The 144,179-nt window shown below is 39.5% G+C and overlaps 1 protein-coding gene across 2 annotated transcripts; it reads left to right on the top strand.

The window, feature by feature from the left end:
* The first annotated feature begins 72,659 nt into the window (after positions 1–72,659).
* Positions 72,660–136,418, top strand: HTR2A (5-hydroxytryptamine receptor 2A). 2 transcript variants are annotated; one of them, XM_048215733.2, is made up of 4 exons: positions 72,660–73,058; positions 73,488–74,223; positions 77,044–77,244; positions 132,927–136,418. In XM_048215733.2, exons 2-4 carry the CDS (start codon positions 73,812–73,814, stop codon positions 133,724–133,726), a joined length of 1,413 nt encoding a protein of 470 aa, XP_048071690.1. In that variant the 5' UTR covers positions 72,660–73,058; positions 73,488–73,811; the 3' UTR covers positions 133,727–136,418. The 2 variants fall into 2 exon arrangements, with proteins under 2 accessions (XP_048071690.1, XP_057164632.1); XM_057308649.1 differs by having other exon boundaries at positions 72,660–74,223.
* The last annotated feature ends 7,761 nt before the right edge of the window (positions 136,419–144,179 follow it).

Here is a 144,179-nt window from a genome sequence, read left to right as displayed (position 1 = left end):
AAGTATAGGTATGCATATTTGTAATTAATAGAAGCAAAATACCCTAATAAACTATGCTGTAAAAATCAATTTTTAAAGCATCCACATACCTAAGCTTCTTTTATATTACCAATCTCTGCATACTTATTAACTTTTTACTTGGGGTGTTATTAGGAATTCCTAGCTTTTTACAGATCCAAATTTCTAAGTATTATTTTTGCTATTATTTGATGCTCATGGGAAGTCCCCTTTAGCAGATCTACTCATTCTTTTTTCTGCCCCCTACATGCTTTGAAAACATTCTTGCTTTCTGACAGCAGATATTCCAGACACAAACTGGTTTTTTTTCTCCAGAAATATCAAATATCTCAAAGGAGACCTGCTCTCTCATATAGAAACAAAACTGATAATCAAATTCTATCTGGACACCAAGTGTACACTGTAGAAATGGGCAAAATACATGAAATGTAGGAAGTTTTTTAGTGTCTGAGCTAGAAAACTATGTGTACTTAAGAACATGGCTTGAAGCTAATTATCCAGTTTTCTATGGTTTTGTTCCCAGTTTTCCTTATGCTTTTTCACCACTAAAATTTTCTCCTACACTAGCATTAAGGCCTCAATAGTTCAACAAAGAAACCTTCAAAAGAAAAGTTTAGGATTCCATATTGCTTATACATCTAAAGATTATTTCCCTATAGAAAACTGAAAGAGTTCAAAGGGTTTTTGTTTTTGGGTTTTATTGGGTTGGGTTTTTTATTTTTTGGGTTTTTTTTTTTTTTGCGATTTTTGATATTTATTTTGAGAGAGAGAGAAAACGCACAGCAGTGGGGGGTAGGAGAAGGGCAGAGGCGGAGAGAATCTCAAGCAGAATCCATACCAAATGCAGAGACCCCAAGGGGCTTGATCCCAAGACCCTGAGATCAGGATCTGAGCTGAAACCAAGTCAGACGCTCAAATGACTGAGCCACCCGGGCACCCCAAGGAGTTTCTCAAAAAAGCAAAAATATATCCCAGAAGTGAATTAGGAAATAGAGTACGATTTATGATTTTGGAAAGGAAAATTACTGTAATGGTGAGAAATCCATGTTTGTGGTCCTAGAGAATTGCCACTCTTAGCCTTCTTTGAAAACTATATAAGGCAAAAGTTGAAGGACTGAAGAAAAAAAGCCACTGTTTTATTTTGTAACAACTCAGCCAATTTCCTAAGAGTCCATGGTTCACAGTGCTAGATAATCAGTCCTAACTTAAGGAAATTTTCACATACTCCCATATCACAAAAAAAAAGTTACAAAATCATCTTTGTTTTGAAACTAATTCCATAAATGACTCACCTATGTACTACTTTTGTTAACATACTCTTGAACATACAATAATAAAATTTGACTCAGGATGATGGCGGCAGTGGCAGCTTAATTTCTGAGTCTCCTTAAATCCCGCCATACAAAGCAGATAGCAAAGTATACAATCCAGATCTTCAGCAAACTTAAGTGAACAAGTACCTTCATGAATGCCATAATACACGCAAGTGTAGACAAACTTTAAATGGCTATAGGACATGCATAGCATCCACACCAGAGGAAGTATAATCCTACAGTCCTAAGAATCCTCAAATAGCCAAGAGGAAGTCCCTGGACATTTCATAGGGCCAGTGTGAAAACAGCACCTAGGATTGCCTGCGTTCTGCAAACACTACAAGCAGGGGAGTATGAGGGCCTTTGCAACACGTTCTGCGGAGACTGGAGCGATCTGTTCACCGTGAACTCTCAAAACCAACTTCTAAAGCCCCCTTGCAGGACAAAGCCCAACACTGAGAATAAAGTGCCAGGAATAAAAATCCAAATCGAGAACATACATTCAAGAGAAAAAGGGGAAAACTCATGTAGAAGCTGGACATCAGAAAAGAGCCAGGAAATCTCAGAAAGTAAACCGGACGTCTTAATACTACAGCAAACACAAGAGCTACCTTTAGAGTGTCAAGCTAGAAAACTCCTTCCGGAAGTTTAAGAAAATTTCATATAAAACCAAGCAACAGAAAAGCACCAAGGTCAATCTCTTATAATAATTATTTGAGAAATATGAAAAAATGGTCATCGTGATTATACACCAAGAAACAGCTTCGGAGTACTTGCCAAGGGACTTGGAGGATATGTGGTTTACATGGAAGACAATGAGTTGACTTTTAAAATCTGTTTATTTAGAAATATTTTATTCACTGAGTGATTTGTGCTTCCACTGAATTTTAAAATTTGGTCCAGTATTTGGAGTTAGCCACAAAAAGATTAAGAATATTCTCCCTCATTTATAACCGGGAAAACTGAGGCTCACAGGAGACACATTTGGGATCCCATTGCTAAAATCCTGAAATAAAAACATTCCATAAAGCCATCTCCAAAAAGTATCTGGAAACTGATCTTTCAAAATGAGCTAAACACAATAAAAATAAGACATGAAAGATTAACATAAATCAGGATTAGAGAAATGAGGTGATAGAATCCAGAAGGGCATTAGAAACATTAGAGTAATTTTATAAAAGAACACTCAACTAGAAGGAATAGAAAGAAGTAGACACTAGAGACATAAAAGGCAAAAGGAAAGGAAATTTTAAAAATCCAGAAGAAAATTAAAGAACATTTAGATGCTACTACACGCCCGTCAGAATGATGAAAGTCCCCAACACTGGCAACACTAAATGCTGGTGAGGAAGCACAACCACTTTTAAAAGACATTTCCTTACAAAACAGGATCTTACCCAACAATCCAGGAACTGCATCCTTAAGTATTTACCCAAATGAGTTAAAAATTTGTATCCACACAAAAACCTGCATAGGCTGGATGTTAATAGCAGTCTCATTCATAATTGCCCAAACTTGGAAGCAACCTAGAGGTCAGTAGGCAAATAGACAGACTGTGTACTTCAAAACAATAGAATATTAAGCATCAAAAGAAAAAAAAAACAAACAAAAAACCCCACAAAAGCGATGAAAAGACACTGAGGAATTTTCAGTGCATATTACTAAGTGCAGTAAGCCAATCTGAAAAGGCTACATGCTGTGTGATTCAACTCTATGACATTCTGGAAAAGGCAAAGCCATAAGACACTGAAAAGATCAGTGGTTCACAGAGGTTGTTGTGAGGGAGTGATGAATAGGCAGAACACAAAATTTTTAGGGCAGTGAAACTATTCTGAATGATACTACAATGATGCATACATTTAGCAAAACCCATAAGATGTACAACACTTAAGTAAACCCCAATGTTAATTATGGACTTTGGGTGATAATGTGTTAACACAGGTTCTTTAGTCTTTTTTTTTTTTTTAAAGATTTTTTTATTTATTTATTTGACAGGATAGAGACAGCCAGTGAGAGAGGGAACACAAGTAGGGGGAGTGGGAGAGGAAGAAGCAGGCTCATAGCGGAGGAGCCTGATGTGGGGCTCGATCCCATAACGCCGGGATCACGCCCTGAGCCGAAGGCAGACACCCAACCGCTGTGCCACCCAGGTGCCCCAACACAGGTTCTTTAGTCTTAACAAATACACCCTGATGTGGGATGCTGACAACTAGAAAGGCTGTGTGTGGGAGTGGCAGGGGCTATCTGGGAACTCTGCTGCTCAGTTTTGCTGAGAACCTCAAACTGTTTTTTAAAAATAAAGTCTATTTTTTTAAAAAGGTAGAAACAAAGATTTGAGAGAAAGGGACAGATATGGATCCAACATTTTAATTAATAAACTGAAATTACAGGGGTGCCTGGGTGGCTCAGTTAGGCATCTGCCTTAGGCTCAGGTCATGGTCTCAGGGTCCCGGGATCCAACCCTGCATCAGGCTCCCTGCTCAGTGGGGAGTCTGCTTGTCCCTCTCCCTGCCATTCTGTCTGCTTGTGCTCTCTGTCAAATAAATAAATAAAATCTTAAAAGAAAAAAAAAAAAACCAAACTACATACTAAAACTGAATATTGAAACAACTAGTGTATCTAAAAGGAAGTTACCCATACCTAGTAAAATCTAATAAAATGGAAAAGAAAAAAATATATCCAAACACTATATTACTTCTCAAAAAATCGTACTTCTTAAAGATTTTGAGAAAGAGAGAGAGCGCACGCACGCGCACACAGAGAGAACATGAGCAGGGAGGGGGCACAGGGAGAGGGGGAAGGAGACTCCCCACTAAACAGGGATCCTGGTGCAGGGCTCAGTCCCAGGACCCCAGGATCACAACCTGAGCTGAAGGCAGACAATTGACTGAGCCACCCAGGCACCCCCAAGAAAGCCTACTTTTATCAGACCTTTCAATAACAATGTTTTATGCCAAAGGAAAATAGAGTAAGATACTGAGTTATCAAGGAAAGCAAATGTAAGTCAAGGATTTGGTATCTAGTGAAACTAATTTGCAAATATGACTATATCAACCTAGTATCAATGCATAAGAACTCAGGTAGTATTTTTTCCATGATTTTCCCAAGGGCTCTACCAGAGAACAAGTTTAATACTCAAGTCACTAGAGAAACACTAACCTAAGGACAAGAGATGAACATTAATATACACTTACTTGTAGAGCTAGGACACAGTGATGGTTAAAAGTGTGATAATATACTATTTCACAGCTATGTTCTCACAATAAAGAAACTGTACAATTTTTTTAATGGGGAATAATGAGGAAACATGTGCATCAAGAAATGTTAACTGTTTTTATGTGAGTGATAATAGTAGTCCTGTGTAATTCTGAGCCTACGGTGTAAGTGATGTGGAATAAAGTAATTGGGTAATTATGTAATGTTCCAATTCAATCATCCTATCTCCTTGAAAATCAAATTTTCTGATGTGGAAGAAAGAAGATTCAGATGTAAGATAGAAGCTACTAAACAGAAACCCTAGCCATGAATTTAATTTCCAAGTATTTCTCATTATATATTATTTGTATATGTTTTGGGGATATTTCTTCCTGTCTACTAAAAAGGCCTAGAAACAACCAGCCCAGTAGCAGTGAAGAGCCGTACCACTGAGGTTATGGTCTTGAAAACCATTTCCCCATACAAAACACAGGGGACCCTTGGGGAATGGCTGATTACACGTTCAGAACAGGAAATGTACAAGATGAACCACAACCTATTGTCCCACCAGAGATCAAAGAAGCTATTAAAGACTACTGGGAGTATATGCCAAGGACTCAGGAGCCAACTTAAGAAGGCCTCCACAGACCAAAGAGGCCAATTTGATTTTTAGTAAGGATAATCACGATGGATTAGGACACAAAATATATTTAAACCCTTTAATTCAAAATGACTTTTATTAAAAGAGGTAGCCTAATTGATCGGCCGTGTAAGATCATGGTGAACCACTCAATTTGAAAACCTGTAGCTACTGAGAAAGGGTATTTACGCTGCCTTTCCAATTCTAGCTACACCTAGGATAACCAAATACTAGATGAGGGTAAACTTCTTATAGGTTTCAATAGATGGAGGTAGAATTAGAGTATCCTAACTGTGCAATCTTAACGAATGACTGGATCTGAGCAACGTACAGCAACGTCTGCTAACATCTACAGTAAAGAACATGTCCCACCCACGAAATAGTCTTGCCAAGAAACTCACATGTAATTAAGTTTCTATTGCAGTTATCAATATACAGAAAATGGAAAGGGCAGAGGAACATGCAAAACCCCATGTTGGGGAGGCAACCAGCATACTCCAGACAGGGAGAAACTCTACAGATCAAATATCCAAGTTTCCTCAACAAATAGGTGGGGAGAGGAACAGAAGAAAAACCTGTACATTAAAGAGATCATAAAGGGACTGTATTATACTAACCTGCAGAGACATTATATATATGAAGGAAAGATGACCGGGATGGAGGGTACCAAAGTATTTGAGGGTGTACACATTGATGGTAAGACAATAAAGCAAAGCAAAAAGTGATTACTTTAAATGTCAGTATAGTAGTCATTTTTAGAAGAAGTGGAAGAGGTTATGAATAGAATGGGGAATTGCAAATGTAAAAAGTGCAAAAGGCTTCTAAGGTGACTAAAAATTTTTTTGCTTCTTCACGAGTTATTTATAAAGTTATTTACCTTAATTCACTAAGTTATATATGTGTTTTATGTAATTCTTTTATTTTACAAAAGCAATTTTAAAAACTCATTGTAAGAAAATATTTTAGGTGTTTTGTTTTTTGTTTTGTTTTGTTTTTAAGACTTATTTGAGAGAAGGAACACAAGCAGGAGAGGCAGAGGGAGAGGAAAAGAGAAACTCAAGCAGACTTGGCACTGAGTGCAAAGCACAATTCAGGGCTCGATCCCAGTACCCTGAGATCACGACCTGAGCTGAAACTAACAGTTGGACACTTAACTGACTGCATGCACCACCCAGGAGCCCCAAGACAAAATATTTTAAATACTGTATTTCAGACCAGTGTTTTATTTATCTGAATTTATGATCATACTTTTTTTTTTAATAAGAACTCCCCTTCCTGGAGTTACCGTTTTATAGTCTTATCCATGCTGAAGACAGACCATGCACAGAGCAGAAACTCAGGAAGTTGTTACAAGGCAAAGTAAAATCTGTCCCAATGGCATAAAAGATCCATAAGTTTGAGGGCAAACAGGATATCCATGGAAAGATAGATAAAACCAGACCAATTTTGATTTTAGACAGAACTAAAGAGAACGTGTTGTTTTTCTCCATAGAACTGGAAATGTTCATAGGACAGGTCAGAGGTGGAGCAGACAGGGCAGCAACACAAACATCATTAGAGCCCAAGAAAGAGCAATTTCTCCCAAAGCAGCTGTAGCAGGGTCTAATTTTTATTTTTGAAATCAAGAATACCTTTACACTAAGCACAGAGGTCTAGCAGAGTAGCCTTGATTACAAGAAAGCTAACCTCTGTAGATCAGAGACTTCCTGCCCAAGGAGACACATACCTGAAGTTGAGCACTGAGTGGGTTTAGAGTTATTTCAAGAGGTCTGTGAATCGACAGGTTAGTGAGCGATGTTTATAGGCTGTGTCATCACATAACAAGCTAACTGCTCAAACATAATTCCTTTTCTTTTTAAACTAAAAATAACATTAAACTCAGTTTCCCTCACATTTAGATTTCTATGTATGTTTTGATTCAAGATTTTTTTTTTTATTTTGAACACTTTCAAAGCTACAAAGGAGTTGAAAGCATAGCACAGGAACACCATATGCCCTTCATGTAAATTCACCAATTCCTAACGGTTGGGCAATATATTCTCATTCTCTCTTGCTCTCTCTTACGCGCTCACCTGTGATGTTCTTTAGTTTCCTGATGCATTTTTAAGTTGACTTCAGACCTCCCCTCTTCACTGCTAAGTACTTTAGCATCATCTCCTAAGATTACAACAAAGGACATTTTCCTACACAACCACAACACAACTCTCGTGCCTACTGAAATTGACACTGACAGTAATAATAGAGAGAGAGACTAGTTTCAACAACTCCTAAGTATTTCTTAAATTTCAACAATTTCTAAAATATTCCTAAATATTTTATCCCTTAATATGAAAATCTTTTTTCAAGTTGGTTCATTTTTTCTGACTCAGGATCTAAAGAGAAGCAAGGAATAAATTTTGTTTTTTTTTTTCCTTAATATAGAAATGTCCACAGGCCTTTTTATTACAGCATTGTTTTGGGGGGTTTTTTGGGTTTGTTTTTGTGGGGTGTGTGTACGTGCACACACGCGTGCCAGAGACCAGGGCCATCTTGCAGAATATACTACATAAATTGTCTGATTGACAGTTCATAAATAGATTCAGCTAACTTTTTATAAAAATGTTAGAGGCAATATTACGTACTTATTTCATTTAATCAGGATGTACATAATGACCATTGTCCCACTATCGGGGAGGCTAAGTTTGATCACTTGGTTAAGATGATCACAGGCAAATGTCTCCATTGAAAGGTTTATTTTTCCCTAAGTTATAAAAATATTAGCAAGCTATGTTTTTACAAACTTATTGACTATATTCCCTATGCTTTTCATCTCAGCGATTTATTTATTTCCTAACTGGAAGTTTGTACCTCTTAATTCCTTTTATCTATTTTATCTATTTCACTCATTCCCCCTGCTCCAGCCACCACCCCACTGATAACCACTTGTTTGTTCTCCATATGTAAGGGTCTGGTTTTTTGTTTTTGTCTTTTTTGCCCATTCCTTTGTTTTGTTTCTTAAAGTCCACAAGTGAAATCATTTTTATTTGTTTTTGTCTACCTGAAACTAATAATACAGCATGTTAGTTATACTTCAATAAAAAGGGAACCAGTAAAAAAAATTTTTTTAAATGTATATATACATATATTGGCAAACTAAGTTCAATAGTACATTAAAAAAAAAATCCATCATGGGGCGCCTGGGTGGCACAGCGGTTAAGCGTCTGCCTTCGGCTCAGGGCGTGATCCCGGCGTTATGGGATCGAGCCCCACATCAGGCTCCTCCGCTGGAAGCCTGCCTCTTCCTCTCCCACTCCCCCTGCTTGTGTTCCCTCTCTCGCTGGCTGTCTCTATCTCTGTCGAATAAATAAATTAAAAAAAAATCAAAAAAAATATTTAAAAAAATAAATAAATAAATAAAAAAATCCATCATGATCAAGTAGGATTTATCCAAACAATGTAGGGATGAGTCATCATATATACAAATCAATAAATGTGATATACTACATTACTAAAATGAAAGGGGTCATGATCGTAATTGGTGCAGAAACAAACACTTGATAAGTTCAACAAATTAGGTGTGGAAGGACTGTTCCCCAGCATAATAAATGCTATATACAACAAGCCCACAGCTAACATCACACTGAATAGTTACAAGTTAAAATCCTTTCCCCTAAGATCAGGAACAAGACAGGGATACCCACTCTGTCACTTCTATTCAACAGAGTACTGGAAGTCCTAGCCATACCAATTAGGCAAGAAAAAAGAGAAGGCATCTATATCAGAAAGGAAAAAATTAAAATTATCTGTTTGCAGCTGACATGATCTTATATATAGAAAACCCTAGAGACTCCAGTAAAAATAAATAAATAAATAAATGAATGAATGAATGAATGAATGAATGAATGAATTCAGTGAAGTCAGGATATAAAAATCAACATACAGCAATCAGATGCATTTCTATATGCTAGCTGAAAGAGAAATTTACCCAGGGAGGTGAAAGATCTGCACAGTAAAACTTCAAGAAACTGATGAAAGACTGAAGACAACACAAATGGAAAGTTATCCTTGTGCTCTTGGATTGCAGCAATACTGTGAAGCTGCTCATGTTACCCAAAGTGAGCTACAGATTCAATGCAATCCCAATCGAATACCCCAGTAGCATTTTTTTTTTTACAAAAATAGAAAAACGTTATCCTAAAATTTGTTTGGACCCACCGAAGACCCTGAATAATTGAAGCAAACCTAACAAGAACCAAGGCAGAAGCCTCACACTATCAGATTTCAAGCCATATTACAAAGGCAACAGTGATTACAACAGCATGATACTAGCATCAAAACAGCACACAGGCCAGTGGAAGAGAACAGAGAGCCCCACACAAACCCACACATTTAAGGTCAACTAATTTTTTTTTTTTTCTTACAAGATTGCCAAAAATACAATAGGGGGAAGCAGTCTCTTCAAAAAAAAAAAAAAAAAAAAAATGGTGCTAGGAAAACTAGATATTCACATGCTAAGTAATAAAACTGGACCCTTATCTTACACCACTCACAAAAACTGACTTAAAATGGATCACTTAGGGGTACCTGGGTGGCTCAGTTTGTTAAGCCTCCGGCTCCAGGAGTCTGCTTCTCTCTCTCTCTCTCTCTCTCTCCCTCTCTCTCTAAAATACATAAATAGATCTTTCAAGGACAAAATGGATCATTTAAATATGAGTCCTGAAATCAAATACAGAAATCAAAAGGGAAGAATCCTTGTCATTAGTCTTGGCAAGGATTTCGTGAAAAAGACACCAAGTGCACAGGCAACAAAAACTAAAACAAGTGGGATTAAAGAATTCTGTATAACAACAACAAAAGAAAGTTGAAAAGGCAACCTACAGAATGGGAGAATATTCACAAACCATATATCCGATAAGGAGTTGATATCCAAAATATATGATGAACTCATACAACTCGGTAACAAAAAAAGGAAATAATCCATTAAGAAATTAGCAGACAGGGGGGCCCGGGTGGCTCAGTAGTTAAGTGTCCAACTCTTGATCTCAGGGTCATGAGTTCAAGCCCTGCATTGGGCTCTATGCTGGGCATGACCCATACTTTAAGAAAAAAAGGAAAAAAGAAATGAGCACAGAACCTGAATAGCTATTTCTCCAAAGATAGGCAGATGGCCAGCAGGTACGTGAAAATATGCTCAACATCACTCATTACCAGGGAAATGCAAATAAAACCACAATGAGTTATCACCTCACAGGTGTTAGAAGGGCTAGTATCAAAAAGACAAGAGATAAATGCTAACAAGGATGTGGAGAAAGGGGAAGGCTTATATACTATTGGTGGAAATGTAAAATGGTACAGCCATTATAGAAAACAGTATGGCAGTTCTTCAAAAAATTAGAAACTGAGGTATCATATGATGCAGTAATCCCACTCCTGGTTATATATCCAAAGGAACTGACAAAGCCATCTGTAGTCCTATATTCACTGCAGTATTATTCATAATAGCCAAGAACTGGAAACAACCTAAGTGTCCATCAACCGATGAATGGATAAAAAAGATGTAGAATATATACATGCAATGGAGTATTCACAATGGTGTATTATTCACCCATGAGAAAGAAGGAAATCCTGTCATTTCCAGCAACGTGGATGGACTTTAAGGGCCTTATGCTAAGTGAGGTATGTCAGATAAGGCAAGACAAATACTGTATGATTTCACTTATATGTGGAATCTAAAATAACTAAACTCAAGACCAGTAGAATGGTCGTTACCAGGGGCTGGGGAATTGAGAAGATGTATGAGGACAAATTTGCAACTAGTATATAAATAATTTCTGGAGATCTAATACACAGCATAGTAAATACAGTCAATAATACTATATAATAAACTTTAAAGTTGCTAAGAAACTAGATCTTAATTGCTCTCGCCAAAAAAAAAAAAAAAGTGACATGATAAAGGTGTTTATGCTACAACGGTAATATTGCTATGTATAAATGTATCAAACCAATACATTTTACACCTTATCATTGACACAACATTGTGTCAGTTTCTCAATTTGTAAAAATCAAAACAGAAATAGTGTTATCTAAGGAGGGATATTTCAAGGTAATGTTTCCTGTTTTCAACAACCTTTGTCCATTTGTTTTAACATCTATTGATGTTACTCTGCTGGAGGTGCTAAGATAGGGATTTTCAAACTTCATTATTTTTTCTGCATTTATTAACATACTAACTTTTTTCTTTGTTTTCTCAATCCGTAGATACAAAAACATGTACTGTTATCTGAGGGTGCAAATCTTCACCTAAGTTAGCAGCCACACTATCTAGGTAGACACGAGACTTTGGGCTGCAGATTATTTCAATGTCCCACTTCCCCACACAGTTTGCTGCACCAACACACAGGACAATCATTTCTTTGCTTAGAAGCTCCGTTGATTTGATTGACAGCACTGCTGTCTGAATTATTTGTGCAGATTTCATTTTTATAAAATTCAGAACCTCATTATTCCTGATATCTGGTATTAGGATTCTAGAAAGTGGTAGGAAATAACCAAATCAGGCTTTATCTAGATCATGAAGACACTAAGCAAGTAACTGCACAACCCCTACCTCCATCCATGCTGAGACCAACAGAATTTTATTATTTGCTGTTTATCTTCATTTTCCTGAATTTCCGATGTGTTTAATGCAAAGACTACACGGGGCCGTGTTGTTAATTTTTTGTGCAGGCATGCTACTCTAATTTCTGATTCCCTGGGCTGTTCTTGAAAATCAGCCAGAAATTACTACAGGTGCAGAATTCAGCAGCTTAAAAACTGCATTCAAGTAGAGACCAATTTCATTAAAAGAGACCATGGTATGTAGATCTTTCAACAGGCTCAGTCAATAGCCTGACTTACTTGTATCCTAGCCAAGTCAAGAATCTGGCTGCCCAATTACAGTCCTGCACCTCTGAGGTTAACAGAAACATCAGTTGAAATAGAGGTTGAACATATAAGTCATTTTTGTTATTAATACTAAATTATGAAGTCTGCCAGTACAAATAATGAGAGCTTCTTTTCTGATCTAGGGTGATCTTATCCAAGGGAGATAGACAGTAGATATTTAAAATATAGCAGAAATCAAATAAGATAAAAACAGAGGTAGGCAAACTAAGAGACTAAACTAGGGGAGCCCAGGTGGCTCTGTTGGTTAAGCATCCAACTCTTGGTTTCAGCTCAGGTCATGAGATTGAGCCCCACATTGGGCTCTGCACTCAGCAGGGAATCTGCTTGAAGATTCTCCCCCTCCGCCCCTCCCTCTACTCACACACACAATCTAAACAAATCTTAAAAAAGAAAGAGAGACTCTTAACTGAGAAACTGAGGGTTGGAGGAAGGTGGGGGGATGGGGTAACTGGGTGATGGGCCTTAAGGAGGGCACTTGATGTAATGAGCACTGGGTGTATATGTAAGTGATGAGTCACTAAATTCTACCCCTGAAACTAATACTACACTATATGTTAACTAACTTTAAATTAAAGAAAATCTTGAAAGGAAAAAAACAAATACAGCAGAAATCAGAGACCATTATAGTCAATAGGCCATGCTAACTTCCTGGAATTTGCTAGGATTACGTATCTTCTTGTTTTAAACAAATTTGAAGGATAATGAAGTTAATACTTGCTTATAGGAAACGCTAGGTTATAGGAACTATGTAAATTTTGTAAGTGAAAACCAATAAATTTTTGGATGAGATCTAGGAATGGCTGAAATTTGGGCATGGATCCTGAAAAAGAGCTAATTCCTGAAATAATGCTTTGTACTGTTTTCAGAAAGCCAAACACTACCTTATTATACAATTTAAAGTAGATTACCATATTGCAAACCGAATTCTTCTACATAAAAATCCAAATGTTGTCTAATAAGTTCACTAAATAGACAGAAGTTTGCCTTGCTAAAAGCAAAAAACATTTGTTCTCTCAATCTGTTGTTTCCATAGCTGTAAATGAGCATCTTCCATTCAAGACCTCTACCTAATATTCACCTTGGATCGGCAGAGTTATTACCTACGGCTACGCCGTAATAGTCAAAGATTAAAAAAAAAAAAAAATACCCATGCTTGACCACACCTCCAAACACTCAGGTTTACTGGAGATTTACTGGACTCAGGGATGTTATTTTAAAAGCTCTCCCAAGTGATTCTGATGTATGTTGCCATTTAGAACCACCCAGTAGAAAGATCTACACAGGTTCAAACAACTTTTGCCTAGTTATACAATACTGAGAAAGGCAGTAAAATCTTCAGACATTGCTTCATTTGTATGTAACCATGCCACACAGGTATGGAAATATAATGAAACATCATCCTAGTTCACTTATTATGTTTGTAACTGCTTTAGTTCTAAAAGTCTATGCACATGGTTAACAGTGTGTTTTGGGTTTTTTTCTCCAAAAAAACTAATACTAAAATCACAGTGAGTCCTAAGATGAATGATATCCTAGGGTGAGCAAGCAGGGTTTGGACCCAGTGGCATGGCCCAAAATTAATGCTGCCCTGGCCATGTTCTATCAGGCACATTCTTCTCTACTATGCCTCAGTACTAATCAAGAAGGGTCTTAGAACCTCAAAATTGAGTCTGAAAAGTCAGATCAAGCCATTTGAGCCACTAGAAGTATGAATCTCTGTAGGAGCAATACCTAAATGTGGGTAATCGAAATCAATTTATTTTGTACCATCCCAGAATATAATCTAAGAAAGCCCTATAATTAGTCCTAATCCAAACCTCAAGTCTTGAAATTTAAGTTCTCATACAAGTTCTGCTTCTCTTCATACCAACTTCAAAAGACACGCATCTTCTTGCCTGTCTTGTCTCTTTTGAATCACCTTCAGGGTGGGTGAGTAATTATCCTTTCATGAGTTTGGGACCACCATACATTATTTCTCTTCATCATCTCGTTTTATTAAGGGGGAAGACCTTTCTACACTAGAACTGGAATGTCTTGGGTAGGGGCTTCTCTACCACAATGTATTTGTTAAGGGTTTGTTAAATTAGGACTTAACTTAGTGTATCAGGGGTCTCTAGTGAGAATGTTAAACTTTCCTATGTCTTTCCTATCTCCTTTGCACAAGTCATATTAGTGAAAAACTGTTAAGATTTAATGAAGGATAGAATATCACACAGTACAGGTAAGCAGATTAATTCTACAGTAATTTTTTATTCTAAATCTAATCTCCCTTATATATCCATGAAAACTTCAGATCTAAAAAAATAACAACCTATAGTACTTAGTTCTAGTTTTTACCGGTTCATTATTTATTGGTTTAATGTCTCTTCTCTTTCCCAAGACAAGCTACCTAAAGGATTTTGTCTGGTCACTGCTTCATCTCAAATGCTTAGCACAATGGTACATATAGAATAGAAAAACATTTCTATTAATGAATGAAAAAATTATAAGTATAATTATAGAATACTCAGCCCAGAAGTCACTCCTGAACGTCTGTGACTCTGACCTTTCTCACATAGATGTGTGGTAGCAGTGATTTTCTTCCTTGTAATATCTATATTCTAATATCTGAGTACCTCCCTCAAGCCATCTCCACTCTGAGAGTCCCAGAGGCCCGTGTCCTGGCTTAAGACAGCAGCTGTATTTGTGGGCTAGAGAGTGACTATCATCGCTATGCACGTTTTTCATTTGGCCATTTGAGAGGTTCAGAAAGACACTGCTTCTGACACCAAGTCTGTAGAATTTTTCCTCATTCCAATTCTGATTCCCCCATACGAATTGGGTGTCCGGCAATTCAGTTCTGACACAAACTCCTGGAATTAGCTCAGACTCACCAAGTTAAGGGCTCAGTCCCACAAATCTAACCCCACTTCAGATATAAGCTACAAATGAGTTTCCCACACTACTCACACTTCTGCCAGCTAATAAAAATGCATGGATTCCGTCAAGTTGATAGCTTACTATAACTACTCACAGAACTCAGGAAAGCCTTATTTTCCTCACTATTGCTTGTTTATTACAAAGGATATACCTTAAAAGAGCCCAGTTGAAGAGATCATAGGACAAAGAATAGGAAAAGTGGTACAGAACTATCATGTGCTCTCTGGGTGCACCACCCTCCGAGCACTTTGACGGGTTCACTAATTTGGAAGCCCCAAAACTTCATTTTTAGGAATTTTTATGAAGTTCCATTATGTCAACATGAATGAGTAAATCACTGACCTTTGAACTCTATCTCCTGTCTCTTTCCCCTCTCCAGAGTTTGAGGGGTGGGGCTGAAAATTCTAAGGTCTAATCAAGGCTAGGTGTTCCAGCCCCCATCCTGAAGCTGTTCTGGGGCCCCACCAACAACTGCCTCATCAGCATAAGCTCAGGTATGGTTGGAAGGTGCTCCATCTCCCTCATAACTTGGGTAATTCCAAGAATTTTAAGATCTCTGTGCCAGGAACTGGAACAAAAGCCAAGTATTTTTTTCTTATTTTATTATACCATGATTGTTGCCTCTCATATTTATTTTACCTGTGATAATACTGAAGGGAGAAATGCACCCCTTATCTGGGTTTCAATCCAGTGTGAAGCCGGAATGTAGAACAGCCTTAGGATCCGCAGTGCCAACACAATCCTTAGATGATATATGGTTCTTTAATACGGCTCATTAAAGCCTTAATGTAGGCCCACCCCAGCAACCTGGTATGATCTCCCCAGTGGGAATCTGAAAGATAGCCCAAGAAATTTTACATCATGTTCCACATTTCTTCCTTCAAACTCCCAGTAACTATCTCCTAACCAAATTTCTATGTGTGGACTATTTGCCTTACAAGCAGCTCTTTGCCTATCCAAAGCTGTCCTTTCCCTTGGTTGAAGCATCCCAGAAAGCTGCCCATGAGTTCCAAATAATGAGAATATCTTCTCATTATTTGGTGAAACTTACGTAGTGTCTACTACCCAGCAGGCAAAGTACCTAGTGCTTTACTACACTAATTCGACCCTTACAACAATCCTTTGAAATAGGCACCTGATTTTCTCCATTTTCCAGATAAGGAAACTAAGGCACAAAGATGTTCAGGAACTTGTCCAAAGTAGTAAAGGAGGGGAGCGAAGATTCCAATCCCAGGAGTTTGGCTCCAGGATCCAAGCTCCTAACATCAATACTAGTAACAGGACATCATACAAATTAAAACCAATGTATTCTACTAAGTGGTTGTAATTATTGATATACTGTATAAGAAAGTATTAAGCTCTCACAAACTGAGGGCTTCAGAGGGGAGGGGGGTGGGGGAATGGGATAGGCTGGTGATGGGTATTGACGGCACGTATTGCATGGTGCACTGGGTGTTATACGCAACTAATGAATCATCGAACTTTACATCAAAAACCAGGGATGTACTGTATGGTGACTAACATAATATAATAAAAAAAATATTTAAAAAAAAGAAAGCATTAAGCTCTCATTTTTAGAAGAAATGTTGATTTTCCAATTTCTTGTCTCTTCCTCTTCCTTCTCCCATTTCTTCTTCCCTTGTTTTTCTATCAGCTCCTGAAATAGTATTATGGCAAAGTCCATTGCTCTTCAATGAGAAATGCTGAAAGCAGGATTAACAGGTTCATTAGATATGCCAATGGGAACCCCAGGATATAGCATCATATCAGCTTCTTCTAGATGTGAAATCTTACACAGAAACAAGTCACAGAGCCTCTAGGGATGCCTGCTTTTACAGGAGTAACCAGACTTCACTCTGCAATATAAAATTAAGAATAGCACTTCTCCTAAGAGATCTTCTCTTGAGATTAAGATAATACATTTCTGCCAATTCTCCTCAGTTTTTGCTGTCCTAGAAGACTTTGTATCCAGGGAGGAAAAAAAAAAAAAAATGGAGTTATTGAGGTAACACTTAGGCCTGAGCCCACCACCCTGATAGAACCTCACACACACATCTGTTTCTATCCTTGCACACTGGCTGAGTTTCTTTGGTCAAGATGTATTTCTAATTGGTCTGTTCAGCCTTGGGGACAAATATCTAAGAGAATGCTCCTGTTTAACCAGGGCTAATATCGGCAACCTTTTCCATGGTAAAGAATCAATACTGTGCCGATATGCCCAAAAGAGTTAGTTATAAATGTCAGCCTTGTCCTATTAAAGCATCATTCCTGCTTGTCATCTTCTTGGCTGACACCTGCAAGAGATACTGCCAACCTCAAGTATGTTTACAGCATCCAGCTCAGATAATGAGCCCATTTGCTATCCCACCCTCCCTGTCAAAACTCAACATGGTGGGGGGGGGGCATTGAGGAAATGACATAGGTAGCTAAATCTCAGCCAAGAACAAAGTAGGTTTTTTTTTTTTTTTAAGATTATATTTAGGGGCGCCTGGGTGGCACAGCGGTTAGGCGCCTGCCTTCGGCTCAGGGCGTGATCCCGGCGTTATGGGATCGAGCCCCACATCAGGCTCTTCAGCTATGAGCCTGCTTCTTCCTCTCCCGCTCCCCCTGCTTGTGTTCCCTCTCTCGCTGGCTGTCTCTATCTCTGTCAAATAAATAAATAAAATCTTTAAAAAAAAAAAAAAGATTATATTTATATATTTGACAGACAAGAACATGTGCATAAGCAGGGGGAGCAGCAGAGGCAGAGAAAGCAGGCTCCCCGTTGAGCAGGGAGCCTGACACGGGGCTTGATCCCAGGACCCTGGGATGACGACCTGAGCCGGAGGCAGACACTTAACCAACTTAACCACTGAGGTGCCCCCAAGAACCAAGTAGTTCTAAAGAACAAAAGCAAAGCAATGAGTGGCAGGAAGAATATAAAAGCACAACTTAGCCTGTAATTCAGGAAGTAAACCCTTAGCACATTAATACCTAGTAGGATATGTTGCAACAGGTGGGAGTGTCACAGTGTTTAACTGAATCAGGATGAAATAATTGGTAACTTTTCAGGATTATCATTCCTGCTAAATTTTCAGTGAGGTGATGACAGAGAGACTTTACATTTCCTATTGTCATTCCACATCCCTACTAAACATCCTTCGCTCAGCAAGCATTGCACTCATTATCTAAAACAGAGATGGCAAATTATCGTCTACAGGCCAAACACCTATTTTTTATAAATAAATTCTTATTGGAACATAGTTATACCCATTCATTTATATGTTATCTATGGCTGCTTTTGTGCTAAACAGAATTCAGTAGTTGCAACAGAAATCTTATGACCTACAAATCTAAAATATTTGTTATATGGCCCTTTAGGAAAAGTATTTGTCAACCTTTAATCTAAATTCTAGGCAAAAGTTTCTGGCTCTGGGTAAGATGGAGTAAACGTGCCCCCCCACACACACACTGGTTCTCCCATTTGATTCAGTTATAAAACCTGGGAAGAATGCACAGGAAAACTACTGGAGGACTCTGAAAATCAGCAGCAGGTGGACTGAGGATAAAGACCATAATTCAAAGTAGCACCAAACCTCTGGTGAGTTTACTATTTTCCTCCCCTTCAGTCAGAATTCCCACCATTTGGGGGCGCCTGGGTGACACAGCGGCTATGGGTGGCACAGCGGTTAAGCGTCTGCCTTCAGCTCAGGGCGTGATCCGAGCGTTCTGGGATCGAGCCCCACATCAGGCTCCTCTGCTATGAGCCTGCTTCTTCCTCTCCCACTCCCCCTGCTTGTGTTCCCTCTCTCGCTGGCTGTCTCTATCTCTGTCAAATAAATAAATAAAATCTTTAAAAAAAAAAAAAAGAATTCCCACCATTTGTCCCCACATGTGGGCACAGTTGCCTAAGTCCATGGCAGACCAGGATACCTAAAGCCCCATATACATGGCCAAAAGACCAAAAAGGAAATTCCATAGGAAGCTGGCCAGTATTCAGAAGAGTGCTGTGGTAGAGAAGCTTGTGACCTCATAAAGTGATCAATTTTTTAAAAATATTTATGGTATTTTATTAATTCCTGAGTTCACCCCTGAGCCATTTGTATGCAGATAGGATCTTAATCAGAATATAACAGATTTGGGAAATGAACTCATAGACTACCACGCAGATCTCAGACGGGCCCCCATTGGCTGATGCCCCGGGGGGTAGATGCAACCAACACTTCAAAGGCTTTGAGGACTGAGCTGATTTTGGGACCACAGCACACGGAAGGCAGCTGTGAATGTGCAGCCTGAAGCTAATCAGCCTGCTAAAACAAAACTGTCAGCTCTCACTACAGCACTAAACAAGACCCAGAATCTCACAACCTAATGTTTACATTGCGTCAGATGTAATCCAAACTTACTGTAGATACACTTGTTGGGATGAGCAATGAATGTTTTATGTGTTGAATCACTAAATTGTACACCTGAAACTAATATTACACTGTAGGTTAACTGGAATTTAAAAACTTTAAAATAAGCTACTGTGCATACCAAAACCCAGTAAATTCTCTATTCCCATGTCACATGGGATGTTAACAGATATTAACACAGATTAAATAGATATTAGAACTATCTGAAAAAGACTTTAAAGTGGCTATCATAAAAATGCTCCAAGCAATTGTAAACACTCTTGAAATAAACAGAAAAATACGAAGTCTCAGCAAATAAATGAGGACTAACAAAATGGAAATTTTACAATTTAAGAAATTCAAGACAAATGGTTAACAGTTGAAACTCTTCGAGAGAGACACTTCCTTTTTTAAAGCCATTCACACAGGCCTTTACCAGTGGGGAAGATGGCAGAGTGGGAGGGCCCTAAGCTTACCTCGTCCCACAGTGCAACTAGATTAACTTGCAACGAGCAAACAACCCAGAAAAGGACCCAAAGACTAACCACACAAACTCCTGAGTTTAGGTAAGAGGCCACATCAAAGATGATAGGGAGGGTGAGGACCTAAACCCTGTAGGTCTGACAGCTGGATGGAAGGAGTCACAGGCAGAGAGAGGAGTGAGAAACAGTCCATCACACCTGGGAGACACACAAGAAGAGAAATCCCCCTAGCATTTGGAAAACCAGAGGGGCTGAATTTCATGAGCACTTATCACCAGCAGGACTTAAAGTCTGGAACTTTAAAAATCAGTGTGCTCACCTCTAAGCCCGAAGAACAGTAGGAAGCTGAGCCCTTACCTTTATTTTTTTTTTTATTTTATTTAAATTCATTTTGGTTAACATGTTATTAGTTTCAAGGGTAGTATTTAGTGATTCATCAGTCCATCAAGTACCCTCCTTAGCCCATCACCCAATTACCTCACCACCTCATCCATCCCCCTCCAGCAACTCTGTGTGTTCCCTATAGTTAAGAGTCTCTTATGGTTTGCCTGTTTTTTTTAATGTATCTTTTCCTTCCCTTCTCCTATGTTCATCAGTTTTGTTTCTTAAATTTCACAGCCTTTAAAGAGACAGCACAGCAAACAGCCTGCAGAAATACAGCTCAGAAGCAGCTGTTGGAAAGGCACCTGGGGCTTAGGGGAGGGAGTGTTAGTTACTAATTTCAGAGTTGACTGAGGGACTTCTGGAGGAACAAAGGAGCTGGACTGGCACCATTTTCCTCCCCCGCCCCCACCACAAACACACAGTGACCTGCAGGAACCAGAAGGGCACTGGCATTCACTACCCAACTTGCTTACACCATGCCCCACCCCCTCCAGCCAGCCCTACCCCGGTTCCAGGGCTATGGATCCCTCCCCCATAAGACCCACACAAACTGACGACACCGTCTCCTGACCTCCCCGAGGAGGATGTCCATGCCTTGTCAAAACTACACAAACCAACCCCATACTATGCAGAGCACCCCCGACTATAAGTCTCTGCAGTAGCTGCAAGTCCTCTATGGAGGAGGACCAGCACCACCTAGTTAGAAATGTACATCCCTCCCAGTTTCAAGAGAAACACTTAGCTGACTTTCCTAACACACAGAAACAGTCTCAGATAGGTAAAATGAGGAGACAGAGGAAGAAGTCACAAATGAAAGAACAGGAAAAAAAAAAAAAAAAACCACAGCAGGAGACCTAAGCAAAAATGGTATTCAAATTGCTTAAAAGCATAAAGTCGATCAAAAATCAAAATGGCCACAGTAATGCTTCAGTGAGGCTGGATTTTAAAGTAACCTTTTTCCTCCCTCCTGAAAACCTCCCCTCCACCCTTCTTAGCCTTTTGTTTCAGGAACCCAGTACCACCCTGAAGACACAAAAAATGAGGCTGGCAGCACTTACACAATTCCTGTTAAAAAAAAAAAAAAAAAAATCTAGACCCTGTACTTCCCTATAAACCTCCAGGCAGGCTTCAGTTTTCAAGTCCTTAGCCTGCTGCAGCCTCCTTTGCCTGGAAAAGCAATAAAGCTATTGGTCTTTATTCCCAGGCTCTGTGTTCACATTAGATATTCTAACTTCAGAGCACAGAGGTCAGTTTTTAACAACAATTTGACTAACATGCCTGACAGAGAAATTAAAATTATGATCATAAATATACTCACTGGACTTAAGAGTGGAGGACCTCAAGAGATCTTTACAAGATAGAAAAACAAAAAAACAAGAAGAACACAATAAATAAGATTAAAAATACACTTGATAGAATAGGCTGGAAGAAGCAAAGTAATGAATTAATGAACTAAAAGAGTAATGGAAAGTAATCAAGCTGAACTGAGGGAAAAAATATGCAAAATGAGAACACACTTAGGGAACTCAGTGACTCCATCAAGCATAATAACAGTCACATTATAGGGATCCTAGAAGGAAAAGATGGAGAAAAGAAGGCAGAAAATTTATTTGAAGAAATAGCTGAAAACTTCCTTAAATCTAGGGGAAGGAAACATATCCATATCTAGGAAGCACAGAGATCTCCCAACAAAAATCAACTCAAGGAGGTCCATACCAAGACACTCAGTAATCAAGATGGAAAAAAAGTGCAGAAAAATTTTTAAAGCAGGAGAAAATAAGGCAGTGACATACAAGGGAAACCACATAAGACTACCAGATTTTTCAGCAGAAACTTTGCAGGCCAGAAGAGCATGGCATAATATATTTGAAGTGCTGAAAGGGAAAAATGTGCAGCTAAGAATACTCTATATCCAGTAAGGCTATCATTCAGAATAGGAGAGATTAAGAGTTTCCCAGACCAACAAAATCTATAGGAGTTCATGAGCACTAAACCAGCCCTACAAAAATATTAATGGGGACTCTTTAAGTGGAAAGAAAAGGGTGTGAGAGTATGAAAAGTAGGAAACACAAAAGCAGTAAAAAGTTTCTGCAAAAAAAAAAAAAAAATAGTCAAGGGAGTCACACAATAAAAGGATGTAAAATATGACACGATATACCTAAACCATGGGGGGGGGGATGGGGGAGTCAAGAATGGGTTTAAAGTGAAGCAACTAGCAATTTAATATAGACTGCTATATGCAAACCGTTATATACAAACCTAATGGTAACCACAAATCAAAAGCCACTAATAGTCAAAGAATAAAGAGAAAGGAATCCAAGTAAACCACTAAAGAAAGCCAGCAGACCATGAAAGAACAAGAAAAGATCAGAGAAAAAACGACAAAAACAAGCACGAAACAAGTAACAAAATGGCAGTTAATACATATCACTAATTACCTTGAATGTAAATGGACTAAATGCTCCAATCAAAAGACACAGGGTGGTGAAATGGATAGAAAAGCAAGACGCATCTATTTGCTGCCGACGCGATATTCATTTTAGACATAAAGATACCTGCAAAGTAAGGGGATGGAGAAACATCTATCATGCAAAAGGATGTCAGAAGAAAGCCAGAGTACCGATACTTACACCAAACTAGACCTTATTTTTTTTTTAAGATCTTATTTATTTGACATAGCAAGCACATGCATGCAAGAGATGGGGGAGAGTCAGAGGGAGAAGCAGATTCCCTGCTGAGCATGGAGCCTGACCCGGGGCTTCATCCTAGGACCCTGGGATCATGACCTGAGTCGAAGGCAAACACCGAACCAACTGAGCCACCCAGGCGCTCCCAAAATAGACTTTAAAACAAGCACTGTAAAAAGACTAAGAAGGATACTATATAATAAAGGGGACAATCCAATAAAATGATGTAGCATTTTTAAGTTTTTATGCATGAACATGGAAGCACTCAAATACATTAAACAGTTAATAATAAACATAAGGGAACTGATAATATATTAATAGTAGGGGACCTTAACACCCCACTTACATCAATGGACAGATCTCCAAAGACAAAAATCAACAAACAGTGGCTTTGAAGGACACTAGACCAGATGGATTTAAAAGATACATTCAGAACATTCCATCCTAAAACAGCAGAATACACATTCTTTTCAAGTTTACATGGAATATTCTCCAGAATAGATCACCATTAGGCCACAAAATAAGCCACAAATTAAAAGACCGAAGTCCTATCATGCATCTTTTCTGACCACAACTCTATGAAATTAGAAATCAAACATAAGAAAAACAAATCTGTAAAGACAAGAAATACGTGGGGAATAACAACATGTTACTAAACAATAAATGGGCCACTCAAGAAATCGAAGAAATCCAAAAGTACATGGAAACAAGTGAAAATAAAAACACAATGGTCCAAAACCCTCGGGATGCAACAAAAGTGATTCTAAGTTTATAGCAACACGTGCCTACCTCAAAAAGAAAAATCTCAAAACACCCTAACCTCACACCTAAAGGAGCCAGAAAAAGAAGAAAACCCAAAGCAGAAAGAAGGAAATGATCTTTAGAGCAGAAATAAATGATATAGAAACCAAAAACAGAACAGATCCATGAAACCAGGAGCTGTTGTTTTGTTGTTGTTGTTGTTGTTTTTAAAGAGCAACAAAATTGATAAACCTCTAGCTAGACCCATTAAAAAGTGAGAAAAGAATCACAAGTGAAAGAAATAACAATTAAAGGGCAACTGGGTGGCTCAGTTCATGATCCCGAGGTCCTGGGATGGAAACCAGAGTTGGGCTCCCTGCTCGGCAGGGTAGTCTGCTTCTCCCTCTGCCTCTGTTCATGTTCTCTCTCTCTCTACTCTCTCTCTCAAATAAGTAAAATCTTAAAAAAAAAAAAAAAGTTAAAAAAAGAAATAACACCACCAAAGAAATACAATTTTAATAGATTATGAAAAACTATATGCCAACAAATTAGATAATCTAGAAGAAATGGATAAATTCCTAGATATATAGCCTACCAAAACTGAAGCTAGAATAGAAAATGTGAACAGATTACCAGCAGGGAGATTGAATCAATCATCAAAAACTTCCCAACAAACAAAAGACCAGGACCATTTAGCTTCACAGGTGAATTCTAACAAACTTTTAAGAGTTAAAAGTGTTGTGATAAGCACTGGGTGTTATACACAACTAATGAATCATTTAACACTACATCAAAAACTAATGATGTACTATATGTTGGCTAACTGAACATAATTTAAAAAGCATATCCAAGATGTACGTATGGTTTAATTAATAATAATACAAGTTTTCCCCACCTTAAAAAAAAGTTAAGAGTTAATACCTATTCTTAAACTATTCCAAAAATTAAAAGGAATATTTCCAAATTCATTCTATGAGGCCAGTATCAAACCCAGATAAAGACACCACACACACACACACACACACAAAAAAAAAAAAAAAAAAAACACCAACAACACCACTATAGAACAATTTCTCTGGTGAACATGGATGCAAAAAAACCCAAAATACTAGCAAACCAAATCCAACAATACGTTTAAAAAACCATTCATCACAATCAAGTGGAATTTATTCCCAGGAGGCAAAAGGGGGGGTTCAATATTTGCCCATCAATGTGATTTATCACATCAATAAAAGGAAGGATAAAAATCATATGATCTTTCAATAGTCACAAAAAAAAGAAACATTTAAAATACAACATATTCATGATAAAAAAAAAAAAACCCTCAACAAAGTTGGTTTAGATGGAACATACCTTAACATCATAAAGGCCATATATGAAAAACCCATAGCTAACATCATACTCAATAGATAAAAACAGAGGTTTTCCCCTAATGACAGGAAAAAGACAAGACTATCCACTTTCACTGCTTTTATTAACACAGTACTGGAAGTCCTAGCCACAGCAATCAGACAACAAAGAAATAAAAACCATCCAAATTGGTAAGGAAGAAGTAAAACTTTTATTACCTTCAGATGACATCACACTCCATACAGAAAATCTAAAAACTCCACCAAAAAAAAACCTGCTAAATGAATTCATTGAAGTCACAGGATACAAAGATCAATGTGCAGATCTATTGCATTTCTGTACATTAATTATGAAGAAGAAATTTTTTAAAAACCCTTTACAATAGCACCAAACATAAGATACCTAGGAATAAAACAACCAAACAGGTGAAAAACCTACACTCTAAAAACTACACTGATGAAACTGAATATGCCACACAAAAAAATGGAAAGACATCCCATGCTCATGGAAAGAATACTGTTAAAATGTCTAATACTATCCAAAGCAAGCTACACATTTAATGCTATCCCCATCAAAACACCCATAGCATTTTTCACAGAACTAGAACAAACAATTCTACAATTTCTATGGAGCCATGAAAGACCTTAAATTGCCAAAGCAATCTTGGGAACAAAAAGCAAACCTGGAGGTATCATAATTCCAGACTTCAAGTTATATTACAAAGCTACAGTAATCAAAACACTATAGTACCGGCACCAAAATAGACACATAGGTCAATAGAAGAGTATAGAAAACCCAGAAATAATCCCACAGTTATCTATGTTCAATTCATCTTCAACAAAGGTGGCAAAAATATCCAACGGGAAAGAGTTTCTTCAACAAATGGTATTGGGAAAACTGGTCAGCTACATGGAAAACAATGAAACTAGACCACTTTCTTATGCCACACCTAAAAATAAAGTCAAAACAAATTAAAGACCATAATGTGAGATCTGAATCCATAAAAATACTAGAAGAGAACACAGGCAGTAATGTCTGACACTGGCCAAAGCAACTTCTTTTTAGATAGGTCTCCTGAGGCAGGGGAAACAAAAGCAAAAATAAATTGTTGGGACTACATCAAAATAAAAAGGGTCTGCACAGCGAAGAAAACAACAAAACTAAAAGGCAATGTACCGAATGGGAGAAGATATTTCCAAGCGACTTATTAGATAAAGGGTTAGTATGCAAAATATATAAAGAATCCAATTAAAAGTGGCAGAAGACATGAGCTGACATTTCACCAAATATGACATACAGAAGGTCTACAGACACATGGAAAGATGCTCAACTCACTCAGCAGGGAAATACAAATTAAAACTACAATATCACCTCACACCTGTCAGAATAGCTAAAATCAACATAGCAGGTGTTGGTGAGGATGTGGAAAAAGGGGAACACTCCTCCACTATTGGTTCCACTATTGGTGGGAAGGCAAACTGGTGCAGCCACTCTGGAAAACAGTATGGAGTTTCCTGGAAAAGTTACAAATAGAACTACTCCAGGATCTAGTAATTGCACAACTGGGTATATTTACCTGAAAAATACAAAAACACTAATTCCAAGGGATACATGCACCCCAATGTTTATAGCAGCATTATCTAAAATAGCCAAGATATGGAAACAGCCCAAGTGTGCATCAACTGATGAATGGATAAGGATGTCACACACACACACACACACACACACACACACACACACACACAATTACTCAGCCATAAAAAGGAATGAAATCTTGCCATTTGCAACAACACAGATTGAACTACAGTGTATAATGCTCAATGAAATGTCAGAAAAAAGCAAATACCATATGATTTCACTTATATGTCAAATTTAAGCCATAAAACAAAGGAGCAAAGGAAAAAGAAAGACAAACCAAGGAACAGACTCTTATAGAGAACAAACTAATGGTTAGCAGAGGGAGGTGGTTGGGGGGATGGGTGAAATAGGTGATGGGGATTAAGGAGGGCACTTGTAATGAGCACTGAGTGATGTAAGGAATTGCTGAATCACTGTATTATACACTTGAAACTAGTTTAACACTTTATCTTCACTATACTGGAATTAAAATTAAAACATGCCTTTACCAAATAGTACAATTAAAAGTTCTGGATCTCAAATTGTGCAAGTATTTTCTACAAATTTATTGTTGCCTCTTTGATATACCTCTAAGATGAAGTTTTTGTGATTGAGAAACTTATCTTCACAATCATATATCTATTTTTTGCTTGCTTAAACAAAACTGGTATCACCAAGCTCAGTTTTCCATCAAATGCAAATCTTCCTGGCAAACACCTCTCAGTATTTGGCACATTTACTACAACATTTTGTACTCATTAACAAAAAATATATCAAAGACAACTGGGTTGTGCCAAGAGGACATGGAAGCTTATCAGAAAGGGTTATCAAAGAATGAGTGCAACTGATAGAAACACAATAAAATCTATGAATTCGTAATGATATTTAAAGAGATAAAAGGAAAAAAATCACTGCACATCTTTGGAAGTAACTAGGCCACCAATCCCTTAGTCTGGAGGTTGGCTATTTGAAATTAAGAGAATAGAATTAATCATTTGCCTTCCCTACATTAACTGTATATGAGGTTAACTAGTTTTAGTTGACAAAAATTTTTACTTTATTTTTCTTAACGAAAGTATTCCAGCTAAACTGTATGAGAGAGATAACAGACTTACGCAACTAATGAATCATTGAACACCACATCAAAAACTAATGATGTACTGTAGGGTAGTTAATATAATTTTAAAAAATAAAAAAAAAGAGTCACTACTTTGTAGTCCCTAAGTAAAATAATTGATTCAGGCAAGAAACATTAATGAGAAGAAACCCTTAAACATAGGCTGTTAGTATTCATTTATAAGAAATACAGCCAATAGAAAAACTGAATAACAAAGAAACAAACTCTACTAAAATTAGGACCGTCTACAGGTTTCTGTTAGCAAGTCACTGATCTGATGCTATAACAAACAAGTCAAAATGTCATCAAGAGATACATGTGTTGTGGTGAGCACTGGGTGTTGTGTAAGACTGATGAATCACAGACCTGTACCCCTGCAACAAATATGTTAATTAAAAAATAAAGTAGATAAAAATTAAAATTAAACCAAGTAAAAAGAGAAATAGGATGGAACCAATATACATTAGAAGAGTCTTAGGAAACAACTGTAAAATCCAAAGCAAGATCTTGTTTGGATTCTCGCTTGAAAGATAGTAAGACACATCTTTGCACCTTTGAGACAATGATATTGGATAATAAGCAATTACTAGGTACAATGGCAGTGTAGCTAAATTTAAAATGCCCTTTTTGAGATGCACCTGAAGCATGAAGGGGTAAAATGACGTCTGACAGTTGGTTTCTAACACTTCAGAAAGGTGAAGTTATAAATACAGAAAAATCCTTATAACTCAAATCCTGATGTTGAGCATACTGAAACACTAGTCTTTCTACTCTTGTGTATGTTTAAAATGTCCATTAAAAACTTTTAGTAAAAATTGTCACTGATAAAGATATTTCAAAGTCTACCAGCTAAGTTCCAGAATCATCTCTGAAAAACAAAGTAACAGAAGATTTGGGTGCATTACCAGCTTCTTTTAAAAATGTATTAGTCTTCTCAAAGTGAGTATTCTGACGGGGCAAAATTCTTCATTTTTAAGATCTAACATGTTTCATTTTTTTTTTTTTTTAAAGATTTTTTCATTTGACACAGAAAGAGGGAGTGTGCGTGCACAAGCGGGGGAGCAGCGAACAGAAGGAAAGGGAGAAGCAGGCTCGGCGGGAAGCCTGATGTGGGGCTCCATCCCAGGACTCTGAGATCATGACTTGAGCCAAAGGCAGACACTTAACGACTGAGCCACCCAGGTATCCCTAATGTGTTTTCTTTAAAATGCAATTTTATTTGTAGTCTCATATGTCTTATTGTTTACTTTAAGGTGAAATCATTGTATCTCTTTAAAAAAAAAAAAAAAAAAAAGATCAAATCCCAGATCTTCCACTGATAATGGAAAACAGTGTCAGGGAGGAGGAAGAAAACAGATCACTGGACCTCATAACCATCCCTTCCATTCAGAAATTTACCTTCTTATTGATCAAAGCTGCCTCCTGGGAGAACACCACTCCTTGAATATTCCAGCCTAGATCACGGCATAAGAACATTCTCTTACAACTCAAGCAAAACTGAGGTAATATACAAACACGCAAGATTTTAGTTAAAAATTGGGAATAAAAAAGTAAGCACTAGGGCACCTGGGTGGCTCAGCCGTTAAGCGTCTGCCTTCGGCTCAGGTCATGATCCCAGGGTCCTGGGATGGAGCCCTGTATTGGGCTCCCTGCTCAGCAGGAAGTCTGCTTCTCCCTCCCCCACTCCTGCTTGTGTTCCCTCTCTGGCCGTCTCTGTCAAATAAATAAAATATTAAAAAAAAAAAAAAAAAAAAAAAAAAAGTAAGCACTAAGAGTAACGTACCCAGACCAGGGCTACACAGAGAGTAGCCACAGAACCAGCAGCACCAGCATCACTCGGGAGTCTGATACAAATGCAGATTCCTGGGCCCCACCCCCAAATTACTGAGTCAGAGTATCTGGGGATAGACTCTACAAATCCATGCTTTAAAAAGCTTTGATTTTTAAGAATCATTGAACTTGATAACCACCAGAGATTCTTAAGTTGGTTTACGATAATCATTTTCTCAAACTTGGAGACACATTAGAATCACCTGGGGAGCTTGTAAAAGTTCTGACACCCAGGCCTTACAATAAACCAATTAAATGAGAAACTTTGGGAATAGATGCCAGGCATCAATAGCTTTAAAAACTGCCCCAGAGGATTCTAATGTGCAGCCAAACTTGAGAACCACTGGTCTAGGATAGGACATGACCCAGCCGTCATTATTTAGGAATTCCCCAGAGGATATGGAAGTGCAGCCTGAGTTGAGAACCAAAGAATGGCTTGCATACAAGATACATTCATCTTCAATGAAGGGTCTAAGCCATCTCACCATCTGCTTCCATAGAACATTGATAGTCCTTTCCCTACACACCAGAAATGCCCACAAGCATGACAATGCTGCAAAATCCAAGAGAGTAAGAATGAAGGAGACCATCAATTCCCTCTACTAGCCTTAAGTGTGTTCCTTCTGAGTTCTCGCAATTAGCTTTTTCTACAGATGGGTAGTATTGGGAGTATCACCCTCATCATGAGACCACACTTCCTAACCAGGAGGTGACCCTAGTAGCAACCTTATCAGAATCTACAACAACACAGTAACTTTAACATTTGAATATGAGATACAAATGTAGAGTATTTGGGAAAACTTGTGATCTGTATTACCAAAATAATTCAAGGAGTTGACTGTCCAGGAACAGAGACGTAATTAAAGGTATGTGTGTATCATACACGTGTATGAACTACTCTGGTTTATAATTTAACTGATTGTAGACCTGATGGTTATTAAAGACTCTGGATATTGATTTCCAAGTTTTCTGAAGGCTGTAGGTTCCAAAAAAAACAATTCATCTCTTACCAATGCCATCCTGAACTACCAGCAGAGAGATACTACACTATGTTAAGGATTTATGTTCAGGATTTACACCTACATTTGAACCCAGATCCACCACTTACTATGGAATCTTGAACCTATTATTTAATCTACTCTAACCTTTATGTCCTCATCTATAAAAGTGGGAATACCACCTGCCCTGAAGGACTTTTGTAACAATATACAGGATATTCTGAAATTGTTCAGGATATTTATGGTCAACAATGGGCAGCTATTATTTTCAAAATACCCTGAGTCACCTTCATGCCTCCACAATTTTGCCGCACCATTCCCTCTACCTGGAAACCTTTCCCTTTTGTCAACCTGGTTCATTCAGTCATTTGGAATTTATTAAATACCTACTATGTGCTGGACCTTTATTAGACACCAAGGATAAAATAACCAAAATCAGACATTCTATTTCTATTAGGACAACCCAAACTGATAAAAGCTATGAAGGAAAAGATGCAAAGAAATTAAAGCATCTAAAAGGGAGCCTGTAGTCTAGGGTGTCAGAGAGCAAGACGATGTAGGGTTTGAAAGCACTCTGGAATCACTTCCAACGCTGCTTAATGTTTGACACTGACAAAGCTATTTCAGCCTCTGTGCTTCTGATTCCTTAGTACCTACAACATAGTGTTGCTGGCACAATTAAATGCTGTGTAGCCAACATAATACATGGCATAGAAGTACTTAATAAAGTCTTCATCTGGTGAAAGCCATCTTGACTTAAGCGTTACATTTTTCATGAAACTTTTCCTGCTATCAGTGTAGAGCACACAGCAGAAACAATACTGTTTCTGGTTGAATGGATACAATGCACATGCACTGCCAAGTCAATGCTTGCAGCGAGTTACACTAAACTGTATTGCAGTTCAGCACGGCAGCGTTCTACCATCTAGTTTAAGGTCTTCGTTTTAACCTCCATATAATGGCTGCCGATGTATTCCATTAGCGTCTTCTAAGATCTTCAAAGGGAAGCTGTGTTTTAGTACAGAAGATGGGTTATCTTTGTTCAAGTATAGGCTACATATGTCTATCTTGTCGATTAATTTTGCACCTATCCATAATAACTATAAGGTGGCAATAATACCCTCCGTGCATTAAAAAAAAATTAAGCACTGTTAAATATAGTTGTACACATTAAAAGTTATTATTAGAGGAATAAATCACAGCTTGAAGGCTACTATGTCCATATTCGTGGCTACTAAAAGAAAGCCACAACTCTTTCAAACATAGGCTTCCAAGCTCCATGATCTTTTACCTTCTTGCAGCTAGAAACCACAAGACCCTTATCATATTAAACCCATTTTTTTTAGGAAATTATTACCAATATCCCCTAATAACTCTAAAGCCAAATGAGTCTGTCTACATGTACAGATGCAAATGTTTCACTAAAACCAAGCCCCACAAAATTAGAATTCTAACAAGTCAGCCCTGATAGCACTCTCTTCCTAACAATTATGGCAAGAAAATACCTAACATTTGTTTTTACCATCTGCTACACACCATGCAAAGCACTTCACAGGCATTATCTCATTTAAATCTCTCAACATCTGAGATAGCCAGTACCATTACCCTATTTCACAATGAGTAATTTGAAGCTTAGAAAGGTTAATCTAGTCTACTTTCAAAGCTTTCATTTTAAGCCATTTTTCCTTTGGGTGTTTTTAGTTTCTCTGTGTTCTTGGTTATGGATAAGGTAGCATCTTAGAGTTTCCCATTCTCGTCTTCTCCGTTGGTATTATAGTTCTCTGCTTCAGGTTATTGCTCCTGCTGGCCATTAAATACTCTGCAGAAGTTTTCCTCTGAAAGTGTCCCACACTGGTTCTGAGAATCTGTGTTGAATCTATCGGTCCGGTCCCCATATCTATGGGGGGATGATGGGGCATAAAGGGAACTCTTCTACTCTGTTGGTTGAAATCTAAACTGGTTCAGTCACTATAGAAAATATGGAATTCCCTCAAAAAATTCTAGCTTAAACTACCATATGATTCAGCAATCCCACTTCCAGATATATATCCAATGGAAATGAAAAAGATATTGAAAAAGTACCCGCACTGGAGTTTTATCTGTAGCAGCATTATTTACAATAGTCAAGACATGGAAACAACTTAAATGTCTATCAGTGAATGAATGGCTAAAGATGGTGTGGTAGATACAAGAAGTATTATTCAGCCATGACCATCCTGCCATTTGAAACATGAATGAAATTGGAGGGTATTATATCAAGTGAAAAAAGACAAAAAACTGCACGATCTCACATGTGGAATCTATAAAGCTTAACTCTTAGAAACAGTATAATGGTAGTTTACCAAGGACTGAGAAGTGAGATGATTGAGGAGAGATGATTGTTAAAGGGTGTAAACTTGCAGTTATAAGTTCTGGAAATCTAACACCAAGTACCGTGCTTATTGTCAACAAAATTCTATTATATACTTCAGAGTTGATAAGAGTAGATCTTAACTTCCTCACCAAAAATAAAAATTACAAAATTACAAAAAACTGACATGATGAACTGCTAGTTAACACTAATGGTTATGTTACAATATAAAAATGTATCATAACACATTGTACCCTTTAAATTTACAACGTTGTGTGTCAGTTACATCTCCAAACGAACAACTCTACATACGGATTCAAAATCCAGATAACTTGACAGGAAACCACCAGGAAGACACCTTGGAGAAATGGAGTACAGATGAAGCACTGAGAAGGTGGTATCCTAGGAAGGTTCATGTGGAAAAAACTCAGACTTCAGAAATTGAATTTATGTTATCAGTAGAACAAATGTGGGAAGGGGCAAGGGAAAATCAGCTCCCTCAGGGAATAAGGCAAGTAGTGTAAGGGCAAGCCTTGAAGTAGGGAAGAGAAATGACTTAGTTCCTTGCAAGTTAGGCCCTTGGATCCTGCTTTGGGTCGGGCAAGGATTCCAAGCCGCCTAGTCTGCCGCCATTGTGACAAGGATGGTAACGAACAACAAAGCTATTACCAAGTAGGTAACAACTTCCAGCTCCTTTCAAACACAGTTCATGTGGGAAAGACTCTAGATCAATTCTGGGACTGTCCAGCACATTGGGAGGCAGCAATGCCCACCTATCAGTTTCAGTTGTGAGGAGAAGGGACACATGAAGACAGACTGCCACCAGGAAGAAATATACTTCGTGACTTAGCCATCTGTCTTTCTTGCAGGAAATCCTGAAAAGAGATACTGAAGAGGAGTGGGAGAGAACCTACACAAAGTTCCTTTTCCTTTGCAGAGGAGGAAAAGGGTCAGACAACCCAGATATGGTTGGACTCCTTTTGAAGAAAACACAAAAGGCAGCCCAAATGGGGATTCTGCCCAGTCACTGGGCAGACTCACTACTCAAACCCCAGTCCCTCGGGTTCCCTAAAACACTGGCTTACCCACAGGGCACTCACCTGCCTGTGTTATGGCAGAAGAGCTATACCAGAACTGTACAAACCTTCCCAGCATTTTAATGTCCAGGCTAAAGAGAGATACCTAAGAAAATTTCTCAGATTAGCCACACTCAATCCTGAAGGAGTGGGGAGGAGGTGGGTGGCTGGGCATAAGAGATGGAGCTCAACTAGAACTCCTAGTCAAAAGGGAAATTAAGAAACAGTGAATATTACATAGGCTCCTTGTATAAATACATCTATCATCTTTTTCTTCTGCGAGGGGCTTGTTAAGCAAAAGCGATTGTTTTGGAACTTAGAAGAGTATGCAAACTAAGAGGAACAGCGCACTCCTCTTAATAATATGGGAGGTTTTAGACAGATGGAGGGGCACATACATGAGAAAAAAAGATTTGTTTAATGGGGAATTCTTGTTAATTTTTGCTGTGTGGTGTAAGATCTAGAGCTCCCCTCTAATCTACAAAGTAAAGTACAAAGAAAGTACCTTAGAAAAATTACCCAAGCATAGAGTACTATAGTTGTTTTGGGGAGAAGAGCATGGTAGGAGGAAGTGCTAAGTCTGACTGTAAGGTAGGAAAGCAGTGAAGGTGGGACACGCAGAGCCAGCTTCACCCAAGCTGTGTGAGGTCCTCCTGGGGGTCAGTAATAGTATTGGACAGGTCCAAGACAGAGGGAGGACTCACACTGTACGCCCCTGTAAGACCGGCCATGTGCGCAGAGCTGGCAGGAGGCACCGACCGAGGGACCTACTGAAAATCGGAGACCCTTTGGTTGTCAGTGCAAACCAAAGAATGAACACATCCCGAGGAAAGTCAGAAGCCATTCCAGTTATGTAACTGTTGCTGCATAATGAACTATTCCCAAAACTCGGTGGCTTAAAACAACCCTTTGTGTTATCTCTCACAATTTTATGAGTCGGGAATTGGAACAAGGCATCAACTGGGCAATTCTGTACCATGATGGTATCACGTTGGATCACTCAGCTGTAATTAGCTGGTGATGGTCTGAATAAAAGGTCCAAAATGTCTACGCTCATGTGCCTGGGCCCTTCAGGTGAAGGTGGCTGGAAGGCTGAGCTTGGCAGGGTCCCTGGACTTCTCCATGTAGGCTCAAAGCTACTCCAGAGTCCCTCCATCATGATAACGTACCACTGGTAAAGCCATGGCAGGCCAGCCCAAATTCAAGGAAAGTAGACCCACCTCCCAAAGGAGCTTTTCAATCTGTTAAAGGAACAAGTTTAGTCTGCAGATAATTGTGTTTTCCAAGAAGGATGACTGAACATACCTAGTACATGCTACTCAGTCCGTACCACCACCCAGCCACACGCACCGGTTTGTACAGAAGGGAGCTGCAGTGCAGAAAGGACGTAAAAGAGTGTTTATAGGGGCGCCTGGGTGGCTCAATCGTTAAGCGTCTGCCTTCGGCTCAGGGCGTGATCCCGGCGTTCTGGGATCGAGCCCCACATCAGGCTCTTCCACTGGGAGCCTGCTTCTTCCTCTCCCACTCCCCCTGCTTGTGTTCCCTCTCTCGCTGGCTGTCTCTCTCTGTTAAATGAATAAATAAAATCTTAAAAAAAAAAAAAAAGAGTGTTTATAGAAAACTGTAGAGACTGATTAACCGGAGTTGGGGTAGATTACCTTGTCAACACCGGATGTGGGAGAGGCCAGGAGCCACCAAGGCCCTGAGCCTTCCTTCCATATCACAGCCTCATAGAGGCATCCACCACAGCCTGGGGAGAGGGTAAGGGGTGGTCAACTCACAAGGCTGCCACATTCCCTCACCCACATCATGGGCTTGCCAACCCCAAGGCCTCAGAGAGAAGGGGCTGGAGTCCCACAGTTTTGTGGGTGGAAAAAGAACACACTTCTGTTCCTACTCTCGTGATCCCCTTTTCCTTCTGAAGAAACAGGTGCCATTGATTCATCCCACTTACTTGTGATCTCTTGCTGAGAAGGCAGAAGGACAGTCGGCCTTTACAGGGACTTGTACATACTGCATGAACAGGAAAAGGCCATTTCTAGTGAATGACTTTCTTTCATATTTTGTCATTACTGCCAGTCCTTCCATTCAAGTACTCTAGTAAAATGTTAGGGATATAGAGTTTCTTGTTCCAATCAGGAGATTTTCCCTTTACTTTCATGGCAATGTACCATGGTGGGCTCCCAAGAAGAAAGAACATGGGTATACTCACTAAGCAGACATAGCTTGCTTCCCTAATCCCACAGACTCAATTACTTTACATACAACTCAGTAGTGTGACCAAGATTGGGGCACATGCCGGCTACCAGTATGACAATCTAATTCTTTGTTAGCAGAGGGTATTAATAATGATCTCAACATTGGGATCACTGGATGCCATGGGAAGATGCTCAACAGTAAGAGGGAGCCAACTTATTTCTCCACTAATTTCCTTTCTTAGAATATCCACCCCCATTCCATGCAATGGAAATCTTATGTGACAACCAAAACATTCTTTGATCGGCATGCTTTTTCAATAACCTCCGTACTCCTTAACATATATAGTTCTGTTAACTGTGCCATGCAGCATTGGGTGGTGTTAGGACTTTTCAGGGGCAACTTGTAGAAACTAACCAAACTACCTTAAGCAAAACAAAAACAAAAAGGAAATTGATTTAGGCAACTGGAAATTTCAAAGGAGAATACACTTCAAGCGCCATCTAGAGACTTGAAAGTTGTCATTCACACTGTCTATCCATCTGGGCTCTGCTTCTCTTGGTGTATTTACCTCATTCTTTCTTATCTCAAGCTCACAAAATCTCCAAAAGTAAGACATTTTGTCTCCTACAATCTGTATTTGAAATTTCACAGGACCCTAATTCATTCTTCTTGGATGCCATGTGCACTCCTAGACATAGCACAGTGATGAAGGAGATAGGCTCCCAAAATCAGGCGAGCTAAGTCCTGTGCTCACTGTAAAGGTCAGAAGGCCATAAAAATAGGCCTATCAGAACCCCGGGCTTGAGAGAACAGTTGCCTCACCGAAAGAGGGATGCTAGGCAGATGAAAGCAACACATATCCAGTTTACATGATCAGTCTTGTGTTTGGTTAAACTTGAAAGAGATGGGGGGGGGGGCCCTCCATGCTATTCTATGCATACAAACATTCTATGCTATTCTGATATACTTTTATTAGTTATACTTTTAATTTCCATCTTATTCTACTTTACATTTAATGCAGTTATAATTCTCTTTTCCCTTAGCACTTCCAGGTCCCTTGCTATAGAATGAAACAGGGCCCCCTTAAGCCCCCTATTTTTCTTCAGCTCCCACACTATTTCCCTGCTCTTCTTCATGGCAAAACTCAAGATCTATCTATTGTCTCCTTTTTACCTCTCATTTTGTTCTCAATCTATCTCAATCAAACTTTCATTCCACTCACTTCCTCAAAACTTTAGTCAACAAAGTCATGAAATAGTACCTCTTTTTTAAGTCTTACAACCATTTATCCATCTTCTCTTTGTTGTTTGCTCAGCAACGTTTGACACAGTCCAGTGATCTAGGAAGAATTCCTTCTTAGATTTCACAATATTTTTCTTTCCTCAGTGTCCTCTTACTTCAGTGGCTGCTCTCCTCCCCCCGCCCCCGCCCCCCATTTCTTTTACCAACTATCCCTCTTCTTGACTACCACACTTTTACCTCAGAGCTCAGCCCTTAGTCATCTTTTGTTCATTTCTGTTTACTGTTTAGGCAAGTTTTCCAAGCCCATAGCTTCAAAGACTACGTAGACGTTGCAGACAAATTTATACTCCAGTGCTAATCCTCATTCCAGGCTCATACACCCAACTGCTTATTTGGTATTTCAGTTCGCATGTCTAAGGGACACCACAAATTTAACAGTTGCTCTCCACCCCAAACTGTTTCTCCCATCGTTCACATCTCAGTAAATGATAACTCCATGGTATTGCTTAGGTCAAAAACCACAGTTGTCCTTAACTCCTTTCTTTCTCTCACACTCCACATTCAATCCATCAGCAAGTTCTGGTGGGTCTACCTTCAAAGTATATCCCCAACCCAATGGATATCTCATCACTTTTACCAAAATGAGGTAGCCCAAATCTAGATTATTTTAATAACCTCCATCTGGACTTCCTTCTAACACTGTTTCCTACAATTTTCTACCCAACTGCCAAACACACTTGAGTTCTAAAGTCTCAAGCTGCTCACCATGACTTGTGCAGCCCTACATAATCTGAGAGTTGCCCATTTCTCCAATCTTCTTACCCATCTGTCACTCACTTTCTCCACTGTTAGCTAAACTGGACTTTATGCTGTTCCTCACATATCCCAAATCCATCTCAAAAGGTCTTCACATTTACTTTTCCTTCTGCCTGGGGAGCCCTTGTACCAATTCTCAGAGATGGATTCCCCTTGTTATTCAGATCTTAGCTATAATATAACCTCCTAAGATCTTAACAACCCTATCTAAAGTACTCACCACCCTATCTTCTTACACTATGTCATTATCCTTGGCACTCACCATTGCCTGGCCAAATATCATATATTAATTTGTATACAGTGATCTATTTTCCCAAGTAGAATGGAATCTCTATAAGGGAGAAACATAATTCCACTCTGTTCGCATCTATATACCCAGCATCTAGAGCACTGCCTGGAAAAGTGGTAGGCCCATAATAAATAGTTAATGAGCACAGCAAATGCCAGAGGCTGTTTGGGAGAAACTGGAGGGAAAATGGTAACTGTCAGGGGAACTAGAATTGGAAAGAGATTACAGAAAACATCTTTCTCTTCAATTAGAAAGTTTTTATTAGAGACAGAACATCACTAACCCAATTATGTTTGCAGGAATCGAAGTGATTTTTAAATACTATTAAAAAGGTACCAACACTGAGGATGTCAAACTTCTGACAGGAAAATGACAGCTGAAATTCATTAGGAATATGTAATGAACATCTTCTGACTGAGTAGGCTATAATTAATAAATTGCATCTTAGAACTAACGTGTTTAAGTAATGCATATGAAATTGGATAGTTTCCAGTTATCTTTGTGAATTCCTGTTGTGCGGTATTCGTTCATTTAATATTAAAGGCCATTAATATCTAATAATTTATTTATAATTTAAGTTTTGCCTCAATCTAAAATATTCAGTCCGTTTTCTTATAACCATTCTTATTTAATTTGTTCACCTATACACGGTTTTCAGACTGCCCAAGTGTTGCTATACTAACTGGCCTCTTTTCTCACAAATGGAACACAACTAAGGAAGAAAGTAATGGTTTTTTTAAAAACCTTAATCTACACAATAACCGTCTCCCAGAACATCAGCCTATTCATACTCCCTTTTCATAGGCTCTGCTTCCATCATCCCAACTGAGTAGGTGTTAAGTCCATGGCACTGCTGCTCCCTATAGATAAAGAGAGCAGAAGTGGGTAACTGGCCCTAACTGGGCCATTCAGATGGCCTTTCATTCTGAGATGGTCTTCAAAAGCCTCCAGCAAAAGAACTTCTGCTTCCAGGAATAAAGTGGAGACATACTTTTCCCTATGCTTTCCACTGAGCAGAACTAAAAACCCTAGATGTTTGTATGTAAAATGAACATAAGACAATTCTGAATGGTGAAAAGGAGGCAGACCAGCTAGGGTCATTTGAACCCAAGGAACACCACAATGGTGAATTCCTTGGGTTTTCTTTTGGCCTCCCATACTCCTGACTAGGTTCGTAGGGAGGACAGAAACCTGGAAATGCCAATAGTATTAGACAAAAACCTTATAATCCTCTCTCTATTCAAAGGATCAGGAAAGGGGCAGCCTAGGAAGATCAATGATTTTTTAATAGTCACTCTACTCCAGCCAAACATCAAAAAAAAATTAAACTACAGTCACATCCAGCAAAAGCAGAATGGAAAGCCTGGACTTCCACTCTTGCCAGGCAGTACTGAGGCACCTAAAGGATCTACCCAAGCTGTTATTAGTGAAGGCTGAGTAGGTTGCCAAGACACTTATCTCTACTGAATGATAAGCTGCCCAAACTCAATGTGAGTGGCAACTGCATGGAGAACCTGGACTTCTAATGCCTACATGGCAGTAACAAAGAGGCACTCCCCTCCACTTCCTTGTAAAGCAGGTATCAGAGGAAATCAACTAAAACAAAGTATAAATAAGATCCAGAGACTCTTAACAAAATACCCAAAGTCAGATTTCAGTTGAAAAAAAAATTATACAAAGCAACAAGATCTAAAATTGAAAATAATCAATAAACACCCAGATACTAGGTGTATTAGAAATTTCTGATTATGGGGGCACTTGGGTGGCTCACATGGTTAAGCATCTGCCCTCAGCTCAGGTCATGATCCCAGGGTCCTGGGATCGAGCCCCGCATCGGGCTCTCTGCTCAGCGGGGAGCCTGCTTCTCCCTCTCCCGTTCCTCCTGCTTGTGCTCTCTCACTCTGTCAAATAAATAAATAAAATCTTTAAAAAAAAATTTTCCGATTATGATTTTCAAGTGACCATCATAAAAATACCCCAAGAAACAAACACGGTTGCAACAAATGAAAAAGAGCAAGTGTCAGCAAAGATATAAAGAACCAAATGAAAAAATTTTGTAAGTGAAAACTAAAATAAAAATTTTAAATTCTGAATGGGTTCAACAGCAGAGTGGAGAGGATATGGGGGGGAGGACAATAAACAGAGAGAATAGAAATTAGCCCATCTGAACACAGAAATTTGTAACATTAAAGTCACAGGTTGGAAATGAGGAAAAGTCTCAGATCAATAATCAAAACTCCCACATCAAGGATCCAGAAAAAAGAGCAAAAATAAACCACAAAAAAGGAATGAAGTAATGAAATATAGGGCATAATCAAGATAATTGAACAGAAAAAAAAAGTCAATTAAAGAACTGATTCTTTGAAAAGAAAAAATTTCACAATCCTTAAGACTAAAAAAAGAAAAGACGACATGAAATTACCAATACCAAGAAAAAAAAATCCAGGATAGCATTAAAACCTTGAAAACATCAAAACAAGTGTTTACTGTGAACAAGTTACACACATAAATTTGACAATTTAGATGAAATGGACCAGTTAATTGAAAAATACAAACTATCATAACTCACCCAATACAAAAAAGATAATACTTAATAGGGTTTTAAAAATTAAGTTGGGGTACCTGGCTCAGTCCATTAAGGGTTAGACTTTTTAAATTTATATTCAATTCATCAACATATAGTTACTACGTCATCAGTTTCAGATGTAGAGTTCAGTTATTCATCAGTTGCATATAACATCCAGTACTCATTGCATCACATGCTCCCCTTAGGGCCCATCACCTAGTTACTCCAACCCCCCATCCACTTTCCCTCCAGCAACCCTCAGTTTGTTTCCTATAGTTAAGGTTTGTCTTAATATGGTTTGTCTCCCTGTGATTTCTTCCCATTCAGGTTTCCCTCTCTTCCCCTATGATTCTCTGTGCTGTTTCTTATATTCCACATGAGTGAAACTATATAATTGTCTTTGACTTATTTCGCTCAGCATAATACCCTCCAGTTCCACCCATGTCAATGTAAAGGTTAAGATTTCATCCTGAAATCTAACTAATTTTCCATTGTGTACACATGTACGTGTACACACACACACACACACACACACAACCTTCTTTATTCATTCATCAGTCAGTAGACATCTGGGCTCTTTCCAGAGTTTGGCTCTTGTGGACATTGCTGCTATAAACACTGGGGTGCAGGTGCCCCTTCAGATCATGTGTGTCTCTGGGAATGCATCCATTTCTTCCAGATTGCCCAATTTGTTGGCATACAGTTGTTCATAACATGTCCTTATGATTGTATTTCCTTAGTGTTGGTTGTGATCTCTCCTTTTATGATTTATTTGGGTCCTTTCTGTCTTCTTCTTGGTAAGTCTGGCTAGGGCTTTGTCAACCTTATTAATTCCTTATTAATTCTTTCAAAGAACCACCTCCTAGTTTCCTTGTTCTGTTCCACTTTTGTTTTCTATTTCATTGATTTCTGCTCTACTGTTTAATTCTCATCTCCTGCTGGATTTAGGCTTTATTTGCTGTTCTTTCTCCAGCCCCTCTAGGTGTAGCGTTAGGTTGTGTAATTTAGACTTTCCTTCTTTCTTAAGAAAGGCTTGTATTGCTATGTACTTCCCTCTTAGGACCGCCTTTGCTGCATCCCAAAGATTTTGAACAGTTGTGTTTTCATTTTCATTTGTTTCCATGAATTTCTTAAATTAATTTCCTGGTTGACCCATTCATTCTTTAGTAGGATGTTCTTTAACCTCCAAGTATTTGCGTTCCTTCCAAATTTCCTCTTGTGATTGTGCTCCAAATTCAAAGTGCTGTGGTCTGAAAATATGCATGGAATAATCCTAATCTTCTGGTATTTGTTGAGACCTGATTTGTGGCCCAGTATGTGATCTATTCTGCTGAACGTTCCATGTGCACTTGAGAATACTGTATTCTGTTGCTCTGGGATGGAATGCTCTGAATATATCTGTGAAGTCCATCTGGTCCAGTGTGTCATTCGAAGCCCTTGTTTCCCTGTTGATCTTCTGCTTAGATGACCTATTGCTGTGAGTGGGGTCTTGAAGTCCCTTACTATTATTTTATTATTACCAATGTGTTTAATTTTGTTATTAATTGGTTTATATAATTGGCTGCTCTCACATTAAGAGAATATTTACAACTGTTAGATATTCTTCTTGGATATACCCTTTAAGTATGATATAGTGTCCTTCTTCATCTCTTATTATGTCTTTGGTTTAAAATTTAATTTGACTGATATAAGGATTGCTCCCTCAGTTTTCTTTTGATGTCCACTAGCATGATAAATGGTTTTCCATGCCCTCACTTTCAATCTGGAGGTATCTTTGGGTCTAAAATGAGTCTCTTGTAGACAGCATATGGATGAGTCTTGCTTTTTTTTATCCAATCTGATATCCTGTGTCTTTTGATTGCAGCATTTATCCCATTTACATTCACAGTAACTATTGAAAGATATGAATTTAGTGCCATTGTATTCCATGTAAAGTCACTGTTTCTGTATATTGTCTTTGTTCCTTTTGGGCTCTCTCTTTGCTTAAAGGATCCCCTTTAAAATTTCCTGCAGGGCTGGGTTAGTGATCACAAATTCTATTAGTGTCTGTTTGTCCTGAAAGCTCTTTAACTCTCCTATTCTGAAGGATGGCCTTGCTGGAAAAAGTATTCTTGGCCACATAATTTTCTCATTTAGCAAAAGGGTTAGACTCTTGATTTTGGCTCAGGTCATGATCTCAAGGTTGGGAGGATAGAACTCCATGTTGGGCTCTGCACTCAGTGGGAAGTCTGTTAGAGATTCTCTCCCTCTCCCTCTACCCCCCCCCCCCGCTCACACGCAAGCACACGCTCGCTCACACTCTCTCATGCATCCTCACTCTCACTGTGGGATAAGCTGGTGATGGGTAGTAAGGAAGGCACGTATTGCATGGTGCACTGGGTGTTATATGCAACATGAATCATCGAACGTTAAATCAAAAAAGTAAAATAAAAATAAAAGTAAAAAGTTATATTAAAAAAAATAAAATATTTTTAAAAAATTACGTTGAATTCTTAATTCTACAACTCCTTAAAAAGAAATCTCTAGCCTCAATTGCTTTCATTATGGAACTCTACCAAACATTTAAAGAATTATTATATAATCTCTTCCAGACAAAGTAGGAAGAAACACATCCCAATGTGTTTTATGCAACTATTACCTTGATATCAAAACCAAACAAAAACAGGAAAAAAATGAGAACTACAGATGAATATCCCTCATTTATCAAAAAATTCTTAAACATAACAAAATAGATTTCAGCAGTAAAAAAAGAATTCTACACCATAACCAAGTAGGGATTATTCCAGGAATACAAATCTGGTTTAAAATCTGAAGAAAAAAAAAAATCAACATAGTCCACCTTGTTAACAGGCTAGAGAAAGAAAATCATGAGATGTCAATTGACATAAAAAAGCCATTTAACAAAACTCAAAAAATAAAGTGTGTGTGTGTGTGTGTGTGTGTGTGTGTGTGTGTTGGGGGTGGGACTTCAACTTGATAAAGACCATTTAGAAAATACCTACAGCTAACATACTCCATGGTAAAAGACAGAAGTAAAGCAAAGATGTCCACTTCCATCATACTAATTCAACGTAGTGCTGGAAGTTTTACCTTATGCAAAAAATGAAAATAAAAGACCTACAGATTCAGAAGGAAGACAAAAAACAAAAACAAAAAACTTTCCCCATTTACAAAACATGGTATCTATGCATGAACTCCTACTATGTCTCCAAGAAACATTCCTAGATAGAAGAATCAACTCTAGCAAGGTCAAAAGACAAAGATGTAAAAATTGTGTTTCTATAAACCAGCAATAAGACACCAAAACATAAAATGCAATGTTATTACAATACTTTAACCCCCCTCCCAAAAAAAAAAAAAAAATCAAAGATGTGAACTGGAGAGGCATACCATGTTCATGGATTGCAAGATTCAACATATTAAAGGTGTCAATTCTTTCCGAACATACAAAGTCAATTGTTTAACACAATTCCCATCAATTTCAGTAACAATTTTAAAGATATAAGTGAAGTTGTTAGAACATTTAAATGGAAAGGCAAAAGATCTAGAATAGCTACAAATTTTTTGAAGAAAAATGAAATGGGGAAAAAAATCAGTTTACTCAATTTCAAGAATTATCTAGTCATCATAACTGTGTGCTATTGGTAGAGGAACAGGCACATCAATAAAGGAATAAGGACCTCAGAAGTACTCCCACACAATTATGCCCAGATTATTTTCAACAAATGTACAAATACAATGCAACGGAGAAAAGGTACCCTTCCTTTTCACTAGTACAAGAGCAACTGGTCATCTACAGACAGAAAATGAACCTTCACCGAAGCCCCACACCTTAAAAATTACTTTAAAGGAATAACAAATACAAAACTATAAAACTTTTAGGCAAAAAAAACAAAACAAAACAAAAAACTAGCATCATCTTTGGGGTCTAGGGCTAGGTAAAGAGTTTTTTAGCTTGACACCAAAGTAGCACCCCATGGAAAGAACACTGTATAAATTGAATTTCATCAAAATTAATTTTTTTTCTTTGTGAAAGAGTTAAGAGGATGAAAAGCAGTATGAAACAGAAGAAAATGTTTGCAAGCCACATATGTAACAAAGGACCAGTGTGTCAGATACATAAAGAATCCTCAGAACTCAACAGTAAAATTAAAAAATTACAATTAAAACTTAACCCCACACCATTAAACTGAAAATGGGCAAAAGATATCTGCAGTTATTTCACTGAAAATGATACACAGATGGCAAATAAGCACTGGAAAAGATATCCATTATCATGAACAATTAGAGAGCTAAAAATTAAAACAGTGAGACCACTACACACCTGTCACAACTAAATGCTGTCAAGGATACACAGAAACCAAACCACTCACACCTTTCTAGTGTCAATGTGAAATTTTATAGCTACCCTAAACATTAGTTTGGCACTTTAAGAATCTAAACATGTAACACCTTATAACCCAGCAGTAGTGTTACCAGACATTTATCCCATGGAAGATTATGTTTACAAAAATACCTATATATCAAGGTTTATAACTGATCTGAAATAGCAAGAGTGGAAACCAGATGTTCAATAGGTAATGAATAAACTGTGGTACATTTATACCACAGAACACAATTTCACAGTAAAATGGAACTGATATACATAAAATCCTGGATATCTACAGAGAATTAGCTGAGTTGGAAAAGCCCTTCAGTACATTACATTCTCCATCATCTCATTCATACACCATTTTTGAAATAACAAAATTATAATGAGGAACATATTAGTGGTTGTCAGGGGATAAGGAAAGAGGGGAGACAGGAGAAACTGGGTGTAACTCTAAAAGGGTAACACAAGGGATACTTACGGTGATGCAAGTGTTCTGTATCTTGACTGTCTCAATGTCAATATCCTGGTAATATTGTACTATTGTCTTGCAAAATGTTACCACTGGGGGAAAAGGAGTAAAGGGTAAGTAGGATTTTTTTTTTTTTAAGATTTTATTTATTTGACAGAGAGAGACAGTGAGAGAGGGAACACAAGCAAGGGGAGTGTGAGAGGGAGAAGCAGGCTTCCCACCAAGCAGGGAGCCCGATGCGGGGCTCGATTCCAGGACCTAGGATCTATTATTTCTTACAACTGCATGTAAATCTACAATTTTTTCAAAATTAAGAATTAAAAAAAAAAAAACCAGCAAGTCTATTGGGAGATTGAGCTGAGAGGGGATTTAAATGGAGGTTGGGAGGCAATGTTGGATCAAGTAAAGCAGAAAAAGAAGTTTGCAGTAAGTAGAATAAAGCAAACATAGCAGGTAAGAATGAGCAACGAGGAAAAAGGAGCCATCTTAGACAACTGCCTTGAGTCTTCCCGACAGTCGAGTTCTTGGTTCCACATTACTGGAAGACACAGCATCACTTCCCACCTTTGAGATGTGTAAGACAGGAGTCCTTGTGTCTTTCCAGTTAAAGTTCCTTTGGGCTTAAACTAGTGTGGATGGGTTCTATTATTTGCTGCCAAACAATTCCTAACAAGACAGCCATGATCAAATTACCTCAACTCTCAAAACAGAAATGTAAAAAAAATAAATAAATAAAAATAATAATAATAATTTAGAATACATCACAGATTTCCTTTTCGTTGCACCAGGGCACTAAATTTTTAAGGCTAATGTAGTGTGAAGTATTAAGTACATGGAAATACTAATGTTACCAATATTGATTATAATTGTAAACATGCACCTGCCAAGATTAACTTAAACTTAACCATATAATGTCCTTTATATCCCATTTCAGTGAGAAAATTTCAAACTATTTTTCCAGTAGTAAAACCAAGCTCTTCTGATCCTCCCTCTTTTTTCAATTAGCTCACGTTCAGTAGTTTTTTTCCCCCCGCACTACGTCACTATTTTTATTTCTAATTTTTTAATAATATTTTTTATTATGTTAGTCACCATACAGTACATCACTAGTTTTTGATGTGAAGCTCGATGATTCATTAGTTGCATATAAAACCAGTGCACCATGCAATACGTGCCCTCCTTACTACCCATCACCAGCCTATCCCATTCCCCCACCCCCCTCCCCTCTGAAGCCCTCAGTTTGTTTAAAACAAAAGGAATGTTTAAGAGAAACAGCTGGTTGTAGGACATTTTCCAAGCTGGATAGCATAAGTGGTAATCAATCGATACTACTGGGTGGTGTGCACCATTAGTGAAACATCATTATGCTTATGTTCATTTTTATGCTTTTAATGGGGGCCCACAATTAAATCCAACAGGTGAATCAGATCCCTTCTTAGAAAGCAGAAGAATGATTCAACTAAATAATCCTCTGAGAAGCATTTGTCTCAGATTTCTTTAAAATAGCAATCACCCTTTCATCTCCTAAAATTCAGAATTAGGACAATTATAACTGTTTCAGCACATTATAATGAGGATCACTCACCCTCCCATTTATTTGACACAATTATGGTTCTCAGTATTACACAATGAGCTAGTTCTACGGAATAAGGACGGTTCCAAAGACCCTCACAGACCATGGGGAGACGCCTGTAATACCTCTGAACTGCAAGATGTTTCACCATTTTGAGTAAGCATATCCTGGTATGTGTAAACACACACACACACACCCCAGTAATTAGTGTATCCAAAGTAAAACTAGGGAGTTTGTATTTATGATTTTGTGTTTAAATTTCATCACGTTATGAAATTGAACACGGAGCCTCGGGGGACCTATCTTGTACACTGTTGCATGGCAACTAAAGGTAAGGTGGAGCCTTTACAACGTTATCAGAAACTTGTTTCTAAGAATGAAAAACTCAAACCAAAAATCAACACTGTATTTTAGAAATTAGGTACCTCTGACCCTAAAAAGCACTTGTGATGGGGACAAAGTAAAATGCGTTACGCTCACACAAGCTATGAGAGTAAGGATGAAACTTCATTTTATCCCTGACAGTAAAAGTTGTCTTAGATTCCAGAAAATATGCCTTCAGGCAGCTTGGCATATCTTTGTCTCAGTAAATTACAAAAACATTATCCTTGTCATTTTCTGTGAATGTGACAAGCTTTTAACTTCCTTCTTTTTATGTGGAAATAGGATTGGTGAACAATGTGAAAATAAGGTGAACAATGCTGCCTGATAGTAAAACCTGAAGCACCTTCCTTACCTTATTTAATCCCTTTTCAGAACAAAGCACTTAGTAACTCTCGTAATTATAATCCTCATGGTTCAATTCATTGAGTGTCTGTTACATGCCAGGTACCATACTTAGTTCTCCCCAGATGTTGCTTTTAATCCCAAGGCACAATCTATGGCACAACCACCCCATTTTACAGTGGAAGAGCTTGAGGCGCAGTGTTTTGGCTAGCCTAACGCCACAAACCAGACTACCATATTGCCAACAAAATTCAACACACCTCACTTACGCTTAGAAAAATGAAGACAATGGTTGCTTCTGGGATGGTTGATTCTCTGAGCCTGAAAAATGGTGGCTGAACCAGAATTTTTTTTATTTCATATATCTGTTTTTTTTTTTTTAAACATGGAGAATGGATTACTTTTTAAATAAAAGCTATTGAATTCCTTGATCTGAAAACACCTGCTGTATGAAAACTTCAAATCCCTGGAGAGCTGAACACCCAGCAAGCACTGAGTCAACACTAGATAGAATTGAACTGGGTTAAACTGATTATTCTTTCAAAAATGAAAGATACACAGAAATCAAAGTATAAATGTATTTCCATCATTAACAAAGTATCATTAGACCATATATGAATATACATAAACCCTTATTCTTTAGGTACCTTAACTGATTTATATATTTAACCTTGTTCTATCATAACTATGAATGATTCCCAACTTCTACTGCACAGGTGTATTTCCATGGCGTTTGTTTTAATGAAGAAATTTCGGCCCCACTCCAGAGGGCCTGAATCCAAATCTAAGGTAAAATTCAGGCATATGTATTCTGAAAAATCTCCGGATATTTTTTTGAACGGACCAGTAACTGTGAATCCCTACTAAAATTATTGTTCTCAACAGTAACTCAGCAATTCCTCCTCCTAGGCATATGCCCAACAGAATACTGTTTACCAAAACACATGTAGATTAATAACAGCACAATTCATAACAGTCCCAAATTAGAAGCTAACCAAAAGCCTAGTGACAATAAAAAAAGATCTGGGGTCTATTCACACAATGAAAGGTTATAAAGCAGTCAATAGCTACATGAAATAAGGATCAGTGTCAATAGCCAGACACAAAAAACTACACATTGTGTAATTCCACTAATATAAAATGTAAAAACTGATGAAACTCATTTTTGCTGTTAGAAGTCTAGATAGCAGTTACCTTGGGTGGGGAGGGTGGGGAGGGAAAAGTGACTGAAAGGGAGAATAAGGAGGATTTCTTGTTTGCTGCTACTGTTTTGTTTCTCCATCTGGTCCTATGGGTACATTCAGTTTAGGGAAATTAATCATGTGGTACACTTATGTGCACTTTGCTATATTATACAGCATTATAATAAATCTAAAATGTCCATAAAATAGTTGTTTGGCAGTTTAAAATTTAAGAATCAAAAAATATTTTAAAATACACACAGAAAATGTGAGGTCAGAGAGTGAATAATAGATAGGGGCTGAGATCCCAAAAGGAACTGACCTAGGAGATTTAAATTCAGTCTCGTCCCTGAACTTCCCAAGACCATCTGTGTTGCATATTATTTTACCTCTTGAATAGTTGTTGCCAGGATTATGTAACACTAACTAAAGCTTAATAGTTGGCACACAGTTCACAGTAAGCATTCACTTCTCTCCCTTCCCTGGATTTTAGAACAAAATGCATGTTTCATAACAAAGCAACTGTTATTATTAAAAGTAGTATCAATTCAGGCAAGACCACCCAGAAATGTTTAGACCAGTTCAGAAATAATTCCGGACGATTTTTAGATACTCCTAATTTTGCCCGCTTTTCTGGGGTAGGAAAGCAAAGGATAGGTGGTGACGAAGCTACCAGACAGACATCTCCAGCAACCGTATCCATGTGGTGTGTAATGTGGCATCTGAAGGAACACTGGCTGCGACAGTTTTCAACAACCAGGAGCTGTGATTCTAACTCAGTGGGATATCACGAAAATGTGTCATTGAAGGAAAAAATGATCAAATTCCAACAGCCAAATTCAAACGCAGCAGGAAAAAAAAAATCGCATCTGGGTATTGAAGGATTTCGAGCTGAGTGGCAGTCAGCACTAGCGTGTTTCCATTTAAAAGCCAAATCATCAGATGCAGCAAAAAATTGGCATATGGTTAGTCATAGCACATTGACCAAATATGTGCTATGTATGGAGCCTCTGTCCTCACCACCCAGTTCTCATCAGGGCTACAGAGGAATGTTGGAGAGGATTAAGAAGGGCAAAGGTTGATAACGAGAACAAATAAGCACAACTTAAAATTGACCAACATTATTTATACAAAGAAGAGAAAAGCAGGGAGCAATTCACAATCTATGTTTGAATCGAAAGATCAAGGATTAAGGACGGAAATTAGAAGTACATTGTCAACAAAATCAAACCCATTCATCATTTAAACTTACTGTATGATTTTAGCACCCTATTGGTCCCTTTCTGCTTCCCCAGGCAAAAATGATGCCTCCCTTACTGGCTTTATTTTGATTAAAATAGCAGAGTCAGGATATAATCACTGCAACTTCTGATTACAATAATGAAACCATGCCTAGAAATGGAGGAAGTAGAATGAAAGACAAAGACTCTGGGAAACAAACTGAGGGCTTCAGAGGGAAGGGTAGTGGGGGAATTGGGATAGGCCAGTGATGGGTATTAAGGAGGGCACATATTTCATGGTGCACTGGGTGTTATATGCAAATAATGAATCATGGAACATTACATCAAAAACTAAGGATATACTGTATGGTGACTAACATAATAAAAATTATTATTAATAAATAACTAATTAAATATATTCCACTATCATTCTTTATGTTACTTGGTCACTAGGGTCAATTGCAAATGGTTCTACAAATCCTGGATCATGACCATCCCCAAAATAGATACTAACAAAATTGAGGGAGTTATGGCATGTTATACTACCATGAAAGACTGATATATTATATGACAGATACCTGAATATCATAAAGGATGACTGAAGACAACAGTAAAATATAACTTTGCTCCTTACCTTTAAATCTTTAAAAATCTAATTTTCTGCCTTCTCCCAAAAAGTGAATTGATGGCTTACAAAAATGGGATCAGGTCTACAGCTAAGAAATAGTTTTAAAGGTCTGTTTACATGTCAAACTTTCACATGCTGTCTACTCAGATAAGAGATGAAAAATTTAACTTTGATTTATTCTTAGAGTGACTGTAATGGAAAAAAATAGAATTTGAGAATTATAAGGTGATAGAGAATTAGTTCTAAAGTAGAGGTCAGCAATTTTCTTTTTCTTTAAAAAAACAGATAAACACTTAATGTAAGCCAAATGGCTTGTCACAACTACTCAACTCTGCATGAAAGAGCCATAGCCTATACGTAAGAGAATGAGCATGGTCATTTTCTAATAAACCTTGATTAAAACAGGCAGGGGGCAGTATTTAGCCTGAGGGCCACAGTTTGACAAGAACCCCTGCTCTTAGGAAGATTAAGATGTGGTTTCCACAGGGGAGGTGGGTGAGCACTGAGTGATGTATGGAAGTGTTGAATCACCATACTGTACACCTAGAACTAATATTAACACTACATGTCAACTAATATGAATTAAAATAAAAACTTAAAAAAGATGTGGTAGAATACAGCAAACCACCCTTTTACTCAATCTGGCCATGAGTACTTAACATGACTGTCCAAAAGCTTGAGCATGCATACTTTGCAAGATATTAAGTTCTTCAAGTCTCCTTACACTGAGAAAAAATCAGACAACCTTCTCTTCTCGATGTCTAAACACATTTCACCTGTTTTCATTAGCTTTGGAATTAAAGTACCAAAATAAACGAAATATAAGGCTTTGACACAACAGAAATAGGAAATTAGAATTCGAAGGAAGAGTAAATCTAGTCTATGGCTGACTCAAACAGAATTCACTCAATGCAAAAAAAAAAAAAAAAGACAATTCTGAAATATGTACTTAATACAATTTTGCCCCTTGGTCTTTCCAACAGCACCATTAAAAACTCCAAGAATTATAAACAAATGGAGGCTCTACAGCCTAGTGCAACCTTGAACTACTGTTTGTGAAAATAGACTGCCAATTTCAGGAGAAAAGTGGTGTGGGAAATGCCAAAAGAGGTCACCTATGGCTACAGATCTCAAAGCTGGAATCATCCACTTTCCCCAGAGACAGCCAACTAGGAAAGGACCAACAAGCCCTTTTTCATAATAAACAGGAGAGAATAAGCATGCTGGTAACAGGAGCTTTCCTAAACCCATTCGGGATAGAGAAGGCAGGGCTGAATGAGAAAATCAGGAAGTAGCAGCCTGTCAGTGAGGCAGGGTGTCTACAGCAAATATTTGCATCACTGTCCTGCAGTATCCATTTCTAATGGCTGGAGAGAAGTAAAGTTGTAAAGCTCATATGCAATGTATGATTAGGACCTTGAGTGAACAAGATGGCAATTGCACTAGACCTATGGAGAAATTCTCTAAGAAAAGGGAACGAATATAACATGGGTGGGGGACAGCTAGCAGACAGAGATTATTTGCTCCTCTCAAAAAATTTCCATTGATATTATTGATTAAACATAGGTATGAATGTATAGGTCTTAATGAAGCAATCACATATATATAAATAACAGCTAGAAGCAGTGGTTCTGAGACCTCAAGCAAGCTCAGGTAAGTTAACAGACATCAGGGGATACAGAGGAGCTGGCTCATGGCAACACAAAATACAAAGTAGTCACAGAAATGTAGACCATGTTGAAAATACCAAAAATAGACACTGCTAAAACACCATAAAAGAGACAGAAGAGATTAAGTGAATAAAATGAAATATATTAAAGATGTAATTCAAGACAATTTCAGAGGAATTCAAGAGGAATTTAATCTACACATTAAAAAGGCACACTATGTTATACTCTGTTGGCTAGTTGAGTTTAAATTTAAAAAAAAAAAAAAAAGAAAGGGCGCACTATGGTCCAGGAAAAACTGACAAGAACAATCAACAGCAGTACATTTCCAGGTTAACTTATTAGACATCAAAAGCTTTAAAAAATAAGTAAATAAATAAATAAACACCCTGGGTGGCTCAGTCAGTTAAGCATCTGCCTTAGGCTCATGTCATGATCCCGGGGTCCTGGGGTCAAGTCCAGAATCAGGCTCCTGCTCAGCAGGGAGTCTGCTTCTCCTTCTCCCTCTGCCCTTCCCCCATTTGTGCTCACACATGTGCACTCTCTCTCTCAAAAATAAAAAAGCTTAAAGCAAAGAAAGAAAACAGAAGTCTTTTGAGCATTCAAACAGAAGGAATAAGACACTTAAAATGGTGAAAAAAAAATTTCACTGTTCTACACAGCCATCCTTAACCAAAGATGGTAAAAATATATATGGTGTCCTTTTACTGGCAGTAGCCAAGACCCAGAAGAAGCCCAATTGTTCACTGATGGATAAATGGATTAAGAAAATGTGATACATACATACACACACACACACACACACACACACACACACACACACACACTGGAATATTATTCAGTCTTTAAGGAAACCCTGCCATTTGGGATAGGTACATCTGGAGGACATGGTGCTATTTGAAGTAAGCCAGATATAGGACACATTCTAGATGATACCACTTATGTGAAGAATCTAAAATAGTCAAACACAGAAGCAGAGAGTAGAATGATGGATGCCAGGAGCTGGGGGACCACGGAGGGAGGAAAAAAGGGAGGTGTTAAAGGGTACTTTCAGTTACACAAAGTAAGTCCTAGAGATCTAGGATATGGCATAGTGCCTATAATTAATAGTATACTGCATACTTTAACATTTGCTGAGAGGGTTTATCTTAAGTATTCTTACCACAAAAAAAAATGAGGGAGGGAGGAAACTTGAAGTTAATAGATATTTTTATGATAGAAATTGTGTTGATAGCTTCATAAATATGTACTTATCTCCAAAGTCATCAAGCTGTATATATTAAATATGTACACTTTTTGTATGTCATATCTGAATAAAGTGGTTAAATAATTTATGTACAATGTTCAAGAAAATGACAAGAATATTTGATGAAATGTTAAAGTATAAATACAGACATGTTTTTGAACTTTTAACACTCAAGGAATATAGTTCCATGAGTCATTTTTGAAGAATCCACTAGAGAACAATCTTCAATCAACCAAGAGGTAACCAGACAACTATGGTAAAATAGACATTGGTAAGCATTCATCCCAGCAAACTGTAGGATTAAGCTTAAAATATATGGGATTATGGCCACAAAGTAGGATTTAACATTATAAGCCCCAGGAATTCTTGGAAAATGATATTAACAAAACCAGAAGGAAAAGCAGAAGCAAAAAAAAAAAAAAAAGAAGAAGAAGAAGAAAAAAAGAAAAGAAGTTCATAGTAATACAAGCATGCTGATTTCTTCTTCCTTTATAGATTATTTAAAGCTCTCTAGCAGGAGTGCCTGGGTGGCTCAGTTGGTTAAGCATCTGCCTTCAGCTCAGGTCATGATCCCAGGGTCCTGGGATCAAGTCCCATGTCGGGCTCCCTGTACAGTGGGGAGCCTGCTTCTCCCTCTCCCTCTGCTCCTCCCTTCCATCCCCACATCCCTGCTCATGCTCTCCCTCTTTCTCTTTAATACATAAATAAAGCTCTTTAAAAGGTATACACATATACTTAGAAGTCACAAGAGATGTAAAAAAACCTTGATCACAGGCACATATCTGCACATCCTGGGTGCTAAATTCTCACAACGCATTTAGTAGGTTAAGTTTCTCCTAACAGTCTGACTTTTATGGTAGATCATCTAGAGAAAGACATTTGATTTTTGTTGAGAAGTTATCTGGAACCAAATCACTAAAACAGTTAAATTTAACATTAACGGAAATGGTCAAAGCAGAGAATCTCAAACTAAGGAATAAAGATATTCCAAGTACACATCGAGGTTTTTAGCAGTTACAAAGTTTGTGGGTTCCAAAAACTGCTACACATTTAAACCTTGAAAATTTATATACATAAATGAAAACAATTTCAAAACTATGATATTTCATAAATATTTATAATTATAAATCTCACTTAAATTTTTATTTAACAGTGAGGCACAAGTTTTAACAACTTGTGGTTCAGAAGATGTAAAAATGTTAGAGTTGCCAATTTAAAGAACCCTATGTTTTGTTCAATTTTATCCTACATTTAGCAAGTTAATTGTGTCATGTCAGCAGCACATACACTAGAAAGTTAATACCTATCCTTCTCAAACTATTGCAAGATAAGAAAAAGGAATGCTTCCAAGTTTATTCTACAGAGCATGACCCTGATACCAAAACCAAAGGCACCACAACAAAAGAAAATTATAGACCAATAGCTCTGATCATAGATGCAAAACCCTCATTAAAATATTAGCAAATCATATTCAATCCATTAAAAAAAATACCATTCAGCACAATCTAGTGGGATTTCAGAAATGTAAGCATAGTTTGATATCCACTAATCAATAAGATACACGTTAACAAAATGTAGGATAAGAATATGATTTTAATAGTTGCAGAAAAAGCATTTGACAAAATTCAATATCTGTTCATGAGTAAAAATCTCAAAGTGGTTTTAAAGAGAACATATCTCAACATAATAAAAGCAATCTATGACAAACTCAGCTAACATCTTAACAATGGTAAAAAACAGATCTTTTCCTTTAAGATTGGCAACAAAACAAGGATATCCACTCTTACCAATTTAATACTGGAAGTCCTACCAACAGCAGTCAGATGAAACAAAAGGCATCCAAATAATTAAGTAAAAGTGCCCCTATTTGCAGATAATATACTATATATCAAAAACTCTGAAGACTTCAGAGAATTAGAATAAATGCATTCAGTAAATAGGCAGGATACAAAAATCAGTTTACAACGATGTGTTGTATTTCTATACAATAAACTGGCAGAGACAGAAATTAATATAACAGTCCCATTTTTAGCTGCATCAAGAATACAGTATCTATGAATAAATTTAACCAGTAGGCAAAAAGACCTATTCTATGAAAACTAAGACATGGATGAAAAAAATTAAAGATGAACACAAGTAAACGGGATATGTGTCATGCTAATAAACTGGAACAATGTTAGAATATCCATTTTAACTACCCGAAACAATCTACAGATTCAATGTAATCCCTATCAAATGCAGTAGTATTTTTCACCTAATTGGAATATTCCAACAATTTCTGTGGAACCACAGAAGGCCGCAAGTAGCCAAAGCTATGTTGCAAAACCAGAACGAAGCTGAAGGTACCACACTCCCAGATTCAAACTATACTACAAAGCAATAGTAACCAAAACAGTATAGTACTGGCACACACTGTGAAATGGACATGTTCCTAGAAGCCTACAATCTTCCAAAACTGAATTAGGAAGAAACAGAAACTCTGAACAGAATAACTACTGGCAACAAAATTAAATCTGTAAACAAAAACCTACTGAAAAGTAAATGTCCATGACCAGATGACTTCTACAGAAAATCTGAAGAGTTACCTAGGGGCACCTGGCCGGCTCGGTCAGAAGAGCATGTGACTCTTGATCTTGGAGTCAGGAGTTTGAACCCCATGTTGGGTGCAGAGGTTACTTAAATAAAACTTTAAAAAAAAAAAAAAAAAAGGTAAAGAGTTACCTGTTCTTCTCAAACTAATCCAAAGCATATTCCTGATACCAAAACCAGACAAAGACACAAGAAATTACAAGCCAATATCCCTGATGAACACAGATGCAAAAATCCTCAAAATGTTACAAAATCACATACAACAATACATTAAGGGATCATTCACCATGTTGAAGTTGAATTTATTCCATGGATTCAAGGATAATTCAATATTCACAAATCAGCATCATACACCACATAAACAGGATAAAAATCAGGATTATCTCCACAGATACAGAAAAAGCATTTGATGAAAGTCAACATCCATTTTTTGTAAGTGCTCAAGAAAATGAGTTTAGATAAACCTACCTCAACATAATAAAGGTCATGTATGAAAAACTCTCAGCTATCATCATCCTCAAAGGGGAAAAGCAGCTTTTCCTCTTAGATCAGGAACAAGACAAGGATGTCCACTCTCAGTACTTTCATTTAAGATAGTACTGGCCATCCTAGCCCCAGCAATCAGACAAGAAAAATAAGAGGCATCCAAATTGGTAAAGAAGTTAAACTTTCACTATTTGCAAACAGTACTTTATATGTAGAAAATCCCATGGATTCCACAAAAAAACTACTAGAATAAATAAATAAAGTTGCAGGATACAAAATGAATACCCAGAAATTGGTCTCATTTCTTTACACTAATAACAAAGTAGAAGAAAAATTAAGAGAACTGTGTTTATAATTGCACCAAGAAAAATATCTAGGAATAAACTCAACCATGTGAAAGACCAATACTATAAAAACTCTGAAGTATTAATAAGTTGAAGATGACTCAAAAACATATTCCATACTCATGGATTGGAAGAATATTACAATGTCCATACTACCCAAAGCAATCTATAGATTCAATGCAATACCTATCAAAATACCAATGCCTTTTTTTTTTTTTTTACAAAACTGGAAGAATACTAAAATTTGTACAGAACAAAATAGGCCAAATAACCAAAACTATCTTAAGAACAAATCTAGAGGTCCTACAATCCAAGACATACAGTAGTAATCAAAACAGTATGGTATTGGCACAAGAATAGACATAGATCAGTGATACAGAATAGAGACCCCAGAAATAAACCCACACTTACATTGTCAATCTATGACAAAGGCAGCAAGAATGTACATTGGTATGGGGAGAAGACCATGTGTTCAGTAAATGGTCCTCATAAAACAGTACAGCTACATGTGAAAGAATGAAACTGAAGCACTTTAACACCATAACAAAAATAAACTCAAAATGGATTAAAAACCTAAACATGACCATGAAACCATACAGGTTCCAAAACACATAGGTAGTAATTTCTGTGGTATTAGCCGTAGCAACATTTTCCTAGATAGGTCTCCTAAGGCAACGGAAACAAAAGCCAAAATCAACTATTGGGACCACATCAAAATCTAATGCTTTTGCACAGCAAAGGAAACCATCAACAAAAAGGCTACATATTGAATGCGAGATGACATCTGCAAATGATATCACCAATAAGGGATTAATATCCACAATATAAAGAACTTCCATAATTCAACACCAAAACAATGTGATTAAAAACTAGACAGAGGACATGAATACGCATTTTACCAAAGAGGACATGCAGATGGCCCACAGATACATGCAAAGCTCAACATAACTAATCATTAGGGAAATGCAAATCATAACCACAATGAGGTATCACCCCACACCAGTCAGAATGGCTAGTATCCAGAAGACTTAGAAATAAGTGTTGTTGAGGATGTGGAAAAAAGGAACCCTCATCCCCTGCTGGTGGGAATGTCAACTGGTATATCCACTGTAGAAAACAGGATGGAGTTTCCTCAAAAAACTAAGAATAGAAATACCTTATGATCTAATAATTCCACTACTAAGTACCTACCCAAAGAAAATGAAAACACTAACTTAAAAAGATTTGAAACATTTGAATGTTTGCTGCAACATTATTTGTAATTGCCAAGATATGAAAGCAACCATAGTGTCCTCCAACAGACAAATGTCTGAGGAAGGTGTGGTATGTATATGCAAAGAGTATTATGCTGCCATAAAAAGGATGAGATTGTTCCATTTTTGACAGTGTGGATGGGCCTACAGGGTATAATGCAAAGTAAATTAAGTCAGAGGAAGACAAATGCCCTGATTCATTCATATGTGGAATCTAAAATGAATTTTTTAAAAAGCAGAATCAGACATGTATATATTTTACACTTACACACATAGAGAGAGAGAACAAACTGATGGTTGCCGGGGGGGGGGGGATATACAAAATGGATAAAGGAGTGGGATACAGGCTTCCAGTTATGGAATAGGTCATGGAAATAAAAGCCACACATAAAGAATACATTCGATGATACTGTAATAGGGTTGTATGGTCACAAATCTTAGCTACATTTGCTAACACAGTATCATGTATAAACCTGCCAAACCACTATGTTGTACACCTGAAACTATGTATCATTATAGGTCAACTATGCCCCCCACCAAAAAAAAAAAAAAAAAAAAAAGCTTCAAAACTGAAAAAAACCTATCTCATTCTATGAATGTCTTTTCTAAAAATTACTGAAATGACTAGTGCAGTTGCTGGGTCCTAGAGTAGCCCTATTTTTAACTTCTCTAGGAACCTCCATATTGTTTTCCCTAGTGGCTGTACCAACTTGCATTCCCACTGGTGGAAGAGGGCTCCCCTTTCTCCGCATCCTCGCCAACATTTGTCATTTCCTGACTTGTTCATTTTAGCCATTCTGACGGCTGCAAGGCAGTATCTCACTGCGATTTTGATCTGTGGTTCCCTGATGCCAAGTGATGTAGAGGTTTTTTCATATGTCTGTTGGCCATTTGCAGGCCTTCTTTAGAGAAGTGTTTATTCATGTCTTCTGCCCATTTCTTGACTAGATTTGGTTTTGGGGTGTTGGGTTTGAGAAGTTCTTATAGATCTTGGATACTAGCCCTTTATCTGATACATCATTTGTGAATCTCTCTCCCCAGTCTGTAGGTTGCCTTTGAAGTTTTAATGACTGCTTCCTTTACTGCGCAGAAGCATTTTATCTTGATGAAGTCCCAGTACTTTATCTTTGGTTTTATTTCCCTTGCCTATGGAGACATGTCTAGCAAGAAGTTGCTGCAGCCGAGGTCACAGAGGCTGCTGCCTGTGTTCTCCTCTAGGATTTGGATGGACTCCTCTCATTTAGATCTCTCACCATTTTGAGTTTATCTTTGTGTATGGTGTAAGAAAATGGTCCAGTTTCATTTTTCTGCATGTGGCTGTCCAGTTTTCCCAGCACCATTTACTGGAGAGACCATCTTTTTTCCATTGGATAATCTTTACTGCTTTGTCGAAGGTCAGTTGACCATAGAGTTGAGGGTCCATTTCTGGGCTCTCTATTCTGTTCCATTGACCTATGTGTCTGCTTTTGTGCCAGTACCATACTGTCTTGATGATTACAACTTTGCAATAGAGCTTGAAGTCCATCATTGTGATGCCACCAGTTCCGGTTTTCTTTTTCAACATTCTTCTGGTTATTCTTTCCTGGTTCCATACAGAAGGGGTACCTCTACCCCAATGTTCATAGCAGCAATGTCCACAATAGCCAAACTGTAGAAGGAGCCAAGATTTCCATCGACAGATGAATCAGTAAAGAAGATGTGATATATATATGTATACACACAATGGAATATTAGCCATCAGAAAGGATGAATACTTACCATTTACATTGACATGGATGGAAATGGAGGGTATTGTGCTAAGTGAAATAAGTCATTCAGAGAAAGACAATTATATGGTTTCACTTATATGTGGAATAGAAGAAACCATGTAGATGATCATAGCGAAGGGAAGGAAAGCTGGGAAATCATCAGAGAGGGAGGAAAAAAAAAAACATGAGAGACTCATAACTATAGGAAACAAACTGAGGGTTGCTGGAGAGGAGATGGGTGGGGAGATGGGGTAACTGGGTGATGGCCAATAAGGAGGGCATGTGATGTGATGAGCATTGGGTGTTACACGCAGCTACTAAATTACTGAACATTACATCTGAAACTAATGATGTACTAAATGTTGGCTAATTAAATTTAAATTTTAAAAAAGATGCCAAGAAATAAAAAGAATTACTGAAATGCAACTATCCAATCTTCACTTCTACCCTTCTATTCTGAGAATTCGCAATCTACTTGGGCCTAAGTTTTTGTGATTGTGGCAGGAAGATCCATAAAACCAAGTCACCTAACACAGAGGAAGGACTCTGGGCCATGGTCACCATGTACGAATGAGGAACTGTACATACTAGTGCTGAACACCAAGGAGCAAGGGCACTTCCCTAAGATGAACTTTCCTTAGAAAGGGCAGGAAGATTCTTTAAAACACTGTGGCAGGAAACAGCCAGGGCAATACTTGGAATAATCATCTCCAATTCTCTGTCCACATGAGGTTTGAAGTAGGACAGACCTGTTTGGTCTAAGACTCTGAAGTCCTTTGTAAACCTGAAGAAGGAATGTGGGATAATAACAGTCTTCAAAAGGGAGATATTAGACTTCCTGGCATAAGGATATATAGGAGCTCAAATGATTAATTTTTACAAATAAAATATGTGACCATCTTTTTTACTCCAATATTGTGGAGGTTTTAATAAATATGTTCATGGACAATATATCACCTTATCCTGGATCACATAGTTTAGCATAGTTTGAGCATAAAGAGGAATAATTTTATCTTAATGTGCAGTAATATTCTTGTCCATTTCACTCATTTCTGGGACCCCATCTATTTATAAAAGGCCCTGAGGGGCTTACATGTCAGGATCAGCAATATAGGGTAGACAGAAGGAAATTTTTGGATTTTAAAAGTGAATAATCCAATTAAAAAATATGTAAGTGATGAATCACTAAATTCTCCTGAAAGCAAAAATAATTAAACCAGGTCAAAAAAAAAAAGGCTGAAGCCATGAATAGACATTTTTCCAAAGACAACATACAAATGGCCAACACACATAAAAAGATACTCAACATCACTGATCATCCAGGAAATACAAATCAAAACCACAGAGATCACCTCACACCTGCCAGAATGGCTAAAATCAGCAACACAACAGGTGTTGGCAAGGCTACAGAGAAAGGGAAATGCTACTGTACTAATACGGCCACTGCGGCAAATAGTATGGAGGTTCCTCAAAAAGTTAAAAATAGAACTACCCTGCAATCCAGCAATCACACTAAGTATTTGGCCAAACAATACAAAAATACTAATTCAAAGGGTTACATGCACCCCCATGTTTATAGCAGCACTGGCTAAAATAGCCATATTATGGAAGCAGCCTAAGTGTCCATTGGTGGATGAATGGATAAAGGTGGAATATATATACACCATGCAATATTACTCAGCAATAAAAAAGAATGAAATCTTGCCATTTTCAACAACCTGGATGGAGCTACAGAGTGTTATGCTAAGCCAAAGAAATCAGAGAAAGACAAATACCATATGTTGTCACTCATATGTGGAATTTAACCAAACAAATGAGCAAAGGGGGGGGAAATAAAGAATCCAAGCAAGAAACAGTCTTAACTCTAGAAAAGAAATTGATGGTTACCAGAGGGGAGATGGGTGGGTGGGTGGGCTAAATAGATGAGGATTAAGGAGGGCACTTGTTGCAATGAGCACCAGGTGGTGCATGTAAGTGCTGAATCACTATATTGTACACCTGAAACTAAAATTGCACTGTTGGTTAACTGGAATTTAAATAAAAGCTTAAAATAAGAATATAAAAATAAAAGGGGTCTCATGAAGGTGAAAATCTGGCTTTTTGGATAAACACTTTTACTCCTGAGAAAGTCAACACTTCCTATTCACATTGACTAATGTATGTCTATTGAACCCACTGGAATGTAGAAGAACCAAGTATATGGTCTACCCATTTTATTCTGTCAAAATTCAAGATGGGGAAGAGCTCCAGGGTGGTCCAAACCAAGGGCACAATCAGGCCACAGTGCTAAAAGATACAGCCTTCACTGAAAGAAGCAAAGACATTAAGCATTTATCCTCTGAGCAGTGAGAGCTCTCATTTGCTTTTTTGATGCATTTCCTCTCATAGGCTGTTTTCATAATGCTTGTTCAGTAAAATTAGTCCAAAGGATTTTTCTCCTTTGGAAAGTACTTCAAGTCTCCCCATCCCCTACTACTCCCCCACCAGTGTTAAGTTGGGAATGGAGTGGGGCACAGAGGAGAGGTCCAACAGCTGTTAGGCATGACTCTGACCACACAAATAGAACCCTCACAACCCATTCTGGATCCCTACATGCCCTAGTTAGGAATAAGTGTATTTGCCAGGAATAATCCTCCAGCACATACCACAGACCAGGGTGGCTGTATCCACAGTTGGAGCCAGAACAAAATTTGGGATCCTGCCTAAGTATCTTTGAGATCCTTTTTACCCAATAGGCATCTGCAAAATTTTATGAGGTAATTCTTGGGGATCAGCAAATATATTTGCCTCAATTAGTTGTTTTGTTTTGTTTTTATTTTTTAAACATGTACCCATTTAGGGAAAGAGAATAAGAGCACGCACATGAGTGGAGGGAGAGGCAGAGGAAGGAGGAAAGCAGCAGACTCCCTGCTGAGCATGGAGCCCCACACAGGCCAATCCCACGACCCTGAGATCATGACCTGATCTGAAATCAAGAGTGTGATGCCCAACCAACTGAGCCACCCAAGTGCCCCTATGCTTTTCTTAGAAGAGATTATCCTCTTGCCCTATAATTATTCTAAATAATATATTTATCCCAAACCTAGGTCATGTCTGGTAGTAAGTTAGGTATTTCAGGAAATATACCTAGTAGGAATTTACCAAATGGCTTCCTTGTGACTTGAAACAAAGGCAATGCCCTTTGATGCACCTCAGTAGGACTCAGGCACCACAGCCAATCTCAGCAAATAAACACAGCAAGAAAATAGGTAAATCCAGTACTACATTCCACTAGTAGACTAGATAGTCCTTTGACTAGTCTGAGCAGAAATCCTTATTTAGAAAGGGGTCCATTCCAAATAGTCCCAAGGAGGTGGTTAACCACATCACCCTGTTCTCTCTTTCTACAAGAACGGGCAGGTGGCAGGACCTAGACTGACCCGGTTCAAGTACTCCATTCTTCCAAACACCTTGATTGGTTCAGAGATAGGCATCTGAACATCAGGGCCAATCAGCATCTTCCCTGCACGTGATCAAGGGTTATCACAGTTAAATCCTTTTTCACCAGCTTCAATAATAGAATAAAATGGCATCGTCAACAGCCATCTTTCCCAGCTACGTGGGGGAAGCCATCTGCAGTAAAAAGAAAACCAAGTGAGCCCAGAGGAAAGCTAATTCTAGAGACAGAAATACAGTCTGCATCCTTTTAGCCCCTAGATCTTGCCATGCCTGAAGTACCAGTTCTATTCCTGGACTTCTCAGTTACATGTGACTCTCCTTTTGATGTTTCTTTGACTTAGATGTATGCCACTCGCCAATAAAATCTTGAATACTACAATTGCTATGCCTTAAAAGGAACAAGCTATTTTTAAAACTCTCACCTTAAAGCCAGTGTGTCCCAGTTATGGTAAGGATGTAAGATCATCCCTGGCTCTCTTCCTATGACCTTTAATCATTAAGAAATAATTACCTATCATAAATTTAACATACATATGACTCAGAAAACTTATAAAATCCAAAATGAACCAAAAAAAATACCATAACTCTTTGGCCCATTTTAATGTGTTTTCTTTCAATTTAAAAAGGACATACAGGTTCCTAAAGGTAAGTTAATATTTCAGAGGGGTCTTCCTATCCTACTCCTGTTTAACATGTGAGTAGTTTTCCACATAATGAAATACTTTACGTTTATGACTCTCAAAAGATTCTCAGGTCATCTGCTTTTTAAGAAAACAATTCCATTGACAATTGCACTGAAAATAATATCCCTTAGAATAAGCTTAACCAAAGAGCTGGAAGACCTATACTTTGTAAACTAAAACACTGATAAAGAAATTGAAGAGGATACAAATGGGAAGATATTCTATACAGATGGATAAGAATGTTGCTTAAATGTCCATACTATCCAAAGCAATATACAGATTCAATGCAATACCAACAGCATTTTTCACAGAACTAGGATGCTAAAATTTATATGGAACCACAGAAGACCCCAACTAGCCAAGCAATCTTAAGAACAAAGGTGCAGGTATCACAGTTCCAGATTTCAAGCTTTACTACAAAGCTGGAGTAATAAAAACAGTATGGTACTGGCACAAAAAAATAGACATATCAATGGAACAGAATAAAGAGTCCAGAAATAAGCCCATGCTTATATGGTCAGTTAATCTAGGACAAAAGAGGCAAATGGGGAAAAGACAGTCTCTTCAATAAATGATACTGGGGAAACTGGACAGCTACATGTATAAGAATGAAACTGGATCACTTTTCTTACACCACACACAAAAATGAACTCAAAATGGATTGAAGACCTGAAACCATACAACTCCTTGAAAAAACAGGCAGTCATCTCTTGGACATCAGCCACAGAAACCTTTTTCTAAGTGTCTAAGACAAGGGAAACAAAAGCAAAAATCAACTATTGGAACTACACCAAAACCAAAAGCTTTTGCACAGTGAAGGAAAATATCAACAAAATAAATGAGCAATATAATGAATGGAATATATTTACAAATGACATATTTGATAAGGGGTTAATATCTAAAATATATCAAGAACTCCTACAACAACACAGAAAGACAAATAGTCCAATTAAAAGCTGGGCAGAGGACCTGAATAGACCTTTTACCAAAGAAGATATACAGATGGCCAACAGCCGCATGAAAAGATTCTCGATATCACTTATCGGGGAAATGCAGATCCAAACCACAATGAAATATCACCTCAGGGGCGCCTGGGTGGCACAGTGGTTAAGCGTCTACCTTCGGCTCAGGGCGTGATCCCGGCATTATGGGATCGAGCCCCACGTCAGGCTCCTCCCCTGGAAGCCTGCTTCTTCCTCTCCCACTCCCCCTGCTTGTGTTCCCTCTCTCGCTGGCTGTCTCTATCTCTGTCCAATAAATAAATAAAATCTTTAAAAAAAAAAAAAAAGAAAAAGAAATATCACCTCATACCAGTCAGAATGACTAGTACCCAAAAGATAAGAAATAACAAGTGTTGGTGAAGATGTGTGGAAAAAGGAACATTTGTGCACTGTTGGGAATGCAAATGGTACAGTCACTCTGGAAAACAGTATGGAGCTTCTTCAAGAAATTAAAAACAGGAATACCATATAATCCAGTAATTCCACTACTGGTTATCTACACCCCCCCCCAAAAAAAAGGAAACACTAATTTGAGAAGATCTATACACCCTCCCACCGTTTATTCAAAATAGCCAACAACTGAAAGCAATTCAAGTGTCCATCAATAGATGAACGCATAGTGTTATATGTATACAAAGGAATATTACTCAGCCATAAAAAAATGAGATCTTGCATTTTCAACATGGGTGGACCTAAAGGGTATAATGTTAAATCAAGTAAGTCAGAACAAGAAAGACAAATACCATAGGACTTCAAACATATGTGAAATCTCAGAAACAAAAATAGAAAGACAAAAAGACTATTAAATACGGAGAATTGGTGGTTACCAGAGGGAAAATTGGTGGGGAGGGGGTTGGATGAAACAGATAAAGGAGATTAAGAGTACACTTATGATGAGCACTGGGTAACATACAGAATTTTTAAATCCTTCTGTTGTACACTGTATGTTATACTTCAATGTAAATAAGATTTTTAAAAATGTTTTATTCCTTTGGCTCCCAGGACACCATATTCTCTGATTTTTTCTCCTTATCACCCCAACCCAGTGTCCTCTGCCGATTCTTCCTCATCTCCCTCACCTTTAATGTTGAGGTATCTCTGGATTCAGTCCTCAGACTGCTTCTCACTCTTAGATAGGATGAGATTTCTTAAATATCTCATGACTTTCAATACAATCTATATACTCAGAGTACCTTAACTTATATCTGTGGCCTGGACCTCCCCATTCTCCTCCAGATCCTTACATTCAACTGTGTTATAAGACATATTTGTTATATTTCCAGTTTAATATGCCCAAAAATGATCTGACATCTATCCAAAACTTGTACCTCTAAAGCCTTCCCCCTTCAGTTAAGGACAACTCCATCATCCCAGTTGCTCAGATCTAAAACCTGAGTCATCTTTGACACTTGTTTTTCTCACATGCCACATCCTGTCCTTCCACTTCCCACTCTCAGAAGTTCCCCCCACCCCCACTACCCCATGTTGCTCTTGTGTACTTTAACATTTTCAGTGACACTGCTTTTAAGGTCACCACCAAACCCATGTTGCTAAATCCAAGGGACTCATCTATGCTTTCATCTTAATAGATATCTTAATGGTAATAGATCTCTAAGCCTTTTTCTTGAAAACACTTTCTTCTACTGGGTTCTAGGACACCAGACTGCCCTAGTTATCTTACTATTTCTTAAATTTTTTGCTGAATCTTCTACCTCTTTCAAACCTTTAAAATCCATCCCTTCTCTCCAAATCAACATCATTTCAGCAATTACCTCCTGCTTCTACTGCATTGTCAATTTCTCCCTTTCTTCTGGATCATTCCATCACAAAACCATGCTATAATTTGTCCTGTCTTGAAAAAAAAAATCTTCTTTGTCTCTTTTCCCATCAGTTACAACTCCATTTATGTTTTCTGAGAAAAATCCTCAAAGTAGTTATCTATACTGTCTACACTTACCACTTCTTCCTATTTTTTTTTTTTAATCTATGTTGTTGGGCTCTTAGTTCAACTGCTCCAGATGGTTCTAATCCAAGCCAAAAGCTTCCATTTTGACAAACATGGTTCTTATTTCTCATACTCAGCTCACCAGGAGTATTTGACAGTTGAGTACACTCCCTTATCTCTACCTGACTTCTGGGATACCACTCTGTGTTCCTCCTTACTCACTGGCTGCTCCTTCTCATTCTGCTTGAGTAGTTCCCTCTAGATTTCCCCAACCTCAAAATACTGGAGTAATCCAGGGCCCATTCCTCAAACCTGTTTTCCTTTCTCTATTTCCACCCACTCGCCCTAGATAATCTCACCCCATTTCACACTTTATATACCATCAACACGCCATTGATCACCAAGTTTACACCTCCTTCCTACACCCCTGTACTCCCACTTGGTACCACCAAATACTTAAGTGCATGAATGAAAGCGAGAACCTCATCTTTAAGGTTATACTCAGCACTACAAAAGTATAGCACTCAAAGGTTATGCTATTTTTATGAGTATTGTTAAATATCCCTGTGAGAAGATTTAAAAGAAAAGAGTTAGTAGTTAATTCCAAGTAGGTGCTTCTTTTGACACAAGTCAATGGTGTTAAGAGTAGGCAATTTAAGGCCTTGTTTTCCAAGCACGCAGTGATCAAGCAATCTGGTTTGTTCCAAACCAGAGAACTGGAACATCCAAAGGAAGGAATGGATTATTTATCATTCGGGGAATCTTCTGTGAAAATCTGTTCTCATTCTCAGACTATTAAGATTTGGACAGCATAAATCTCAGGGACATATTCTTAAAAAAGAACATGGAGTTAAAAAGTCTGTGCAGCCATTTCAAAATGAAATCAGATATAGTCCACTGAGCAGAGGTAAAGTTGACATGATCTTGAAAAGAAACGTAAAAAGAACAGAACAAGGATCTGGTCCATGTTTCTTTGAACAAGAAACTAAAGGATTTCCCAAATATCCATGCCATATAACTGTTTTTCAGACTATAATCCATAGGAAGTTTATGCACAGCAACATGGGTAAATCTCACAAACATACTGTTGAGCGAAAGAAGCCAGAACCAAAATGAGTATATACTACATACTTCCAATTAAATCAAGGTTAGAATAACATGAGAGAACTTCCACAAGTGATGGGAATGGTGGCTATCTTCATTTGGGGGATGGTTATACAGGTGTGTAGTTGTCAAAATTTGAACTATAGACTTAATATTTTTACACTTTAAATTGGGTTACATTTTACATTAATTAAATTAATAAAAGGGCCCTTAAATCAGTGTTTTGAGGCATAGATGGGGAGTGAGCAAGACAAGGTCAACAAATTTCTTCACTGCACCATCTCTCACTGCACTGAATATGTTAACATACACTGTAGATCTCTAAGAGGAGGCTATAGGATGCATTATGTTCCAGGTTTACTTGCTCAAGGAATTTCCCTCACATATATACTAACATCTGTAAGGCACTAATGTTTCAGAAGCCACTAACTTTTGACTGGAAAAAAATTAAGGGCTACAAATACCGCCACAGCCATTTAAAAAAAAAAAAATCAACACCTGATTTAAGCAATGCCCTTTTAGGGAACACTTCCCAGAATAAACTGGTTGCAAAACATATCCCTAAAGAAAGTCCAATTAGGTACTCAAGATACTGTGCCCCAAATAAGTTTCATTTTGGGATTGTTGATCTTAAATTCCTTATGGAAACAGAGAGTAAACCTAGTTGTCTACTGAAGAACTTCTGATTTATGAGAAGAAGGTATTCATCAACATATCGACAATTTCTTTTGTTTTCCATAAGACATAAAACTCATCCAGAGTGGCACTGAAGCATTAAAACACAGGTTTAAAAACATAGGCCTTAGGTTCCCCAGGAAGCCAACTGTGAGACAGACTTGTGTGTGGAGGATTGATTGCTGAGAGTTTCAGATCAATACCTGCAGGGGAGCGAGGGAGGCAGGACTAGGCAGAGGGAGGAGATGAACTGTGATGCAATCTCAACAAAGACCTGGGCAGATCCCATGGAAACTCTGGTACCAGGATGGCCCTTCCACATCATCCAGCCTTGAGGCAAGGAAGGCAGACCTTTATATCCTCCCAACAAACCAGTCGTATTCTGGCTGCCCTAGAGACATGATTATGGGCAAGGCGGCCTCTTTGGCTGAGGGTAATTTTCACGAGAATCCACTGAGAGCCACTTCCAGCAGCAGGAAAAGTGAGTGTCTGTCCCGCAGGGGGAGCTAAACACCAGTGTTCACTACAGCAGCCAGTGTACACCCGTCTTCGAAACTCAAGAGTGCCTGACCTCCAAGAAGCCATCCCTACCAAATCTAACTCCCATGCTGTTAATAGAGGAGCTCTATTTAAGTATTAGTAGCCAGGGGTCTGATTTTTTAACATATTCCTTTGTCCTGGACAAGTATTCATAAGACTACAAATCCTCCCCAATGCCTACTAGCAAAATTATTTCACAATGTAAATCATACACCAAGGTTCACTGACTAGCTTTGCCATGATTGGAAACCTGGCTGTCCATGGAGACATCAAGCCTGAGAACCTCAGTTTTCTCCAAGAAAAACACAGCAATCCATAAAACAAAATTCATCAAAAAGCCTTAATTTTCTAACAAAATTTTTAATCACATTTCCCTTTGCCCTCTTTATAAAATTTAGTATCCCACTGCACAAAGTAATGAAAAAGGAAGTAGAGTTCTTTGCTTCTCCCTGATTATGCTTTTTAATACAGGGTGTCAACTCATTTATTCTTTCAAAATGCATTTACTATGGACCTTCCATTAGGAGATACCATGCTTGGTCTTACAGGTAAGAGAGAACTAAGAAGTTCACTGTCTAATAAAGACAGACATATAAGTTATCAGTCACACATTCCATTCGACAAACAGATCTAAGCACTATGTGTATGACCATTAACAAAACAAACGTAGTCTTTGCCTACATGCAGGGTGCAACCTGATAGAGTAGGAAGCTTCTGAAGTTACCATGGTCTTTGCCTACACTGGGAAAGGAGAGTCATGGAAAGCTTGGTAACTGTAACCCAACAATTAGCCTTTACAAAGCACTCAAATTTACACACACCTGGTACATTTTAACTCTCAATCAATCCTCTCATGTATTTACTTTCCCTATTTACAGATAGGGAAATTAAGACACAGAGATTAAGCAGCTTAGTCAAGGTCACCCAGGTAGTGAGTGTCAGGAGTGGGATTCAGAGGACCTACCTTCAGAAGTGAGCCTTGACAACTGAGTAGGAATTTGCCAGATGGATACTAAGAGGGGGTGGTGAGAGCATTTCCAGACACAGGGAACTACAAGTACAAATGCTTTAAAATTATCAACCTGCAAGTTTGTCTGCATGTAGGCTGCTTGTAGAAGAAAACAGGAGTCTAGGCCTGGGAAGTGGGAGCAGTGGGGGGACAAAGATGGGAGTTGTGTCCCACAAGGGAGAGGCTAAAGGAATGGAAGCACAAATTGATGAGAGTAATGTCAATTTTGTTTTAATAACATCAAATAGGAGGATTAATAAAAGTGGCTAACATTAAGAGCATCCTATAAGCATGCTGGGTTAAGTATTTATATGCATGACCCCATTTTAGTTTCACTACCATCCTGAGAGAGGTACTACGATTATCCCATTTACAAGTGAGAATACAGAGTCTTAAGGAGGACAGCTAGATTGGCCAGGGTTCTACTGCTGGATTTACAGAGGTGGGATTCCAAACTAAGGAGCTGTAACCCAGAGCCTGGGCTCTCTACTGCCTGTTTAAGCACAACAATCATACTCTTCCTGCGAGGGGTGGCCCAAAAGGCAAATTCCCACGAGGGAGATGCTCCAGCCCAGGAGGAAGGTAAGGTGTGGGCTGGAGGGCAGGAAGTCCGCGTACACACAAGCTGCACTGAAGACTAGGATCTGGCAGGGAGAACGAAGGAAGAGTCTTAGGTAACAGCCCCCTATCTGAAGAGATGCTGCTTCCATTGACCAAGAAAATGGGTGGAGATAAGCACGAAGAAGCAGGCAGGGGGATGGGAGAAAGATGCAGAGGTCAAGGTCTTCTAGGGCACCGATGAAGGTCTCAGTAGGTAGCTGAATATTCAGGTCAAGAGCTAAGAGAAATCACCTGCTAAAGGGTACCGATTTGTCCAAAGGCATGTTGAAGGCACCCAAGTAACAGAATTTGTTTAGAGAGAATGTGAAGATAATGGACAGAAGCTAGAAAACCCCCACTCTTCAGGGAAGAATCCTTTTCTCATCTGTAAAAATAAGGAGATCTAGTGTGTATACATATATACAACTTACATATCCACCACACAGCTGCGGTCTGTAGAAACCTGAGAAGGGTTTTTTTTTTTTTTTTTTTTTTTTTTTAAACAAAGAAGGCAGGAGGTCTTTAAAATGATCTCTGAAAGACTGCTCTTCCACATGTGAGGTTTTGAATTACCTCTAAGTTTATTTCTGGGGAAAATAAATTAGTTGAATGGTGCATGCTTTTAATAAGTAAAAATACTACTAAGAGTTTGAGTGTCGCCCAGGAGGTGCTCGGCCACTCTGAGCCCAAGTCGCTGACGTCAGTAACTGCACGTCAGGCATAAGCACTGTGGGCTCCGGGTGAAAGTACTGCATGCTCACAGTGCTCCCCGGATATGCCATTTTCTAGCCTTATTTATGTGCTCTCTTCACCCTCAAAACCTCACAGCACAGCTTACCTGCCTTAGCCATCTGCATAAAAGGCGATTTCTAATGTTAAGAAAACTTCCCAATGTTAACATGTGGAAAAAAAAAAAAAAAAAGAAAGAAAAGAAAAACAAGAAAAAAAAAAAAAAACCACAGCCTGTTTGGTCCGCCCTCCCTGGCTGTTGCTACCTTGCAGTTTATGACACACAGATAGAGGGAGGTCTGGTGAAGTGAACGAGGCAGCCCGAGAGCTGGTCCATTCCCGTGGAAACCCCGAGTCCCTTGGCACAGGAAGCTCTGCCTACTTTCCTGAGGGATTTCTTTCGTGTGACTTGGAGAGGGGCTCATGAATGATTTCTAAACGTGTGCCTCGCTCAGGCAAGCCGCACGGGAGGGAGTAACCCAGCTGAGTGGGGGCAGAGCCAGCGAACACAGACCGCGCAGTGCTGGAAGTGGCTCTACTCTCGCATGCAGTTTTTGAAGTCAGCAAAACAGAAATCAAATTACTATCCTATTATGCCGGTTGACGCTCCAAAAGAAGGGACTCTACACTGGCTTAATTACCATGGAAGATGCAGCAAGCCACAGAACGGCAAAGTGTGTCTAACGTGTGGACCCTGAAGACAAATGTAAGTTCTCACGCTGCTGTGTTTTATTTCTGCGCTAATTTTCTTTCCGGCTGGAAATCCTGCTTGGCCAAAATGTTATCATTTCAATGAGAATTTCTAGTGTGGAAAGTTGTCTGCTAATCTTTGCTTAAGACTTTTCTTCTTTTATTAACTAAGCATAATGCAAATGGAAATTCCCAACAGCAGCTGTGGCAATTCAGCCTAGAGACTGAGAACTAGAACCCCAAGTACGTCCAATTACTATGGGATTAACACTGGATGTATTTTTAATTGACTTTCTTAATGTAGACTGCATACCACCCCAGTGTTTTGGATTGCATGCTGTTTTAATATTGCTGTGGATAAACTAGTGCGATCAGTATAACCAACGGAATGAGCTAGAGCTCAATGAGATTCCTGGTAATTACAAAACTTTTCTTTTCTGGCCAGGATCACATTTTTCTCCCCGAATGCTCAAAACTCTGCGACCTCTATGTCAAAAAGTTCATTCTGCTTTTTTGACCTTGCTTTGAAGAAAAAAAAAAAAAAATGAAACTAAACAAGACTCCACGAACACCGTGAAGGAAGGAGATACAAAGAGCCACTGCGGTTCAGCCCCCATTGTAATAATGAGAAAAAAAAGCAACCAAAAGAGCCCAGCATGTACACCGGCTTCAGTGTGACGGAGTGTGGGGACAGAAAGATGGAGGGCGAGCTGAGGCTGTAACTTGTTAGTTTTTCTTTACTTCATCGGCTACCAATTCCAGCTTAGAAATGGATTTTCTTTTCGAGGAAAATGCTTCTTTGAGCTCAACTACAAACTCCTTAATGCAATTACATGAGGACCCAAGGCTCTACATCCAGGACTTTAACTCCGGAGAAGCTAACACTTCAGATGCATTTAACTGGACAGTGGACTCGGAAAACCGAACCAACCTTTCCTGTGAGGGCTGTCTCTCACCACCATGCTTCTCCTTACTTCATCTCCAGGAAAAAAACTGGTCTGCTTTGTTGACAGCTGTGGTGATTATTCTAACCATTGCTGGAAACATACTCGTCATCATGGCAGTGTCCCTAGAGAAAAAGCTGCAGAACGCCACCAACTATTTCCTGATGTCACTTGCCATAGCTGATATGCTGCTGGGTTTCCTTGTCATGCCCGTGTCCATGCTAACCATCCTGTATGGTGAGTGGCATTAGCTTCCCAGCTGCACCCACACTGCTAACAGACAGCATGTGCATGTTATGAGCAGATGAGCTGGGGCTCAAGGGACAAACTAAACACAAGGGCTTATTTATAGACCAGGGTCCACCATGTTACACTAGTTAAATCTTAAAGTGAGCTTTCATATATTAAAAGATCAGACAACATATTATCCTTGGAGAGTTTTGTGCTGGGAAACACGTACGTTTTAGGTAGTCACTTTAAATGCCCTCAATACAGTCATAAAGCAGGAATTTAGCTGTCATTCTGAATCCACTTGATTTTCGCTTCTGTATATCCCCCAATATTTCAGCCTTCAAGACAGAACAGTTATCTTTGTCACAGTTTTCTGCACTTCTAATGGAGTGGTTAAACCTTCCCAATTACCCTGGACCATGTGCAGGGAGAACATTAGTGGTACAGTGGGTTTAATGTTAAAATATGCAGATTCTGCCTTAGAATAAATGAATTACTCCAGTTTCGATTATTCCCTACCCCAGAGAAGCTGATTTGGAAGGGTGTCTTTGAATTATACCCTCAACTCTTTAAAAATACATATACATCAGTTCCTCCAGTCTGGTTTGGAGGAGGGTAGAAAACAAATGGGAAGACATTAATCTAGCTTTCTTCAACAGTTTGAAAGAGTCAAACCTCTTAGCAAGTCAGCAAACACTGAGACGGCTTCAGCGGGAAGCAGAATGTCATGTTCTTTTCAAATTATGAGTGATACAGCTGGATTTCTTTTTAAAAGAGTATTTAGACTGCCGACCCTGGGACAGAGCAGTCACCCAGAGCTAGAAATACCTTAAGATCTTTGTAAGAGAGGATTTTCTGGTCAAGCCTTAAGGGCTAAAATATGTGTATTACCCCAACGCTGGGGGGTATGGAGGAGGCAAGAGATGGCAATGAAGAGCAGGCGCCGGTTGCGTGGGGTGCATACTGCTCCTTGCAAGGCCAACCTCCCTTTGACCACTCAAATCTCACACCAGGATGATTTCATCAAATTTGCCTGTCATTTCCCAGACATGCTGCAGAGGTTCTCCCCTCCTAACACCCGACCCCCGCCTCAAAGGCTAACTCCCGGGAGTGGTGCATGGCTCCCAGAGGTCCCGTCAGGGTACCAAAACCACTGCCAGAGGGCGGGGGTGACCCCAGTGGCAGGTAGGGAGCAGGCACCCGCCAGCTGGGTTAAGAAGCTAGGACCCCGCCGCCGCCTCCCGCTCGGGGTGCAATGGCGCCCCCTGGCGGCATCCTCTCTGCATGCAGCCAGTTCCAGCCAAAGTTGCAACGCTCCTGGGGACTGATCCTCTCTCACCGGGCAGGGTGAGGAAACGCCCCCTCCCTATCCCTGCTTCGGAAACCAGACTGTGGCCCGCCCTCAGCGGCCTCCTCGCAGAGAAAACTCCAAGGGCCAACATCAGTTCTGACCAGGCAGAGTGCGGCTTCCTTCCAGGCACTGCAAAGGAAGAGGCTCCTGTTTTAGTTCAAGACTTTTTTTTTTTTTTTTTTTTTTTTTTTTTTTTTTTTTTTGGCAAATAGAGTGAAAGGCATTAAGTTAGGCTTGTATCCTGCACCCTTTACTTTCCTAAATATAGGTGGTGGCATTTTGGTAGAGTATACCCACAAACGTGGAATTTGTTCAGCTTTGTGGGTCTGGACTGTTGTAAAGAAAAAGGTGATCTTTAGGATTGCCTTTTCACCTGTACTCCATGTAACATCACCACTTATGCAGTTTTCAAAACTAATTTGGGTTTATATAACCATTTGATCCCCTTTAAAACAAAAACAGGACACTTAGAATATGCATTACGGGCCTCCTGCAGTGCTCTTCTTAGTGGGATCATCAGGAGAGCTATGGAACACTTTGTTTGGGGCCCACCTCCTCCTATCCTCCTAAGCCCCAAGACCTAGAGAAAAAGCTCTTCAGCTGATTCTCAAGTGCAGCCAGGGCTGACAACCACTGCTGCAAGCAGCTGTTGTCAAAGTGTCATCCCTGGACCAGCAGCACCACCTGGAAACTTGTTAGAAATGGCAATTCTCCTGCCCCACTGCAGAGTCACAAAATCAGCACCTCGCGGTGGGGTCCAGCAGTACCATTTTAAGACCCTACCTAGGAGACTGAGGCTCGCTCGAGTTTGAGCACCACTGCCGTGAAACATTCATCAGGACAAGAACACCATGCTTTTCTGCATAGTTCCCCCACACCTCCCAAATTTGATTTGAACACCTAAAGCATTATGTAATTACTTTTCTTTTTTCCTAAAAAATACTCTCAATCTGGACTTTTTCATCATTTATTCACACTAATAGCATTTATTGAGAGACCACTAAATGACATCACTGTGCAAGACTGAGCAGTTATAGTGATTAAGAGGTGGGCCGAACCTCAGGGAACCCACAGTAGGTCAAAGATGTGAAAAGTGTCCTATAAGAGGCATTTTAATAGAGGAACTCAAAAGACATTGAGAGACTTCTAACTCATTAAAAACAAAGAAAAAAGGTAGATGTTAGGGGACACAGAGCAAGAGAAACCCTGAAGACACCCCAAGTTTACCACAACACACTGGCATAATTCCAGCCACAAGAAATTTCTAAACCCTATGTTCATCAGCTAGTAGGATCTTACCGTCCTTCAGTACCAATTGTTCTTAGGTTTTTTAAAACACTGAAAATATCTTGTGTTGCCCTTTGCCACCACCTGTGCCTTCCCCACCTCCCCCAGAATGAACCCTTCTGGCAGGGTCACTTCCAGGAACCGCGGGAGGCCTGAGATCCCTTGCTGACGCTCACTCTGCATCGCAGGTTACCGGTGGCCTCTGCCGAGCAAGCTCTGTGCGGTCTGGATTTACCTGGACGTGCTCTTCTCCACGGCTTCGATCATGCACCTCTGTGCCATCTCACTAGACCGCTACGTAGCCATCCAGAACCCCATCCATCACAGCCGATTCAACTCCAGAACTAAGGCCTTCCTGAAAATTATTGCTGTTTGGACCATCTCAGTGGGTAAGTGGGTACAGTATTTCAGGGGCTCATTTGAGATCAACATTCATGCCTTCCAAAGAAGGAGTTTGTTTTGTTGGACTAAAACCTGACACCATGACTCTATGGGGTTTTTGTTGTTGTCGTCTCGAGAGAGGTTGTAATGTAGTAATTATCAGATTGGCTTTAGGAAGAAAAAGTATTAACATCACTGGCTGACAACATAAGTCTACACAGTTAGGAACATATATACCTACACAGCCAAAATTAGAAATATTTGTGCCCTAGCCACTTCCGAGTGCTTCTTCCCCATCTCACACTTTCAGATTCACTACTCTGCATCTTGAGTTCCCCCAGAGACCTCCACATTTATCATCATGGGACTTGTCAGTTCAAGACTGCAGATCCCCATGCTGGAGAATACACAGCTTCCGGAGGCTGGAGAAAGGTACCAGGTGCTATAACTCAAAGGCAGAAGGTGAAGACAGAAGAAGGTGGCAGGACTAGCTCAGGGGCAAGGCATTTCCGTCTGCCCAGTGCCTCTGTAACCTCTCCTCTTGGTATGTCCCCCCACACCCACTTCACTTGCTGTGATTACACATTCACCTCTCACCAGTATTGATCTCCTGTCACACACACTCAACAGGCAGGAAAGCCCAGGTAATGGGAGCCAACAGGGCAGCTCCCTGGTAGCTAAGTCAATGGCACCTGTCACCTAAGCAGGCTTGGTCTGTAACCAAAAATTCCCTGGGATTCGTTTTAAGGTTGCAAAGCTTTTCAGGCACCTGCTTATGGCCACATAGGTGCCAGCATCTGCAAACAGGAGAGAGACACCGTGGGATTTGATGGCAGGCTTAACACCAAAAACTTCTGAGTCTTTTTAATAAAAATCCAAGTTCATAGCAAACACAATAGGATATTTGGTGCTTTTCAGTTCCTATTGCTTGCCTTGCTGCTAAACATGTCCTTTGCAGAGTCGGTAGCTCCATTTTGTGGATGAGCCAACTGGGGTTCAACAAATGAAATGATCTGCACAAGACCCCACAGCCAGGAAATAGGACAGTGTAATTTTATGATGGAAATGCTAACAAATTACATTTGAAGGATTTTCAAAGTTTGGAAGGGTCTTATCTAGTTTCCATTTTAAACTTCCTAAGGATAGGAAGATCTTGTGGGTTTTTGATGCATTAGGGAACCAGAGCATAGAGAGGTTTTGTAGATTGCCGATCAGCTCTCCAGCTTAGCAACAGGGCTAAGACTCCGAACTTTCTGGCACCAAGCCCTGCTCTTACTGCTACATGACCTTCTAGAGGAAACCATTTGTTTAAAAAAAAAAAAAAAGTATCTTGTGGTTTCTGGGCCCATGGCAATCTTAGACTCCTAACAGAGCAAGAGAATGAAGGACTAGTGGCTCTCGATCCCAGCTGCACCTGAGAACCCCTGTGGAGCACTGTGATTTAAGTGGTCCATGGTCGGGTGACTAAGGTGCAACCAGGGTTAAGGACCACTGAAACACAGGTGATCAGCAAAGGGCCAATAATGCAAACAAAGCAAACCATGCTATTTTTTTATTCTAGTTTTACCCTTGCGCACACTCCCATTGGTGAGACAGACGCTGGGAACGTCACCCGTCTTTTACCTGCTGCCACACTGACAGCCCTTGCTCTGTCCCAGTGAAGCTCAACAGCACTAGTAGTAAGGGCGGTTTCTGAGCAAAGACAGCCAACCCGCAGTGTCTAAAGCGCTTACAGAAAATAAACCACAGAGAAGTTGCACAGGAGGACATCGCTCCATTCAGGGATCCCTCCAGTAGACAACAGGTTGGAATGGTTGAGGGGGTGCTAGGAGGGGCCATCATCAGTTTGGCCATACTTACAAGATAGCTGCTATGTGTGTAGCACTAAATATACTGAGATGAGTAAGATACGTATTTGGAGGCCTCCAACGATGTGGTGGAGGAAGGCAACCAAGGAAACAAAGCTGAGGTTACAATAGGCTCTATACCAGATATACGGCTGAGGAGATGGCAGTTGGGAACGGTTTAAGAAAAAAAAGTTCTAACCAGGACCCTGAAGGCGCTTTAGCACAAATATTCTGGATTTTCTGCTAGTGTTTCCACTTCTGTTTTACGTTTAGATACTTAGTCTAGATGGAATTGTGTGTATACAATCTAACAGGTTCTTCTACCAATGAACACGGCCTTTTCAGCACCTACTGATATATCAATAAGTTGAAGATGAAAAACTGATATTTTGTTTTCTTGATAGATTTGAATTTGAACTGCCCTTGCATTCCTGAAATACATTCATAAATGAAATCGGTTTTGGAGGACTTTGTTAGTTGGTTAATTATTCTTACACGGTGTTTTTCTTTTTCTTTTTAGCTATATTAAATTTGGGACATTACCGTTTTTTCTCTGTGGTCTTCAAATATTTAAACAGGAATGTTCTTTAAAGGTTATGTAGAACTTAGTTCTAAATCTCACCCTAGTACCTTTTTAAATGATATCTTTAATTACAACTCTAAACTTTCTTCAGTGGTTATTTACATTTTCTACCTTGTCTTCAGTTATTAGCTACATAGCAAGTTGAAATTCTTTTATATTGATTCTTCGTCATTACATGCAGTTCTTCTTGCCTTCACGCCTACTTCGTCTGATAGGAATATAGCTACGCCAGTTCTCTTTTGGTTACCTTCTGAATATATCTTATTCCATCTTACTACTTCTGATTTAATACTTAAAGTATATTGCTTACAAGCAGCACATAAAGTTTTTTTAATGCAGTCATTCTATCTTTTAATTGGAATATTTACTATATTTATATTTAATGGAGCCCAGATATACAGGATTTGGGTTTAAAACTACCCTGTTAGTTTTTTCTTTTGTCCCGTTTATTCTATATTCTAGTTTCTATCCTTGCCTTATAATGGCCTGATCAAGAACATTGTTCCCCTTTATAAGCTTGTTATCCATTCTTCTAAATCCTTGTGATTTTTTTTTTTTGCCTAATAGAGACTAATTACTTTATAATTTCTTCGATAATGGAAAAACTTTAGAATATTTTAATTCTATTTACCCCTTTCATGTTATTTTTTTTTTCCTATTGTCTAATTTTAAGTATCCTTTTAAAACCCATAGGACTTAAGTGTTCTACTCACGCTTTCCCACGTATTGACCATTTCTGTTGCCATCATTGCTTTGGTCATTTCCATGATTCTGCCTGTCATTTCCATGATTCATAGTCCTTACTTCTGAAGAGCTTTAGAATAACCATGTAGTTTTCTTTCAGCTTGTTATTCTAAACATCCTTATCTTGCCTTCATTTTAAGCGTATTTTTTGCTCAATATACAATTCAAGGTTTCTGATTTTCAAGCAGTTTAGAAGGGGCATTCCGTATTAATCCTTTCACCAACAATTTCAAACTTGCTGCTAAACAAACGTATCGTAGCCTTAATAGGTCACTGTATTTCTAGTTTAAAAACTCCCATTATAGGTGTCCGAAATAATTCTCCATGTTTTCATCTTTTAAGTTAATTACAGATGTCTGGACAGCTGATTACCTGGGATATTGTATTGAGGTCTTTTTCCCTTGGGTTGTTAGGATACCTGGTAATTTTTTTTTTTTTATTGAATACTGGACACCGTAAAAAAAATTGTTAATATTCTTATGCAGAGAGGCATTCTTTAGCTTTAGCAGGAAATTGCAATAAATCCCCTTAATCCAATCAGGGATTGAGCTTATTTTAGGCTGGCTTTTCATAAGCACTGTTTTTTAGTTTATCCTTACACCTGGGGTATATTCCTTCATTTTTTCAAATGAAAGCCTGAGGTGTTCTCCATTTTGAGGAACTCTGAACTCCTATCCTCTCAGCACTACAGGACTGCTGCTGACTCTTCAGCTTTTTAGTCTCTCAGTCTATCCCTCAAACTGGCAAATTAATAACTTCCTTCTCTTCCCTTAACTCCAGAATCTTAATTCCTGAAATCCTGACTACCTTGGTGGCCTTAACTTCAATTTTATCATCTCCCCAACCCCGAGACAAGGTTTTGGGCCTTGAGTTCTGCCTTATTTGAAACTAGTGTTAGCATACCTCTTCCTCATTTGAAATTCTCCATTGCGTTTTCCTCTCTTCATTTTTGTCATGTCCTTTTCCTTTCATATTTTCACATTTTTACAGCACAATCTTCCTACCTCTGCCTTTTGATAAATTCATCCTGTCTATATTACCATAAGTGACAAAAATCAATTTTATTCCTCCCATCTTCTATTTCATATATTTTCTTTGTAACAGTTCATTTACCTTATTTCATGCATTTACTGACTTGTACAAGATCATTCTCTCCTTCACCCCATCCCAATCAGTTTGAATTATTTGACTTTTCCATTCCTTTTATTATTGCAGTCCTACCCCAAGTAATTGCACTGGTATGTCTATTAGAAGATCATCAATAATCCAACTAGTTGTATTATTTCCTCATTCACTTTGAGTCCCAATTTAGACTTCTCCTTATTTTTAAAATAACCTAATAGTGCAATAGCTTCTTAATCAAGTCAAAGAAATGCGCAAACTATAAAGATATAGACATTGCTTACTACATGAGAAAAAGTTTTATGGCTGAAAAATCAATACAGGCCAAGTCAAAAGAAAGTATCAGTATGTATAAACAGACCAAGGGTTGATATTCCTAACATACAAAGAGTACCTACATTTCAATAAACAAAAAGACTACCCAGTAGGGAAAGAAATATGAACATGAACAGACATGAAATGGACAATAAATGCTGAAAAGTGAACAAATGGATTGGAAAATGCTTAGTTTCTTTAACAGTCGTGGAAATGTAATTTAAAACAATTCATTACCATTTTCATCTGATTGGCAAAATTAAAATAAGTGGAAACACCCAGAGGGATGCCCTATGTATGCTCTGGTCTTATTTGTGTGAATATGAATTGTTCTTGGACAGTGTAGGCAAAGTTGTTAAAATCTGACCTACCAATCCTACTTCAGACCATCTGTCATACAGAAAAATGAAAGTAGATAAGAACCTTTAACTCAGAAGTCTTGGAAAATAGAAAAGATTGGATTATGGTTCTCTATTTTTTTATCCTAATTACAGAACATCTTATAGCTCTTAATATTGAGGTGGGGGGGGCACCTGGGTGGCTCAGTCGTTAAGCATCTGCCTTCGGCTCAGGGCGTGATCCCGGCGTTCTGGGATCGAGCCCCACATCAGGCTCCTCCGCTATGAGCCTGCTTCTTCCTCTCCCACTCCCCCTGCTTGTGTTCCCTCTCTCGCTGGCTGTCTCTATCTCTGTCAAATAAATAAATAAAATCTTTAAAAATAAATAAATAAATCAATATTCCAAGGGCAGAATTAGAAGTTCTATGTTTGTTTTAGAATTCATTAAGAATATTATAGTTACTATCTCAAGTGGAATGGCAAAATGAGTCTTTTGATGAAAAAAGTCTAAAATATTCAATTAGGATGGGGCGCCTGGGTGGCGCAGTCGTTAAGCGTCTGCCTTCGGCTCAGGGCGTGATCCCGGCGTTCTGGGATCGAGCCCCACATCAGGCTCCTCCGCTATGAGCCTGCTTCTTCCTCTCCCACTCCCCCCGCTTGTGTTCCCTCTCTCGCTGGCTGGCTCTATCTCTGTCGAATAAATAAATAAAATCTTTAAAAAAAAAAATACTGAGGTGGGGTTATTGGCTATGAAACTGGAAAAATGTCCACGATTATAAGGGCAAAAAGCAAGATTTCAGGGTGGTATGGATGGTCTGAGCCCATGCTGGTAAAATAGGACTAATTTATGTAAAACTATTAGCAGGTAGAATCTGAGGACTTCACATTTGTCAAGAGGGGGAAATTAGAAAAAAAACAGCAGATTGCTATGTTTTCCCTGTAGCCTTCTGTATAGTTTTGTCACAAATATCAGTGTTTCATTCTTGATCATCATAACATCTGTGGCGTGGGAGAGAAGGCTTCATGGAGAAGGTGGACGACCTTCCACGTTTGCTCAGATCTAACAAATGGCAACCTTGGGAACCACAGCCTAGATGACTAAGGTTCCCCGCACTTGGTATTTCTGAGATTTGGGGCTGCGACCCCCTGCTTACTGCTACCAGCTTGGTCATTTTACTGTTGCCAAGGCTTTCATCCAATTCTGAGGAAAATGAACGTAATTACAAATGAATTGCCCTTTCTATTTGTGAGCTCTGAGTAAAAAACTGATGACAGAAAAGACTGACGCATTAGATTAAGAATGATCCTAGGATTTTCTGGATTTCATCATCCCTTCATAAACCCAATTCCCATGATCAGAGGTAACCGTGACTTCACCACAATATAAAAAAATGAGCAAACGCTCTCCTCACGACGATCGCCTTGCAACATCAAGAAGAGAAAATACTTTATTCCGTCTTTAGCAGGTAAAGGTACAGGTTAGATAGAAAAAGTGAAAAGGACTATTTTTCACGTTGTCATAGGACAGGCAAAGACCCCAACTTTTTTTTTCCTTCTATTTCAGAAATAGATTTGCAGCTCAGAGTAATTTTCAAGTATTGCAAGTCCTAATAGAATGGGGTTTTTTTCCCCTCCCTGCTCAAGGTTATCTGTGACTGCTATTCTCCACCACTACCTTTGTAATAGGATAAAGACAAGCTGGGTCACATTTATTCAGAACCTTTGTCTTCACAATCCGACACCTTTGCATAAATCCTCAACTGAACGCTTCAGTCACCAGGTACAACTCTCGCCTTTAGGCAGGTCAGAAATCTACTGTCTTAGTGCAGATTTATAAAGAAACTTTGAGGGACAGTAAAAATAATAACTCAGTGTAGCTTTAATTTTTTTATAGAGGACTCTGAGCATCTTTTTGTCTATGAAATTTCCATTTTGTATAGTTGGTTCATCATAGAGCTTGGTTATAAACTAAAAAAGTCCGGAGTCAGACTACCTGGCTCTGTCGCTCCTAAGATGTGTGTCATAGGGCAAGTTCCCAACGAATAAATTACAGTAACAGTACCTAGGTCATGAGGTTTTGTGACTGAGTAAACATGGGGTTTGTGTCTAAGTGTTACAACATGTAAACTTTTCTGTAAGGTTCTTGGTTTCTTCCTAACAAGTTAGCAGGGTTAGCTTTTTATCTGTTTTCACAATTTATCTAGGTATTCCCAGTGTGTTATTGGCCATTTGAAACTGGTGGGTTTTTCCACATGAATCTTTGTTTTTATATGATTTTTTATGTATGTTCTTTTCTTTAGGTCTTCTGAATTTTGAATCATTACCGGGCTTGCCTTTCCTACTACAAAGTTAAAATATATATATATATAAAACCAATGAAGGTAATGGAAGACTAAGTCTTTGAACCATTTAGAATTTAAGCTGCGATTTTATTCTTTCTACACAGCTACTTTTACCTTTTATTTCCCCGACTGATTTGAAACGCCACTTTATCATAACCCAAGTTCCCATATATATTCGGATTTACTTCTGGACTTGTTCGGTTATCAGTTTACTCTTTCACCCGAGTATACTTTCAGTTGAGAATATATAATGGCATTTATTACCTTAGATCAACTCCCTCATTCTTAGACTTTTCATAACCATTTTCACGTGCTTTGAGTTTTAGAAATTAGCTTTTATCTAGTTCGGGGCAGGAAGAGGGGGAATGGTTTTATTGAAATCCTGTGTGGATTTATAAATGAACTTTCTAGGCCTTTTAGGCAGTGTGCCTGTGCACTTTTTTGGTCTTTTCTATTTTTCCGTGTTTGTGAGCACTCACTCTATGTAGAACAAAGTGAATGTAAATAAATATAACTACTTGAAATTTTAGCATTTAGCATCTTAAAAATCACATGCAATTTAGGTCCAAGAAGAATAGTGAACTATGCTTAATTTTTCTATCATATCCTATCTTCTTGAAAAGTACTTGCAAATATACAAACTCAGTCAACTGAATAAAATGTGCTTAAATCCATTGTTCTGTTGGCCTTCATGCTCAGAGTGGGGGTGGGAAGCATTCCCAGCTCCAGTGCCTGAAACAAAGTATCTGAGTCCTCCTGGGATTCTCTCCTCTGGGACCTGACAGGTTTATGCCCAACTCCCTCACCTGCAGGAGTCAGTCAGCCTAGCAAGTGGAGTCCAAAGACTCATCAAGCAACCAGGAGAGGAAGAGAATGGGTTACCTGTTCTCTCTTCCACTGCTGGGAAGTCACAATGTAGGCTAGCACCTACCAGGACACAAAGGCAAATTTGAGGAATTATTTTAACTCTTCTTTTCCCTTGGTTTCTTATTTTCTCTCCTGGGTGAAGCAAAATGGTCTTCTTTTTGCTTCCACCATACGGCAATGTCCTATCCAGAAAGCTAGGAAGGAGGTCTGGGCACCACCTCAGTCTGCAGGTGAGGGGGCCAGTGTCCAGGGGCAGGGATGCTCACAGCCACATGGAGATTACAGTCCTTCCCAAGAATATTGTGGCACCAGACAGCTGCCACGTAGCCGGCCATACTGTCACAGCCCTGAAACAAAGGCTCTGCAGAGCCAATGTCAACTCAGCCCACCTGCTCTTATTTCTTAGAGTGCCACGGTCCTGTCCCCTTCTGCCCACAGGTGCAGAATTTAAGGACCCCTCCCCTGCTGACCAGCAATTCATACTTAGAAACATCAGAAAGGCTATACTCTTGGAGGACACATCCTTGGTTGTCCTTCACCACACTTGCCCATGGGTAAGAGGCCATTTAATGGCCCACGTAGCTCAAAACCTGCCAGAATGACAGCTGACTTCTTTCTGCATGGCAGACTCAGCAATAGCTATGGGACAATATGCTCAATAAAACAGCACTTAGCATCAACTCTCCAGAGCTACTGGAAACTGGTGAGGAAAATTAAGAAGTGATTTGGTGGTAAAGAAGTGCTTTATGCCTGGTCAGTCTGCTATTTTGGTCTGCTTCGTGGACTTTTTTGCTCTTTTGAGCATTCTTCTCTCAAGGAAAATGAGGAAGGAAAGGAGGGACAGGGCTGAGACTTTTGTTTCTTCTGGACACGGAGAGCAGAGCACTAGCATCCGTATGCTGCCCCCTCCTGCCCACGGGCTGGGGCAGGTACGTGCAGGTTATGGAGCTTCCACTCTCTCCAGATCTAACCGTCCCTTCCGGGCTAGAAGGTAGGAACGCTCGAGTCAGAGGCTGTGGTAGATCATCCTATAGGGTATCACCAGCACCCTTCCGAGCCTAGAACCCGTTCCTTCCTTGCCCCAACAAAACCCCAACCCTGGATCACTCAGACCACCACCCCTCACTGTTACTGCACCCACATCACCAAGAACTGCTGGAGAAAGTCACACTGAATCACATGGTGTCACAGCTCTCTGGTTTCCAACTTTGCCTGGACCCTCGTTGTGGTCAGTCCTTTGGTCTCTAGTGGATCTTTCAAGTTTTCCTACTTAGGTTTTCTCAACCTCAGACCTTCATTCTCCAACCAGAAGGCCTTATCCCGTTCTCCTATGAAAAGGCCATTAAGGCTAATTCCCCCTTTCCCTACTTCTACTTTCCAATTCCTCTTCCAATTTTCAGTTTCCAAACAGGTATTCTAGGACCATCCATGCTCTTATGTACTTTGTCCCTACCTCCTGTTCTTCCCCCAAAGTATCTCCAACTCCTCCCCATCCATCTCTGACTTGTGTTAACTTCCCTAAAGACTCTACCCTTGCTTGCTGCATTTTGTCCCATCGTTCACACCTCAAAGCACCCTCCAGCTTTGGCTGCCCTTTTTACTGTTCAAGGTCACCAAAGCCTTTCTGCTTCCCAGCCATATCTAGGAGACTAATAATGTACTCAATACATGAGTACTTTCTCAATGTGAGAATGCAGCAGCTCCGACTAGAGAGAATGCAAACTCACCCTTCATCCCTCCTGCCTTTCCAGACCAGCACCCACAGTCTGAGCTAACCTTGAACCTCACCATTACCATTCAGTGCAGAGCACAAACAGAGGAGCAAGTGGGTCAGTGGGTTGTACCAAGCAAAGCTCCCTCAGATTTCAGCCCTTGAGAATGCCTCAGTCCCCTTTCACTTGGATATCCTTGAACTCTATCTGCACTTCAAACCTTTGCTGCAATTTCTCTGGTTTCGGCCCTTTCTTCAAGTTGTTTTTTCTAAACCATCCGCTGTCCTCCATTTGTGAATTACTGAGAAGAGTACATTCTTTCCATGGGTTGTTCTAGTTGACTGTGATCAATGCATTTTGATTAGTCAGTGAAGGGAATTTCAAGATCGTATACACACGTGTCTGGACATGGTCCTCATTCAAAAATATGTCTCATTCCTTACCTGTTTTCCTTTTACGTATTTAATTCTATGGATTGATTGCTTTCAATACTACGTGTTTTCTCTGTTCCTTTGCTAACTCCCAAATGAACCACTGAAGGTCTACATGAGGAACCACATTTACAGGCGACACTCAAATGGTTAAGACATTACCAATTCCTACCACATTTAAGGAAACCACCCAGTTTACACATTTGACATAGGAACTTTGGCAACCACCCAGGATATAGAAATGCACAGTCTGTTTATTCAGGGGTGCTTTTTAGTTCTGATACAGCAATTAACCCATTTTTTTTAAGGTTGTTGCTTATTAAAACTTCATTTAATCCAATGAAAGCTATTCAAGCCTGTCTGGAAGAAATTTGATCCTCCTTTGTTGTCTTGCGTGGTGCACTGGTTATTGTGTGTTTGTTTTAGGCACTGGCTACTGAATCCCCTAGGAAATATCCATGATGTACCACAAACCATGTTATTTGTGGTTCCTCTAATCCAAGGGAAAGGAGAGGTTCCTCTTCTATCTCCCAGCAGCTTCCTCTACAATTCTGCCAGCATTCTATTAGGGCTTCAAGCATTCTATTCTGGCATAATTCTTAGATGCAAATTCACCAACCCTGCCCTATCATTCTGGCTTAACAACACATGCTCCCCACATATACCTGAAGACCCTATTTCTTTTGTCTCCTAAACCCACTTACCCAGGAATCAGACACATAGGAGACAAAGTATGAATGTATTTAGCCATATATAGGAGCTCAATTATGCTGTTTGAATGAAGTAAATGAATAAGGATGGAGGGAGACATGGAAGGAAGGGATAGGGAAATAAAGGGAGGAAGAGAAATAGGGTTTCTTGAGAGGCCCCTGCAGCTTTTCCCCCTGACAGTAAGTCATCTTTAATCTGTCCACCTATGCCAGCTGTTTTATGTACAGGACCTCACTTGGCCACCTACAGACAATAAAGGTTTGCATACACATCTCTAGAGTAGCTTTTTCGGTATTCAGATTTAATGCCTGTTTCCATAGAAACAGGTTTGGCAAGGCTGGCTCATAGAAGCTAAGAATGAGAGACATTCCATGAGAATTTCACTAACTTCAGGCAAAAACTAAAGTCACACTTTTGTCTTTTCAGTAACTTGGTGCTTTCAGCTCAGCAGGAGAGAGACTTATTAAGTCAAGCAAGAAATATTTTCATTTTATTAATGAGGTTTCTTTTTTGACTGTTTACATTTCTCATAAAATTGAAAGCGGTTACAGAACAGCGTTAATAGGGAATGTTCCTCCGGGGAATGGAAAACTTTCAGATTCTGGTTACGGTCTTCAGAACCGCCCCTGCCCAGTCCTTTCCTCAGTGAAAGGTCTTAGCTGGCCCTTGTTCACCTGCTTATTTTGAGGTATTTTATCGTTTAGCCAGATGTTAAGAGTGTTAAAGAAAACTGAAAAACTCAAACAATAAGACTGAACTGTGAAAGTGAAGTATGTCTCTAAGCATCCATAGTAACCATTCTCAGACCAGTTTCTGAAACCATGTGAAACAGACAAAAGTGATAACCCATGACCCTAGACGACTTATTTCACCCTTGGATGAGAACTTCCTTTGTGTCTGTGAAGGAGGACTTTTTTATAAGGAAACAATGGAAGCACATTAAAGTTACTGTACAATGCATATGCTTAGAGCCCATTCCCAGATAACCGGTATACCTCAAGAAACGCTGCCTGAACTAGCAGTTTAGAAATTGAATTTTTTTATGTGTATTCTCATGGACTGTATTTCACGGTCAAGATTTCAGATTTGTACACTGCACGTACACATATTTGTAAGGAACCATGTAAACCTCTCTACTAGAAGTGCACAGCTGTTCAACCATGCAGAATATACCAGGCTTTTAACTTCAAGGGTAGGGAGGAGCCATGTCTTGTCTGGTTTCTTCACCCCTAATACAGTAGGGGTTCAATAAATCGTTTGCAAAACTGACCAGTAATGAGCCAATCCAGATTTCTTCAGTTTTCATTTCAAATTGGTCAAGGTAATAAGGTACCTTCCCACATAAAGGAATATCATGATATTTGAAATATCACTGCCCATCAATAATCCTACCAGAATTAAAGAGGAAAAATACAACTAAGATGCCCCAACTAATTTCCTTGGAGCTCTTTTGAAGTAGTTTAGAAAATCTTAAGTCTCACATGGGATTTGTCTAGAATTAAATCCCTAAAATTGTCAGCAAGCCTCTGAAAAAGGTGCTTTTGTTCTAATAGCAAAGAACTCTATTTCTAGGTCTCCAACCTTCAGAATCATACTCAGAACAAGCTGGGTGTCAAAATATGGAACAAAAACACTGAAACCTCTTACTGGCCTGACCAAAGTACAGTGTTATCTGCAACTCCTATCTGTTTGCCTACCTGGAAAGTTTACCAACTCTTCATAATTATTTTGAAATAGGGATGGTTCTTGGGTGAATAAACGAATTCATAGACCCGATGGCAAGAGTAACACTAAATAGCCTGTCTTCAGAATAATTTGTTTTCTTTTTCCATAGTGGTTGAAGGCAGAGAAGACAATTGCTTATTTAGCAACCCAATCCATCAGTGGCTCAGCAGCCTGAAACAGGATAGAAATGGAAATAGACCAGGTGAGAACCAACGAATCAAAAGGTTTTTGGTTCTTTTTTAACCCAGCCCCAGTTGCACGTAGAACAGAATAGACACCAATCATAAAAGAAGGTAGGGTCTTATGACTGATTTCCCTTTGTTTTTCAGGTCAAAATTGACCTGTTTAGTTTATGGACTTTTAACATGTTTTTCAAAGGATAAAATAAGGAATCTGAATCGAATTGTCTTTATAGTTCTTAAGAAGCTTTTTCTACATGAGTACATGCTAGAAGCTTAAAGTCCAGTTCCTCAAACTTAAATAATTCTCACAATGTAGAAGATCCTAAAAGTTGAAAGGGAAGAGAGAAGGGATGATGGGTTTGGTTAATTCAGTAGCAATAAACGAAACATTTTAAAGTGGTTTTGCAGCACCAAGCTCCTCTGCCCCTAATACATTGCCAGTCAGAGTTCTGCACCAGGTAAGAAGCCGCTCTGGCAAGAGGAGCAGCGTACTGAGACGTAGGCAGCCTGGGCCATCGTCCAGCTTTATGGGCATGTGGGCTGTGTCCATTTCCTCACTTGTGAAGTAAGAAGTTTGGATTACTGAATTCCTAAGCTCATGGTCAACTCTACAGTCCCATAGTCTAAACTGAACCCTGAAGTCTTGGTACCGAGAATATTTAGAGGGAGCCCGAGCAAAACTTAACCGGATTTTAACATCTCCAAATTAGACTTAGCTATACTTCATGTTAGACCAATTTAGATAAAATTCATCAGATTACAATTGAGTATAACTGATACAGCTCCAAGATAAAATGTAGCTCAAAACTCCAATGGGTAATTAATAGGTCACTATTATTACAGACCCAAGGTATCGAGCCAGCCAAGAGCTTTCCTTTTAACAGTCAAAATCATTAGCAATTTTTAATCCTAGAACTATTTTGTCTCCCACATAGAATGTATTTTAGCAAATAGCCTACATGTGATTCGGTATCATGATACTTTTATAACTTATAACACATTTCTATTTTTCTGTTACAGGCTCTATTGTTAGGATTTTAACAGCTTCAATTTATTCCCTCATGTTGGTAAAGAATAATCTGTTAGCCATTCCCCCAATTCTGTTTCTAATTTTGACTACAATATATTCAAAACATTCACTTGGCATTTAATAGCATTTGTTTTATTCTGTCCTTACAGTCGGTTACATTTTAGTTTAGTCCTTTCAGTTTCACCTGCCTTTAATTTCCTCAGGTATATTTACTTCAGTCCAAATGATTCCTTCACTTTTCTCCTGTTTAAGGAAGTCTGGCCATTTTAGAAGTTGCTTTTCTTTTTAAAAAGTCACTAACGAAGGCATGTACTTAAAAAAAAAAAATTGTGGCAAAACCACCAATGTAGCCATTTCACTATTAAGTATATAGTTCAGTGGTATTACATTCAGAATCTTGTACAACCATAACCACCATTTCCAAAATTCCCATCCCAAGCAGAAGCTGCATTAAGCTATTCTTCTCCATTCCCTCCTACACCAGCCCCCAGTAACTGCTAATCTACTTTGCCTCTATGAATTGGTCTCTTACATTTCACAGAAGTGGAATTATATTTGTCCTTTTGAGTCTAGCTTACCTTACTAGGTTTTCAAGGTTTATTATGCTACATGTAAAACTCCATTCCTTCTTAAAGTTCAATAGTCCATTGTAAGTACATTTTGCTTATTGATTTGTCTGATGGTGGACAGGAGTTATTTCCACCTTTTGGCTATTGTGAATACTGCTGTATTGAATGTTGGCATACAAGGATCTGTAGGAGTCCATTCTCAATTCTTTTGTGTATCTACCAAAGAGTGGAATTGTAGGTCAGAGTGTAGATTTACCTTTTCGAGAAACTGCTCCATCGTCGTCCACAGTACCTATACCACTTTACACTTCCATCAGCAATATAGAAAAGCTCCAGTTTCTCCACATCATCAGCAAGTTACCTTGCTTTTTATTGCAGCCAAACTAGTGTGAAGTGATATTTCACTGTGGCTTTGATTTGCATTTTCCTAAGACTAACGTTTGTGTTTTTTGGCTTTTGTGTATCTTTGATGAAGTTTCTTCAAGTCCTCTGTCCACTTTTTAATTCTTATGTTTATCCTTTCATTTAGCAATTCTTTACATGTTCTGGATATAAGCTTTTCAGAGAATATTTTCAAACATTTTCCTTCACAGGTTGTCATTTTCTTGATAATCAAAATTAAGTTTGTGCATGCACGGACATTAAGTCCAATTTACCTTTTTCTTCTGTCGCATGTGCTTTCGGTTCCCTATTTCAATCACTTTTTATTCCTTTAATCTAGCTTTCTTTCTTACTCCCTCTTCCCTAAGGTTTCTTTATCACAAGTTATACTATTGCTAGTAATTCAATCAGTTATCAAGGATTAAAAGGATTTGCGAAAAATTGTTTTCCTGTCATTTAAAGTACTGAAATACTGTGTGGCAGTGTTAATAGCAGTGAATAACTTTTCCATTTTTAGAAAATGGCACTATTTCAGTAGCTGGTAAATGTCGATATCGTTTATAAAGCACTTTCAGATGCTTCAAGGATGAAGAGCCACCCTAGACTTCTTTGGGTAAGTGCCTAAGATAGATAATGAAAATGTGGTATAGAGGATGAAATAGGAACTCAGTCAAATACGGGGAATTTAAAATATGCTACACCTGTGAGTACACTCTCAAAAGAACTAGGTATGATAATTACACATTTGATGGTGCTAATTCCTTCATTTAAGATGTAAAAGAACCCAGCAATATTTTAGGCAGGTGTTAGGTAGTTTAATTCCTTCAGCTGGAGTTTGCTTTTGGTCATATGGTAGATTCTTCCCAATACAGGATCTTCTGAATAGTTATTTGTTCTTGGCCATGGGTTCACCCTCAAAGACCTTGTACAAATGTTAAATCTCAATACCAAGCTGTCAGAGCTTTGCCTTCTATTTCATCTACAGACTGCATTTCCAGCCACACAGCAGCCTTCCGTAATTCCATTCAGCTTGCCTCTGACCCAGCTCTGGCAGCTCTGCACATCCAAGGATGTGGAGCTTTCAGAGTATGCAAATGTTGTGTGCTTCCTGAAGTCTGACCTCTCTAGGAAAAAGACATTCCCATAGTTTGAGAGAGATGCAAAGAAAAGGTTTGAAAATGGGAACAATTTCCCCAGATTGTCTCTTAAATTCATGATTTGTATTATCTAGGTTTCCAATTGCCTAGGAAACCAGCTACTTAAGAATGGACCATCTCTTTGCAGTAGACTGAGACCATTATCTAAGGCAAAGGAACCTGAGCTTAAACCCAAATCCTTCCTAACAACCAGCAAGCCACCAGCCCCTTTTTCCAGATGGAGAGGTTATCTATCACCCTAGGCTGTTCACTATTCAAACATTCTCAAAAAGACACTGTAGAGGAGCAGCAACTCAGAATTCCGTGGAGAACCATCTCCTCAGTTGTTTTTTTTTTTTTCCTTTTACAATTTTAATTCCAGTGTCATTAGCATACGGTGTTACATGGTCTCCTCGGTTTTAGGCTATGTTGCACATGCATGTAGCAGGCGGCCAGTGTTGATATGAACTGACAAGCGGTAAATGGTAAAACGAGATGAAGTGAAAAATGACAGATTATCAGTCTCAGGGAAGGGGGCAAGATAATGGGGCTGCCTTCACTTTCTACGATGAAGGCCAGTTGTTACCGACTTGTAAGATAGATATCAAGTATTTTAGATATAATCTACTCTAGATCTAGCATATAGTAAGCATTTTCGGAGAAGCTGTTGTCAATGTTATGAGTTCCGAGCAGGGTTGTTTAGTCTATATATGGAAACTAGTTGGTTAGTATATAAAATTATGTAATGGTAAGAAGTATAAAAAACTAGTTTTTCTTCTATTTCTGGACTCAAACCTGTACTACTTAAGCTTCTCCCCAGACTGGAGGTGAACCAATAGGACATGTATCTTCAAGCTTTTACTCAAATGTTCATTTTCTGGTGACGCCTACCTAACCTCTCCCCCCACCCAGAGAAGTTTTCACATTCTGTCCTACTTCCCACCCATTCTACCCAGCTTATTACCTTCTATTGCGTATTTATGTTTTGTCTCCAGCTTACCCCACTGGAATATATGTCCCATGAGGGTAGGGGTTTGTCATCTAGGATGCATGACGAATCACCAGCCCCAAACAATGTGTAACCACCCACAGTCAATGCTCAGTAAATTTGTTAGATGAGTGAACTGAGGCCCAAAGAGACAAAGCACCTCAGCAGGACATCGTAACAAGGTAGGATTGGGACACAGATGCAGGTCCGACGCAGTTACTATTTCTACTGTAGGTCACGTATTTGCTAGCCTCCCCCTGTCCCAGGCCTCTAGGTACAAGTATGCAAGCTCCACCTAGTTGCTGAGACTCCCCAGGAAAGGGAGGGAGTGTGAGGTGAGGCAGAGGCTGAAGGATGATGGGTCAACTCTCCAGGTAAACAGACCACCTGACCCACTGTATGTGTGCATCAGCCTCCTGGGTTAGTAACAGATGCACTTCTCTGAACTTTATAAAAGGTGAGCTTTCAGAAGTCTAATCTCTAAGTCAGGACTACCCATAGTAATGAACACTTTATATAGAATTTTAATCTACAAAGCAATTTCTAAAACTCTCCCAAGTGAATCCTCTTAGGATTTCCAGGATGTGGGCAAGACAGAGATAACAGAACTTGAAAATAATGAAGTATGTAAGAACGACCGGGGGGGGGGGGGAGCCTCATGAGATGGCCAAAGCTCACCTGGGTCTGAGTATCCCTATGTTCCCATCACTGATAACTGTGAGGACTGTCACTCCAGTGTCTACATATCCTGCCCTGAGTGATAGATGCTCAGTGTCCTATACATAAGACTTATTCCTACTCATAGCACAAGTCTGTGTGTATATATCCACATGTATTCTAAGTGATCCCAAGATTTCCTTTGAATCAAGTAGTTCCATAAAGCTATCAAGTAGCCATTAGAAATGTGTGCTATTTAGGGGGCGCCTGGGTAGCGCAGTCGTTAAAGCGTCTGCCTTCGGCTCAGGGCGTGATCCCGGCGTTCTGGGATCGAGCCCCACATCGGGCTCCTCCGCTGGGAGCCTGCTTCTTCCTCTCCCACTCCCCCTGTGTTCCCGCTCTCGCTGGCTGTCTGTCACATAAATAAAATCTTTAAAAAAAAAAAAAAAAAAAAAAGAAAGAAAAAGAAATGTGTGCTAAACTTTAAGGTAAAAAATAAAATTTAATTCCTCACAGTGCTACATTTTCAGTGTTCAGTAGACACAACCAGTGACGGCTGTGTAGGCCAACACAGACCCAAGACATTTCCATCACAAATTTCTACGGGACGGCGCCACTCTAGATGTAGCCATGTGATACAGGGCCATTTACAGCTTGCATCTCAATCTGGTAGAGTCGTCATGGTTTCATATGGCAGTCTGTTGGCCGCCCTGGTGTTAAAATAGCTCTTTGACACTCGATTCTCATGAACTTTGAGCAATTGCTTTATCTTGTCCTATCTTATGAGGCTATTAGTTTTCTTTTCCGTCAGGTCATACTCACTGATCTTGAGTCCTCAACAGCTGAGCCTCTTCCCTCCTCACCCGCAATAGTTTTTGTCAGCTAGCTGACAGTTCCTGGCCATGTGAGGCTTGGGACAACTACTTTGCTATCTTCTTCGATAGATCATAAAATTCTCGATGTCCAAATTAAAGTTACAGATTACCTAAGGCGGCCAGAAGATGGGGAAGTGTATCAAAATATAGTCTAGTAAAAATAGGACAGATTTAGAGATAGAATAAAGCAAATTTGGCACTCATGGTTAACCCGCAGACCAGTCCCCTAAGTTCTCTCGAAGTCTCCTTTGTTGTCATTTGTAGAAGTATTCACATCTGATGGAGGCCTGGGGGAATATCTTAACAGCATGCAGTAGAACTACATCGATTTTAGATCTTGTTGAGAAGTTAAACCCAGATTCTCCCAACCCAGAAAACCTCTCCACAAAAGGAAGCCAAGAGTTATTAACGAAGCAGCATTAGTCAGAACGCGCTGTGCATCGCAGGCAACCTGAGAGTGCCGAAACTAGGAAGTCTCACCCTTTTATACAGCCAGGCAGATACTGCCTGTTACCTATGTGGTCTCAAGTCACTAGTGCTGAAGTTTCAAGGACTTACCAGCAACATTTGTCACATCAAGTTTACCCTAGACTTACCTGGTAATTGGGGTGATCATCTCTACTAGCTAACTGGCTATATACTAATATAAATTTTTCATCTTTAGAACAGGAGGTTCTAGTTTTGCAACTCAGAGGGAGTTATCGGCCAAAATCAGGGTCCCACCCTCCCACAGAACTTGGTAGATGTAGTAGCTCTTAATTACATTTCAAAAGGATGGCTCCCTAGTCCTTGAGAAAGGCATCCCTAATTCTAAGTGCCATGAAAGACTTGTAAGAAGACTTAAAACTCAACAAGGCAGAGGAAGAATTTAACAGTTACAACTTTATAAAAGCGAACACCCTAAGAAAGAGATGGTAGGTCTCTCCTTTTCTTTATGAGAATTAAGCCTTTTGATTTTCACTTTTATATGCCCTGCAAGTATTCATAAGCAATAGGTTATTTCAAATTTATATCATCTCTTATAATGGAAACTTATCCAATTGTTGGAAAAGTAAATCTGGATTAAAGAATCTGAAGTGCATATTAACTTTTCCTCTCCTGTGCACATAGTAAACTAGACCAGAGTAAATGGACCAAAGAGAAAGGTCAGTGAATGCAGGTCCTTGGGATCTTCTTACATTTGAAGAGCTGTATAATTAGTGATTTACACGGAAATGACCATGCACCTGAAGGAAGTCTAGAGAACTTTGATTCTACCAATAACTTATTTGATGTTATTTGCTGGAATGTCATTTTGTAGATCAAATATGTGAGAAATATTTGTACTGTAGTGATACTCAAATGAAGTTTTATTCTATCAACCAAAGAACATATTTTCTTCTTGGATGGGCTGCATTACAGGCCTTACTATAGGTCTTTGCCTCATTCATCGTGTTATTCAAACTCTATGCAACAGTAATACACTCTCACCAGCTTTGCTGTAGTTCAGACAAACTAAAACTACACCATACTACTTAATAGCTGAGTCTAGTACTTGATAAAATTCAGTCAGTCAAGAGTCAAAGCATCATTCAACTCAAGAACAGTCAGTCGCCAATGGTCCACATAGTCTGTTTCATGCTCATAAGAGGTCTTAATGACCATCAACTGGTCAGAACAGTATCAAGATTTTTATTTACTCATTAAATACATGCACCTGTTAACTGTTAATTTGTAGTTGCACACGTGAATGTTTAAACAAGAGGCTTGATGCCTTATTTTAGGTATTCAGAATTCAGAGGTAGGCATTATCTAAGATCTTTTAGTAACTTTTCAATGGTTTTCCATTGTCCTTGGGAGGAGTTTGAAATGAGTTCCTTAGGCTTAGATGCGAAGCCAGTCCTTCTGCCCCCAGACACCTGCCCGTTTCTACACCCTCTTTTTACCCCACTTGTTCCTTATTACTCTTCAACTCTGCCTAGACTTTCCCCACTTACCAGGCTTGCTCTTGCTTCAGGGTTGAAGTATTTCCTACCCCATCCATTTCACTTTCTAGTCTTCCTTTAGGTTTTGACTGAGTGGTTTTGCAACTGGAGCCATTACCAATTAGAGGACAGAGTGAGTGGACCCAACATAGTTTATCTTAGGAGTTTAACAGAAGCCACTAACAGCTATTTCCTATCCATGGTCAGCCAAATTCTCCTTTTTCTTCCTATTTCTGGGGTTTCTCATTAAGGGGCCTCTATGTCACTGAAAGCCACCTTTGATCTATCCCAAAGTGAGATCTACAATACTTATTTTCTAGCTAATTTCCCTTATTCTGTTTATATTTTATTAGACTTGATAGTAAAATACAGTTTATCTTAACCATTTGGGTAACCAATATTACAGTGCTTGCCCCTATATTGATTGTAGTACTTACCAGAGCAGGCCCTTAAGGATTTAATACACAAAATCCTTATCCCCCCACCCCTCCCCCAGAGAGCTACTTGCTGTATTTCTTCCAATGTGTGATATGTTTAAACTGCTTGGTTCAAAACTATAGATGTATTGCCTATATGCCATGTAATAACTGTTGGGTTTAAGTATACTTTCAAAAGATACAGTAATTTATTTCATTGTAAGAGAGTCAAATCTGACAAGGAACTTACTTATCCTCATCGGTTCTCTATGTTGCATGCTTGGATAGAGGTCATTTAAGTCCACAGCTAATTTCTTAGGTAAGAAACAAGGATCCCAGACCACTGACCCAGAAACTACAGGACAGGCAAGACAGAATCTATTTTTGTCACAAAGGAGGTTGTCCCCATGTATATCCAGTATTTATTATCTTGGGCTCTTTGGCAATATGTAAAAGGCATGAAGACTGAAATTGATTTTCGTTGGGGAATTAGTGAACAGGGAAGTTGGCAACGCAATTAAGCCAGAGAAGGAACCTCCTCTTCAGAGGAGAACAGGCAATAGTCACCTGTTCTACCTCTTCTGAGGGGTTATTCCCCCCCCTTTCAAATGCTAATATCCAGATAATCCATTCTACCTGCTTCAATCCCCAAAGGACTTCTGTTTGGGTTAAGGATTTAGTAAGAGCTAATGGGTTCCAAGTCACTACCTCTTCCAGAAATGTGTGTTTTTTAGGCAGAGTGCTAGAAGAAAAAAAAGATGCATGATAAAGACAATGAATGAATCAGCTGGAAAAATTTTAGTTTTAGGATGGTGGGAGAGCTAATTGGAGAACAGGCCTTTCCAATGTCTCCCAAACTATATCCTAGAAGCAGGTTCGCCTCTCTGCCCCCAGCTGAAGGGGGGGGAGGGAGGAGAGGAATGCTGCTACTTCTTGTTGCTGGGGTCTGGGTCTGGAGGTAATGGGAGTTTAATAACGGGAAGATGAGGGAAGGAAAATTTTTACCATCTCAAAGTGCGCCCGTGAGAAGGAAGCAGCTCAGGAGAAAAATCACACCCTTTTGTACATCGGCCCAAGCTTCCAAGTTTCAGAAATGTTCACACGCAATAAGATTTGATCTTATATATTCTCCTTTTCACTTCGAAGCTTTTCTCCTCCATTTCCCTCTGCACCTGGTTGCTTTTTCATTATTTCAGTCCAGTTTCCTGTAAGCTGCTAGGAAATAACCGGGACCTTTTAAAAGGATAAATTCGTGTCTTCCCCAGTCAGCTTCCCATTCCTGCTTACAACAAAAACATCTGGCAAGTCTAATTTTAAATAATCAACTTTGCCAATATGGTAATTAAAAGATATGGATCTGAATTTGCATTTATTTGTAGAAATTCTTCCTGCAAGCCATTCATTTTTCATCAAGCTCCCTGTGCTTTTCATTACTTCCTTCCTCACCTCTTCCCTGTGGTCAGCCTACCTAAGAAGCCCTGTTTCACTCCAGGCTCATGCTCTGCAAATGTAAAGCTATTAGCAAATGTTAATCGTAACCCATCAGACTTCATTATTTCAGTAATGGAATCTGTCAGTCAGCCACGATGGCTGTTAATGACCACTTTGTTGATAAATAGGGGGTAACTTCAACAATATTCATTTTTAAACAAATAAAGTCTGTTCTGATTAAGAACTCATTCTGCCCAGTGGGAATCCAATTAAGCCAGCTTCTGGAGGAAGGTTCATTGAGGATCTCTCCACTTCCTCATAGAAACTTAGTTTGATTTCCATAAAGCTCTCCTCCTTGGAGGCAAAGAAGTTTTGTCCTTCTTCCAAAAGAAAGGGTGATTGCTCTGCAATCATTGCTTGCCACGAACCTTCCCATCTCAGACCCTAATGCAAACCCCTACACACAGACCCACCCACTTACCATATCTGACACTATGTTTTTTTAGTTTGTTCAGTTACCATTGGAGAATCTCAAATTATGGAGGTTTCCATATATTATATAGCAACATAAAGCAGATTCTGGCTTCAAATCAGAAGGGTAGCCAGGGGTGACAGTCAAAATATTTCACCAACCCGTATAACACAGACACGAAGGACCTTATAGTGAGAATGACAAATATGTAAATAAACATGATTTGAAGCTGATGGAAGTGCTCTGAACGCACAGTACATAGTTCCCGTTATTATGATACTATTTAGAGAAGGTATTCAAGGAAGGCTTTTCAGAACATTTCAGATGAAACTTTAAAAATAGATCAGCTGTATAACATCTTGAGGCATAGGACAAATTATTGAACAGCTTTTGTTGCAGATATCTGATCTGGGAAAGAAATATGCCCTATCAATTCTAAGTCCTAGTATTTTCTTTTCCTCTCCACATGTTGAATACTGAGATCTCTTTAGAAGAAAGTAATTTTACAGAGTGAATTCCTGTACCTTAATACTGATAGAAAAAGGTCAAGTGACATTGCCACAAATTCTTCACTACAGACACAAGTTGCTGTTTTTTGTAGCGAACACAACTTCTAGTTCTTTAGTAACTCCTGACTTTAGTAAGATGAAAAAATGAGGTTTATGCCCCATTTATACTGCTTTTCTCAAAGCTACCCCTCGCCATCACCCACCTGGTGCTGTCCTTATCAAGTGGCCCACCATCAACTGAGTCAGAACATGACCCTCATTCTTGCCATCTTGCCTCCCAGAGTCCATGGCTACATCTGTCATTTCTACAGTCTCAATATTGCCTGTATTCACTCCTCTTTCATCCCTTCTGCCTCAATTTGGGACCTCATCTCCGGATAGGAAGTATGTTAAGAGGACTATGTTCTCTTAACTAAGGTAACTTATTCCCATTTCCAGTACTCTTGCTAGCCTAGCTCCTTATTTCTAAAGCACAAATATGATCAGGTCCCTCCCCTGCCTACAACCTTATTAGCTCCTTGCTAGTCCCTGAGGCTTAGAACAGGACATGCAAGACCCAGTTATTCCCTGCCTTCCTCCTCCAGCTCAACCCTTCTCTACCACCTACAGTTCCTCATTGCCGTCTGGTCTCTTGCACCAACGTGCTCCTTTCTGGAGGACCTTCCTCTGACCGCTGCTATTCATCTTTCAAAACTCAGGGCAGTACTCCTTTCTTCCTGGAGTCCTCCCCCAGCAGCTGTCTGAGGGACTCCTCCTGGATGAACCCCTAGCACCTTCCTTCTCCAGATCTCACATATCCATTTACCAAGGAGCTCCTCTTGGATATACCCAGTCTCACAAATTAATGTGTCCCAACCTGGGGACACATTAATGGGACCCTAAAACTGGTCCTTCTCCCCAAGTTCTTGAGTTCCACGAGGAGTACAACTAAGCTAAGAGACCTTCAGTCCTCCGTTTCTCCCTCATACCGACACTCACTAAGTTCTACCAGTTCTGTTTAGTATCTCATGCGTCCCTCACTTCTCAGTCCCCCCAGTGCCACTGTTGTAACATCTCTCCTTGTTGACTGCATTAGCCCCTTTACTGGTCGAATTCCCTGCTGATCCATTTTCCACACTGCCAGGCAACTCATCTGATCCTTTTCGTTCTCTACTGAGGATCATTTAATGGCTGCCAGTTGCTCTCAGGATAAAATTGAAACTTCTCAAGTGGCTCACAAGGCCCTTTGAGGTGTGGCTCTTGCATACCTCCCCAGGATCCTCGAGAGGATTTTTATTTCCTAGTGAATTACTTTTAGTTCATATTATGTGTTCTGCTTTTTTTGCCTCTAGGGAATTTGTCCAGTTTGAATAAAACCTTATTTTTGAGGTCTTCGCTTAGGATCCTTCTCTATAGAAAGCTTTCTTGATCAGTCCCTAAACCGAAGTGCACTGTCCTCCACAGCGTTCTTCACAGCACCTTGAAATGGCCATCATCCCTATAACTTATTAACATGAATTATTCATGCCTCTTCCTGAACTGTAAACTTCATGGTGCCAGAAACTGTGGCTGTTTCGGCCAAGTATCCACCCTGCTTAGCATCATGCCTGACAGTAGACATTCAGAAATAATTTGCAGGATGAATAAGTAATTACATAAGGATATCTTTAACTTACTTACTTAAAATACTCCAAGTATTTTAATAAGAAACTGATCCCAGGATGAGTACTTTGAGTATAAACGTATCAACCTATTATTCTAGGTGTCCATTCATCCTTGTATTTTGTTCCTAAGAGTTGAAGCCCTCTGAGAAGTTTACAAACTTAAAGTCTGAGACTCCTATCCATTTAAAAGACTCACATCCCATGAAGGTTATCCTTAACCAAGCTTCACATCCATTTAGAGGACTCCTATTAAAAACTCCCCTGCATTTTTTTTTTTTAAACCTCTTGAGTTTCATAAGCTTGGATCATGGTGAAGGTAACATCTTACATTTTTACTTCCTACTTTGTTAGGGAAAATGGAGGTTAAGTAATGCAGCTTCTCGAGGTTTCACTGTCAAGTTAGGACATTGTACCTAGGTATGTGCTTTTATTTCAAGTCTTTTCTAAAGCACGTTGTTGATTAGGAAACCACAAGGGATTGCTATTTTCGTTTTAATGAAAATTTTTAGAGAGAAAACCTCTTCAAACTGGGGACTCTTACAAAACAGGTAAGAAAGTATTGGCAGGGACAGACATGCCTGAGTCTTGTTCCCAACACACTGTCAGAACATCATTGTTTTTCCCAGAGGAATGTATAACTGGAGACGAAGCAGCGCAAAGGACAGCTTTATGCCATGTCTTTGTCCTCAATCCAAGGAGTCTTTCATCTCAGATGACAAGAAAGGTCTTCCTACCAGCAAGGAAGAAGACGTAAGTACAGGATGATGTACTAACAGAAGATGGACGTACAGCTAGAGGAGGAAAGACCCTTTGCCCCAATGCCCAGGGCTGTTGAGGATTTTTAGTAACTCTTAGAGACTCCACCCACATCATAGCTTAAATAATGATTTATTGTTACTCTAATTACCAGAACTGATCAGGCTGAAAATGTTATATTTTAGATATCCAAGTTAAGTGTTTGAGGTTACCGGTATTTTAGATTTTTTCCAGGTCTTAAGATTTTTATAGGCTCTTCAGAACACCAAAATGTCCCCATCTACCCACCCAACCCAGCCCTTTTTAGGAAGGTAAGGCTTTGGGGTCCTGTTCCTCCCCCCTCATCCCATTAGATTTTACCTGGCTACATGGAATAGATGGGAGCATCCCAAAAGCCTAAGGGAAAGCCAAGGAACTAGGTAGCCAGGATGTCCCCCCAGTTGAGAGCACCTCCCTATACCGGACAAGGGAATAAATGAGGGGAAAAAAAAAAAAAAAAAAAGAAATACGGGAGACAGCCCCCACCCACCCGGAGATTTATAGGTTGCACAAAAGGCTCCCTCCGCCGCCCCCCAGAAAAGTCTTAAGTTGGATCATGTGTAACTGCCCTTTCTGAAGGTCAAAACGGTTAATTATCAGCCTATTCACTTTTCAACCCAGTGATTCAGGGCATGTCTTTGAATTCAACCAATCCATAGCATCCCTCCTCCTGAGAGACAGAGGGAGGGAAGTGGAGTGTTAGTTTCCTAGGGTTGCCATAACAAAATACCACAAACTAGGTGACTCAACCAACAGAAATTTATTGTCTCAATTCTGGAGACTAGAAGTCCAAAATAAAGGTGTTGGCAGGGTTAGTTCAAGGGCTGTGAGAATCTACTGCCTGCCTCTCTCCCCGCTTCTGCTGGTTTGCTGACAGTCTTCTGCATTCCTTGAATTAATGGACGCATTTTCCAATTTTTGCCTTAATCTTCACGTGGTGTTACCCCTGTGTACTTGTCTCAGCCCCCATTTCACCTTTTTTTTGTAAGGCCACCGGTCATATTGGATCAGGGCTCACCCTAATGACCCTACTTTCACTTGCACATCTACAGAGACCCTATTTCCAAATGAGGTCACATTCACAGGGACACATTCACAGGGGTTAGGATCTTAACATCTTTGGAAGGAACACTATTCAACCCATAATGGGGCAGGAGGGAATCTATGGTCTAATTGGCCAAAGGTACAGATTGGTTTCAGCCTCAAGTGCTACCAGATGTTAGTGATATTACCACCTCTCCATACCACCAAGTTGTGTTAGTCAGGTAGACTAATAATCTCAGGACAGATTCCAGCCTCGAAAGAGCTAAAGTTAGCTAGGGCCAGACCTGGAATTGTGAGATTTGTATTCCAATGGATTCTAATAGGCTCAAAACCAACAAAACCACTACTTTCAGTCTGGACACAAAGTTGCAGCAGCTTCTACCTCAAGCCGGTCCAAGCCTGAAGTGAGCTAAATTACATGAGCTTTATTACATGCCCCTCTTGCAGCATAAATCTAATAAGCTAACTTCTAACGAACTCTAATAAGCAATCCTAACAGAAGGAAGCACGAAGGTGTGGCTCATGGCCACTGAGGAACACCTGAGCCTGTGTTATTCGTACCACCACCGATTAGACAGTTTATTCTCAGATGGCTGATCCTCTGTTCACACATCAGTTAATGTTTGTCCTATTCAAACCACAAGAGTTAAAATCCAGCTAATATCTAGGATTATCTTCTGAGAGCCCCTTGCTTTTCCATTTTATCCCCTTTTAATCCTCAGAAGAACTCAGGGATAAGTTTGTTTTGTTAGCTAAGAATCTAATCCCAGACTTGGCACTCTGTCCTGTATCTTCTCCAATACTCCCTCAGTCTGAGAATGTTCTGAAGCAGAATACACATGGCACTGACAACCAGGACCCTTCAGGCTGGTTTCCCTTTAGTTCTGCGGGTTTAAAGGGGCCTCCAGGTGCTGTCATGTAGGCAAACCGACTAGGACTGCCAACTACCTCTTCTAAATCGAAGAGGTAAGCTGGTGAACTGGAGAACATAAGAGCTTTGAAAAACCTCTAAGAAAGAAGGGGACTGGACCCATACACAGCAGACCCGTAGCCCAGATGGGAAAACCAGAGAGCGACAGGCAGGTGGTGACCCAGCAAAGCAGAGAACAACAATGGTGACCCAGCACCACCCTCAGCCGGTCGGGTAACTTCAGCATAGGTATAGAGCCACCCAGGTAGAGCTCAGTCTTAGTGACACATTAGAATCACCTGTGGAGTTTTAAGACCTTACGCCCTACGCCTCACCTGGGGCTCATAAAAAAAAAAATCAGACCATGAGTTCAGTCCAAGCTCATTTTCAGAGCTCCCAGGTGGTGCCATCGTGCTGCATGGTCAAGAACCAAAGAATTAGGGCACATAGGGAGGGAAAAGAGCAGCCAGCGGGCGGGTCAGAGCTTTCTCTCCTGCTTCTCTGAGCTGAAGGGTTAGAGATTGATCAGGAGCTAGAAAAGCAGCCCAGACAGGAGTCCATGGAGGTATCCAGGCAGAATGTGGGTAAATGGGGGAGGCGTCTTTGAGCCCACATTTTAATTCCAAAGGTTCTCCGCCCTAATTTCCATCTTCCTCCCCAGTCACAAACACCAGGAAGGGACAGGCTGCAACCCTTTCTCCCGAGGTCTAGAATTGGTTGTGGTAGCTTATATTCCCAAGGGAGTATTTACATACAAAGGGAAAAAAAATACCTAGGCATAGGAAAGCCAAGTCTCTGTAAAAAGAAATAAAACAAGTAGACCAACCTTTACCCCACAAGTCAGAAGCAACAACCATACAAAGGAACAAAATGAGTAGGAAGAATGATACAATACTATATACAAAGATAAACAATAAGAATTTCCAAGACCTTTTTGGGAAAAAATGAAACCTTAAAAACATAGGACATAAATGACTAAACTTGTTAAAATAAAACATGTTTGTACTGGAATAACGTAGCATTGTAAGTTATAGGACTAAGATATTCGTTCTCCCCTAAATTAATCCAGTTTCAATTCAAATGTCAGAAGGATTTGAGGAACTTGAAGTTATTGTAAAATGTTTATGGGAGAATAACCATCCCACCCTCTTGCGCAAGGCAGAGAAAAGAACAGGGAAAAGCCAGGGCTCCCATCCCCCAATCCAAGGCTTACTTTACCCCACTTGGCTATAGTTCTGAGTCGCATTTTAATAGCTTAAATAAAACAAAAGCAACGCCGTTTTTATCACGCAACAGTTATCTTGCTCCCAGAAAGGTTTAAAAATTAATACACAGTCTGAATGTCATCAAAACTCATTAAGTTTGTCCCTTTGAGGAATATCTCATGGTGAAGACCACTCCAAGTGCACAAAGACAAAACCAACGCCATTAAGAACAGTGGGAGCAGGGGAGCCCTCTATACAAGCAAACATGGTCACCCTAGGCTAGAGAGCCCTCCCCGCCCCCCCCCCTCCAGAAACCTGCACACCCACAGCAACACCCAAGTATTGGAGCAGGAATGGGTCCAGACAACACACATTTGTTTCCTTTCACTACTGTAAAAAATTACCACAAACTTTAAACAGCACTTTCGTTAGCTCAAAAAACAAATTCATTACTCACAATTTTAGTTGAAGGTCTAAACCGGGTTCCACCAGGCCAAATCAAGGTGTCAGCAAGTCCACACTCCTCCTGGAGACCCTAAGGGAGAAGGCGTCCACTTGGCGGCTTCTAGAAGACACCTTCGACCCTCTGCAGAGACTGAATCGCTCTGACGTACCTCTCCAGCCGCCTCTTCTACTTTTAAAAGAACGCTTGTGATTAGGTTAGGCCCACCTGGATAACCCAGGATCCACGCCCTATTTAAAGGTCAGCTATTCAGCTTTAATTCCCTCTTCCTGTGCAGTTTCCAGGACACGGAGACTTCTGGGGGCCGGGGGGATCATTATTCCCACCACAAAATGCATCAGGGTCAACTATTTAGTGGGCTGAAGTTGGTTAAACAGTGTCTTTGTTACTGTCACAAAATTTAGAAAAGTGCTGAGTCATCGTGAGCAAGTACACAGCTTAATTAACTGGCTCAGCAACGCCCCAGGTGCCCAAGTTTCTTCTCCCCCAGTTAGTCTAGAACCATCCGAACCTCACAAGGTGAGGTGGAGTGCTGAATCAATTTTTCAGATGTTCCTGTTTCCATTAGATAGATTCTCTATGTGAAAGTATTCTTCTGGTCTGACTTACTAACATGTGGATAGCCTGGCAAATTAACTTCTCTGCAGGATGCCAAAGTTAATTAATTAACGTGTTTTGTGGAGTATGTGTCTCTGTGTTTTAACCTGAATACACAATTCATCAAGGAGCTCGTTCTTTATCACTTTCCTGCATTTCCTTAAAACTATCTGGCTCATTAGATTTTGACTGTGACTTTTGCTTCTTAATGTCTTTCAAAAATATAAATTGCCTCCATAATCTCAGAAAAGCACCATCCAGGGGAAGTGCAATTCTGAAACTGTAAGGCTGTATTTTTATCAGGACCCACACAACATAGCCTTTGTACGCCCAGGCTCAGTGGCTCAGAAATGTTTTTATATTACAGAGTATTGGGAGATTACCATTCTTCTGAAAAATGTACATAGTCACAATAATATAAATTGTCTATCCATTTTCGGGGGATTTCTGCCCCACCCTTACCCCTGAAATCATCTAAAGGTTAAGTTGGAAGAAAAAACATTCAACATCAAAACAGGTGTGGGATGTTAATCAGCTGGAACCCATGGAAAGAAAATAAGCATATAAGAAAACATGAAGGATTAAACACTAACAAGTCTTATACATTATGTCTCAAAGATACAGCATAAACTTCCGTAAAAAAAAATATATATATATATATATAAATGGTTAAAATAGTGAATTTTACATTATGTACATTTTACCACAATAAAAAAGGGAATGCAGACATACCTTATAGGTACAAATTTCTATTTCTTTCAACATTCAGTGCATGTAAGCTCTCATCATTATTTTCTAAAACACCTGAAACAATAAGAGCACAAAAAAAGGTGAACATTTAGCAGATGCTCATTTTCTTAAATGTAAAATATATAATTTTTATTAAAAATATCCATTATATCGGTGAAGGTATCAAACATAGGAGGAGACCTAGGGGGTTGAGACTGCCTGCAAGCTCACCAGTCAGCAATGGTGTGAGGAGGCTTAGCAGATATTTAAAAACATATCTCACAAATATAATATTAGTGAAAAGCCAAGCACAAAAGAATCCATGCTGATAACTCCATCATATAGAGTTTAAAAGCGGATGAAGCTAACCTATCGCAGAAGTCAAGAGAGCAGTGACCTTGAGGAAGGAGGAGAGGAGGGGAGGAGGAGTGCCTGGGAAGCGTCTCCAGGGCGCCTGGGAGGTGCTGGCAATATTGTATGTGTCAGGTGCACGGACAGGCTCGCCTTCAGTAACTCAGCTGTACACTCTCGACTTACACACTCTGCTGTGTGGATGGTATACTTCAATAAGTTGTGTCTGCTTTAAAAAAGTAGAGGAAATTATCATCTACAGGGAAACAAACCCTGAGAGACCTGTATTAAAGGCTTACAGTACATGATGACTCCTTAACCGTGAGCTCCTAACCAGCAGGTCCCGGATCGTACCTCATTCATGATTCAAGGCCATGAGTGGCCTTCCCGGGGAGAGCATCCACATGACCCTAAATGTGAAACTGATGCACAAACACAGGAAGAAGGAGACTCGCACTCCTCATACCCATTTTATTAGTAGGACACAACTCGGATGTCAGGATCCAGACCCGAGGATGCAGAAACCAGGCCTGACTGCCATGACTTGTTAGGCAGCAGATTCCCTGCAGTGAGGTAGTTTGACCCCACCCCCAAGCCCGCAGGCCTGGTGACCAGGCTGTCCTGGGCCACCGAGCAAAGCAGCGCATAGACCATGGAGCCAGGCTGAATGTATCTTGAAAACCTAGTTCCACCACTTACTGTGTGACCTTAGGCATATTAGTTAACTTCTCTGTGCCTCAAGTTTTTCATCAACAAATGAAAATATAGAACCTAACTTACAGTGTTGCTATGAGGATCAGGTAAGCTAATTTGTATAAAGTACTTAGGACAATGCTTGGAACATAGGAAACCTCATACAAGTATTTGCTACCATTACTGTTCATTATTATTATTATTATTATTATTACTATTATTATTATCATCATCATCATCACTACCACCACTTCATAGTCTCCCTGATGTAGTTAGGTTATAAAGATAAAGTATCATTATCAACTCCGGGATATTAGAGAAAGAATAATATCTATAAAAAGTTCTCATGTTTAATAAATAGCTTTACCTTTATCATCTAAAAAGACCTAATTTATCAGAATTTTTAGTGCCCCAAATGACCTATATTTGGGCAAACTCTTGCCCTTACCCCTATAAATAAGATAATGAAGATTATGGTTTAGTCATAATTATTCTTTTTATGTCCTAAAAGCCTCTGAATTTGCCTGTTCATTTATTCCACTGATCCTTATTTGGTATTTAACATTTAAATACTATGTGCCAGGCATAACTATCTTAGGAAAAGTCCTTGCTTTTATAGAGTTCACATTAGTGAAAAAAGACAGACAGCAAACAAGAAAATAAACAGACCAACGAAAAATTTGATGTAGTGACAAATGCTATGGAGAAAACAAATCAGGGAAATGTGCTATAGAGTGACTCAGGTGGGGTGAGGAAGGGCTAATTTATGTTACCTTCTCAGGAAGGGCCTCACTGAGGAGAAGGCATTGAAATAGATACCCAATAATAAGCAGGAGCCAGCCAATGGATTATCAGTGGAGGGCATGTTCCTGGTAGTGGGATGGGCAAGTTTGAAGGCCCTAATGTAGAAACCACCTTACGGGGTTGAAGGATCAGAAAGAGGCCATGCAGCTCAAGCAAGGGACGAGTGACAGGAGACAAGCAAGGAGAGGTAGGCAGGGCCTTGTAACCAAGGTAAGGAGTCTGGACATTGTTCTGAGTGCAGCGGGGGATCTCTGAGAGTACTAAGCAGGGGTGGGGGTACACAGGTAAGAGTAGAAACAGTGAGAGCAAGAAGGAAGCTCTTGCAGTATTGGCATGGAATACAGAGACGGCTGTGGAGATGGAGATAGGTAGAGAGATGGGTGAGTTTTTTGCAAAGGGAGAATAATGGAAAGAACGACTTCTAAGTTTTTGAGCTGTGCACCTGGATGGATGGTAGCACCATTAGTGGGATGGAGAAAGGATGGGAAATTGGCAGTTGTGGGGTCGGGGGGGGGGGGGGACAGCATGCATTCCAGAGTTCTACTGTGGCCATGTAAGGTTAGGGGACATCCAAGCTGAGAGGCAAAGTAGATAGCTAGGTATTTGTTTATTCTTTATTGAAGAGTTATTTGTGACCTTGAATAGGATACTTTTATTGAAGAGCTTCATGAACCTGGGGGTAGAGGTTTTATTTGTGTTCCATTCCCTACCTCTTGTTTCTATTCCTACCTCCCACGTATAAGATCTCACATAATGCTCAAGTGCTTCTCCAGGCTCTTTACAAATAAACATTCTTAATCCTTGAAGCCTAACAAAGTATTGACTATAAAATGAAAGCAATGAAAAAGCTGACTAAACACTGATGTAGTTGAAGGCCCTCTACACTAGGGATCTGGAGGCCACGGTCCTAACACAAAGTGAGGTACAGAAGAAAACCAAAAACCAAAGAAAATCAAACCAAACCAACCAACCAAAGAAAACCATCCTACATTTGAGTCCTAGCCCATTCGTTTATTAAGGGAAAGACCTAGAGCCAATTATGGGATATCTTGAAACCTCACTTTTCTCCACCTGAAAGTGGGGATAATAATTCTTGCCTTATGGGTGCCTAGTGAGGATGAAATTTGTTGACATCTGTGAAGGTTTTCACAGTGTCTGGCACATGGTGGACACCTGGAAATAGGTGTAAATAGGACATCTGTAAATAGGATTCTTTCACTTTTTTTGCCAATGAACCACTCTTTTTTTTTTTTTATCAGTGTAAACGTCCATAAAGCATTTAATATCTCTCCACCTTGGCTCATCAACTTTGAAAGGAAGCAGCTTCACCAAATGACCATTAAGCTCCATGTTCAGTCTTGGAAAACAAAAACGACAACAAAAAATGATCTTCTTGATAACAGCCAGATAAACTTTCTTAATGAAAGCTGCTTTTTAACCTGATATCAGTGCATCTTTCTGTAAACTTAGACTGGGGAAGACGGGGCATTCAGAAGAAGCAAGTACACGAGAGAAATGTCTCTCCAATGTCACAAAAATGTTCTCCCCCAAATCACTAAAATTTCAGGATACAAACGCTTTGCAGAAGATGGAGTAAATGAAATCCCATTGAGTAGTGACTCTGGGATTACTGACTGCAAATACAGTCTGAGAGAAATCAAAACCCCAAAGCTCTCCATCTCAGGCTTCCCTAAACTGAATGGGAAATTTGGAGGTCTAGGCCAACCAGATTGATGAGTAATGAAATGGGTGGGAAGGTGGAATTGTAGAGAAGCTTCTAGAATCCTAGCAGCTCAAAGAGAGGGTGGCTACAACAGGAGGGAGATCCTGAAGCTTAGCTCAGGTTAGAAAAACAAGCCTCTAGTTGGGGACTATCTGTGTCCCCTCCTCCACAGGCACTGTCGAAACAAGAGCTTATCCACCTATGTGACAACAGCATTGATCTGAATCCAAGGGGCACACGTCTGAAACCCAAGATGAGAAAGACCTTGCTTGATCATTGCACTTAGGAACCAAAACAAAAATGTAGTTAAGCCTGTGGTGGAAATAGTGTCAGTCTATCAAGACAGGGATAGTGGCCCCAGGAGCAAAACCAAGATGAGAAGCCCATAAGAGACCTGAAGAAGAAGAACCCCAAAGAAACTTTAAAGTTCCAAACCTGTGCCAAGCTATATGAATAATGAAAACTTTGTCTAGCCCAGAGATACGTCTTCTTTGGCTCGCACAATGTGTAATTTTTTAACTGAACTTGATTGTCCTTAGACACTGTCCAGTTTACCAAGCACCATTCTCCTTATTATCTTATACCCCAGGACATAGCTCAGTTATATCACCATGTTAGCCCCATAAGCATTTCATAGAGACTGGTCTGTAATGTCCAGATTGACTCATTTTTAAGTATTAAGTACTTGAACATATGCTGACTACAGAGATGACAGAAAAAGGGGACGATCACAGGAAAAAGATAAAAATAGGAAAAGGCCAGGAATTCTAGCATCGCCATCTTTGGAAGAGGCATCTCCCCAGCCCAGCCCAATTACAACAGCTACAAATCACTCCACACAAAGGTCAAGTTAAATGGGTGCCTGCCATATTTGTGGCTGCCTGTTTCTTTCAACTAACCTTTCTATATTTGGGGAAATTCCCAAGAGGCAGAACTCAAATTCTAAGCCTTCTGTATAGCTAGGACATTGGCTTATAGCCTAGGTTCACCCAAATAGCAGTACCCTGGCAAAACTATGATGTGGAAAAGAGCAAAGTGAACAAATAGGATGAGCAAACCTCCTCTATTTTTGCCCCCATGGAGGTGGCTGAGGTGCGAGGCTTCCAGCAGGCGCATAATTGAATCCCTGTTACAGAAGTAGCATTGGTGAGGCAGGAGCTTCTGTTGTTTCCCCCTGATGCTCAGTGGACGAGGAAAACAGTGGAAATTTCTTCATCAAACCAAGTCTGTAATGCAATTTTACTCCTAGAATCTTAGCCGGGAGTCCAGCCCTGTCAAGAATTCTTTGAACTACTCAGTATCATTTTATTAAACTCATTTTCTGCTAAGTCAGCCCGAATCAGCTTCTTTTTTTTTTTTTTTTTTTTTTTTAATTAATAATGATTTTTTATTATATTATGTTAGTCACCATACAGTACATCCCCGGTTTTCGATGTAAGGCTCGATGATTCATTAGTTGTGTATAACACCCAGTGCACCATGCAATATGTGCCCTCCTTACTACCCATCACCGGTCTATCCCATTCCCCCACCCCCCTCCCCTCTGTAGCCCTCAGTTTGTTTCTCATAGTCCATAGTCTTTCATGTTTCATTCCCCCTTCTGATTACCCCCCCTTCCTTTATCCCTTTCTTCCCCTACTGATCATTCTAGTTCTTATGTTCCATAGATGAGAGAAATCATATGATAGTTGTCTTTCTCTGCTTGACTTATTTCACTAAGCATTATCTCCTCCAGTGCCGTCCATGTTGTAGCAAATGTTGAGAACTCATTCTTTCTGATTGCTGAGTAATATTCCATTGTATATATGGACCACAACTTCTTAATCCAGTCATCTGTTGCAGGGCATCTCGGCTCCTTCCACGATTTAGCTATTGTGGACATTGCTGCTATGAACATTGGGGTGCATATGGCCCTTCTCTTCACTACGTCTGTATCTTTGGGGTAAACACCCAGTAGCGCAATGGCTGGATCATAGGGTAGCTCAATTTTTAACTTTTTAAGGGACCTCCACACGGTTTTCCAGAGTGGCTGTACCAACTTGCATTCCCACCAACAATGTAGGAGGGATCCCCTTTCTCCACATCCTCTCCAACAATTGTTGTTTCTTGCCTTGTCTATTTTTGCCATTCTAACTGGCGTAAGGTGGTATCTCAGTGTGGTTTTGATTTGAATTTCCTTGATGGCTAATGATTTTGAACATTTTTTCATGTGTCTGTTAGCCATTTGTATGTCTTCATTGGAAAAGTGTCTGTTCATATCTTCTGCCCATTTTTTGATTTGTTTATTTGTTTCTCGTGTATTGAGTTTGAGAAGTTCTTTGTAGATCTTGGATACCAGTCCTTTATCTGTAGTGTCATTTGCAAATATATTCTCCCATTCCGTGGGCTGCCTCTTAGTTTTTCTGACTGTTTCCTTGGATGTGCAGAAACTTTTAATCTTGATGAAGTCCCATAAATTCATTTTATCTTTTGTTTCTCTTGCCTTTGGGGATGTGTCATGAAAAAGGTTGCTTTGGCTGATATCGTAGAGGTTGCTGCCTATGTTCTCCTCTAGAATTTTGATGGATTCCTGTCTCACATCGAGGTCTTTCATCCATTTGGAGTTTATTTTTGTGTATGGTGTGAGATAGTGGTCAAGTTTCATTCTTTTGCATGTAGCTGTCCAATTTTCCCAGCACCATTTATTGAAGAGACTGTCTTTTTCCCACCAGATGTTTTTTCCTGCTTTATCAAATATTAGTTGCCCAAAGAGCTGAGGGTCCATTTCTGGGCTCTCTATTCTGTTCCATTGGTCTATGTGTCTGTTTTTGTGCCAGTACCATGCTGTCTTTGTGATCACAGCTTTGTAGTACAGCTCGAAGTCCGGCATTGTGATACCCCCAGCTTTGTTTTTCCTTTTCAACAGTTCCTTGGAGATTCGGGGTCTTTTCTGGTTCCATACAAATTTAAGGACTATTTGTTCCAGTTCTTTGAAAAACGTTCTCGGTATTTTGATCGGGATAGCATTGAAAGTGTAGATTGCTCTGGGTAGCATGGACATTTTAACTATGTTAATTCTTCCGATCCATGAGCATGGAATATCTTTCCATCTTTTTATGTCTTCCTCAATGTCTTTTAAGAGTGATTTATAGTTTCTAGAATAAAGGTCCTTTACGTCTCTGGTTAAGTTAATTCCAAGGTAACGTATGGTTTTTGGTGCTATTGTAAATGGGATGGATTCCCTGATTTCTCTTTCTTCGTTCTCGTTATTCGTGTACAGAAATGCAACTGATTTCTGAGCATTGATTTTGTATCCCGCCACGTTACTGAATTGCTCTATAACTTCTAATAGTTTGGGAGTGGCTTCTTTTGGGTTTTCCATATAGAGTATCATGTCGTCTGCGAAGAGAGACATTTTGACTTCTTCTTTGCCGATTTGAATACCTTTGATCCCTTTTTGTTGTCTGATTGCTGTTGCAAGGACTTCTAGTACTATGTTGAATAATAGTGGCGAGAGTGGGCATCCTTGTCGTGTTCCTGATCTTAAGGGAAAGGCTTCCAGCTTTTCCCCATTGAGAATAATATTTGCAGTAGGCTTTTCATAGATGGCTTTTATGAGATTGAGAAATGTACCTTCTATTCCTACACTCTGAAGGGTTTTAATCAGGAAAGGATGCTGTATTTTGTCAAATGCTTTTTCGGCATCAATTGAGAGGATCATATGGTTCTTGAGTCTTTTCTTGTTGATATGATGTATCACGCTGATTGATTTGCGAATATTGAACCACGCTTGCATCCCAGGTATGAATCCCACTTGATCGTGGTGGATAATCCTTTTAATGAACTGTTGGATTCTATTAGCAAGTATCTTGTTGAGGATTTTGGCGTCCATATTCATTAGGGAAATCGGTCTGTAATTCTCCTTTTTGAGGGGGTCTTTGCCTGGTTTGGGGATCAAGGTAATATTGGCCTCATAGAATGAGTTTGGTAGCTTTCCTTCTGTTTCTATTTTTTGAAATAGCTTTAGGAGAATAGGTATTATTTCCTCTTTGAATGTTTGGTAGAATTCCCCAGGAAAACCATCCGGGCCTGGAGTTTTGTTATTTGGAAGGTTGTTTATCACTGACTCAATTTCTTCATAATTAATTGGCCTGTTTAAGAAATCAATTTCTTCCTTTTTCAATCTTGGTAGTTTATAGGTTTCCAGGAAGGATTCCATCTCTTCCAGATTGCTTAGTTTATTGGCATATAGCTGTTGATAAAAATTTCTAATAATCCTTCCAATTTCAGTGGTGTTCGTCGTGACCTCTCCTTTTTCATTCATAATTTTAATAATCTGGGTCCTTTCTCTTTTCTTTTGGATAAGTCTTGCCAGTGGTCTGTCAATTTTATTGATTCTCTCCAAGAACCAGCTTCTAGTCCTGTTGATCTGCTCTACTGTACTTCTGGTTTCTGCTTGATTGATTTCAGCTCTAATTTTGGTCAACTGCTTCCTCGTGCGTGGATTAGGCCTGTCCCTCTGTTGCTGTTCCAGCTTCTTGAGGTGAGAATATAAAAACTGCATTTTAGATTTTTCTATTCTTTTGAGTGAGGCTTGGATGGCTATGTATTTCCCCCTTAGGACTGCCTTTGCAGTATCCCATAGGTTTTGGACTGTTGTATTTTCATTCTCATTGGTCTCCATAAATTGTTTAATTTGATTTTTGATTTCCTGGTTTATCGAGTCATTCCTGAGCAGGATGGTTCTTAGTCTCCAAGTGTTTGAGTTTCTTCCAAATTTTTCCTTGTGGTTGAGTTCCAATTTCAGAGCGTTGTGGTCTGAGAATATGCAGGGGATAATTTCAATCTTTTGGTATCGGTTGAGACCTGTTTTGTGTCCCAGAACATGGTCTATTCTTGAAAATGTTCCATGGGCATTAGAATAGAATGAGTATTCTTTGGTTCTGGGGTGTAGTGTTCTATATATATCTAAGAGGTCCAACTCGTCGAGTGTGGCATTCAAAGCCTTTGATTCTTTGCTTAGTTTTTGCCAGGGTGTTCTGTCTATTTCTGAGAGTGGAGTGTTGAGGTCCCCTACTATTAATGTATTTTTATCTATATGTCTCTTTATTCTGGTTAAGAGTTGGCTTGTGTATCTTGCTGCTCCCCTGTTGGGGGCATATATATTTATAATTGTCATATCCACTTGTTGAATACTTCCTTTAAGAATAATATAGTGCCCTTCTGCATCTCTAACTATAGTCTGTAGTTTAAAATCCAATTTATCTGATATGAGAATTGCTACCCCAGCTTTCTTTTGAGGTCCATTTGCGTGAAAGATGGTACTCCATCCCCTTACTCTCAGTCTGAATGCATCTTTGGGTTCGAAATGAGTCTCTTGAAGACAGCAAATGGATGGGTCATTTCTTTTTATCCAATCTGCAACCCTGTGGCGTTTGAAACCAGAATTCAAACCATTAATGTTCAGGCTGAGTACTGAGAGATATGCTTTTAATTCTGCCATGTTGTCAGTAAAGTCTTTGTTTGTATTGGCTGTGACTTTCTGTTTTGTATCACTCTTGGGGCCTTTTTACTTTTATAGAACCCCCCGTAATACCTCCTGTAGGGCTGGTTTCGTGGTTACGAAATTGGCTAGTGACTGTCGATTCTGAAATGTCTTTATTTCTCCATCAATTCTGAATGACAGCCTTGCTGGATAAAGGATCCTTGGCTGCATGTTTTTCTCTGAAAGAGCTTTAAAAATGCTCCCCCAACCCTTTCTCTCATTCCAGGTCTGTGTAGACAGGTCTGATGTAATTCTGATGCCTTTGCCTTGGTACGTGAGAAATTTCTTTGCCCTGGCCGCTTTCAATACTGTTTCTTTGGATCTCATATTTGCGAATTGCACTATGACGTGACGTGGTGTAGGTCTGTCATGGTTGAGCTTGGGAGGGGTCCTCTCTGCCTCTTGGACACGAATTTTTGTTTCCCTTGCTAGATTAGGGAAGTTTTCAGCTACAATTTGTTCAAATATCTCTTCTAGACCTCTGTTTTTCTCCACCCCCTCAGGGATGCCGATGATTCTAACATTGGATCGTTTCGTTGAGTCAGTAATCTCCCGTAGCCAACATTCGTGGGCGTGGATTTTTTTAAGACCATCTTCTAATTTTATTTTTTCCTCTATTAACCCATCCTCCAATTCACTAACCCTTTCCTCCGCTTCCGTGACCCTGGCCGTCAGAGCCTCTAGTTTTGCCTGCATTTGGCTCATAGAATTTTTAATTTCTGTCAAATTCGCTCTCATTTCCGCCCTTAGGGATTGTATATTCTCAGTAATATTTTCCTGAATACTTTTTTCAAGTCTACTCATTATCTTGACCATTGTTACTCTGAATTCCATTTCTGATAATTTGGTTACATCCATATCCGTTACTTCTGTGGCAGAGGCCCCTGACTCACTGTCTTTTCTTTGCTGGGGGGGGCTTCTCCTTCTTGTCATTCTGATGAAGAGAGGTTGCGGGGTTTCCAGAGCCCAAAATTATTGACTGGGTCCCAGGCCGTGCCTCTTGTTTTATAGGGATCTTAGAGATGTGGGCTTCTTCTTTAAAGATTTTATTTATTTACTTATCTGAGAGAGGGAGACAGACAGTCAGCAAGAACGAAACAGAAGCAGGGGAGTGAGAGAGGAAGAAGCAGGCTCCCAGCGGAGGAGCCCGATGAGGGACTCCTTTCCGGAACGCCGGGATCACGCCCTAAGCCGAAGACAGGCGCTCAATGACGGCGCCACCCAGGCGCCTCCGGTTGTGGGCTTCTTGATTTTTCAGCCTGCCTTCTGTGTTCTGGGGGAGGGGCCTGCCGCGCCGATACTCAGGCAACCCTGTTTGGTTAGAGTCTCCGTGTCCCCTGCGAGGGAGGATGGGGATGGGCACTCTCTGAGCCGATATTTCCAGGCTTTTGTTCTCTGGCGGCTTTCCCTGGCGGCCGGCTATGCCTCTTCTGAGGGTCAGAGCAGCAGAGGCTGCATTGTCGCAGAACAGAGGGATTGCGGCCCGTTCTCCACTGATGTTCCGGCCACTTTAACTCTGTTACTGTTGGTGCTGCTCAACCCTGCGGCGTCCCGGGATGTGCGCACCAACTCGGCGACCCTGCCCTCACTTCCAGGGCCGGCGCGTCTCTGTCCTTTGTGTTTCTAATGCCGCCAGCCACCGGCCGCCCAGTCTCTGTCCTTTGTGTTTCTAATGCCGCCAGCCACCGGCCCGCGCGTCTCTGTCCTTTGTGTTTCTAATGCCGCCAGCCACCGGCCGCCCCGCGCGCTCCCGGGTCTCCCGGTCTCAGTCTATGCCCGGTGAGCACACCTCGATTCCGGAGTTTCGTGAGAAGCCTGGTGGCGCGCGCACCCGGTTCAGGGTCTCAGTCTGCTGTTTCGCGGGTGCCGACCGCGAGTCCGCCCGCTCCCCCGTGCAGGTGGCCCGCCAGCCGCCAGCCGCCTCGCGCGCGCTCCGGGAGTTCCCGGTCTCAGTCTGGATCCCGTGAGCACACCGGGATTCCGGTGTTCCGGGAGATGCCTGGTGGCGCGCGCGCGTTCACGGCTCACCGGTCTCAGTCCGCTCTCTCGCGGGTGCCCTCTGTGTGTCCCCCGCTCCCCCGTGCAGGTGGCTGCCGCTTCCCGGCGCCCAAACGCGGCGGCTCCCTCCCCCTTCCGTTTATCTTCCGATATCCGTGCACGGTTTACAGCTCCCCTCTTCGTACCTCAATACTCAGCGCTGGAGATGTTCATTTGTAGAGATCCAGATGCATCATCCTGCGTCTCAGGCTGATTCCGTGGTTATTTAGGCTGGTCTGGTACCTATCCAGCTCGACTCAGGGGACCGGCTGAAAAAGGGGTCCCCTACTCCTCCGCCATCTTAACTCCCTCCTTCCCGAATCAGCTTCTATAGCTTAAAACCAAAGTACCCTGATAAAACAAGTGATGGCAGACACGTCTTGGAGAACTTTTCATTGGGGGTACCTGAGGAGAAAGCCATTTACACTAATTTCTATGAACCCTAATACCTGTGAAAGCAGCCCAGATTTTGTAAGGCCATCCTTGTCCCCACAGAGAAAGTGCACAGTAGAAATCTCTCTTTATTCTTGCTCTGTGAATCCTACATGGACTTTCTAAAGCAATATCACATTACACACGTATTACCCAGGACTCAGGGCGGCTGACTTATTGTTACCATCCACAGAAGAGGTCACTAAATTTTCCCCATTTGCTAGTCAGTTATGGAAAATTGCAGCGCTGAGGAGTCCATTATCAACCATCTGGGAGATGGTCTTGCTCTGCAAGGCCTCTATGTGAAGTCATGAACACGTTCCATATTCACAGATCTCTACACGAGCAAGCAAGGCGCAGATTTTTAAGCTTAAACTGTAAGTAAGACATCAAGCTGGTTTGGATATCTGTTACAACCAGACGTTGGAAGTTTGAGCTATAGAAGGGATTTTTAGATAGAATGACGATCTCAGCATATTGAGGGAGGCTGTGGAACATTCTTGTCTATGATTTCCATCTGCTAGGCAATCCTGTGTTTTCCTACCAAAGGAATAGCAATTCCCATGGTCCTTCATGATAATCTTTTAAAGGGAATACTATTAAATACTAAATATTATTAAATAATTGAATCATCCTCATTTAAAAGGTGAAAATTCTCACAGGGATTAAGAGGCTTGCTTAAAGGTCGTGGGGAATCCAAACTTGGGTTTTCTGATTTCAAGCTGATGGCTTTTTCTCCTACATCAGTGGCTTTCAAAGTGTGTTCCTGGGAGTTCTCGTGATACCCGAGACTCTTTCAAGACATCCATAAGGTCAATACTATTTTCATAATAATAATCGTATTAATAATATCCAAAGGAAAGGAAATCACCCATGTTCACTGAAGCACTATCACAATAGCCAGACATGAAACAACCCAGTCCACACTAATGAATGGATGAAGAAAATGTGGTATGTATGTGTGTGTGTGTATATATATAATACACATATAGTATATATATATATACAATATATATATACCATACATATAGTATGTATGTATGTATCTATCTATATCTATCTATCTATCTATCTATCTATCTATCTATCTATCTATCTATACTATTCAACCATGAAAAAGAAGGAATTTGTGTCAGCATGGATGGACTTTGAGGCCATTTTTATAAGTGAAATAAATCAAAGAAAGACAGATACTGTATGACCTCAATTACATATGGAATCTAAAAATATCAAACTCATAGAAACAGAGTAGAATGGTGGTTACCTAGGACTGAAAGGTGGGAAATGGGGAAATGTTGGACACAGGGTACAAACTTCCAGTTACAAGATAAATAAGTTCTGGGGATCTAAGATATATAGCATGGTGACTATAGTTAATAATACCATATTCTATAGTTGAAAGTTGCTGTGAGAGTAGAGCTCTAATGTTTTCACCATAACAATAACAGCACAAAGGTAACTGTGTGAGGTAAAGGATGTGTGAACTAACCTTATTGTGGCAAACATGTCTCAATGTGTAGGTCTATCAAATTATCTTAAACTTACACAGTGTTATATGTCAATTATATCCTAATAAAGCTGGGTGAAATAAGGTATTATCTTCCCTTTTCTCTTTCATTCTTTTGTAAGATACAGTGGAGTTTAATGGAGGATATGCGGTGTGTGATATAACAGACTAAAACAGAAGCATCTATGAGAATCCAGCTATCTTCTGTTAAGCCAGACATTAAAAGAGACTTTCAAAACTAAAACAATGCCCTCCTTCACACTATTTGATTTGTTGTAGGAAAATATAATTATTTTTCATAAAAATGTTATTTACATTAATATGGAATGATTTATTAGCTATTTTTGATGAATTGATAAATTATTTTAAGTGTCCTCAGTTTTCACTTATAATACAACAAATATTTTTAGGTATAACCCACAGAATCAAAGAGTTTGCAATCATTTTTTTTAAGATGTATTTATTTATTTGAAAGAGAGCATGAGTGTGAGCAGGGGGCGGGAGGGTGGTGGAGGAGCAGAGGGGGAGGGAGGGGGACAAACAGACTCTGCGCTGAGCGCAGAGCCCACACAGGGCTCCATCCCAGGACCTGAGATCACGACCCCAGTGGAAATCAAGTCAGATGCTGGGGCGCCTGGGTGGCTCAGTCAGTTAAGCGGTTAAGCATCTGCCTTCAGCTCAGGTCATGATCTCAGGGTCCTGGGACGGAGCCCCACATCAAGTTCCCTGCTCAGCAGCAGGGAGCCTGCTTCTCCCTCTGCCCTTCCCCACCTCTCAAGGTTGCTTTCTCTCACACTCTCTGTCTCTCTCTCTCTCTCAAATAAATAAATATAATCTTAAAAAAAAAAAAAAAAAAAGATCAGATGCTCAACTGACTGAGCCACCTAGGTGCTCCTGGAGTCCTCAATCATTTTTCTCTTGTTATTTTTTTTTAATACAATTACATTAGCACTTTATTTTTTTTTGCCATTGCATAATCTTTATTGTTTTTTACATCATAAGTTTTTGATGTAGTGTTCAATGATTTTATTAGTTGCATATAACACTCAGTGCTCATCACAACACGTGCCCTCCTTAATACCCATCACCCCTTTACCCCATCCCCTCAGCCCCTCCCTTCTGTAACCTTCAGTTTGTTTCCCGAAGTCCATAGTCTCTCATGGTTTGTCTCCCTCTCTGATTTTTAAATGTGTAAAGGAGACCTGAGACCAAAACATTTGAGAACTGCTGTCTTGCATTAAGCTGCCTTTCAAACTCCAGGTTAACTACAGATTTGCCTAGTTTGTATTATTTTTAACCAACTGATGCCAGTGTTAACCCTAGTTTTTCTGCTTACATCTCTGTGCCATTTTTCTCCCTAGTCTTATTTTGGATTGATGAGTTCACAAATGACAACAAAAAGTCTTGGATTGTAAAGCAGTGATTATAGCCTCAAGTACCTTCGTCCTCTCAAATTCCTAAAGTATCTAGTTCACTGTACGTTCAGTTAATATTTAATTAATGGATGGGGGCGCCTGGGTGGCACAGCGGTTAAGCGCCTGCCTTTGGCTCAGGGCGTGATCCCGGCGTTCTGGGATCGAGCCCCACATCAGGCTCCTCCGCTGGGAGCCTGCTTCTTCCTCTCCCACTCCCCCTGCTTGTGTTCCCTCTCTCGCTGCCTGTCTCTATCTCTGTCGAATAAATAAATAAATAAATCTTAAAAAAAAAAAAAAGAATTAAAAAAAATTAATTAATGGATGAATGGCTGGAGCTGACTGCTATCACACAGAGAGGACCTGGCTGATGCCCCTGATAAGTGACATGCGTGCTTGCCCCTGAGTTCACAGGTGCATGCCAAACACAGCAGAATTCAGCCCTAGCAAGGCCAGGTACAGTGTAGCCCCAGAGGCACAGCGATCATATACCTATCTCCCCAGTCCACTGCATACCGCCGTCCAGATTCTGTTCGCCCAAATCAGCACGAGACCCGAATCAGCAACCCCATCTCCTCCACAAGTCTTTCCTGGAGACGGTAACCCACGATGAGCATCACATTCTGACCTCATATATCAGTCTGTATCCACATCATCTATTTTGCCTCTTGGTCTCATTCTATTCTGCACCACTGTCTTTTTAAATTAGGTGTATCTATTTTGTTTTCCCTACAAGATCTTAGGCTTCCTGAAGGTTCTCAAAGGCCTTTTGTGGCACCCAAGAGTTCTAGCATAGTGCTAAGCAAATGATAATCACTTTCATCTTAAAAGTTTACCAAATAATTCAGACACATTACCTCACTGTTTTTTCACCAAAGCCCTGTAGGTAAATTAGGGAAGGCCTCTGTTTATTATCTCTATCTTACAGGGGGAGGTTTTAAGGTTAAGCAACCTGAGGTCTCCCGGCCAGTGATTGACAGAGCCAGGATGCACACCTGCGTCTTGGGATGACCCAGCCTGTGCTATTCTCACTGTATCATGCTTTCGTTTCTCAATACATACTTATTGAACTTATCTGAAAAAAAGAGCGTTGAGAAAAATAACAGCTCTAAATCCAGGTTATGAGTCAAAACATACAAGAATAAACCCGGGTCTCCTGATTCCCACGCAGGCACTTTGCTTTACGGCATCTTTTCCCTTGTGACTTTAGCTGCCAAGGTAGTCAGCTCCTGTGCTGGTTGACTGTATATGTAGTTCTCACAGAAAAAAATACACAAATTAGCATCATGGTAATCTTCGTTTTCCTTCTTTCTGCCCTATGCGGCTAATTAGCAGCCACATTTACTGTGTTTTCCCAGCAAAAATGGAGGGAAACATTGTAAAATAATTCAGTAAATTCAAGCTGTGTCTATAAAATTGATTATAATTCACATTTATTATACCTTCTTATCTCTGTTTTCCCCCCCTCATTCATTTACTCATCAATCCCACAAGAATTTACGAAGCCCCTAGGATGAGCAGAACTGGAGTGGCTTGCAATAAGTAAAAGATATCCCTGCCATTAATGAGATTATCATCTCATGGGTGAGATGACACTCCTAGGGAAAATTCTAAGGTATTAGAAGTGTGAATTAGCACACTATAAATTATTTATGGAGGCAACGAAGGAAAAGAGAGTAAAAGGGCTCTGTTACAGAGAGAACTTTAGGAAAGCTTCCAACAGAGGATGTCTTGAAAGAAAGATGTCATGAGCTATCTCTTCAAAGTAGGATATGGTTTGGTAATACAACCTCCATCTGTAGCCCCCAAAACCCAAACGATCATATAGTCAAAGCAAAAACAGTGTGCTTCCTATGCAAATGTAGCCACAAAATAAGGTTGCCTCAGTCCCCCATGCCCAGCCACCTACCACCCCTAAGGCCCTGCTACAGAGAAGTTTTGGAGTCCGCACTGGTTGGTAGAGCACTTCAGGGAAAAGGATAGAACCAGAACTGGTCCAGGGCAAAATGGAGAAATGAGCCTGTACCTTCCAGTTATTATTTCCAGTGCACCTTCCCCCATGGGAAACCCAACATGCCACGCACACCACATCCCTCTCCAACTTGAATCCCTGAGCTATGCTCTGTGTCTTCTCTCCTATGACTGCTCTCCCTTCCAACGGCCATGCCCCCAGGAGTCTCCCCTGCTGTGCATCTCTGTACCACTTGAGCTGGGATTAACAGTTAAACCAGAAGTTAAACACGTGCAGAAACACGGAACCTCTCTCATTCTAACAGCGGGACAAGGCAGTGAACCAAGCAAGCTACCAGGAAAAGACACATGCGGGAGCAGGACCATCATCTTGACAGCTCCTCACATCATGCTATGTGATTAGCTGAAAAATCAAGCTATGTGTAATTTCATTCTAAATGGTTCACGAGAGAGCAAAATGAAGAGCGAAAATGCCACATGACTATGTCAGAAATTGAGAACATTGAGAGATCCCATTAGACCAGATCACAAAGACCTAGTAGGATGGGCTCAGTAATTAGTAATGGCTTAAGCATTAGGGACCTTGTAGTTCTTCATTATGTAATATGAAAAATGTGGTGCTTTGGGAAGGTGTGTATAAGAGAGTCTAGAGGAAGGAAAACTGACAACCTGTAGGCCTGGAGTATGTGGGCACCTGCTGCAAGCCATTTTTCCAGATACTGTAACTGTTTCTGCACACACACTCTAGACCAGAGTCTCTGAAATGAGATGTCACATGTGAGACTCATTCTCCAAGCTTTCAGAAAGAATCACTATAGAATCTGTCCCTTTTAAGACACGTGGAAGAGAGGATGTGATCCTTTAAAGATGAGATTCAGTAATATGGGGCAGAGATTTTTTCTTTTTTTTAAGATTTATTTATTTTAGAGAGAAAGAGTGGGGGGAGAGGGAGAGAAAGGAGAGAAAGAATCTCAAGTAGACTCCCTGATGAGTGTGGAGCCCAAAGCAGGGCTCGATCTCACCACCCTGAGATCATGACCTGAGCCAACACTTAACCAACCGAGCCACCCAGGCGCCCCGGAATTTTTTTTACTAGATAAACCTCTGTTAGTATGTTGCTAAAAGAAACATTTCCATTGTTGGTGAATAGTGTAATATCCGCTTATTTAAAAAGAGTCAGTGGATGACAAGGTGAATTGAAGAATTTGAAAATTTTCTCCATGACTTGTGATTCCAACAGCAAAATGAGGTTCTAATAATTTAACCATATGCCATCATATCATTCAGATTCTATTTGGGCTTCATAACATATTGACAGGAAAAAAAGATGGTCCAGGGAAGTCCAACTGCCTAGGGATGAAAGGTGTCACAGTGACAGCTGACAATGCACATCCTGCAAGTCAGAATTCAGTCCCTGGACCTTTCAAGAATGCAAGATCACAATATGAAAGCACACCTTCTGGGCTACGAAACCAAAACGAAAAGGAATGAGGGTTTGAAGAGCAAGATACCACCTTCCCAGGAATCTTTGATGGGCAGTGGGGACACAAGCTTCTGCAGTTCACAGCTGGTCATACTTTGGGGAGGCTCAGCATTTCTTCTGAGTATCATATATTGCCTGGGACAGAACACCAGCTTTAAGCCTTTTTGGACACTTAGCCATAATAGACTATTAAAAAACAAGGACATGTAGCTTTATAGAATAAGCTCATTCAGCACATGTTTTTCAGGTAACTCATGCCCAAGCTGAGGGTGGGGTAGAGGGCAGGTTTCTTTCCCTCCCCATCGTTTCTCCACTGGGCTTTGCCATGGGAAGTCAGCCTAAGCCTATTGGAAAGTAACAGATTTGTTTAATAAAGGCAAAGGAAGCAGCTGTAAAAGTATTCAATTTAGTTTCATTTCAAAAGAAAGACTATTTATTTATTTGAGAGGGGAGGGAGAGAGAGATCTTAAGCAGGCTCCACACCCCGTGTGGTGCCAGATGTGGGGCTAGATCTCGAGACCCTGAGATCATGACCTGAGTCGAAATCAAGAGTCAGATGCTTAACCAACTGAGGCACCCAGGTGCCCTACAAAATAAAGACATTTTTACTGTGCTCTTAAGCCTATACTTCCCAGGTTCTCAGCACTAGTTATGTATCAGTATCACCTAGGTAGTCTTTTGTTTGAATAACAATGTTCATGTGGGGTCTGAGCATTAGCATTTTAAAAAAGTACTGATATCAGAACCTCTGGGAATGGAGCCCATGCAGTGTAATTTTTTAAAGCTCCCTAGGTGATTCTAATATGCAGCTGAAATTAAGAATAACTCCCACATAACAAAAAAACTAGGTATTGATTATAAGGAATTTGGTTTTGGAATATGTGTCTGGCCTCAAAGACTAATGTCTCGTCAGAGGAAATTTTGACTTTGAGATTAAAGAATGAAAAAAGAAACAAAGTATCAGGATGTAGAGAATCATCAGCGTGTGTGTATGTTATGTGTGTGTGCTCTGTATGTAGGGCATTGATATAACTTAGTGTTTATCAACTACCTTGGGGGCTGGAACATTTTTGCTAATCTGATGAAAGCTCTGTCTCAAAAAAAATGAACACATACGAAAATTGTGCATATTTCAGGAACATCACAGACTTCCTGAAACCAATATTAAGGACCTCTGGTATAGTCATAAACTTTTATAACTACTTTTGTAAATAAGCAGGTTAAAAAAAAAATCATCCATAAGAAACGAGAGACCTAAGTAGGAGTCTTGATTTTGCCTATCGGCTGTGTGAACCTAAATAAATTACAGAAGTTTGCTCCCCCCAGCTTTTCCACCAAAGTGAAAATTTTATCTAGCCATAGGACAGTGTGGGTAATGTTTTTACAATTTTGTAAAAAAAGGTGCAGAGTCGATGAATATAGGTGAAAGTTCTTTGAGAAGTTATGATTTATTATTAGAGATATCAAGATTTAATCTAAGAAAAAAGAATTGATTTAAGAAGAAACATACGATTTCTTGAGTAACTGACATGTTTATCTAGCTCTCACTTTTATGGACATCGGACTCTCAGAAGGCCATAGATTATAAGGAATTCGGTAACTCTTACACTTTACACGTCGTATGAGAAGGATGAGTCCCAGCCCCAGTTCCCTATGCACTCCATCTCTCTCTCCCTGCAGTACAATGACTACCCTGCAGTACTCACTCACGGTGCTTTCTGTCAAACTGCTAGTAAATCCATTCTTATAACTTGAAAAAAAATCAGTGTAAGCTAAAATACAAAGGAAAGATAGTAGTTTCAGAGGAAATGAAACCTATGAACACAAATCCAGTCTTTTCCACAAGAACCCGGAAGTATTTGTTTCTTTCCCCCCTACCTCCCACAAGACCCGAGGCCCCGGGGACTTCCGCTGTCATGTTGCCTATCAGAGGACCACTACGTAGCAAGGCAACCTTCTTATTTCCCGAAGAGACACTCTCAGAAGCACATTCAGTCCCGAGATACTAAAGTGTAAAAATCCAGGATTGAGAATAAAGTGCTATCTTTCCTAGCCAGTGCTTCACCAGACGGTGGTCAGATGTTAAGCAGAGGTCCACACAGAGCTACCCTAAAAGGAAGACGCCGGCCACAGCCTTCGTGCTCTGGGGTGTCAGTGTTCCCATTCATTTCACTGCCTGAGATTTAATGACAAGAAATGAAAATGTGCATGGAGGGCCCAATACTGGTAGTGAATCTTCACTGCTATTTACCACTCCTCAGAAAAATATATTAAACAAAATGCAGAGTCACGTAGTTTAAGCTACTGCTGTTTGTTCATAAAGGAAAATGCTTTATATGCAGAAATTTCAAGGGAGAGGAGATGTCAGGTCTCCAAAAGCAGCTATTATCAAACAGAACAGCCAGAAAATTAACGCACTGCAGATGGCTGTGACCGCAACCTTGGCTAGGAGCCAGCGTCTTCATCACTCTTGGTAGGAGAGTGTTTTTGAACTGCTTCTCGTACCCACGAAGCTTCCCTAAATGTTCTAGTTCTTTGAAGGAAAATTCTTTCCTCTCTTTTACACAGTATTGCTCTGTCTGGTTGTTCTTTCCATAAACCCTTGCTGACCCCTTTCTAGGAGTGAGGCACTGAGAAAGAATAGTACAGGACAGTAGTCAGGACATTGTTCGTATATGTAAAGAGAAATGGGCCATTTAAAGAACAAATCAGTTTGATTCTCCTCCTCCAAATCAAGGACCCCCGTCTAGACAGCCCGTCTGTGCCTTCTTGTCATATCCATTTAAAGGGGCTCTTTCGGGACTCCTGAGTGGCTCATTTGGTTAAGTGTCTGCCTTTGGCTCAGCTCATGATCCAGGGGTCCTGGGGTCGAGTCCCACATCGGGCTCCTTGCTCAGTGGGGAGCCTGCTTCTTCTCTCTCTCCCTCTGCCTGCTGCTCCCCCTGTTTGTGCTTTCTCTTTCTCTGACAAATAAATAAAATCCTTAAAAAAAATAAAATAAAATGGCTCTTTATCCCTGGGAGCTAAAAGGGGAATCCACTTCAGTAAGAGGGCTCCATCAGCCCTTTCTATCTCTGTCCACAGAAGTTGAGCCATTCTGGAGACAGGGTGTGTGTGTGTGTGTGTGTGTGTGTGTCTGTGTCTGTGTCTGTGTCTGTGTTCTCCCAAACAAGGACACTCATTTGATTTCCAAATGATTGAAGAATTTGGTGTTTTAAGTAATACCTTATTCTGGTTGAGAATTGCCTCTTACATAAATCACCAGGTTGCAAACAAATAGGGCAAAAGACTCTCAAGGTAGCCACTTCTTTTGCATTAAGAAAATGCACATCCAAGAGTTTAATAACAAAACAATACACCTTTTTTCACGCAGTTGATATTTTGTTATGTGTTATCATGACTAATAGCAATGGCTGTAATTCATCACATTAGAAAAGCCATCAACAGTTCTAGCTGTGCCAAATTAAAATTGATTGAGGCCCTTTGTCACCCTGGCAGAAGCTAATAATTACATCATTATTAAAATATAGCCAATGGCCAAAACTTTTTAACTTCTTTGGTTTAAGACAAAATAGAATGAAATCAAGTTAATGTATTCAAGTTGAGTAATTCCGTGGAGAAGGCTACTCCCATGTTTATCCACTGTTGGCAGAACATCCTGTCTGGACTAAGGACTGTCTTAGGTGCTTTGCATATTCGATTCATTTTATCCTTATCCATGAAGCCATGTTGGTACCAATCTCCTATGATAGATGAGGAATTGTGGGGATGAAGTAACCAGCCCAGGAGCACAGAGTCAGAACCAAGACTCAAATCCAGGTCTGTCTCACTCCAAAGCTTCCATTCTAATCAGTGAGCAACTACAATGCCAAACAAAGACCTTCTAGATGAGTACGGGAAACACCTTTCACAGATACATGTTTGAACACTTGGAAAGCAAAACATTCTTCTTAGAAACCATTTCTTAACTTTTATGATGAAGAGTTTTCTGAAGGCTAAGCAAAACTGGTGTGTATGCAGAGTCTGAGAGGATGTTCCTTCTGGAGCCATAGTTCCTCCATCCCAACCTGGCCCACCGAATGTTACCAACAATGGGCCAGGGACAGAGAGAAATAAAGGAAATGAAGAGTCATTAACCATACTATGTGTCCTTAAGACCAGCTCTGGTGTCATTTATCTCCACTTTCCAAGAATACCAGGATGGCCTAGCAATTAAGTCTGTGGGAATAATGGCAAATGTCACTGAGAAAGATTTGAGTTAAATATTACATTAACTCAAGCTAATGTCTCCCTCCTTGCAAGGACGGCCAGCATGAGATGATACGAGGTTGGGACAGTCAGGTCCACAGTTGGATGGAGCAAAACTCTGCTCTGAGTATGCACAAATTAGATTATGGAGCCTCAAAGGAAGTTCTTCCAGATGGATAACAAGACCCAAGCAAGCAGTAGCTCCCAACTCTGGAATGAACCTATTCTTGGCTAGATTGTGACCACTTATTAGACTCCGAAGGGTGGTCAGAAGCAGTGCGCAGGATGCTCCCTGTTATACAGCTCTGAGCAAAGGCTTATAAAGAACCTTCATTCTGCCTTTCTCCCGGGGAGCCCCTGTGGCATCTACCCTTTCACAAAAGAAGCAATCTTAAACTCAGTTATATAAAGTAGATATGTGATTCATGTTTCCTCTCCTTCCTCATCTCCCCGATTTTTCCTTTAGGGCATCACATGATAGCCAGTAGAGGAAGACACTCCCACTGCCCCCCAAAACTGCACAGTGGTGGAAGTGGCCAGTTGAATCTCCCTTAAATAAGGTCCTACATCATGGGGCATAAACGAGCACAATCAGAGGCCAAGTGTTCCTTTTACTCACTTTGATCTTCCTCTGCCTAACCCCTGTCCCTAAGGGAGCTGTATGGGTTGTCCAAATTTCAGTGATGGTACAACTGACCATGGGCTCACATGCCCATGTCTTCTCTCATCTTGTACCTAACTCTTGTATTTGTCAATAAAAGTTTGTAGCTGCTTATTATTTATATTCCACCCTTATGAATATTCTACTACTAAAAATATATAATGATCTTTATGGAACAGTTGGAAATCTGAACACTGATTCTATAATAATATTAAGGAAATAGTAAATTTCTCTTGAGGAGTAGGAATGGTATTGTGATAATATTAGATTTTTAAAGAATGTGGGGCTCTTATATCTACGTAAGAAAATATATACAGATTGGATGTTACGATGTCTGGGATTTGTTTTAAAATAACATGGGAGAGGTTGTCGCAGGTGGGGATATGCGTGAAACAAGATAGCCCTTGAGTTCATTATTGTTGAAGCTGGGTGATGGGCTCATAGTCCTAGGTTTGTTTTGTTTTTTCTAGTGTTTTTTTTTTTTTTAATGCATATGTCAGAATTTTCTGATAGCAGAAAGCTTCTTTTCAAAAAGAATCAAAGGGCACTTGGGCAGTTCAGTTCGTTAAGTGGCTGCCTTCGGCTCGGATCCTGATCCCAGGGTCCTGGGATTGAGCCCCACATTGGGCTCCTTGCTCTGTGGGGAGCCTGCTTCTCCCTCTGCCTGCTGCTCCCTCTGCTTGTGCTTGCTCTCCCCACCCTGCGTGTCAAATAAATAAATAAAATCTTTTAAAAAATAAAACTAAATAAATAATAAAAAGAATCAAAATTTAAGTCAAAAAATTAAAAACTATAATTGGTGAGTTACTTCAAATTCACACTAGAAAATCATATTTTCTGAAAATACTTAAAAATACGTGCAATTTTCTCTTAACTATAGAGGGTTATGGAAGGAGGTAGGTGGGGGATGGGCTAGACAGGTGGTGGGCATCAAGGAGGGCACTTGTAGCGATGAGCACTGGGTGTTGTATGTAAGTGATGAATCACTAAATTCTACTCCTGAAATCAATATTACACTGTATGTTAACTACCTAGAACTTAAATTACAATTTGAAACAAAATTAATTAAATATATGCAATTTTCATATTTGAATGTTAAATGGACTAGGAAAATCTAAATCAGCACATAAAACACTGCATATACAAAGATATTTACATATGCATGTCAATGGAAAAAGAAGCTACATAAAATGTAAGTTAGAATTTTCCCTGGCTGGCAAGAATATATATTAGTACTCTTTAGTCATTGTTACCTCTTTCTATTTTTCAAATTTTCTGAAAATTTACAATTTTATGAGGGTATTTTTATAAACAATACTCATGATTTAATGTTAGGAGAAAAATAGTTATAAACTGTATGTGAAATTCAATTATAAAATGTGTGTGAATGCTGTGTATGTGTGTTTATCGAAAATAAATAGCATCATATTGTTAATGGTGATTATCTATGGATGGTAGCGTTATTGGCCATTTTTATTTTTGTGTCTCTGTATTTTCTTCAACTAATAAGTGTAATGTTGTAATCAGAAAAAAATACAGCTATATTGTACTTTTTTTTTAAAGATTTGTTTATTTTAGAGAGAAACAGTGTGCTTGAGCATGGGAGAGGGGCAATGGGAGAGGGAGAGACAGAGGGAAAGAAGCAGACTCCCTGCTGAGGGTGGAGAATGACAGGGGGCTTGATCTCGCAACCCTGAGATCATGAACTGAGCCAAAACCAAGACCTGGATGCTTAACCAACTGAGCCACCCAGGAGCCCCCTGTACTTCTTCCTACATAAAGGACTATCTCTATAGGGCAATATAATGTACAAGTATAAGAAACCACATATTATATATAGTTAATATATATTTTATATATATATATTCGTATATATATTACAATTATATATAATATGTCACTACATGTAACTATATAACTCTATATTAAATTTATATAATAACCACATAATACCTGTAAGTTCAAGAGAATTTTAAATTCTCACTGCAAGTATAATATTGAGGTTTAAACAATGTTGGTACAGAATCCTTTGCACAGCCACTGTTAGGCAGCAATGCTCCTCAGGTAGACAATTCCTCAATAGTCATGTGTCATTTTCTGTCCAACTGCAGGTATATCTATGCCAATACCCGTCTTCGGGCTACAGGATGATTCCAAGGTCTTTAAGGAAGGGAGTTGCTTACTTGCGGATGATAACTTTGTCCTGATCGGCTCCTTCGTGTCATTCTTCATTCCCTTAACCATCATGGTGATCACCTACTTTCTAACTATCAAGTCACTCCAGAAAGAAGCTACTTTGTGTGTGAGTGATCTTGGCACACGGGCCAAACTATCGTCTTTCAGCTTCCTCCCTCAGAGTTCCCTGTCTTCGGAAAAGCTCTTCCAAAGATCAATCCACAGGGAGCCGGGGTCCTACGGCAGGAGGACTATGCAGTCTATCAGCAACGAGCAAAAAGCCTGCAAGGTGCTGGGCATTGTCTTCTTTCTGTTTGTGGTGATGTGGTGCCCATTCTTCATCACGAACATAATGGCCGTCATCTGCAAAGAGTCCTGCAACGAGGAAGTCATCGGAGCCTTGCTCAACGTGTTCGTTTGGATCGGTTACCTCTCCTCAGCCGTCAACCCACTAGTATACACACTGTTCAACAAGACCTACAGGTCAGCCTTTTCCCGGTATATCCAGTGTCAGTACAAGGAAAATAAAAAACCATTGCAGTTAATTTTAGTGAACACGATACCGGCCTTGGCCTACAAATCTAGTCAACTCCAAATGGGACAAAAAAAGAATTCAAAGAAAGATGCCAAGAGCACAGATAATGACTACAGCATGGTTGCTCTAGGAACACAACATTCAGAAGATGCTCCAACAGACAATATTAACACAGTGAATGAAAAGGTTAGCTGCGTGTGATAGACTAGTTGCCATAGCAACCACAGAGGGCACACTGGGCAAATTCTCACCTATTCTGGGGGGAAAAAAGAAAATAGGGAGACTGGGAAAAAAATTAGGCCAGTCTAGTAGAACCGAAAATAATATTTATATGCCTCATTTTATTCCGTCAACGAAAAAAGAAAAAAGCAGGGTTAAATGACAAAAAATGTGCACTTCAAAAATGTTCTGACAGCATTTCAGCTGTGAGCTTTATGATACTTATTTTTCACATTGTAAATGATATGTCTTTGAAATAATTAGCTTTTATTGTATAATAATAATGAGGCCATAAATAAGTCTAAATTACCTTCTATTTCAAGTGGAAACCTTGCTACTCTGTTGTTAATTGATGGCATGAGTTGGTTACCTATTGCTGTAAATAACAATAGCTATAAATAGTGAAAATTGGTTGAATATAATGACCTCTTAAAGAAAAATCCTCTTTAAAACTTACTATGCTACATATTTGGAACAACAACAACAAAAGACACTAAGGACAGTGTTACAAAATCTGTATTGCTAAGATAATTAAATGAAATACTTGATGACTTTTTCATTCCTGCTTTTTCATAGATGTCATTTGGAAATAGTCACAAAGTTGCTGGCGTTTGCTGCATTTCAAACTAATTCTTCTCAGAAGTGAAAAAGTTTTAAAATGTTATTTAATAACTACTGCTGCTTTCTCTTCTGCTCTTTGTGCTTTATTCTGACTCTCCAACGTGGTCTTGTTTAGTGTTTGTTCTACTAGGTAAACTATCAAAAGGATAATTTAACATTGCCAAATACATTTCTAGAAATTGCTTCTTCTAAACAGCACCATAGCAGTGTTTGGTGACTTGCTCTTCGATGACTACACCGCGCATGCGCTCCTTTGAGCAGTAAGCAGTATTGATGTAACTGTGTCAAGATTGAGGAATAAACTCAGGTTTTTGGTTACTGACAGCACTAGAACCTTAGGACGTCTCTGTAAAATGCAGATGGCTTTCCTACTGGCACCCATCAGGGAAACTGCTGCTTTCAGATCAATCTATATTCTTTACTAAAACTATTCAGCTTTGGCCTCACAATCATCTACTGGGTATATGCTATCTGTGAAGAAATGTCCTAGGTACTGAGGATATAAAAATAATTAAAACAGGATCCCTGCCTTTGAAGAAAATGACCTAATTGGAATGGTCCTTGTCAAAAATATTAATTAACAGACATTTTGAGATTGGTTCAAACTGTTTTCTTCTTACCTGGTTCAGAAAAAGGCTTGTTTCAGCTCTGAGGGTAGTTTTCTTAATAAGTTTCCCAATTGATTGCCAATGAATACCCACCAAATGAGCAAGGGGGGAATACCACAGGAGGTCAAAATTTGCAATTGGTTTAGAAATACACACCTCGACCTGGACCCAACCCATCACTACCAAAGTTTCAAGGAACATTTTTTTTTTAAAGGTTTTATTTATTTATTTGACAGAGATAGAGACAGCCAGCGAGAGAGGGAACACAAGCAGGGGGAGTGGGAGAGGAAGAAGCAGGCTCATAGCGGAGGAGCCTGATGTGGGGCTCAATCCCATAACGCTGGGATCACGCCCTGAGCTGAAGGCAGACGCTTAACCGCTGTGTCACCCAGGCGCCCCTCAAGGAACATTTTTGTTTCACTTCCCTAAAATCTAATTTATTTATTACTCACTGACACTGGACTCCCTAAAAAAAAAAAAAAAAGGCAGTAATATAGTGCTTTGTAGAAAAGTTTGCTAAAGAGAGAAAGGGATTAACAGCAGTTAATTCACCTTGGTATTATTCTAGATTAAATTACACATCCTTACTAAAATAGATGTTAGATGATATGTGATTACAATACTAAAGCATTTCTATTAAATGAAAAATAGTGTTTTGCTCTAAGCCATTTGAAAAATATTAGAGATTTGAAAACTAAAGAATGTGGGAGATGCCACTGTGTAATTTGGAAATGCTTTAAGGCTATCCAATTACATGCTTATAGATACATTGAAAGGTATGTATTTCAAAGCTAGAATTTACAGTAAGCCACTTATATCAAGGCTGCATTTGACCTGAACCACTTTAATGATAATATCATACTAACTGATAAAAATACAAATGTTAAAAAAAATCTCTGCTCTAATGTATTTTGCCATAGTTTATAACTCAGCACATCTCATTAAAAATTAGAGAAAAGATTACAGATTCTACCCCCACATACTCAATCTTGATCAGAATGAACATAAATACTGCCTGACAAATGTCTTTTGACTACATATATATTACAAATGTGTATGTTTCTTCTTTCCATAAGTATCTATTCAAGTGTATATAGACAAACATGTATCTGTGTATATGTACAGACATATTCTCATGCACTTTATTCGATATTTATATATTTATATGGAGAAAAAGCAAGAGTCATTAATGAAAACACTCAGTATATACACATTTGCATGTTTGTATCCTGTCAATTAAAATGTGAATTCATGTTCTAACGTTTCTATGACCTTCCATTGCTGTCAAAGCAGATTAAAATGTAACAGAAGTATCAGCTCTTTAAATAAACTGGAAGTTCACGTAGTTTTGTGGGAAGACTTTAACACAATTCTATGAGGGTGGTGAAAACAATCGTCCTTTATATAGTTGAGTGATCTTAAATAAATGGTACCTTTGGACCCTTTTTCAGTCTGGGGACTTTCTGACTACTAAGGCTTATCAAACCTCCCCACCCCGCCCCAGTGGGACACAGTGCTTGAATGATTTATGGATCTGTGATTAAAGGACTCACTCCTAATCAACACTTTAAGTTGAACAGTAGATTCTTCTATATTTAAAGAAAGGAAATAAATGCTATATAGTTAGGGGAAACACTCAGTTTAGACGTACTTGATCTACTTGGCCACAGCGCCATCTCATGGTCATTTTTTAAAGTGCTACCGTAGCCAAATTGAACTAAGTTACCAAACTGCTTTTGGCAAAGGGTGCTTCTCCCATTTGTGCATCAACGAAACATATTTATAAAGTGTTGAATTATTCTGTGCCATATATAATAAATACAGTGAAGATTATTTTGTGTAATGATTTTAATCAAGGTGATTCTACAAGATTTCAAGAAAGAATGAATAATTATAAATAAAGTATACTTAAAACTCAATGTAATTTTGTGAGTCCACAGTTTCGTCTGCTAAAGGGAGTTACCCAAACCTTCCAGTCATCAAAGTAGGAACTCAATGTATCATCCAGATATTCTGAGAGTACAGAGCCTGTGCTTCTGAGGTTCGGTGACTGAACTAGGATCTACCTGGCTGAGTTAGATTAAGGGTAGTGATCGGGTTTGCAGTCACCTGCGGCAGACAGCTGCTCCACGTTCGGTCACTGTATCTGCTTCCACACAGCCTAGAAACGTGGAGAACCACTGCTGTAGCCCCAACGCATGCACACAGGTACTGACGGGTATGTGCGTACCGGTGTGCCCCAAGACACGCACAAGTGCATTCCCACACACGCTGCACACATTCTCACAGGAGATCATTTCAGGAATTCTAGTACACCAAGAAAACATGGTATCATTGCATAAACTGGAAAGTTGCCCTGACTCTTCATTTCACCTCTAAAGGCAGGAAACCTTTGTGAAATAGGGACAGTAGGTATCTTTTCCAGGTCTTTACAGCTCCGTGTATAGAGTACCCACCACGTGCCAGGAATTACGCTCGTTGTTGTTGTTGGGGGTTTTTTGTTTGTTTGTTTGCTTTACCTAATGGAATCTTCACAACAATCCTATAAGGCAGGTATTATTATTTCTTATTTTTCATAAGTAAAGAAACAGATTCAGAATAGTTTAGTGACATGTCCAAGATCACACAGTTGGCAAAAAAAAAAAAAAAAAAAAGTGGTAAGTTCAAGCCTGGGTCGTCTGACTCTGAAGCATAAATTCTTGTCTCTATCCAATGTGGCATGGGAGAAAAAACATAGGATTCAGAACCAAAAGATGCAAGTTCCCATCTCAGCTTCCCTACGCACTGGTTATATAACCTCAGACAGATCACTTAAGAACCCTGGGCCTCAATTTCATTATCTCTAAAAATGGAGCCACTAGTATCTGTCCTGGAGAACTGACAGAGTCACTTAAATGAGGCCATGGCTATGGTCGTGCTTGATAACCTATACAGCACTATGTAAATGTAATAACTGTGTTATTATTGAAAAGAAAAAACCCAGAGCCGGTATATATTATTAGCCATCAGAGCTAATTCCAGACAAAACTGTGGGATAGTCAGTATTATTATTCAACAGCTTCTACTATCTTTCCTGTGAACATTCTGATTTTTAAAAACTTTTTACCTCTCCTTTGTCCACACCATGATGCAGAGTTCCTTTGCTGGTATTTTTTTCCTGCTTACATCAAACTTACCCATCCTGTCAGGTTTCTCCTCTCTGCTAGAGCACTAATAAGTAATTCAAGCTGACAAACCACTGTCCATCACCGAGGTTCCCTTAACTGTCCACTACGAGCATAATCCAAAAGGTAAAAACTTTAGCACCAGGAAGACAAGTGTGAAAGAAATTTAGGGACTTAAAAAAAAAAAAAAAGAAACATTCTCCTGGCATCACTCAAATGACCCATAGAAAAACAAGTACCTTCAGAAACTTCATAATGTATATAAAGCTTTATAACATAACATTAAATTTTAATCCACAATCATAATGATGATTTTGAAAAAAGTATCTGTGATTTTTAGGATTTCATTCTAAACTGAGAACACTAATAATATTACTAAGCTTATCTCAAGTTTTGTATTCAATGGACATTTGCCCCAGTAAATATGCAATAAGACAAAACTTTGTTAATTTTTATTACTTTTGCAGGTGGTTTGCAAAAAAAAAAAATGGTTTCCTTATTTTCCCTTAATGATATATACCCCAGTCTTCTTTCTTTTTGATATTTAACGACAGTATGTCCATCCGAGCCAACACATTATGGGAAGTTTTCACACCCAACTGGAGCCTCAGGATTTGATGTGACCTCATTGCCACAGAAGACTGAGGCAGGACACCTAGGTCAGGTCTGCTGCTACCGTCTGACCCTGGACAAGTCAAAGCCTTTTTTCCTCAAGTCTATAATAAGGGTTATAGTCAGTGATCTTTCCAAAAGGTCCCTTCTGGGTCTATGCTTATCTTGATGCTAGGGAGTCCAGTCAAGGCTCTGATGAACCAAGACACAACTTCATGAACAGAGAATATTTTGGAATAATTTCCACATTCTCTAAAATTCTTCAGATGCATTGCAAATAAATGACAGCTATAACTTTTATATGGGAACCTTGGAAGAAAAATCAAATTGTTAAGGATCCAAGGAGTTTCTAACATATGAGACCAAGACTCAGATGTCAACACAAATGATTCCTAATGTGGCATTTCTCGCACCATCAGCCTCATTTCCGCACATTTTCTAGCTGGTACAAGATATTAGGTTGCTATTTTTAACAGCCCCCAGGTTTCCTAAACGACAAATGGTCTCACTCTTCAAGTTCAATTTCCTTGAAGGGTTAAAATGTAAAAGCTCAAAAAGATTGAGATATCATGGTGCAGCAAGGATCTCTTTCTTTAAAGCTAGATTTTTGTTGAAAGTGAGCCAAGGTCATTTAAGTTTTTACTTATAATTAAGATTACAACATCTTTAAAGGTGTTTATTCTGGCTTCTAGAGAACAGCACAATTTGTACTTCCTGTCCTACATTTATTTCAGATATTGAAATATGCCATTATTCAGATGATCTTGTCTTAGTTGGGGTGACCCCAAGTACAGAGCCAAGACAAGAACTTGAGTGCAGATCATTTATGTGGCACACGACCCCAAGAAGCAGACAGAGTTAGAGAAGAGGTAAATTCTATTGAAGGGTATGGTATCAAGGATACCACAGACAGTTAGGGGTCACTTCCGCTGGAGAGCAGATGACTTGGAACTCTTCACTACAGCTGGAACCAAAATCAAAGGCGGGCCAAAAGCACCTGGTTGAGAGCTTGCATGAATGTTTCACCCAGTTGGTGATGAACCATGGTCTCAAAAATCAATATGCATCCTCAATAGAAAGTGGTGTTATTATGGTGAGTAACAATATTTAAATGTACATACATTCATATTGTATAATCATGTCTAAACTTATTACTAAAGCCCTAGAGCCAGCAAACACATTTCCTATAGAATGAAAGTTGGTAGTTCCTTCCAGCTTTGCTAAGAAGGTTCTGGTTAGCCACTATTCCCACGGTAGCTGCAGAAGATTTAGAAAAACTCTCTAACATCCTAAATTGTAAATGACAAATTCTCTGTATGAGTTCTACTTCTTTAGCCTAAGTAATAGTTCTAAACTACTGAAATATAAGGAACAAAAAGAAACACACTCAATAAATTTAAGAGCTAGAGGAACTTAGACATCATCTGATCCAGGCTTCTCATTTAGCAGAAAGGGTGATAAGGAGCCAGGGAAATTAGAGAAATTATGCAAGGCCACCTGGCCAAGCAGCATCAGAGCCAGCAATAGGATCCAAGCCTCATCTTCCAAACTCTACTTTTCTCCTTTTATATGAAAAGAGGATCTAAGAAGGGCCCACTGGTCTATGGCTTATATGGCTTATTTATTCATATAACCAAAAATATATTTAAATCAGGTTGAGAGACCAGTGCTGCAAACTCACTTATTCTCTCCATATGTCTGCCAGTGAGGGTCTACTACGTGTATCTTCTACCTCAGACATCGGTGAAGTGTGGGAAATCTCAAGATGAAATTACGCCTTAAAAAATAATAAAAATAACATGTTTGGTGGGGAATTATCCTGTCCTCTTTACAAAATTCATGTTTATTTTGCTGAACCCACTGGCTTTGTCGCAAATTGACCTAATTAATATGCGGATAACTTAACACACGTATCCAATGGTGCTTAAGACACTGCATCTGAAAGACACCCTGAGGCAATGCCTGCTGATGTTTCCATGGCTGTGGACCCTTGTAAAAAGCAGATTCACGTGGGTCACTGGCAAAAGTGTGAAAAATAAACAATGAATCATGGAACACTACATCAAAAACTAATGAAGTACTGTATGGTGACTAACATAACATAATAAAAACAAGTGTTAAAAATACAGAATTTGGAAGTTAGTTTTAAAGGGGGAAAATTAAAATTAGATATAATGTTCAATACCACTATCTCTAGGCTCCGGTATCAATGATCTGCATTCTACAACCCAGGTTCACATGGGATATATAAAGAAGAATATCCAAAAGATGGGAATTGAGTCAACAGAGATAAGCAAACCAAGACGAATTTTTTTAAAAGAGGAAAAAGAAAAAAAAAAAAAAGGAAATGAAACAAATTCAAAACTAATTTGCTCAGCATGTACACATTTAATAACTTGTCTCTCTGATACACTGAAAATGAGAAATATCTATAAGTATTTAATTTCTAAAAATGAGATGGTGGGTCTTTGAATTAGCAGGAAATAGGAAATGTTAGTTATTCATGAGTGATTATGAGAATGACAAATTTAATTCAACTAAACATATTCAAGACTGAAGAGTAAGAAGAGTGATTTGCATGAAAATGTCACGCTATTCTGAGCCTTCAGTTCACCAGAGAACTTGTCTTTGATAAATTCAGGCCTATACTTGTCTACAGTAGAACGTGGAAGCTCTGACTCACATTTGGTCCTCCATCTGTCTACCAGAGAGACCTGACCAGCCAGCGCCACTCAAAAAGAATAAATCTTGTCAACCTTAGAATTATAATGATAATCATGATGCAAATACCATGTTATCTCAATTTTTAAATAATACATTGAATTATATAATAATTCACACAATAAATAAAACATTGAAACTATAGGTGAATTTAGGTAATATTCTACTTTAAGAAATTTGCTTAATGAATTTGAATTTGAAATACAAATTTGGGGGGCGCCTGGGTGGCTCAGTCAGTTAAACGTCCGACTCTTGGTTTCAGCTTAGGTCATGGTCTTGGGCTCAGGAGATGGAGCCCTGCATCAGTCTCTTCAGGGAGTCTGCTGGAAGTTCTCTCCCTTTCCTTCTCTCTCTACTCCTCCCACTGATCACGCTCTCTCTCTCTCTCTAAAAATAAACAAATAAATCTTTAAAAAAAGAAAGAAATACAAATTTGAATTTGCCAATGAATTTGAATTATTTCCCCCTTGGAGAAGAATATTTTTTATTTGAATTCAGTAATAACGTGTTGCTACCTGTCCTATTTGCTTCTAAGAATTCAGGCAAATTGGGGTGCCTGGGTGGCACAGTCGTTAAGCATCTGCCTTCGGCTCAGGGCGTGATCCTGGCGTTCTGGGATCGAGCCCCACATCAGGCTCCTCCGCTGGGAGCCTGCTTCTTCCTCTCCCACTCCCCCTGCTTGTGTTCCCTCTCTTGCTGGCTGTCTCTATCTCTGTCAAATAAATAAATAAAATCTTTAAAAAAAAAAAGAATTCAGGCAAATTATAGCTAGCTACTTGTAGATAGATGATAGTGTGCATATAAATATAAATTACAATGTTTTGATATTTTTTTGAAATAGTGAAATTAAACCCAGAACCATCCAACCTACCTCCCTTACAGAAGGAAGGAAAGCAGAAGGAGGAGTATAAAAGGAAGTCATTGACGTTACTATTTATTGAGCAACTATTTTGTACTAAGGGCTTGCACATATATAAGCACAGTAGTATGTCTATCTCTATCTCATTGTAACCGGTGAGGAGACTGTGTCTGAAAGGAAAATTTGCCCAATTTGTCTAAGCTAAGGAATAGAGCCAGAATTCAAGTTCGGATCTGTATGACTGTTAAGCTTTTACCGTTTCCTATTTCCACTATGCCAAAAATCAGAAAACATTGTCTACAAAGGGTCAAATAGTAAATATTTTAGGTTTTGTGGATTATACGCTCTGTCACAACCATTCAGCTCTGCTGCTGTAGTGTGAAGGCAGACACGGACAATAAGCAAATGAGAAGATGTGGCTGTCTCCCGTTAAAACTGTATTTACGAAAACAGGTGGCAGGCCAGATTTGGCCCTTGGACGATAGCTAGCCATTTCTGGTCTACACCGTCCAGCATCAGTAATAATTACAACAAACACAACAACAAATAACATATTCTACCATCACAACTATTCATTTGAACCCTAACTGAATGCTAAGTATTGTGTTCTGTCCTTTAATATATCAGTTCATTTAATTTTTACAGTATCAACACTACATTCTGTATATAAGAAAACTAAAGATTAAGGGACTTGACCAAGCTCACACATAGTACATGGTGGAGCTGGATTTTGAATCAACAACCGTATTCTCAGCCACTTGCTCTGCTTCTTCCCTACCCTGGAATGTAAGAGCACATCTTCATTACGCCGCCTAAGTTGAATCAAAGTAAGAAGCGCAGTAGAACTTTAACCTTATTCAAGGGACAGCTCCTCCTAAATTCCCTAACCTACACACAGTGCAGAGTAGATCAGACATTGCTGCATAAACATAATTTTAACCTGCAAGTATAGTTCATCATCAATATGATCAATTCTTACATAAAGGATCTTTCCTGATCTTGTAAGATACAGTCACCATATATTGATTGCTGTCTCTTCTCTTGGCTCACCTTCATGCCCAGAAAATGTATCTAACATTAATTTCCTCCTAATGAAGGATAAAATGAATAAACTCTACATTCTTCATACCAGTCAAATGATGCTCAGAAATAAATTTCTGATATTTCCTTTCTACTTCTTGCACTAATGAATAAAAGAATGAATTTGAACTGAGAAAAAAATACTGTTTAAATTGAGTGTTAGACATGCTGGTTTGTTGAAAAACCTCCTCAAGGTCCTTCAGAGAACACAGAGTTTATTGTCAGGAGACACATAGGAATGAGTAAGCAGTAATCACAAATGTCAAAGTGACCTTGCAGAAGCCCAGAAAGAAAAGCCCAATTTCATACCAATTCTAGGACCTGAGGTTAAACAGGCACTAGATCTTCCACTTGATCATCCCTGGGCCCCAGCTACCCCCTCTCAGCCTGTTCCTCACTGTGCCTCCTTCACTCTTCCTGTGCCTCCCACTTGGCTTCCTTCTAGCTCCACCTTCACTTGTAACGCCCTCACTCACGGTCCGCCATGACCTCTCTCTACTTCATGGATATCCATCTTCTACACCCGCCACTAGTTACTGGATCTTTGCTATACTCTTCTGTTTAGATTCCTAAAAGATGGTGATCAAGTTGGTCCAGATCCTCCATATTTAGGCAGAGATTTTTTTCTGAGCCCCTCTTATAGTCCACTACCACAGTATGGCCAGATGCCCTTCCCAATCCAATCAGCTGTATGGACTCTGCGGAATGCACACTCCAACTCCCACTGGGTCCCTGGACAGAAGAAGGATTTTCACACAAGGGGTTAAGAA

Source organism: Ursus arctos, unplaced genomic scaffold (assembly GCF_023065955.2).
Source record: "Ursus arctos isolate Adak ecotype North America unplaced genomic scaffold, UrsArc2.0 scaffold_10, whole genome shotgun sequence".
Taxonomy (NCBI): domain Eukaryota; kingdom Metazoa; phylum Chordata; class Mammalia; order Carnivora; family Ursidae; genus Ursus; species Ursus arctos.
Note: the sequence above shows the minus strand (reverse complement) of the source record. Positions and strands in the feature narration are given on the sequence as shown.

Coding starts and splice junctions, on each gene's coding strand:
- HTR2A (XM_048215733.2), top strand. CDS start 73,812: ATGGATTTTCTTTTCGAGGAAAATGCTTCTTTGAGCTCAACTACAAAC. Junction 74,224..77,043: donor CATGCTAACCATCCTGTATG/GTGAGTGGCATT, acceptor TCTGCATCGCAG/GTTACCGGTGGCCTCTGCCG. Junction 77,245..132,926: donor TGTTTGGACCATCTCAGTGG/GTAAGTGGGTAC, acceptor GTCCAACTGCAG/GTATATCTATGCCAATACCC.